We start from the raw sequence: 124,402 nt of genomic DNA on the forward strand, positions 1-124,402 counted from the left end.
TAAAAAGTTGATAATCATGAGCTCGGTAAAGAAATGAACGCGGTTAGCCACACTTAAAAAACAAAAAGTCATTCCCAGGAAGTCACTTGAGGAGTAAGGAAATAACTTCTTCCTCCCATTCTTTTCTAATTACTTTGTGAAATAAGGAACTACAAAAAGGTGAAACAGATCAGCTGCAGATAGTGAAACTACTCCAAAATGCTTTGCTTGTTGGTTTTCCACCTCCTCCCAAACTACGTCAACACCAAGTTTTATTTACAAGGTACAAAAAAGTTGATTTCCTGTTCCTGTTGATGTTAAATTAAAACAAACTACCAAAGTAGGCATCCATTAGCTCCCCAGCTACCCACCAACTTACCCAAACTAATATGCACAGTTTGTCAAATCATAGATTACTCTTTTAATACTCAAGTTAGTAATTAAAAAAACATTTAACTACTTTGTAGTAGTTTTAATTGCATTACAGTGTCACTTTTCATATTACATAAAACCTCTGTATATTTGGCTTTTATTAAATCAATCCCAAGATCACTAAATGTGTTTTTAATGCATCATTTCTGAAACATTTATTACATGGGATGAGATCACATTTCTTTGCTGCACAGTTGGCATTTCACTTTGACTCTTGTGACAACTTAGTGCTTACCACAAGCCTAAGTTGCACTCAGTATTCGCATACAGTGCACCCAGCCATCCATTTTAAACGACCGCACATATTCACAATCATCGCAAACAAATGCCCATGTCACAAACACCCACCTCTGTTACTGTTTTTACTTTTCTGTGCAAAGCAGTTGTTCTGGAACAAACTCTAATGTGCGCTGAGGCCTATCAGCTGACTGCTACCCTGTAGCATTCTGCTGGGGCTCGTGAGGTTGTCAGGATAGCACAGCTTCCAAATGAGTCTCAGATTGGACAGTCTGAACCTCCTGACGTGAGTTCTTCTTTTGAAAAGCATATGTACCGAGTAAAAAAACCCATCTGATCTTCTGTGTGCTCTGATGAACATTTTAACATCTAATCATTTACATCACTTTGTAATGTCTGCAGTGTGTCCTCTCTGTGTTTACATTTCTCTGACTTTCTGCTCTGTCTTAAAAAAAAGACACTGGGTGATAGCTGTTACATTGTAACAGTCGAGCTGGCTTTTAACAAATGAAAATAGTTACAACTTAATGTACAGTTTATATATTTCTTACATTTCATTTTACACATGTTTTATGTTAAAGCAGTTTATAAAACATACAGTACACTTAACAGCAAATGAGTCATAAAAAGAGAGATACAGTATGAGACGCTAAATATAATCCCTGCTTCACATCTGCCTCTCATCTGGAGCTGGAACAGGTAGTCCTCCCCATAACAGCATGGTGTTCGTGGGTCATGGTTCAGTCCCAGATCCCTGTGATGCACAGCTAATTCTCCTATATTAACACCACATGCGGAATATTTTTTAAACTGAATCGGGGTGTTTAGTTAGGGTTAGGGTTTTCAGTGTACCCTCAATCCAGGAATCAGAGAAAATTAAGGATAATTTGGATTAATGATCCACCAAAACCACAACAACAGTCGCCTCAAGGTGCTTTATATTGTAAGGTAGACCCTACAATAATACATACAGAGAAAAAACCCAACAATCATATGACGCCCTGTAAGCAAGCACTTTGTCAACAGTGGAAAGGAAAAACTCCCTTTTAACAGGAAGAAACCTCCAGCAGAACCAGGCTCAGGGAGGGGTGGGGGGAGGGGCTCAGGGAGGGGCGGGGCGTCTGCTGTGACCAGTTGGGGTGAGAGAAGGAAGACAGGATAAAGACATGCTGTGGAAGAGAGACAGAGATTAATAACAAGTGTGATTCAGCAGAGAGGTCTATTCACACATAGTGAGTAAGAAAGGTGACTGAAAAGGAAATACTCAATGCATCATGGGAATCCCCCAGCAGCCTACACCTAAGGGAGGATTCAGGGTCACCTGATCCAGCCCTAACTATATGCTTTAGCAAAAAGGAAAGTTTGAAGCCTAATCTTAAAAGTAGAGATAGTGTCTGTCTCCTGAATCCAAACTGGAAGCTGGTTCCACAGAAGAGGGGCCTGAAAGCTGAAGGCTCTCCCTCCCATTCTACTTTTAAATACTCTACGAACAAAAAGTAAGCCTGCAGTGTGAGTGTGAAGTGCTCTAATAGGGTGATATGGTACTATAAGGTCATTCAATTCTGGATTTAACAGGGAGCCAATGAAGGGAAGCCAAAACTGGAGAAATCTGCTCTCTCTTTCTAGTCCCTGTAAGTACTCTGGGCATGTCTTAAAATCAGGATTCACGAGTTGTAGTTTGTCTGGAATACCAGGCAAAGTCTTCATCTTCTTCTTTTTGTTGCTTCCTTTAGGCATCACAGGAGTGAATCATCTAAATCCATCTCACCCTATCCCTAGCATGCTTGTCACACCAATCCCATGCATGTCTTCCTTCACTACATCCATGAATCTTCTTTGTAATTTTCCTCTTTTGCTCCTGCCTGGCAACTCCATGTTAAACATCGCTTGCCCACTAAATTCACTCATCTCTTCTCTGTACATATCCAAACCATTCCCGCCTTCCCTCTCTAACTTTTACTCCAAACCAGTCAACACAAACTGTCTCCCAACCAGACGTCATAGCATTGCCTTTTCACTCTTCCTCCTTCCATCATAAATCACTCCTGACAGTCGTCTCCACCCGCTCCACCCTGCCTGCACTCTCTTCTTCGCCTCTTGTGTGCATTGTCTGTTGCTTTGAATGGCTGACCTTTGGTATGGGCATACTATTCAAAGCATTATATCAAATAGATGGAATATGAAAGTCTCTACTTCAGAGCTGCTCAGTAAAGACACCATGTTTGTTTACTCCTGAGTTGAATTGCTCAGATTTGTGTGTCTACAGAACCACAGAGCGAAGGTATTTTCCTCACTTATCAACCAGTCCAGACATTAAACAGACTTTGCAATACACATGCCTTCCACTTACCAGCAGTATTCACACAAATACCCATATAATACTAAATACGCAGGCATAATCTAAGCAGTCTATACTGAATATACAACTTTCAAGAGTCCTCAATATCTTAGTTTGCTCCACTTTGTTTTTGTTTTTTCCTTAATAACAGTTTCTAATTTTAAAAATGCACACAAAGTTTGGAGAAGGAGAGAAACAGCTTGTGATCTGAAGCATACCACATTTCTGCCAAAGATAGAGGAGGCAATGTTATGGAATGGGCATGTATGGCTGCCAGTGGAACTGGGCCACTACTGTTTGATGCTGTGACTGCTGATGGAAGTAGCAGGACAAATTGTGAAGGGCACACTGTCTGCTAAGATTCAACCAAATACTGCAAAAATTGATTGAACAGTGCTTTGCAGTGCAAAGGGGATAATGAACCAAAAAGTAATGCATGAATATCAAATAGCAAAGTCAGTCACCTGATCTCTCTTATCAGTCGTCCATGCTTTTTAGTCACTAAAAAAAGCACGAGACACAAACAAACAACAACCGAAGGGAACTTGTTCAACTCAAGGGAAGAAACACAGCTTTTGGGTTTGGGACTCCTAACAGTCATCGAATGAATTTGATTTTCAACCAAGAATTTAAAACAATTGTTATACTGAAAATTATGCTTATTTATTTGACTCTACAAGTAGGGAAATGGGTATAAAAATATCTCATTCTTAATAAGATAAAGCAATACTTTTGTTAAACACTTGGAATTAAGCCTGAAAGTCTGCACTTCAGTCACATCTTGATTATTTGAATTTAAAAATCCACCATGGTGATGTACAGAGGTAAAAATACAAAAGTGACACTGTCCAAATACTTACGGCCCTGACAGTAAACTTGAGTAAAAAACAGTAAAATAACTTTTACACTCCACTTCTGTTTCGTTCATTTTTCTCCAAGTATGAATATTTGGAAGGTCGTTTTCACATAAGGCACAAGCTGCTTTTTTGAGCTGTAAAACAATCTGTCACTCATTGACTTTTCCTACATGCCATAAAAGTCTAGGTCGGTGTGCTAACATGACTTCTTTCATTGAGTTATGATTTTTTTTTCCTAGTGTGTGACAGAAGCGAAACCTCCTTAACAAGCTAGTATAAATACCACTTGAGGTCATTTATTACAATTATTATGCATAACTACTATCTCAGATATAAATGTTGTACAAGTTTATACTAGAAGTTTATACTACAAGAGCTTACACTGATCTGTTGTTATGTGCATAACTGGTTATGCACATATTATGCATAAATTATTGCTACATTCAAAAAGAAGGTATTATTTTTAACCCCTCATCAATTGCTTCCATTTTTTCCTCATTTTGTGATGGAAGGATTTGTTAAGTATAGTGTTTGTAACGTTTACACTTTCATACAACTTTTAGCACCAACAAAGTCTTACCTTACACAAACATTCACTTGCTTGTTTTGTGGACAACTTTCACCTTCTCACATAAAGCATAAACACTCAATAAGTCCCAAAGAAACAAAGGGAATGAGTGTCATTGCTTGTATGACCCCACTAAAACCCTGGTCATTGTTAAAATGAGGTTTCTCACTGAGGGAGTTTATCACTGTCTCTTCTAGCCTACTGTTTGTATACATGCTGATTTATGTCCAAAGCTCATGTGCAATCTCTTCAATATGTAAAATAACAACAACATGACATAATTAACAAGATGATGACAGACATACTAAACCATGTGAAAAAATAAAATAAAATGTAGGGTATAAAATGCGGGGTAATAGAATATTTTTACTATTACTAGACTGTAGTTCTGTCATGGCTGTGTGGCAGGCAGGCAGGAAAAGGGACACAACATGCAGGACTCACAAAGACAGGACTGGAACTCAAAACGCAGCTTTAATGCTGGAAAAATCTCCTTGAAAGTAACTCTCACAAAAACAAAACAAAACTCGGAACACGACAAACACACAGCATGGAGAAAGTACGACAGGACAGAGCGCAAAGGCAAACACAGGGCTTATATACACAGACGAGTAATCAGGGAATGGGAAACAGGAGGGAGACACAGCTGGGAGAGATTAGGGCTAACGAGACTGGGGCAGGTAAAACTGAATACACTGACATAGGACTGGGACTATCAAAATAAAACAGGAAATAAGAAATGAATCACAAAGACGCAAACTTGACACTGAGAGCTCGACAGGAAGAATATAACACATGAAACAGAGAAATAACGTAAAGAGAACAAAACCAAGAATAACCCTTAATACAAAATCAAACCAGCACAACTGAAAACACCAAACAAATCATAATTTAGAAAAACACCAAAACAGAAACAGAAAAAGCTGGGTCAAAATGATCCAGAACCGTGACAGTACCCCCGCTCTAAGGGCTGGCTCCTGACAGCCCCAAACAAAACAGACCACCAGACCTGGGTGGGTGGTAGTTGGTAGTCAAACTACAGTCGACTGAGACTGTTCAGGAGGCCGACCCAGAGGCCAGTGACAGAGACAAAGCGGGTCTAGAGGCCAACCACAGGAAAGGCAGCGACAAAGCAGTTCACGTGGCCGACCGCACTGACGGCAGCAGCGTCCGGAGGCCGACCACGCGGGAGGCAGTGGCGGCGCAGACCTTGTTCAGGGGGTTGCCCTCAACGGCGATGAAGTCCAGTTAGAGGCCTGGAAAGTGGCTGGCAGAGGTGAGGTGGTTCAGGCCAAGCTGGTTCAGGCCAAGCTGGTTCAGGCCAAGCTGGATCAGGCGGGACCAGACGAGGCGGGACCAGACGAGGCGGGACCAGACGAGGCGGGACCAGACAGCAGCGTGGCAGCTGCGGATCCAGATGGCAGCGTGGCAGTGCTGCAGGCAATGGTATGGAAGCCCCTGATGAAGGCACTGCAGGCGACGCAGGAGGTGGCAGATTGGTTTCAGAGCCGTCAGCGGCCACAAGGTGCTGAAGCGATTCCTCCGACCCTTCATCAATGACGGACGGCTGAAGCGGCTCCTCGGGCCCCTCAGCAGAGATGGCTGAAGCGGCTCCTCGTACCCTCCAGCGAAGACAGGCAGCTGAACGGGCCCCCCGAACCCTCCAGCGGAGACAGGCTCAGGGCCAGTAGGCACGGAGACCTCTGGCGGGTACAGAACAGAACCAGCAGGTGCAGGGACCGCTGGCGGAGACAGAACAGGACCAGCAGGCACGGAGACCTCTGGCAGGAATGAAGCTGGTTGGAGCTGCACAGGACAGTGGCTTTGTTCTGGCAGCGCTGACACGGTGCAGTTCTCAGGTGGCTGCTTAATCTTCAGGGGTCCAGAATCAGCTGGGGACTGAGACCTAGCCTCTGGGGAGGCCCTGGAGTAAATAAATGTACCTAAAGCAGCTAAGTTATGAGAAACACCCAGGATGGGAATGAGATTTCCTCCCTGCATAGAGATGATGATGACTGAGTGGCTGGCAGAATTGAAGAATGAGCTACAGGTAGCGGAGGACACTGGACACTGAACTGGGGACAGCGGAGGACACTGGACACTGAACTGGGGACAGCGGAGGACACTGGACACTGAACTGGGGACAGCGGAGGACACTGGACACTGAACTGGGGACAGCGGAGGACACTGGACACTGAACTGGGGACAGCGGAGGACACTGGACACTGAACTGGGGACAGCGGAGGACACTGGACACTGAACTGGGGACAGCGGAGGACACTGGACACTGAACTGGGGACAGCGGAGGACACTGGACACTGAACTGGGGACAGCGGAGGACACTGGACACTGAACTGGGGACAGCGGAGGACACTGGACACTGAACTGGGGACAGCGGAGGACACTGGACACTGAACTGGGGACAGCGGAGGACACGGGACACTGAACTGGGGACAGCGGAGGACACGGGACACTGAACTGGGGACAGCGGAGGACACGGGACACTGAACTGGGGACAGCGGAGGACACGGGAGACTGAACTGGGGACAGCGGAGGACACGGGAGACTGAACTGGGGACAGCGGAGGACACGGGAGACTGAACTGGGGACAGCGGAGGACACGGGAGACTGAACTGGGGACAGCGGAGGACACGGGAGACTGAACTGGGGACAGCGGAGGACACGGGAGACTGAACTGGGGACAGCGGAGGACACGGGAGACTGAACTGGGGACAGCTGAGCAGCGGGCAGCTCAACGCGCTTCAGGCTGGGCAGCTGAAACAAAAAACATAGCCCCAGAATAAATAGTCCCATGGTCCAAAGCAACAGAAAAAGTGTCTTTTTCACTCACCACAGCCTGTGAGTGATATCGCAAAGTCCGGCTGAGGGGTGACACGCTGGCGGCGCAGCTGTCACTTCCTCCTCGGTGATGGCTCCGGTGAGCCGGGCAACTCCAAGTCCAACAGGCCGGGCAGCACATCCTTCTCCGAGCTGGGTGAGTAAGCGGTAGCAGCAGGGGGATGCAGATTAAGCTGATTAAGGAAAACCTCCTGTATGAGTGGGTGAAGAGAGTCCAAAAGCCAGGGGAGACCGGAAACCAGTCGCTGTAGCAGGTAGGTTACAGCACGCTGAAACTCCTCCTCTGGATGATTCAGCCACAGGTCACATAATTTATTCACTGAATTAATTATATCATCCTTAAGCTCATCAGATGGGGCGAGTTCTGCTGGGTCCATGTACTGGTCACGCCGTTCTGTCATGGCTGTGTGGCAGGCAGGCAGGAAAAGGGACCCACATGCAGGACTCACAAAGACAGGACTGGAACTCAAAACGCAGCTTTAATGCTGGAAAAATCTCCTTGAAAATAACTCTCACAAAAACAAAACTCGGAACAGAGGAACTGAAACACAGGAACATGACAAACACACAGCATGAGTACAACAAGATAGAGCGCAAAAGCAAACACAGGGCTTATATACACAGGCGAGTAATCAGGGAATGGGAAACAGGAGGGAGACACAGCTGGGAGAGATTAGGGCTAACGAGACAGGGGCAGGTAAAACTGAATACACTGACATAGGACTGGGACTATCAAAATAAAACAGGAAATAAGAAACAAATCACAAAGATGCAAACTTGACACTGAGAGCTCGACAGGAAGAATATAACACATAAAACAGAGAAGACAGTGACTTAAACTAGAGGCCAGAACAAGAAATAACGTAAAGAGAACAAAACCAAGAATAACCCTTAATACAAAATCAAACCAGCACAACTGAAAATCCCAAACAAATCATAATTTAGAAAAACACCAAAACAGAAACAGAAAAAACTGGGTCAAAATGACCCAGAACCGTGACAAGTTCAGTCTCAAGAAAAGTTCTCTGGGCTTCTTGAAGGACATTCAAAGCTCTTATTTGGCTCTTGGCTGCTTTTTGTTCTGTTCTGTGTCAAAATGATCCCACACACGGGCTCTGGGGAGTTCATTTCCATGACTTATAGGGCTCCATGTATCCAGGTGTGCTTTTACTGCACTAGCCTTGTGTTTGGGAACCCTGTCACACAGCCATTGCCAATCAGATGCTTTCCAGATGCTTTCCATGTTGCATTAAAATTTGACTCTACTTTTATGTGTCCAAAATTCCATCAATTTTTGACAAAATCCCCAACCCCACTGACTGAAATGCAGCCATGCACCATGACAGAGCCTCCACCATGCTTTACACTCACTGCTGTACCTCTCTCCTGACCTCCTCTGCAAATACTGACAACAATTTGAACCACAAATGTCAAATTTGTATTCACCACTTCGTGAGACCTATTGCCACCGATGTTCAGTTCAGCTCTGGTATAATTTTTCTCTTTTTCCCTCATTAAGATGAGCTTCTGGATCAACTGAAGGGCCTGATGCATGTCTCAGATCCTGTGTCAGGTCTTCTTTCTATCTCTTAGGGACATAAATTCCAGATACTGTTCATCTGCTGTAGATAGCATTTAGCCCACTTCTACTTTTGTTCTCCACATGTCCAGCTGTTGTAAAAGACAAACTGCACCAAGTTTCTATACCAAGGTATACCAATTTTTGGCTGATAGCTCTTTGGGAAGCACCCTGATGTTCCAGAAATATTATTTTGTGCCCGTGTTATCTTTTGCATTCGTCACAGGTTCAACTAAAGAAATTGGAACAGATTATATGTGTTTCAGCTGTTAGTAAAAACGTGCCTGAAGACACAATTTAAAATGAGGGCTTTGATAAGTGTCTGGTTTGTCTCATGAGTTAGGTGCCTTTCTCTGCTTTGGTGATTCAAAGGTAAAGTGAACAAGACAAAGCTTCCTCTTGAAATGGTCAGGTACAACTGGACTAAAAATAATTGAAAAAGCAACCAATGTCCAAAGAAAAAAATTGAAAGACCTTCAGAAAACATTTTATAAAATTACAAGAAAGTCTGGCTCCTTGAAAGCAAAATGTAAAGAGATAAGAGGTTTGAGACTTTGAAGACGTTGAATAGTATTTATGCAAATACTATGCCATCCTAAGCAGACATTCTTCAGTTAACGGTATTTAACAAGTTTTTTTTTTTTATCTTCCTAGTTAAATGTTGATACTTTTTGTTTTCCCACTGCTTCTTTTTTCTTTTCTTTTCTTTTTTTTTAATATTCTCACCTTCGTTGCTTGATATTCAAGTTTAGTTAAGGCATGTCAGAGAATATGGTGACAACACGTGGAGCTACATATGCTTCTATAATAGCTGACAACTTTGAGCAGTCACTGGCTGAGGACAAAGCCATATAAGCAATCTTTATCTGCTTTGGCCACGTCCTGTCCCCTCCTCCACTCGCATAATCAGCACAAACCGTAGTGTCTTTCAGCAACCGCACGTGGACGTGTTGGTAAAGGGGGGCATTTACATTTAACTTAAAGATGCGTTCAGTGCCAAACTATTGTTTACTAATTTAATAGCAGAAGAGCAGAAATTGGGTCACTATTATATTAAGTTTTAACGCGAAGAATAATTGACTGATCAGTCGATAAATTTCTCTTTTCTTTTTCTAGTAATATTTTTAGAATTGTTACTTACAGTAAAACAAATTTTTTAAAGATGATACCGAAAGTGTTGGTTCGGGGCGATTTAAAAAAATTATTTAAAACTACGAAGGATTAAAAAAACAACAAGTTGTAAACTTAAACAAAATGAACTAAACTACTGAAAAAAAGTCATTGTAACTGTGTGCGACGCTGCACTGCAGCCGCTGTTGCTGAATCGTTGCGGCAATAAACGGAGCAGCAGAGAAGAGTAGACCTACAACATCCGGGCAATAGTCAGCTTGCGCAGAAACGGAATGGCGGAGGTAAGTGAGCGAAAACGAGAAATGTAATGACCCAAATGTTAGAGAAGCTGGGCCGAATTTAAGACTTCTGTCACTCCGTACGATACACAAGACTGCCGAGGGTTTGGCCGGCTGGTGAACGACTGCTGAAAGAGAGCTACGGGGGCTATTTAACTGGGAAGCGGCGGAAGAAATGGAGAACCTCTCCAGCGTATCGCCTCTCTCCGCGTTCTTGGCTTTAAAGAGCCATTCCCTCAGCCTTGATAGTAAAGCCGTAGAAAACAATAGGGAGCCCGGTAGGGTCTAACACGGGGGTGCTGAACTATTTCAGGTGTGCCTTGCCGGCGAAGTGGGTTTAGTGAAAAAGTTGGGAGGCATGTCATGACTCGGCGGCGGTAAACTCCGACCGTCTCTTTCAGAAATATTGAGAAGTAGTTATTTCCTTCTTGCCACTCGTAGCGAGCCGGAGAGAGGAAGAGGCGTTCAGCACCAAGTCGCAGGAAAGCGCCCCTGGTCAGTCAGACAGCGACCGACGGGTTGGGAGATTTTTGGTGACTTTTGGCGTCGTAAGAAGTCGATTATAATCTAATTTAGAGAGCGCTGAGACTTTATGTGAAGTAGGTTTGGGCGAGATTCTTGTACGGTTACTGCTGTAAGCGTGTTACCCAAAGTTTCCCACTATGGTTATAAACTCTTTATGTGGCCTTCATCCTGTACGTACATTGTATCTGATTAGTTCAGACCAAAGCCTAGTCTGGAATCGTGTCGATGAATCAGGAAAACCACCCTGAAGCTTTTTTTTGTTAATGTAGCATCACAGCAAAACCGACCATCCTGTGGTGACAATTCACAATGAGCTCTTGGATATTTAAATATCTTTAAAGTTACATTATATTGCGCTTAAACTTCCCACAAGTGCTATGATCGATCTGTTATTAAGTTTAACACCTAAGTCTGGAGAGCAGCAGGTCTTATAAGTTGAAAGAAGAGCCCTTGAAAAGTGAGGAGTCAGCTGACCTGTAATGGGATGAGCCAGGATCAGCCACTATTTGATCCTGTGTTCGTGTGTTCATTTGTGCCGAGTGCCACGGCACCATGTACTGTGCTATTTTACATGAGTTTGAATGCAACGTAACAGGCACACTGTCTTTATCTATGTGCATGTTTGTAGGTGGGTGATAATCATCTAAACATGAATGCAGAGCTTGTGGCCTAGTGGAGAGTGGAGGAGATACAGCAATGAAGGCCCTCATCTGGAGAAGCAGAAGTCTTTACGGGTCTTAGAGGAGTTGGAGGAGGAGAAGAGCCCTCGCTCGATGAAGATGGCGACACCATCCCACACTGTATGATCGCGTTCTGCCATGTTTATATGTGTGATAAACACAAAAATATTCAGCAAAATAGCTTCCTGTGATTATGGGAACCTTATAGTTGCAGGGTGTACTACATCACTGACAGTAATGGCATCGACTATTATTGTTCAGTACAGTTTTGTTACTCTAAAGTCATGTAACATTTGCTTTTTAAATAATTCAGTTACTAGTTCATAGAAATTTTAACAGCAGCGTTTTTTGACAAAAACGAAAAACAGTCTGAGGACCCAAATCTATCAACATACTGCAAGTGAATGTGAATTTTAATAATTACTCTAACCAGCAGCATCGATAACTCTTAATAAACCCCCCTTTTTATGGCCATTATTTGCCTTCAATATAACATTTCAACAGAATTATTTTAAATTGTAGTTTAACAGAGGAGTAAATATGAAGTTGATGAGTTTTAATACCTGAGATCAACCATCCAAAGCAACAGACAGTGCACAAGAGAGGTGTAGAAGAGAGCGCAGGCAGGGTGGAGTGGGTGGAGAGGAGTGTCAGGGGTGATTTGTGACAGAAAGATAACAGGAAGAGTGAAAAGAAAGGTTTATAAGATGATAACGAGCTGGTGGAGTTAGGAAGGAGTACATTAGAGGGACAATTCAGGTCGAGCAGTTTGGAGAAAAAAGTTAGAGGCAAAGCTGAGATGTTTTGACATGTGCAGAGGAGAGAAAGGCAGGCACCAGGAAAATAGGAAGATTCATAGATGCAGTGAGACATGCAGAGGGTTGGTGTGACAGAGGAGGATGCTAGGGATAGGGTGCGATGGAGGCAGATCATCCACTGTGGCGACTCCTAAAGGGAGCAGTCAAAGAAGATGATTTAAATAATTAACAGAACCATTTACTTTTCTCATAATCTCCACGTCTGTTGTCATAACGTGTAAAGTAAATATTAATTTTTACCTTTAAAAATGCTGAAATTCTGAACACCGTGTTCAGGAAATGACATGGGACGTGCAGATGTTGACTCTGACATTTTTACAGAACAGTTCAATTACTTTGAGTAAACTGAGTACACTTTGGGGGTGTTTTAGGCATCTTACAAGGAGACTGCTCAATCAGTCTGATGGCATTATTTGGACAGACCAGGGAAAAGTGTCAAGTGTGCTTAATGATAACTAAACTGACAGACATGTAGATGATTTTCAAGAAATGTGGGTGTTATTTATACATTTCTGTGGTTTCTTTCCCTCTTATACCCCATCACCTCCCCTCCACCTGTCACTGCCTCCCTGTGTGCCTTATTTGTAGGCCAGTGAGCTTCCCTTGGAGGAGCTGCTGGCTTTCTATGGCTATACAGTATCAGATCCAGAGAAGGAGACCTGTCACATGGCTGCCAGTTTGCCAGACATGACACTGGACAAGGTATGCAACCTGAGGTGCACAGAACACACCCGTGGCCTCATTTGTCTTTCATTTATTCATCAAAACAGATTTTGATTGGTCGAATCGGTCAGAGAACTTTTGAGAATCAGTCAAAAATATCAAATTGAATGATTGGACATCTAATTAATATGCTAATTTTGTTTTTTGTTTTTATTTTTTTGTCTTATTATTTCTTGTTTGGTTTAGGATCAGATAACTGAGGATCTCTTCCCTGGGGAGCAGGAAGAATCATTAGCCGACGATCTCACCCCCTCAGTCACCTCAAACACCTCGGATCTGCTTCGCCGCATCCAAGGTAACACCCAGGGAGACACGCATTAACACATTTTCATATAACGCTAAAACTCGCTGAAATTCTCTGAGCTAAAGAAAGGTTCGCCGTTTGAAATCGAATCGAATCGAATTTCTGGTGCTTTGATGACATTTCAAATAACACAACCTGTCAGGGTTTGTGATCCTAGGGAAATGCACTCATAATAAGCATTGATTTTATACAGCTCTGTGGAAGTTGTTATGAGATGTTCCTGTCTGATAGCATATATGTGTCACTCTTCATATGACACCATTAAATCAAAGGCAGAGAGATGTTTCAAACTACAGGAGTTTTAATATATTGAAACAGTCATATCCAGATAGTGATTCTATTTGAAAGGTGCTGACTCTATAAAACATGAAAACCAAATGTACAGCAGGTATGCAGCTTTAGTGTTGTTCATGGTGCACAGACTGAACACACTGAACAGGTTAAAAAGAGGAGGGGCCACTTTGCTCATTGATAGGGTACTTTTTGTGCGAGTGCTGCTTTATACTGAGTTAGATGCAGTGTATTGTCATTTTATTTATTTATTTTATCATGACTATAAAGGATTGTGGTTTCAAAGATGCTTAAGATTTCTTTTATTAATCGGCAGAAAGATTTGGCTTTTAAGATGGCATGGAAAATCTTGTGGCGTTATTTGAATGTTCTCCTGATCTTTCTCTAATATTTCACATGTTTTAGGTGGAGACAAAGACACATTGATCAGTTCATCAGATGAAGACTCTGATGATGTCTCTATTCCATCCAATGAAGAGCAAAAGGTGGGTTACTGAGCATAATAATATTATTTTGACTAAGTGACTCTCAATCAACTTTAAGTTTAAGGGAGACACGTTACGTTGCAACTTGTCTTTATGGGAAAGCAAATCAGATAAAATGCCAATAGCAAGACAGTTAGGCAGCAATAAAATATGGATTATCAAATCTTTGGTAATGGTTATTTAGATCAGTGCAATCAAAAGCTGAATACACACTAGGCTTTGGTTACATTTATATAAACATGACACTTTTTCCTGCTCTGGCACTAATTATAATTCAAAGTTAGGCTACTGAGCTGAGACCTAATTTCAACAGAACCACGATGCTTTTAATGGGCTGGCCAAAAATGCTCTACTTAAGAAAATTCAAATTCATATTAGCCAGAGAAATGGTTAATAGGAACAAGTCAAAGGAGCTTGCAAAGAAAAGCGTCTGGACTTCTTTAAGTTGCTTGAAGACGTTTCACCTCTCATCCGAGAAGCTTCTTCAGTTCTAAGGTCAAATGATGGGGAGTCCCAGATTTAAACCTAGTGGGAGTATCCCCCCACAGAGGGACAAAAGGACCCACTGATGATCCTCAAACTTCTGAAGCTTCTCGGATGAGAGGTGAAACGTCTTCAAGCAACTTAAAGAAGTCCAGACGCTTTTCTTTGCAAGCTCCTTTGACTACGATGACCTGGATGACTGAGAACCTTCACAGACTTAATAGGAACAAAATCTCCCAAGTTCTAAAACAGCAGAGGCTCAGCTTTCTAAATGTAACAGCTTGTTTTGGACAGGCCTGTGTTTCTCATGGTTGTAGGTCTACACAAAGAACACTAACGTGTACATTTTCAAATAAAATTTCAGCTTTTATAGGCATGATCACACGTTTCACAATTATGACTATTCATGTTCGGATTTCCTGTTTAGGAGATCATGGTTGGCTCCATGTATCAGGCAAAAATCCCTCCAATCAGCCCGTACACCTACCAGGAGAGAGGTAAGCAACTGAAAATGTCTATTTTGACAGTTGTTCTGATATATATATATACACACAGACACACACACACATATATACATATATATATATATATATGTATATCTATATACATATATATATATATATATGTATATAGATATACATATATATATATCACCAAATCAATCTAAAACCCCTTTTCTATTAGAACCTACTCGGATTGACTCGCCAGGACTCGACTCGACTCGGAAGTAGACCTGTTGCTCAGTCTGTGGCTTTTCATCACACTCACAGTGTTGTTTCCGTAGACATTTCCCTCGTTGCCGGGTTTCAAAAATGGCGATGTTGATTTTCATGAATGAGACTCTCTTGACTCATTAAGTGACACCGCTGACCAGCCAATCGGTGGCATGCAGTCTGACGATGTCACATTTTAGTATCTGCTCAGATCACTTGGAACCCCGGCCAAGCATGTGTACCTTGTGCCTGGTATGTTTTTTAGGAATGATCTAATGGAAAATCCTGAAAACTGGGGTGAACCGTGGCAAATTGATCGGATGAGGTACTAATGGAAGAGGGGATTACGTGTTTAGTACTGTGTCCAAGCACTTTTGATTCCCCAGAGTTGGTGTGATTGACGTGTACTGTGCTGCGACCTGCTTCAAGATGCAGGTCCAGCACAGTTCTGTTGGACTCAGCTCAGTGTGCAGAGTGTGGTCGTGCTGCCTTCATTAAAAATTGCTGTTACATTATTAACAAATCTATAAGGAATGTGGGAGGACAATTTGTCACTGCTTCTAAAAAACCGCCCAAATACATCCACAAAAAAAATACATCAACCTCATTGTGCTCAGCAAGACTGCCTTTCAAAGCATGTTGATGCATGAAAGAGAGAGTGAGTGTGAAAGAGAGGAGCTGAGGCTGAGAAAAACTGAGGTGTATTCAAGTCCATAATGTAAAGCACAGTGCGAACACAAACACGATACAAAGTAAACGCGCCTGATGTGTCCGCTGTAAGTCTGAGAAACTGTGCCTGTCACCCTCTAGCTTACAGCACCGAAGACCAGTTGTTGTGGAGGCCAGAGGTTCTGCCAGTGCATGAAGTGGAGGAGTTCTTGCTGAATGCACAAAGACCCCGTGGCCAGGAGGAGGCAGTAGGAACCGAGGAGGTCATTGTCCAAGATAATGAACAGGTACATCTCAGCAAACACTGCTGGCTACTTTTGTTTGTTTAAGCTAGTCTGTAGTAAGCGCCCCTCTTCAGTAACGAAGTACTCTTCCTTCATGGCAATGTCGCAACTGCCCCCCACACAAAGGCGAATGACTCATCTTAACCAAGTTTTTAGCTGTGGTAAAATATAATAAATGTGCCTTCTGTACACGCTGAAAGAAACAAACAGCTGGATAAAAAGAAGTCCTTGTATTATTAGATCTGTGTACTTGAAGATTTTACTTTTGTCTTGTTATTCAGATGTCTGGATTACTAACCTCATCCCAATCTCCTTAAGACGTTTCAGAAGACTTCTTCTACTTGTCTCGTTTAGTCTGCATTACCTGAACTCATAGTGGACCATGGCTAAACATGGTCAGCCTTTATGTCCATAATCAAGAGTTCTTGTTTTCTTTAACTTGCCTTAAACCGAGAGGTAAGTCTTCACCGAGTGACAGTTTTTGTGTTTCCTCTAAACCTTCAGGCACTGTACGAGTTAGTGAAATGCAACTTTAATGTCGAAGAAGCACTGAGGCGATTTCGTTTCAACGTGAAAGTATTCAGTGGTAAGAACTATCCTGTTGTCCTTCTTTCCCCAACTGGGCATTTTACACCTTTGTGAACAACCCAGAATAAGTTTGTAATAATGATTGATAGTATGTAAATTTAAAGTCATCAGAAAATCGTTGCATTCATATGTCACAGGTTTTTGCAGTTCCAGTATTTTATACAATTTTTTAATCCATTAGCAAGGGCAAAACTTCCCAGACATGAAACTGTGGCCTATTTTCAACCGTTGACCCTAGTTCGGCATTTATACCCACAACACACAAAATGTTATCATATTTAGTTACATAAAACCATTACCATACTATACAATATAGATACAAGTCAATAAATAGACATAACTGGGAAAAACATAAATGTAATGAAATGCACATAAAACGATACAAAAATTAACAAATTATTCTTATTTGCCATTAACCAAAATTTGACTTTTAATAAGATTCAATATCTATAATTAATTTGATTTCAGGAGGCCTGACAGGACATGCTTCCTGAATAGGTGACAGGTCATTATGGAGAATGCCGATTGTCCAAATTTGTCCAACATGGTCCTAGTGACTGCTGTCACCGTCTTATGCATCTCGATGTATGCGGCCAGTCTGCATTTAAAAACTTTAACACAAAAGATATGAATGAAACCATCAAAACTAAGTGGACTGTATTTTTTTAAATTCATTATTTAGAGTCTGTTTATATAAAGATACAAGGTGCTTAGTTGTAGATGGTGATACTTTGTCATGGTTGGCTGTGTGGCAGGCAGGCAAGCAGGAGTGGTGGATCCAAAATGCAGGACTCAGACACAGAAGTATAACTTAAAGCGCAGCTTTATTGCTGGGAAAAACCTCTTACTAAACTAAACTCACCAAAAGACAAACAAAAACGCTGGTGGACTAAAACACTGTAGCAGAAATACTGAGCTGGAGACAAAACACTGGAAACACGGAGGCAAAACACACAGCTTGTTGAGGGTACGACACGACACTGACTCAGAGAAACACAGGGTTTAAATACACTGGGAAGTAACGAGGGGAGTGAGACACAGAAGGAGAGCACAGCTGGGGGAAATCAGAACTGACGAGACAAGGAAGCGTAACCTGAACACATTCACGTAAGACACGGACCTTCAAAGTAAAACAGGAAGTATGACACAGAGACGCGAACTTGACACGGTGGAGACAGCAACTAAGAAACACAGAGACATAACCAGTAAGGCAGACTTACACAGAACAGAGGGGACACAGAGAGACATGAAGGGCAAGGGATCAAAACTAGAAACCATAGAATAAATCACACACAAGTACAATAATACAAAAATCACAAAGAACTAAAAACGCTGGGTCAGGAGACCCAGGACCCTGACATACTTAGACCCATACTGTCATAAAATATCACAAATTGCAAAAATATGAAAGATTGCATAAACAGCTGGGCTGCCGCAAAGTTCATCTAGTGTTGAATAAGATTGAAAACGCTCAGATTGGTCTTAACAGTCTTTGAATTTGTTTCATGTTTATCAAATTTGAGTTGCGGATCTCAAATTAAGAGTTGGGTGTTCGTTTTGTAATCGGAAGGTTGCCGGTTCAAGCCCCGGCTCAGACAGTCTTGGTCGTTGTGTCCTTGGGCAAGACACTTCACCTACCGCCTACTGGTGATGGCCAGAGGGGCCGATGGCGCGATATGGCAGCCTCGCCTCTGTCAGTCTGCCCCAGGGCAGCTGTGGCTACAACTGTAGCTGCCTTCACCAGTGTGTGAATGTGAGAGTATTGTAAAGCGCTTTGAGGGGTCCCGAAAAGCGCTATATAAATGCAATCCATTATTATTATTATTATAAATTATTATTAAAAACGTAAAATGTTATCATCAGCCTCTGGGTAGCTTGCAGGCAAATCGCTGATAAACAGAGTGCAAAGCATTGGAACAAGTAGCAATCCTTGGGGAATGCCCATTCTGTTTTTCAATAGTTTCACTATTTTTCTTTCTCGTTCATCCATCACACACTGCACATTTGGGTATATCATGGTTGACAGTGTCAAATGCGTTTTTTAGATCAAGAATAACAAGACCCTCAAAAGTTCGTGTGTATTCCACCCCCACAAAACTGCCACCAAAAAAGCCCTTAATACTGTTAGTAATATAACAGGTTGCTATTTCTGCGGAATATTTTGGTCTAAAGCCGAATAGTTTCAGGGAAAAGAACTGATTGGTCTGTAGATGTGTAAATAGTTGTGTTACCACAACATTTTCAAATATGAAAAAAGGGCAGTCGTTGGAAGTCAGCCTCCCCTGGTCTTCTCAATAAAGCCTGTGTTAGAATTAGATCTGCAGTAACAGCATACCAGTGTCAATGAAAAATCAATGGTATTCTTAATAAAAGAGAGATATGCAGGCTTATTCAACAACCCAAGGCCAGTGTAGTTCTTTTCCGGTGCAAAGCATGACGTTTCATTAGCATTTCGGTGGAACTATAGCTGCCAACTTCATCACTGCAGAGAAGGAATAACTCACTGATGTGACCTCATGACCTTCAAATCAGAAATGAGCCTTCAGTTTAAGTCCAGTACTGTTTTATTATGCTAGAAACTTTAGTTTTTAGTTTTTGTGATTGTAATTACAATTATGTAAAAATGTATAATTATTATGTAGCTTTATAAACTTATTTTTGATGTCCGCTGTCTTTAGAAGAGCTCTGCTCCTGGAGCGAGGAGGAGTGCAGGAACTTTGAGCATGGGTATCGAGTTTATGGGAAAAACTTCCACCTCATTCAGGCAAATAAGGTGAGCACCCAGAGGATGACCTGCTACCTGATATGCTGATTTAAAAGTGTTGACTATTTACCGCTAATGCAAAAACAACCTTCTTATCCACAGGTACGAACACGCTCAGTGGGCGAGTGTGTGGAGTATTACTACATGTGGAAGAAGTCTGAGCGTCACAAGTACTTTACTCAGCAGGCTACCAGGCTGAGCCGCAAGAAGTACAGCCTGCAATCAGGGAGCATGTGAGTGTTGCTGGGACACCAATCTGAAGATAACCAGAGTCTTTTAGATAAAAGGTGCAATTAGAAAGAACGGCACATAAAAAGCAAGAAATAATTTTGTCTCCTTGTGGAGCACTGCACTGCTCCCGGCTGCTCCCATCTGTCCACTTGCATCTTAATTATGGACAACAAATTCACTCAAACCTCTTTGTGAATTTGTCCTGTACCCCACAATGAAATCTAAATGGAAACAGTTTGGACTACAGAAGCAAGTGATCCGAGTGGGACTTTACAGAGAGCAGTTCTGAAGTGTTAAAGTGTTGCACAAGGAGACAGCCTTGAAGGCGGTACCTGCTTTTAGGAATGTGTCAGGAAGTAATTCCAAACTCTGCCATATCAAACATGCTCTCCAGAGTAGCTGAAAGTAGCTTTAAGATTTTTGGTTTTTTTGTGATACCTGCAAAAATTTTGGTATTTTGTTTTTCTAAATGGTAAAAATGGTAAATGGCCTGTATTTGTATAGCGCTTTACTAGTCCCTAAGGACCCCAAAGCGCTTTACACATCCAGTCATCCACCCATTCGCACACACATTCACACACTGGTGATGGCAGCTACATTGTAGCTCAACTCTTGAGCCACGGGGCGATCGTGGCTCAAGAGTTGGGAGTTCGCCTTGTAATCGGAAGGTTGTCGGTTCGAGCTGGCAGAGGGCCCGGTGACGCCAGTGTCCGTCAGTCTGTCAGTGCGCCCCAGGGCAGCTGTGGCTACAATGTAGCTTGCCATCACAAGTGTGTGAATGTGTGTGCGAATGGGTGGATGACTGGATGTCTAAAGTGCTTTGGGGTCCTTAGGGACTAGTAAAGCGCTATACAAATACAGGCCATTTACCATTACCATTTACAGCCACCCTGGGGCGCACTGACAGTATGTATGATTCTGTCTCATAGCAGAATCATACAAAAACTAAATAGTAAATGGCCTGCATTTGTATAGCGCTTTTCTAGTCCCTAAGGACCCCAAAGCGCTTTACACTACATTCAGTCATTCACACATTCACACACTGGTGATGGCAGCTACATTGTAGCCACAGCTGCCCTGGGGCGCACTGACAGAGGCGAGGCTGCCGGACACTGGTGCCACCGGGCCCTCTGACCACCACCAGTAGGCAAACATGGGGTTAGTATCTTGCCCAAGGATATTTGGCATGCAGCCAGGAGGGGGTCGAACCACCAACCTTCTGATTAGTGGCTGACCTGCTCTGCCACCTGAGCTACAGCCACCCAAACTATGAAGCTCATTTTCATGACACTTGATAGAGTTTGGGTAAAGGAAGTGCTAATTTACACTTTGGTACATGTCTAGAATCACTTCCTGTAAAATTGCCAGATAGGCTTTGGACTTCAGAGAGGTCGACTTTCTAAGCGTGAGACCTGGCAGGTAGCTCGAGGATCAATTCTAAATCCTTACTTTTTAATTTTTACATGCTGCCATTGGGCAGTATTTTCATGAGACACGGCCTCCTTAATATTTTGTGGGTTACTGATGATCCTGATGGTATTGATGATCTCTTGGCTCGCTCAGTTTTAGATTAAACTGGTCTAGATGTTGCAGAATTTTTAAGAACATGATAAATAAAAATTGTTGACCCAACTTGCAAATTAGAAAACCTGATGCGCGCTTTTAGTGCATTATTAGGTTAAACCATTGTTACGCTCTCCAGTCCACCAAATAAATTAAATAAATGTAATACAAGTAAGTAAAAAGTCTACACTAAAACTACATCAGGTTACACCAGATGACCTATTACAACTGGAACCTGGAAGGGCCTAATTCTTCATTCCCACATGTTTTTGCTTCACTTTAACAGCATTTTGACAAATTCCACCTCACTTGATCTGTAAGCAAATAAAGTTTTTGTGAACTATCTGTTAAAGTCTCTCAACTCAAAGGACATCTAAAGATGCTGGTGGTCTGCAAAGAGCTGGTTAATCCAAGTTATATGAACATATTTTACAACAACTACTGTCTGAGTGAAACCTGTGAGCTCTGTAGGTCGCAAACACATAATTTATCAGAGCTGGAAGTAGTTCTGCTGTGTGTTGCAGGGAGGATGGAGACCAGGATGGGGAGGTTGTGGAACTTGAAGGAAACAACAGTTCCACGAGGTTGTTGTCTCACAGCTCCATGGGCACAGGGCAGCTGGAGTCCCCGTTACCTCCACAGTCGAACCTGGACCAGGACAAACAAGGTAAGAACCAGAGGTCGCCTCATAAAAACACCTGACATGATGGCTCAGATGGAAGCTCTTTATATTTACTTTGGTGAGCTCTCGCCACACAAAATGTAATTTCTTACAGAGAACTAAAATAATATTCAAATAATAGTGAAGCAAAGACTTCAGTCTAAAGTGTTATTAACTGTGGCCTTAATTTCAAAGTAAAAGCTTCTTCTTCTTCTTCACAAAAGAAAAAGTAGATAAACAGAAAAGTTTGCCACATTGAAGTTTCAGTGTCTGATAAAACTGAAGCTCTGTATGTTTACCCATCTTTTTGTACATAAACCATTTACATGCCATGTGAAACATACATGCCAAATCATCTTTCAGTCACGTTATACATGGGCTCCATTGATTTCCTGTTTGTTTATATATTCTTCCTGTTTATTTTGACATATTTATTATCCCTGTCTCATATGAAACATTTTATGTCTCCCTTCCTTTGTTTTCCCCGATATTTTCATGGTATACATTTGTTTTGTGTTGTGTTTTTGCTCGCATGTATGCACGTGTGCGCGTGTGTCTGTGTGTGCGCGCTTGGGCATGTTGTGCATGTTGATGGCGCTCCAGAAGAAGAGGGCCGCCCCAGGCGCAGACGAACTCCCCGTTTTCTCTTAAAGCCATGACCTCAGTCCACTCAGGCCACAGACAGCAGGTTGAGCAGCCTGCAGGTAAAGAGGATGAGTACAGCAAACTAAAATAATGTGGTCACCGGGAAATAATCAGACAAATAAATAGAGTTTAATGAGAAAGGAAAGAAACGGGTCTAATGTAAACAGCCTCCTCTGGCTGTGTAATAATTAGCGCATTTGCAAATAGTGTCTGAATAATGTTGGAGATGTTATTTCAAATATTGCTTTTTGCCTTTTTTCTTTGTTTTTTCCAAATACAGTTTTTTCACATCTTTTCAAAATAAGACAGCTGTATTAAAATAAACTTCAAAATCAGTGTAGCAAAACTTCTACAGTTAAAAATGCATTTATTGCAGTGGCTCGCTGATATACACAGCACGGCATGTGTAGAATTCACAGTATAAAACATGCAGTAAACAGAGTTGTGTAGATATTTCAGATAGTTCATAATCTCCTCATATGAGGAGGATGTTTGAGGAGATTACCCAGCAAACATGGTTCGAACTGCGACGTCGCGTCCCTGGTCAGAACAGGTCGGGGTACGACGCCGATGTAGAGCGATGGATGTAGATGTTGTTTCCGCTTAGAACAAAAGAGACGTCGGCTCGTCTCTTAAACAGTGAGAAATGAATATTAAGTTATTGCAAAGATGGAATGATAGCCATTTTTAACTAATATGTGGTTGTGACCAGATATCCACATGAATATTTCCGTGGATTTTACATCGTCACGTACTCACAGAGTCGTGCTCCTGGAATCTTTTTAAATGTTTTAAATAAACATCACTTTTAAGTTGTTTTCAGTTTCGTAAATCTGAATTTCTTTTAGTTTTTTTGTTGGTGAATTTAGCAAATTGGACAATTATTCCCTCTGTCTGCGACGTCGACGTTATAAAGTCGTGAGGTCACGAGTTTGAGTCACCACTAAGGTTTTTTCTTTTCTTCTCATGCTTTTCTTGAGAGAATTTAATAAATAGACAGGAAAACTGAATTTTTAAACACAAACTTTCTCGTGCTTGAAAATCTAACAAGGACGTTCGACAAGAACCTCGTTTATATTAGGAAGTTGGTGCTGATGTGAAGGTAACATCATTGATATCGGTTCAGCTTTCATTCTGGAACTATGACTATCGTTCGAGAAAAGACCGCCAGGCGTTTAAATGTTTGCTGGGTACTCTGTAGTAGAAATAGGTACGCTAGAAGAGCACAAAAGCGCTCCTCAGATGCCTTTGTAACCATAGACGTCAAACATACACCCTAGAATATATGACAACAGTAATGGAGGTTTTATTAATCTGTCGTCCTGTGAATTTCTATACGTCTGTCCAGATGGTGAGCTGGTGATGGGCTTGTCAGAGCTGTGCGGCGACGAGTGTCCTCAGCAGCTGTTCGGATGTCCTTTCTCTCTCCCGCCCATAGACGGCCTGCAGGAATCTGGCTCAGATAGTTGTTGTCCTTCAGCTCCAGTCCAGCTCCAGTCTCAGCTCTTTGCTGAGACCTCCCAGTGGGCCTGCGGGAACTCTCCGGCCCTCCACGACAACCACGGGCTCCCAAACTCTTGTTTCTTTCAGCTCCACATGCGTGGCGAACATTTACTTTCTGAGGGCCCTGACTGTGGCACGGTGAGCGGTGGGGCCAGCGCTTCCCACATGCTGCAGGTGGAATTTAGCCTGCCGTCCTCTTCATCGTCCTCAACCGCTGTCCTCCCGTCACACTTCCAGGCATTCGGCAGTTTGCTTCACCCCTCACCCGTCCAGCATCCTCGCTCTCTCACACAGTGAAGGGGACACGGAGATATCGAAGCGGTACTCTGTGTAATTTGCCCTGAGTGTTTTTGGTTGGTAGTGATCTTTTACAGCGGGGTGAAAAAGAAACGAGAGGACAAAAAGTGCGTTAATGCAACTTGCTTGAAAACAGATGGACCTATTACCTGTTAGCAGGTGACTCGTGTGCCTCTTCTTAAACGGAGGCGCTCGAATCCTACGCCCATTGTGGAATGATGACTGTGTTAATCACTACTTTCAGGCATTGATTATGTGCTGCTGTCCATTATTCCTGAAATTGATTATTGACAATGTTGACCACTGCTGCTTTGTTTTCTTATTTATCAGAACAGACTAATTTGACTGCTGCTCAGATTTGGTTTTTCCCCCCAGATTCTTCCCGTGAATACAGACAACATGACTGTTTTTATGCTCCACATATCAGTCAGCATTTTCACTGCTGCAGCTATTTCAGATCTGCTATTGGACTGTACCTCACCTGATGTAATAGGGGGGTGGGGGGGTCTGACTACAGAGTAAAATCTGTCCACTTATACAACATAGAATAGTTTATTTAAACATTAACTTAAAATGTTTTCTCCTTTCTTGGCCCTACATCTCTGCTTTGTCTTTATTCTACACAAAAGTTCATCTTTCTTAAGATTTAAAAACAATATGAACACCTTAAAGGAAAAAAGTTCTACGGTTGATTTGAATATGCAGCAATGTAGGAGCCTAATGGGGCGCAATAATTTCCTGTTTTATTGTATTTTATTTCTTTTTTAATTTCCTTTCTTTTTGCTTCTGTGGAAATTTTCCTCTTTTTTTTCCCACCACTGAAAATGTATATAGATTTATAAAGGTGCAGGGTTTTGTCATCAGTCACGATCACCATTTCTCGTATGATGAATAACTGCTACCATGACGAGCCTGTTTCATATAATGGGCTTAAAAATGACTGAAATATAAAACTTTACCTGCTAAGCTGCCATATACAGAAGTGTGCAATATCACTGAAATATAAAACGGTTCACGAGTGAAATATTTCCACCACATAAAACATGAAATACACATAAGCACAAAAACAAACACACGCAGTTGTGGTCAGAAGCTCACACACGAGTCATCATGTGCATGGATGTCATTGAAATCATCTTTAATGACTTTACAAACATGAATTGTGTTCCCAAGTTTGAATTTATTTTGGATCTTCACTAATCCACACGATGTCAAAAATGTGCATAGAGCTTTTCAAATTTATACATTTGGTTAAATTTCCTTTATCGACCTGCAGCTGAACCAGACACGTTAGTAACTGACATTTCCAGCTGTAAATTTCTCCCCTCTTCTTGGCAGATTTGGTAGAGTTCATACCCATGATGTATGTAAACTTCTGACCACAACAAAACGATCAGCGACAAGTCAGAAAATCTGATTACTGAAACCAAAACAAGTCCTTTGATCTCCAGTTAGCCTGGATCCATTAACATGAGCATCAGAACGTACAGTTTATTTATTTATGGGTGTCTATCAGCAAAAGAACAGATGCATAAATAATCAGAAGTAGATCAAACCACAGTAGCTGTTCTCTAGCACGGTCTAGCTCTTGAAGAAAACACAGCCACGTGTTTTAGATGACGTTCACCACAACGAACAGGAAGTCTCTCTCCAGCACTAAACTGTTAGAAACATGAGAAGAAGCCTGATGCTTATTGGGAGCAGATTTCTTAGTCAGATGATGGATGAATTTGTTTTCCCTAGATTTGTTCCAGCATGTTTAGCATGAGCTGGGCCAAGACCACCACAGTGAATACAGTCCCAGCAGTGAGGCAGGGAGGTGGGACTGTGACGACCTGTGACTGGATGAAGTGTTGGGCGAATGTTTCTTGATATCTTGATAAACGTCTTTAGATAAATTACTGGATGACAAGATGACTCCAGAATTTTCAAAAAAGATTGTCACTGCCAAAAGTACCATAGGAAGAAAATAGTTTAAACTGAGACTGAATCCAACAGAACACCGTTAGAGTATTTTAAAGAGAAAGGCAGAGCAACAAGGAGCAGCTGAGAGAACTGTCAAACATTGAAGCCAACACGCTGAGTAATTAAAAAAATCACGATTTTTTGTTGCCGTTTTGTCTGTTTTTAATATAATAAATTAAACGTTTTAATAAAATATTTAAAAAAAATTAAAAACTTCAGTTTTATAGATTAAATGTGACCTTGCTGTAAGAATATTGATATTACATGTGTTGCCTTCCAGCTAGTGCCTTGGAGGTTGTTTTGTTTTTTAATTTTCTATGTATATCCCATCCAAAGGGCACTTCAAATAAAGCAACAAAGAATCCAGAAGATGAACAAACTCATATATTGCTCGTGTTTTTATTTTAGCATAAAACCCAATCGCCCAAAGTTTGACTTAAACATTCAACAGTGTAGTGATGCTGCACGAGTGGACTTAATGCTTTTTCCACTCTGATGAATGAAGGTGAAGTTTTCTCAGTTTCTGGTAAAATGATGCTTTTTGTAAAGTCAGTCATCACTCCGAACATCCAGAGAGGAAAGTGGTTTATATTTACAGCTTATTGGTCCGAGACGTCGTGTATGAAGATTATTCCATCATAGAAGTTCTGAGACCTGCTTAAGTTCCCAGGTAAGTCCCACCTTTGATCTGAGGAATTCCCTATTCTTCTCTTCGCGCCTCATATATTTAAAATGACACGTTTTTAATTTATAATTGATAATTTATTGAACCATGCTGGCATGTCCCAAAAACTCAGTAAACCTCTGCAAACCACAAAGAGACTGTTTACATTCTGAGAGCCTTGACTGAATGAAAAGAGCACTCAGCTAACAAATCTTAAAAAAGAGGTGAACATGATGATGACTGAAGAGATGATGAATGCCGGTTTATATAATTCAATTCAATTCAATTCAATTCAATTTTATTTATATAGCGCCAAATCACAACAAAAGTCGCCTCAAGGCGCTTCATAGATACAGAGAAAAACCCAACAATCATATGACCCCCTATGAGCAAGCACTTTGGCAACAGTGGGAAGGAAAAACTCCCTTTTAACAGGAAGAAACCTCCGGCAGAACCAGGCTCAGGGAGGGGCGGGGCCATCTGCTGCGACCGGTTGGGGTGAGAGAAGGAAGACAGGATAAAAGTCTTATATATATATATATATATATATTTGTATAGTGCATGATACACAGTATATTATTAAATTGACTTACTGGAACAATTTCATGGATTCTTTTGGTAATTTCACAGAATCATAATTGTACATATGTAATGTGTACATTAATGTACTAAACTTGCATGTCTGTAAGTTTTAGTCCACGTTGCACAGAAAACAAAGATTTGGCCTCAGCTGTTTCCTTCCATCTATCCCTGTTTCTCTTTTCTCTCTGTGCTGGTCCTTTCAGTTTAATGCTGGTTTCAGATCAGTGCTTGTTTTGTTGTTAAATGCTTATATATGCAGGCACTTTGGATAAGACAATGAAGGAAAACGAGTACAATTATTTTTATATTATTATTTTTGTCTGTATATTTTCTTTGTCTTTATGATTTTTGTCTTTTAAGACATAAATGGCTTACTCATGAAAAAAGCAGACGTTTATCTGGCCTTGTTAATTTAACAGCTTTTCTCTTTTCTTCATTATTATCATTATTATTTTTTCTAGTATATTTATCCATCTATAAGCTTCTGCTTCTTTCTTATTTGTTTGTAATCGCTTTAAAAAAATAAATAAATAAATAAATTGAACAATGGAAATGTTCAATTTATTCCTAAAGTATTATTGGTTTTCACAGGTGATGTGGCACCACTTGTTTGTGCAATTACAAAAATATGAAATCTTAACAGCTAATAGTCACGGTGGGAGAAATTGATTGGAAAAAGAGCCATAGCTCAGCTGCTCAGTAGCTCTCAGACTTGATCTTTAATGATGGCTGTTTTTCTTAAGAAAAGCTCTTTGTTTTCCTTTCTTTCTTTCTTTCTTTCTTTCTTTCTTTTTTTCTTTCTTTCTTTCTTTCTTTCTTTCTTTTTCTTTCTTTCTTTCTTTCTTTCTTTCTTTCTTTCTTTAATAATTGTTATATGTTTATATCAATATTTTCGCTATGTTATCCCCTCTGTTTATACTAGTAAAACAGCAACTGTTAATGGGCCTGTTGCTGGTTAACCTGGCTCCAAATGTAGCTGTTAACACATTCACTTTAATAGTGTCATTTCAAGACCACAAGGAAACACCAACCCACCTTCAGGGGATCATGAGTGCTGATCCCAAGCCTGGGTTGTGTCAGGAAGTATAAAACCAGTGCCAGATCACATGTGGAGACTACGTTGGGAAATCAGAAGCTGAACCAGAACAGAGTTTGCTGTCAGTACAACTTTAATTCTAATTTTTACCCCTCTAGATTTTGTGTTTTACCATCTTAAGAGATTTTGCCTTAGTGTCCTCTCCACTGTTATTTAAACAGCTTTGTACCTTCTTACTACTTGATTCTCTAGCGCCCTCTAGTGGCACCAGGCTGCAGGTAAAGACCCAGAACAGCAGTGCAGCTTTCCTACGTTGTACGCGGACCATGGCCCTGTGGAGAAGCATGGACTTCATCACTCAGTAAAAACAAAGGTAGAAAAAGTTCAATTAAATATTATATATAATTTTTAGGAAGGTTTACAATAAGTCAGCTTAATTTGTCAGCTGTGCTTTCTGACATATTGGGGCCTTTTCTCACAGATTAACGATGCAGCACTAAAATATTTAACTGACTCTTCTCAGCAAGAAGCAAAGTTATGCTGCGAGTCTGCTCTGCAACCTAAGGCCTGAAAGTCTTTAATATTAAAGCTCGAATGGGAAGACGGGAGTGTTTGTTTTATGACTGTGTGAGCTGACGTATATAACAGTAAAGAGGTTTGTCACTGACATGCCACTACTTCTCAGAACTTCAATATATTTCAGCATACTGAAAAATGATGGAAGGTCTTGTTTGTTGCTGGTAATGCTACTTTGCTCCATGCTGTCTGTGTGGATTTATGGGTCAGCGTGTGCTCCCACACAACAGTGCGTGAGCTAATTTTCAGCAGTACCCTCATGGATTCAGTGCAGTGATCAAGTACAGCCCCACTCCCTGACATTGCAACAGAGCTGTGATTATTATCCTATGACTACACAGTGTATGGCATTCCCAAAAAGGTTAACGTGGCATGAACATCTTCGTGGAGTGAACCAGTGAATATTTCACACTTAGCTTGTCAAGTACAGCAAAGGAAAGAAAGTATTACATTCACACCAATGTTTGGTAGTGGGTGTATACTCTCCAAGGTAACAATCAGAAGGAGGGCAAGCTAGCTAAAGGTCCCCGAGCTGCTGCATGTGTATGAGCAATGGAAGATTCATGTGTGCAAAGTAAGAAATCTCACTGAAGAACCTAAGAAAAATAAGAATGGTAAATGGCCTGTACTTCTATAGCACTTTACTAGTCCCTAAGGACCCCAAAGCGCTTTACACATCCAGTCATCCACCCATTCATTCACACACTGGTGATGGCAGCTACATTGTAGCCACAGCCACCCTGGGGCACACTGACAGAGGCAAGCGCCACCAGGCCCTCTGACCACCACCAGTAGGCAATGGGTGAAGTGTCTTGCCCAAGGACACAACGACCGAGACTGTCAAGCCGGGGCTCAAACCAGCAACCTTCCAATTACAAGGCAAACTCCCAATTCTTGAGCCACGGTCGCCGTAAAGAAAGACACAGAAAACATGTATTTTTGCGTGTTAAATCTCATCATACGTTGAAATGACTCAAGAAGAAATGTCGATACATATCCATGACAACAGAAGTCCTCAACACTGTCTAAAACAGAGCCATAGATGACGGGTTTAGTGAGCAACAGGCAAGATACGGCCTTCATGAAGAGTATCATTTTATATTTACTTGGGTAAAGTTCTTTTTAATCTCATATCAAAATTTCTTTGATGTGTTGAAACATTAAAGTGTGATGAATACAGAAAAAAAGAACTCAGGGAAGGAGGCAAATACTTTTTTCTCTTCATCACAAATGATGGCTTTCCAGATGTGGAAACTAATGGCACTAATGCAGCTCTATACTGTCAGAGATGTAGGATTTAGAATTGAGCTAAGACACCATTTATATACTTAATCATCTCACTGACCTGTTGCCAGTGAAACTAACAAGTTGGAAAATGTTCCTCCAGTATTTTGAGACTAATATTTTCCATGAAGTAGTCAAATGTCTCAGTTTAAACATTTGATAAGTGTTCTGTGCTCATTGTAATAAAATATGAGACAAAACTGTGGTTTTATATGCTACATTAAGCACATTAAAAACATCCATCCATCCACTTCCGCTTCTCCTTTTCAGGGTTGCGGGGGGCGCTGGAGCCTATCCCAGCTGTCATAGAGCGAGAGGCGGGGTACACCCTGGACAGGTCGCCAGTCTGTCGCAGGGCCAACACACAGGGACAGACAACCATTCGCGCTCACATTCACACCTAATGGCAATTTGGATTTTCCAATTAACCTATCCCCACAAGCTGCATGTCTTTGGACGGTGGGAGGAAGCCGGAGTACCCGGAGGGAACCCACGCAAACACGGGGAGAACATGCAAACTCCACACAGAAAGATGTGCCTGATGTTGGAATTGAACTCAGGACCTTCTTGCTGTGCGGCAACAGTGCTAACCACCGTGCCAACAAAGAAACATGAATGCAAAAAACATGCTAGTAACAACAATACCAACACCTTCTCATGTAGATGTTTCCAGCTTTGCTCAGGTGTTACCAAACTGGGTCACCTTAAATAAGGTTCCAGTTGCAGAGCAATTCAAAATCACTCCATTCAAACACTTTTTCATGAGAGTATTGCAGTATTTATCCTCCTCATTAATGAAATCACAATCACTCCAGTTGAATAACTCAGACTGAAAAAATAAATGGGCATTACCTTCTACAGAAATGATAATGAAGCCTACTAGCATGCCTGAATTGCTGCTTTAGCGAGATATTTGACACTCAGGCAGCTTTCAGAGACTCACCCAGTGGCCTAGAATTTAAGCAAAGAATGCTTAAGCACTCCAAAACATCTTAGACTCTCTGTGCTGACTCTTAACTGTTTGTTAAGATGCCCTGCTTCATGTCAAGGGGCTTGACATTGACTAACTGTGGGAAACATCACAAGATTGTTCATGAATTGCCAGACTGGAAAGCTTCCCACTGGAATCTGAAATCTGGCAGAAAGTGTAAGCACAACACAAGAATTTCAAGGACCTTTATACATTTGTGTTGAATGAAGCTGAGATCACCTACAGTCCTATCTTTCACTCTGTTCATTCATCAGACCGTGAGAAGTCAAAGAGACACTAAAAGAAACAAGGTCACCTCTCAAACAGCTGAGCATGAGAACGAGAAGAAGATTGGACCAGTAAAAAACTGCAGCTCCGTGCATTCTTTCCCAGGCATCAGCCTCAAGGTGTGTATCCACTACTCAACACTCAAATAATACTACATTCACCTACCACAAAAAAAGAGATGGATGCAAAGAAACGACACAAGCTTCAGGAGCTCAGTGATGCCCTGATCCAGATCTGGGAGATCTCCCTGGACACCGTCTGTCTTCTCATTAGGAACATGCCCTGATGTTGTCAGACATGCATACAGGCACGTGGAAGTCAAACAAACTTGTGAGTACCATTCACAGATGCTGCAATGAAATATTTGCAAAAGGGACCAGCCCGCCGCATCATTTTGTCACTTTGATCTGCAGGGTGACAGTTGATGTGGCATCCTTTCGTTCCTAATACATTATTCAGCATTATTTTTGTGACCTCACGTGTTTTCAAAGTCTTTCTTTCATTTTTTTGAGCAGCTGATTACAAGTGTTGGTGCTTGCTTTGATGGAAGCACCAGGACTTGAACTGACCACCCATCAGTTTAAAGCAGTTTCCTCAATTGGATGTGCAAACTATGTCCACACTGAGGATGCTAGCTTGCCAGAGTTGCACATAAACTCTTTGCCATGTGGGCACTCTGCCTACACAGCTTCACGTTAAATGCCAAATACATGTTGAGAGTTTACAACCTTCTGAGACAAACCAGGAGTAAGAATATGAACGTTGTATTCAGTGATCTGCCACTAGAGAGCGCTCTCAGTCTTGGGAAAACATTTTGAGTCTGACCACTTCTGACTTATTAAGAACCTTAAGGATCACATTAAGCGTGCGTGTAAAGACAAGAAAAGACGAGGTTTCTTTGGGCAGACTCTTTACTCGATCTGCAGAAATAACATAAGCTGCTTGAACATCAAGCAGACTTGCAGTTAAGAGTTATGATGACTTAGTGCAGGACATCCTGCTTGGATCAACCTACATGCATGAAGATGTGCAGCTGTTTCATTCTGATAGGACAGTCACGCTGACACATCTACATCTGCATAGCTGTGGGTGAGGTGGTACCTATGTTTCGATATATCTATTGGACTAATGTAAAGCACGTAAAGCTCAACCTGTTCCTTCATCATGTTCTCTGTAGAGATGTTTTCTAGTTCTATCAAAGAAATATTTTCTACAATGCTCTGTGCTGACTTTCACACAGCACCACGGGGACAATCACCAGGCGATAAGGTGGACCAGGGTATTAGAAGACTTTGAAATGAAAACTAAACACACATTTACTGTCAGGGTCCTGGGTCTCCTGACCCAGCGTTTTTAGTTCTTTGTGATTTTTGTATTATTGTACTTGTGTGTGATTTATTCTATGGTTTCTAGTTTTGATCCCTTGCCCTTCATGTCTCTCTGTGTCCCCTCTGTTCTGTGTAAGTCTGTGTCTGCATGTTTGAGTTTCCCTCTGGGTCTTTTGGTTCATCGAGTCCTCTGCCTTACTGGTTCTGTCTCTGTGTTTCTTAGTTGCTGTCTCCACCGTGTCAAGTTCGCGTCTCTGTGTCATACTTCCTGTTTTACTTTGAAAGTCCGTGTCTTACGTGAATGTGTTCAGTTTACGCTTCCTTGTCTCGTCAGTTCTGATTTCCCCCACCTGTGCTCTCCTTCTGTGTCTCATTCCCCTCGTTACTTCCCAGTGTATTTAAACCCTGTGTTTCTCTGAGTCAGTGTCGTGTCGTACCCTCAACAAGCTGTGTGTTTTGCCTCCGTGTTTCCAGTGTTTTGTCTCCAGCTCAGTATTTCTGCTACAGTGTTTTAGTCCACCAGCGTTTTTGTTTGTCTTTTGGTGAGTTTAGTTTAGTAAGAGGTTTTTCCCAGCAATAAAGCTGCGCTTTAAGTTATACTTCTGTGTCTGAGTCCTGCATTTTGGATCCACCACTCCTGCTTGCCTGCCGCACAGCCAACCATGACATTTACAGATGAAAATAGTTATTTAGTTGTTTATTTTAATGGATCTCCAAATTTGTTTGACTGACTGATTAGTTGGTTGCTTTAATGAAATGGCAAATTATGGTCAATTTGGGGAGGAAACAAAATAAGAATCAGTGTGTTGGCTGATGGCATCTTTCTCTGTTTTCAGTGAGTCATACATAAAACCATCGATTTTTTTTCACCTCAGAGTCTGTTGCAGAGCGTTTCGGTCTCTCAGCTTTTAGCTCATTATTTTCCTCCTGCAAACCTTTCTCCTTTGAGAGTGTGTTGCTCAGCACCTCCTGACTTATAACCAGTCTTATAAGTATTCAAAGTTTCATAAACTTTGACTTTCATTGAGAGTAATTCTTTTCTTCAAGGCATCAGCGTTATTTTCTCAGCTTGTGCTTATATTTCCAAGCTTCTTCATTCAGAACCTTTCTGTAGACCTTCACGTGAGTTTTAATTAGGACTTTGCTCTGTGCCTGCATGGTACCACCTTCTCCTCAGCGTTCAGTTAAAGGTATCTGTCCTTTAAAGTTTGTTCGATCCGCAGCTGATGGTTGACAACATGCATTTGAGCTTCCAATTTGTCATTTTCATTGTGTTTAACCGCACGGAGCCTCTCCAGTATTTACTTTTTCTTTCATTCTTGAAGAGATTCTGGCGTTCCCGTCCTAAGGCATCACTGTGATGACTCAAGGCCTCTTTTGACACTACACTGTTGTGGTTTCTTGCAGAGATTTTGCTCTGGATGTGTCTGTGGATCTCCTGAATCTCCTGTTGCGAAGCTTCATTCTGCTGCTTTTGTGACATCCAGTGAGTTTGCTTGTTCATGCTTGTCCTTGAGTTGCTGGATTTCCTTTTGCATTGCTGTGTTCTGTTGTCTAATTTTCTCTGTGGACTTTTTAATCTCACCACACATTTCCTCAAAGGCTATTTTGTTGTGGACCTCTTCCTCTGTGTGCTCAAGTTCATTATTGAGCACCTCATGCTGCTGGTTCATGACTTCACGTTCTGCTTTAATTTAATTAAAGTCAATGGCCACGGCTATGTCTTTCAGGCTTTTGCTAAATTTGTTGCTACAGAGTGTGAATTTTATAGTTCAGCTCCTCATTAGCTTTAGAAATTTCATCAGAAAAGCTGCGACTCTGGAACAGTTTGAGCTCATGAATTTGGAGTTGCAGGGTGTCAAGCTGCCAGCTGATGGCTTGCAGGCTCACATTAATGGTGCTGTAGCTGGCTGCTTCACCTCTGTTCCTGGTGGAGGTCTGTGTTGGCACACCCTGCAGACTCCTGTTGGCTGCAAATCACTTTTTGCTTTCTTAAAGCTGGTCAGTGAAATATGCCTGTCTGTATTATGTTTACTACAGCTACATAAAAATAATAAGAGACTGATCGCTGTAAAAAATGCTTGGTGTCCATAACTGTAACTGTACAATCTCCAAAATGCAAAGCAAGTTTCCCAACAAGCATGAATAATAGCTCCACTGATTTTAGCATGTTAACAATTTCCCTGCAGTGTTCATGAATGTGTCCATTTAAGAGGAATAATATTTCTGCAGTATTCTTGGTGTTTTATACGACAATCTGCTCCTTGTGCAGTGTTCTCCTTCTCTATATTGATGTGTTTGCATTTCTTGAGTTTTCACTTCAAGTTTCTAGTTTGTATTGTAAGAATATATTATATATATTTTATACTTTATATTGTAAAAATGAGACCCAACAATATTAGAAAGAAAACCTCAACAATCAGATTATCCCCTGGAAGTGTGGACTTGGTGACAGTGGGAAAGAAAAACCTCCGTTAAACGGTAAGAAAGCTCCAGCAGAACCAGGCTCATGGAGCAAACTTAGGGCATAGTGAGAGAAGAGCAAAACTCACATTGCTGGAAAGAGAAGACACAATTTAATGACATGTAGTAGAGTTGTATAGAGGTGTGAAGATGGGTATTTAATTAAACCATCAGCGCTTAATTAAGAACTGTATTTTTATTTATTATAAATTGCTACAGACGTCATCTTTGCCACCACATCCTCTGCAGTGGATCAGCATAACTCACTCAAATTTGATTCTGTTCATCTGGATGCAGCATTTCTGTCCACATGGGATTTCCTTATCTGGATTGTTGAGCATGAACAAGTACCACAACCATTCATTCACTACACTTGTGAAGCTCTTGCCTGCTCAGTATATGAATGACTCTGTGAATCCCTGTTTCTAGCTTCAGCACTCTAAACTGGGGGAGGATCATATTTCTGGCTTCTTCTGGCACCTAAAAGAAGCCGTCTATGGTTAGGAACAACCAGAAGGGGGCAGAGAAGCCATAGCTTTAAAATGACTCCAAGTATTCAGCTCTCTGTTGTTCTGCGTGTTGCTGATGTTTACTTTGCACGCTTTAACATTTTAATTTATCTACTGAGTTGATTTTACTGCTTACAAACGTGTAAAATTCAAGTAAAGCTTCAGTGCGTGCATGCAAGATTATCTGCTTAACTCAAGGATGCTGAACTAATATACTTCGGGGGGTAAACGTGGTGTTTGTCATGCAAACAGAGTGAACTGTTAATGCACACTCATGACTTAAAGCTCTACGCACATGACTGCATGCAGACAGCAAACCTTGTGATGACTGGCGGTGGGGAAACATCCTGACTGCCTGTGGCCTGATGTAAAGTCATGCTAATTTTGCTTAAGCCGCAGGATGCCTAGTAAAAATCTCCCTGGTTTTGTTGGGATGAAAATTCTGTCTTCTACCAAGTGTTCTCAGTCCTAACTGGTATAAAAGGGTTGGCTAATATGTTTACTTCTTAGCCATATTTTAATATCTCTCTTTTATATGTGTGAGAGGGGTTTGGGGGAAGAAAGATCTCGAGAGAAAAGGGCACCAAGTTTGTTGTGTGGGTGTGATTTAAGAAATGGGAGCTGGATATTCACGTGAGGCTGCTTTAGTTCATTTAAGAAAACGTTAATAATTAACCCCATCAGTCAATTCTTTCTGTTAATACATTTATCCGTTTCGGGAAATGGCATCTTCCTTCTTCCTTCATATTTTAAATCTGAGTATACTTTTTCAGCTCCAATTAAAGCAGCATTTGAGTCGTCTCTACTGAACATACATGAAAGGCGTAACACTGGCAAAAGCACAAAGAGGAAAAAAACGTCTTCCTCCCTGTTTTCTGCGCACATGTGCGCAAAAGCTCGGTGCCTGGTGGCGATCGGATGAAGAGAAGAGCCAGACGAGGAAGCGAGGAGGAGGGATCAGGAGCAGTGGCGTGGTTTGACCGGAGTAAAGAGTTTATTCTGGATTCTGCGGACGCCTCCGTCACTGTTCAATCGGATGGTCTCTCTCTGGTCTTTATTTGATACCCAAATCAGTTATGTGCGCAAAAGGACGCAGAGCGTCAGAGCTGTGCTGCTCCGAGAGGAGTTTGGATAAAGTGGCGCTATAAGAAACTTGCACACCTCCGCAGTCACTGTCATCGCAGCACAGGTACGAACCAGGATCCCGGAAGAACTCGTTGTACAGGTTACCCTTTGTTTTTAGAGTTACTTACGTTTCTGAGTGAACGAACTCAGATGGACTTGTTTACTTTATTCAAGAAAACAAATATCTCTCAAAGTTTCTGGTTATAAAGTAAATTAGCGGAAAGAAGATGAAGGATCAGAAGAAGAAGAAGCTGTTCGTGGTGGTGGATGTGCTGTGCGTTACAGCTGGTAAGTTAACAACCTGTTCCTTTTATTTAGCACACGGACAATGCGCAAAAGTCGGCAGGCGTCGCCGGTAATATATGTGTGTGGATACATCTGTTTCTTCTCATAATTCGCATTTTTTGTGTGTGTTTTGCACCGATAACAGCAGCTTAGGGTCTCTTGTAGTAATGGAAACTCAGCGATGTTTGTTTATTTGCACGTTAAACTTTTTTTTTAATCAGACAAAAGGTTTTCTGGATGGCTCCTGATTTAAATCTCTGTTGCTGATCCAGCAGCTGGACTGCCACACTCGGGTCTGGCGCTAAATGAGCAGCCTGTCACTCACTTTGTTTATGGAGATCCGGGCTGGGATAACGTCCCGGCCTTAAATGTTGGTGCAATTGCACCATGGCAGAACATAAGAGGAAATCTCAGTGTCATCCTCCTCGCAAGGCTGCATGCTCCAACCTACTCACCAAAACTTCGCAGGACTTTACAGTGCGCCAGGAAGCAGAATATTTGTTTATGGAAATCTGATACGCATGTGTGCGCCCCGCTTATTCCACATATTTTGTCTGCCAGGAATCCTAAAAAGACTGCTTCTCGTTTGACTTTCTGCTGCGCTCGGAAACGGATGTTCCGCGTTTAACTTCAGGCAGAATTCGTCCCCCCAATAGTGTCAGAAAATGCACCATATAAACAAACATTGTAGTAACAGCTTTCCACACTGATGCGTGTCTTTTGACATTCATCTTCAAGGTATGGGACACGATTAGGGAGGAAATATTAATGTCACAGTGTTCAGATTTGCATGATGAAAACAACAATGTACAAACAGACTTTTGACAGACGTGTGAATCTTTTAATAATTAGCTGAGACTCAAAGGGGGGTTTGTGAAAAACATAAATACAGATGCCAAAATAAATAAATCACCGGGCTTAATAATCTGCCAAATGTTTTCATCATAAAGATAATGATTAGAGCAACTTTATCAAACCAAAAAAAACAACAAACATAAAAACTCTGAGCTGACACGTCCAGAAGAAGTTGTTTTCAGATGCGGACACAAGGATAATATGCACATGTGGAATATACCAGTGTGGTGGGTGGTTGGTTCACTGTGTAAATGCCACATGAGCACGACAGCCATCTATTTTGCAACAGTCTGGTGTTTGGCACCTTGTGTATCACATGTTTTGTCTCGGTTCTACCAGCGAGGTACAAAAGAGGAAGGAGTTCAAGACACTCCCACTCCATCCCGGCCTTTACAAAGAGCTTAGGAGTATTTTCCATCAGTGGGAATACCCACAGACTGCTGAACATGATAAGCCTTACCATTTGGTTGTCACAAGTCTGGGATTAATGTCTGGGTTGGGTTGGTCGGATGGTTGCTCAGATCTCGATGGATTATCCCACCCTTTTTGCCTCCGCTTTCCCTTCTGCCACCCATGTCATTCACCCAAATAATCGTCAAGTCAACCCCAAGTTTATGTGAGGTTTCCCCAGGCGTGTAATAACAACACGATAGAGCTTATAATTATGCTGACCATTAGCCTGTATGGAAACAGTGTTGAGTTGGGTTTCTTCTGCATTTTCAGACTGTTTACATTTCTTGAATTTGTGAGCCTTTCAAATCAGCGTCTGCCTTTTTCTTCTCTCTGGACTTTTGCTCAGCCGAAGAAATATGTCTCACATTCAGCAGACTGCCTTCATCTATCCTTTGTTCAGGAATCCAAAGGCCAAAATCAATGGTAACATGAAAGAAAGATTTCTTTGGCATGCTCTCTATCTCTTTCACCCGGCCCTGCCCAGGTCAAATTACACTGATAACTGTTGGTATCATATGAATAGATGTGCCTCTGTCTTTTTTGTTGTGGTTTTTTGTTTAATACAGTCCACAACACAGTTACCGAGCACCTTAATGGATGCATGTGGTGTAAAATAGCTGGTTTGTGGTAGTTTACTGAGTCCTTCCTACTCGAGGTCTGTCGTATTGTGTATTATTTGTCTAGTTTAAGCCTCCTGTCTCTTTTTTTTGTTGTGAGGGACATTTGAGGTTGTTGTACTCGTCAAAGATCTACCTTGGTTTCGAATTTCTTGTTTATTGTGAGCTTCTGGCCTCAGTTCTTCGTCTATTCTTCCTCCCTTCCTCCCACTCTCCCTACCCCGTCTGTGTAAGTCTACACTCAGCACAAATAGATATTGGGTGTTGGCTCGAGAAAGGGAAGCTCGGGTTTTAACCTCTCCCTGCCCACAGCTCTGCAGGTGTAACATGTATGTCACAGCTCACCTCGTTTCATGGGTGCTCCTGTTGGAAAAATGAATGACATTTTGAATCGTGAGTAATGCGCTCGATAATACACTATCAAGCACATTACCAATAGACTAAATGGCCTTGGGGTGAGGCACTGCCAACACGTTCTTGTTTTCCCGTGTGTCCGCTCGTTATTGTCTGTAAGATTGTGACAAACCTGTTCTGTGTCATTGTTTGCTGACCCGCTTACAAAACGTGTTATGTATGTATTGTACAGTATGGAAAAGTTCCTTCAGAAACATACCTGCATTTCTTAAAACGGTGTTAGAGTCCATCCATCCATCTCTTCTGCTTATTCTTATAAGGGTCACGGGCTGGAGCCTATCTCTAAGATTTACAGTATTTTATAATTTTGTTTTCAGAGAATTGTATATTTATCACTTTGCATTTGTTGGTTTCTTTTGCATTGCACACCTAAAGAACAATGGCAGCAGAGTTTTTGATTGACCTGCACATATCAAGTTGTTCTCAGTATTTTATATGATCACAATCCACGTTCTCTCTCCCAAAGCATAACATTTTACGCTAGGTGACAAATCGTCAACATATTACGTTTTTGGCTACCCACCACGTTCCTGAATGACGACCTCGGGAAAAAAAATGAGGAAATATGAGAACCGTATGGACTCAATCTACACATGTTCGCTCTTTTTCTTCAAATCGCTTAGAAACACGCTATTTAACATCATTAAAGTCCTGGTTGAGGTCAGGAAAAAGGTTATGGTTAGGGCTGGAATACAGGGCTGGAACGTCTATTACCGCCGGAGCGTCATTGCACTGGATTTCAGCCATAACCCGCTGCGTACCATAACAACGCCGAAGGTCTCCTTTCGCCTTCCTCGGGAACGCCGCGGGACGTGACAAAACGTCGGCATGTTACGCCTCGGGAGTGAGAACGGGCTGTCACAATCACAGTGACACATACAATAGCGCTTGCTCACAGACTTTCTACGCATTTCATTACTCTTAATGCACTCTGTCCCCTTGCTGTGTTGCTTGCCAACCCTGGTTAGTTTGTCATGAAGCCATCCAGCAGCGTCTCCTGGGAGCCGGGCCTCTCATGTGGTTTCTGTTGGTAAGACTGATTGGCTTGAGTTCTCAGAGCAAAGCTATGAAGATGCTTGATGGGAATGGTTTTCCTTAGGAGAGCCATGTCATGGAAACTGAAGCCCTTTTAAACAAACAGACACGTTCCACTGAGACAACGTAGTTTCTTTATATTTTGGTCGCTGATATTTAAATTATTTTAAATCGTTGCAAGTGAGGTTGAGCGTGGAATTCAGGTATTTTATAGGCATACGTTGATTATTTTTGACTGTTTGTTTCTACAGTTTTTATTTGTATGTTCTTTTATGTAGCTCTGCCATATCGACATCCAATATTCTATTTTTCTGTATATTTATCGATGTTTATTACAGGATACCCACTGCTCTTTGCAGATCTACGTTATTATTTTGGACTTTACCAGAGCTTAGCATGATTCACAGTTCAAAATAATCTTTGTTTTGGTGTAACCGCCCAATTCGTGCACTCTGGAATAAGCTCTGTAAGCACTTCTCTCCTTAGGTAACCTTTTTTTCTGAATGATGAACAGCAGGTGTTTGGGGCTGCTGTGCTCACTGCTGTCACTGACATCATATAAAACCTCAAGTATCAAAAATGTAAACAGTGCTGTTTGATCACTAGAAAAAGATACGAGCTGTAAATAAGCCAAACGCAGTCTAAAAGACGTGTTTCTTGCTAATATCGAGCCAAACTAGATTTTAAGGACTAATCCAAACAAACTGGGAACGTATAAAGGCAACATCAAATATATTCAGGATAAAGTACGACACAGCAAGGCAGCAGCAGCTTATTTAGTAAGGTCAGGATCAGTCATTGTAGCTGCACACATCAGACTGCCTTTTAACTCCTCCCGCAGGCCTTTTCTGGTTTAGGTTGAAACCTGTGTGGCCTACTTCTTTGATCCCCTCCAAACCCAGACTCTTTGATTGCTCACCCAGATTTAGCTGCTCTCCCACCACTCGCACAGCCTCGCCTGCCGCCATGTCTCCTTCTGCTCTGCTTGAAGCTAAGCACGCGTAAATGATGGACGGAGTGAAACAGTGGGATTAAAAAGAAAGAATGGACCACAGCAGCAGCAGCAGCAGGATTTGGTGTGACTGGTGAAGTTGGGCGTTCCTCATGTGAATTAGAATTCCAGAGGCCTACGGCGGCAGAGGTTGTAGGCTCAGCACATACCTTCCACATTAGTCAGTTCAGCTTGGAGGGGCGACAGTTAGAAGGAGAGAGAGCTTTAGCTGGTTTTTTAACTGCAACACATCTTCTCGAGCATTTTGATTTTGATTGAATCTTTATTTTGAACATGTTAAAAAAAAGTACAACAACATAGAACTAAAAGAGACAAATAAACAAAGCAAAACAAAAAGAAAACGAGCAACCACAACTACAAATAACTTTCATGTTCAAAAAGGAGCAGGAAGAAGCATGAGCTTATTTAATCCCACCCCTTTTCCACTATCTAGTAATCTATAGACTACAGAAATACCTCCTTGCAATTACATTATATGTCATGTGTATTTTTTTTAATTATTATTCTTTTTATTTATATATTTATATATTTATATATATATTTTTTTATATATTTATATATATATATTTTTATATATTTATATATATATTTTTTTATATATTTATTTATATATTTTTATTTATATATATTTTTATATATTTTTATTTATATATATATAGATAGATAGATAGATAGATACACCAACATACCCGTGCACCCGCACACACATGAAAATATTAGACAAGAACACCCTATCAAATCTCTACCTCTTCCCTGTACCCTGTAAAAACCATCTCCTTAAACCGCTTTTCAAACTGCGCCATGCTCGGACATTGCTTCATATCTTTACTTAGTCTGTTGCACAGCTTCACTCCACACACAGAGATGCAAAAACATTTTAATGTTGTACGGATACGAGGATGTTTTAAATTTAATTCCCCCCTCAAATTGTATCCCCGTTCCCTTTCAGAAAACATTTTCAGAATATTGTCAGGAAGCAGGTTATTTATTGCTTTATATATAATTTGTGCAAGCATGACCTGCTTTGACATAAAAGCATGTTTGAATTGGAGGGAACAAACGAAGGAGAGAATTTTTTATTCAAAGGAATAAAAAGTGGAAACACTCCAGCTAAAAGAAAGGCGGTGGGGCGGGGGGGAGAAGCCTCCCTCTGTCCTCATCCACGCAGGGTGGAATTGGAAGCAGTCAGGAATTGAGTAAATGACTAAAGAGTGACAGATTTCTAAGAAGTGGTGAAATGTGAGATGAAACTAAAACTGTCAACAGGAAGAAAAGAAGGCTAGAAATACAATAAGAAGAAGGTGACCTTCATGCTGCAAAGGCAGGAAACCAGAGTGGAAGAAATTAGATGGAAGGGCAAATGTTCCAGCTACGACCCCGAAGGAAAGTTTTAGGCCCCGCAGGGCAGACCAAGGGCATGGGAACACCCGTCTCACGCCACACACAGGCTATGCACTCTTTAGGTATGCATAATAAAAACCCAGACTGTATGTTTTTCAAATTAGGGAACATAATTGTCCATCTGTGCGGTTACGCAGGTGCAGCAAGTTATGTCAGAGAAACCACGGTGAGTAGGTGTCAGTTATTCTCAAATTGTGACTTCCAGATAATCATGGCAGTTTGACTCAAGGGACTAAGAAAAATGGACCCTGTACAGCAAATACATGTAGACATGAAAAGGAGGGAAGGGAAAGGAAGAAAAAGACCTAAGCTAGCAGAGGATGTGACGGGCCTTGAATGTCAGCACCAGAGTGCGATTGTGGTCCAAATGGTCCTGCATAATTGCACATCTACCAGCTAAATAAAGCATCACCCAGTGAGGCCTCTATATTTACAACAGAGGGAGAAGTGTGTGGGAGGACACTGTGATCCAGTGAGTGACAGAAAGAGAAGAATGAACGGCTTTAAGCATGATAGAGAAACAGGGGGAGAGGATGTGATTCAGCAGCGGTGGAAAGAATGAACACGCTGCTGTTGTTCATGTATCAATTAATGCAGAAATCTCCCTCTGACTGAGCTGGATTCTTCAGACAGTCATTCTCAGTTACTCTCATATAGCTTCATTTCGCTCTAGTATCCATTGTAGCAGTGGGAGTCACCGAGGTATTACTGCAAAGTGGAACCAAAGACTCTAAAGTCTTTAAACGGAGGCAGAAGGACTGCACATTAGAGGCTCAGGCAGGAGCGTTTCCTGGCCACATTTTCCTCCCTCAATCTTTGGAGGAAACATTCAAAAACAAGGCTTTCCGCACGCTAAAGAAATAAATCTACTCTTTTTATTGTTACTTCCACATATTCTGTGTTCTTTCAGATTTTCTCAACAGAAAAATCTCCAGTAGAGTCAGAGACACTGCTCGGTCTTTAAGTGGAGGCAGCTCTGGAGCAATGTCAGTTTGGGTTGTGGGATTGTCTCGTGGTATGCCGGAGGCCTATTTTGTGTGCCGATGGGTCTAATTTTGTCTGAAAACTGTGTTGGAGTATGTCTGCTTTTCCAGAGACTGGCTGGTTTGTTTCTTGCACATATTATACGCAGGGGGGCTGCTCATAAGACACACTCGCGCACGCACCTCAGGGCGTACCGTTTATTTTGCCCATGAGAGCAGTCCAGACTCCTTACATCATTTTATTTCTGCCGTTTCCCCCCCCCCCCCCCCCCCTTTTCATCTGAGCTTCTGATTCATGACTTAAAAGTTAAAGGCAGGTGTCAGCTGAATTAGTGCTTCGTGGATGAAAACAGACATGAAAAATTAATACTTTTTTTTACAAGTCAGAGGGGCTTTTTAAGACCTGCAGGCTGACTTCACTCAGTCCATAAACCCTGTCCTGTTAAGAGGATTTAGTAAGCATTAAAAAACATAAAGATATTGAGCTGATGAGATGAATACATTTTTGCAGGCGGTAGAATAATGGTGATGATGGACGTGCAAAAGCTGTTTAGCCTTGTGTGAATTTGTGCGATATTTCATTAGCTGGCACATCATTTTAAAGGTTTTTTCCCCCTTAATTCTTCTGCTGCTTTGCTGTGATTAATGGCCTGGTTCTATCACGCGACTCCAGCATAGAAATAATTATGTTGTGCTGCTGCTTGACATTTACCATTCTGTGTTAGGTAAATAAACTTTTCTCTAGAGTTTGTCTAGGCCAATCTTGTAAAAACCTTCAAACTTGATGTTATGTATTCGTGGAGGCAGGTTTCATTTAAACCTGACTCTGATTTTAGTGCAACTATTTGTTCCTGACTCCGCAGAGAAATAAAAAGTAGTAGTTGTTGGGTTTTTTTAAGTTTGCTCCATTCTTTCCAGCTGGTAGCAGGATGCAGGATACAGATGGATAAGCTGCCACCCAAAAGCCACATCAGTAAATCTGCATCGGCGAGCTCCCCTGTGGTGCTTCAGACAGGATGTTAGTTAAATATCAGAGACTGTATTACACTACAGTTATCACAGACAGGATTTGGTGGCTGTAACAGGAAAATGTGTGGAATAGGACTTTAAAATCCTGGTTTACCACATCCTGCACACTGGGGTCCTGTGCTCATGCAGTGATTGGTGGGAATCTGCCACACAGTGAAAGGTGACAACCAGCTGCTGCTTGTAATGTTACTGGTATTAGAAAGGGGGGTAAATGCACTTAAACTGCCTGTACGCACTAAAATTACTTAAACATTTATGGCTGCTGCATGTAACAATAGTTGCATGTTTTGGAAAGTGTTTCTGATTGTTTTTACGGATAGTGGGAAACCTTCCCACGCCCTCCCCAGGGTACTTTGATTAGAAAGACTAAATGGTAAATGGCCTGTATTTGTATAGCGTTTTTACTAGTCCCGCCTAGGGACCCCAAAGCGCTTTACACACCCAGTCATCCACCCATTCACACACTGGTGGAGGCAGCTACAGTTGCCCTGGGGCAGGCTGACAGAAGCGAGGCTGCCATATTGCGCCATCGGCCCTTCTGGCCAACACCAGTAGGCGGTAGGTGAAGTGTCTTGCCCAAGGACACAACGACCGAGACTGTCCTCGAACCGGCAACCTTCCGATTACAAGGCGAACTCCCAACTCTTGAACCACGATCGCCCTGACTAGTCTGGCAAAAGGCTTTTAAATAAAGTTACTTTGTGACTGAACACTGTCTTTGTTAAAGGTAACATCTCTACTTTTTTTCCTTCAATGTTTGTCTAGTCTAAATCCAGCTCCATCAAGGCCAGGTCAGCAGGGGTCAATGCACAATCATGTGTTTATCCAATTGAGCACTATTGTTTATTCTGCTCTCAGCACAAAGCCTGTATTTTGCTGCTGCCTTTGCTCACCGAGCCCATAAAACCCTTCGTCCACAGGTGTGCAGGCGACATGTCTCTATATCCCACCTCATCCCGTGTCACCTTCGACATAGAGAGATAAGATCAAGTGCATGTTATTCTTCTTCTGTCATCATACACGGCCTGTTGCCGAGAATACCGAACAATAGCGAGGGGTATTTCTAAGAATTTCACCGAGTTGTTAAATGTACTGAAGTGACAGTTTTCGGGTCCACTTACAAACTGAGTAGTGCTTTTCTTTGTGACAGTGTTCATACATTTGCAGTAGGCTGTTCTCCTATATCTGTCACGAGGTGGAATTAAACATGGAATCAACAGAGCATTTATCTCAGCTGACTCCCAATCCGCCTTCCTGTTGTATATTTTCCTTTAGTTTCAGTCTTAATAGTCTCTCATCAGTCAGGCTCACTGGAAGTCTTCCTAGAAATATGTCAAGGGCAGACTTTTTTTGCTTTTAAATGGGAGGGGTGCACAGTTCATTTACACAGAAATTCAATGCTATTGGTGAGTGAACTTTTCAAGTTCTTGCGATGCTTTTGCGTTGCTGTTTTTGTTGCATTTCGCATGCAGGCGCTTGGTATTTTCACAGTGGGCCCAAGACTGTCTGCCTGCTATGGATAGCAGTAGTGGGTATTAGGGTGGAGAACACATTCCTTACTAGGGCTGGAACACCTGATCGTTTTCAGCCATTTGTCAGTTGATTGTTTAGTCTTTGACTTCTCTAATGAATGTCAGAAATACCCGTAACCCTATAAAACTACCAGTGTTGGGGAGTAACGGAATACATGTACCGCCGTTACGTATTTAAAATACAAAATATGAGTAACTGTATTCCGTTACAGTTACCGTTTAAAAAGGTGGTATTTAGAATACAGTTACTTTGTTGAAATAAATGGATTACACGGCGGTACTTCCCTGTTTCATATTGTGGCGGGTCAGGACTGTTTGGGTTTTGTTTGACAGCTACGTTCTGTTGTTCCAGGCGGCAGCGTTACGGTTGCCATGGTTACAGGGTGACGCTCTCTCTCTTTCTGTGTTTCCTGGGTGAGAGAGGCCTTTTTGTTGTTGTTGTGCTAAGCTAACAGGCAGAATGCTACCGGTATAGCTCTAAAGAATGTAGCATCATAGGCAGTGTAGTCCGTGCTGCAGGGAGAATGGACTGCCATACCCGTTATGTGTCTGTGAGCGAGGGAGGGAGAAAAAGGAAAAGTACCAGCTGTCATCTAGCAAAAACGGGAGCTGGAAGCATGTAAATATAATAATAAGAGTGTCTGACGAGCCCAGTTGTAAGTAAGCTATTAAGACTCGACTGTACACCGTGTTCGTGTTTTCCTCCAAAAACAATAAGTTCCGTTGGAGCAGCCTTTCAACGCCTCTCTCTGTCTCTCGCTAGCAAAGTAAAGCTAGTTTTCAGCTACGAGCACGACACAGAACCCACCGTATTAGCCAGAGGTCCCTTTACTACGGTTCGGAGCCGCGGACCTTCAGTAACAGTAATAAATCACAGCAATAGTACATTCATGTAGTTGTAAACAGCATGATAATATATTAAGTAATCCAAAGTATTCAGAATACGTTACTCTCATTGAGTAACGTAACGGAATACGTTACAGAATACATTTTGGGGCATGTATTCTGTATTCTGTAATGGAATACATTTTAAAAGTAACCTTCCCAACACTGAAAACTACAAATTTGCAGTGCCATGTAAGGGACAAAAGATACTTATTCCCTGCATTTCTAGGATGTTATATCTCATATATGTGCTATATAATATGTCCAACCAATAACTGGATAATGTATTGGTTATTTCTTGAACATTAATTACTTTACTATTCCCATCAACAAGCCCAAGGTTGGATCAAATAGCTCCAGTGTCTGCACCTGTGCATATAAGGCCTTTGTCTCACATATTGTCTAAATCTCCCTAGAGTCATTCTTCACCTCTCTGCATTGTAGCCTTGAAAGGGGATCGCCAAAGACAGCTAGTAGAAGCTCGTTTTAATTGGGTCACATTGCTAAGATGTAGAAATAAGTATCAGCTGTTTTTCAGCAGTCTCATATCTTCAAGTCTCATTTGAGCTTCTGCAAATTGAACAGGTTTTTGATTCACAGAGCAAAAAAGCAATTTGCAAAATGTATTCAGAAACTGTTTATTAGTTCTTCACATTCAGAAACGTGCTTGTTAGTGAGTGTCTGTTAGACAGAGAGGAAGACGGTGAGCGTGTGGTTTAGGAATTGAGTTTTCTGAACCTCTCGAGGACATCATGCGTTCTCGGGGGAGCTGTAAGCAGCTATATTTGGGCTTATTTTGCACACAACCACACGCCTGCAGGAATTTGTGTACAGTTTTTTTAACTGTTTATATTGTACACACGGGTATATGTCTGATGTCTGATCTTTTTTTTTCTTTTTGCATATGCTCATGAATATAAAATCTATTTCCCACTGTGTATTTTGCCTACATTTAAAGCACAAAATGTGTTTCTTCTTGTGGGTTGTTTTCATCCTTGTGAACTTAGCATTTATCCTTAGAAAAAAATTTCATCCTCCAAGGTAATGTCTGAAAAATACAGAAAAATAGCCAAATGTGTTTTTCTACCTCATTTTTCTTTGATTTTAAAGTACATTAACTTGGATCCGGGATCCTCTTATGTGCCGCCCAATCACGACCAAAACCCAGGAACTTCTGTTACATCGCAGTCGAACACCTATGCATCCATCTCATCCCAGCAAGAGCAAAATTTATCCAGATATTCAATTAGTCCAACATAATAAGACTGTTCATCTGGTTTGTTTTCCCTCCAGCGGCACTGCCTTTCATCATTATGACCATTGTCTCCAAGCCATACCAAAGAGGCATTTACTGCAATGATGACAGCATCAAGTATCCCCTAAAACTAGACACCATCACCCCCGCTATGCTGGCAGCTATCACCATCTGCTGCACTCTCGTCATTGTAAGTGTAACATTGTTCTAGCTGACTTTACTCATTTGACACGATTCTATGGTCTTTCTTAAATAAATGAATGCACTTTGACAGAACAATGAGCTGATGTAGAAGTAGGAGAAGACTTTTTATGTAATGGAGGAAAAATGTGGAAAAAAACCCCCAAGAAATAATCTTTGATTTTTTTATTCTCTCTCCTCAGATCTCATCTGGAGAGGCTTATCTGGTCTACAGACAGAGGATTCAGTCTAACACGCAGTTCAATCAGTATATAGCTGCACTCTACAAGGTAGTAGGCACCTTTCTGTTTGGAGGAGCTGTCAGCCAGTCACTTACTGACCTTGCAAAGTACACTATTGGGCGTCCAAGGCCAAACTTCATGGCAGTGTGTGCACCGAAAGTCTGCCCAGGATACATGCCGGTGATCAACTGCACTGGGGCTCCTGAGGATGTCACAGAGTCTAGGTAGGAGGGACTTCCATCAGTTTCTTTATAGAGGAAACAAGAACCTCACACAAATTACACAGATTGTAACATACTGTGAAAAGGAGGTCTAACACATTTTACATGATATTGATGCTACAAAATGCTACTGTACAAATATCCTGTGTAAAGCAGTTACATCTGAATTGTGTTTTTTTCTCTAGATTGTCCTTCTATTCTGGTCACTCCTCTTTTAGCATGTACTGCATGCTTTTCCTAGCGGTAAGTACAGAACGTGAGCTTCAAGAAATCAAACCCATCTCTCTGTACGGTTAAAAAAAACTAAACCTCTGGGCTCCTTTAAGAGCATTCTCATACATTTAGATCTGTACTCAGAGACATAAAAGGGAAAAGTGGAGTCCAGGGGAAGAATGTAGTGAGACAAATGAATCTGGAATAGTCTGCAACCCTTTTCCCAGCAATGATGAAGCACGAGCTCTGACCTGTCTTACAGGCCTGTTCAGCTCATTCCACTTGGCCCCATCTCTTCGTTTTAAAAGGCACCGCAGCTAGACAGCGAGCTCCAAGCAAAGCAGCTTTTATTTTTTCAGTTCCAAGAAAAGAGCGTCCAGCTAGTGTCCATTCCTGTCTTTGGCGCTCTCTGTTTTGCCAGGCATATGCTGCAAACAAACATAGAGCTCAGCTGTGACATCCAGCCCGTGTCCTCCGGGCTGCCTTGAAAGAGTACGCTATAGTGCTGACTGCAGCGTAGCCGCACGGCAGGCGGACGGTGGTGCGATGCCAATTTTTACACCTTTAGCAGAGTTTTTAACTATTGCCAGATTCATATTTTCTTGGCATCGGTGCTTTCCAGCATAAATGGGGTTTGAGTCTGTGGAGAACATAAATTCGATTTGTACTCAGCACCTTTTTAAAGTTAAATCTAATTTGAGAGTTGCCAGCTACTGTTTTCACTGCAAACTCAAGCACCAAAGTCATAGCCTGTTTTTTAAAGGATCCAACCAGTATCTCGATAGTGCTGCAGTTTAAGCACATTTAGAAATGGCAGAAATGTCCCTACTTTACTGTTTTGTTAGCATATCACATTGCAGTTATGATGTATGATGCAGTGTTGCCATAATATAACTGGTTATGTATTGGTGTGATAACCTTTTTAGGTTCCAGCAGTGCTAATAGCATCATTGCTCTCTTTTTCCTCTCTGTTTCCACCTCCAGCTTTACGTGCAGGCGAGATTTGTGGCAAAGTGGGCCAGACTTCTCCGGCCCACCATCCAGTTCTTCCTGGTGGCCTTCGCGGTTTATGTGGGTTACACCCGAGTCTCTGATTACAAGCACCATTGGAGCGATGTGCTGGTGGGGCTGCTGCAGGGAGCGCTTGTTGCTTTGCTAAATGTGAGTCTCCACGGCAACGTCCTACAAGATAAATGCTACAAAAATTAGTGATTTTATAGTAACACAGCCATTATTTTTAAAAGCTTACGCCTGGGAACTTTTGCCAGTTTTTCTTTTTACTTCTCCTCTTGAGAATTTATGATTACATGGAGACTTTTTTTATACCACCAGCTTCCTACCTGATGACATATTAACTTTGCATCTTCGTCCTGTGGTTTCCAAGTGCTGGAAAGGCAAACACGGGTGTGACCGTCTAAATCATAAAAATGACATTTAGTGGAAACGTTAGCAGAATAGCTCAAAACATATTTTTTTGCCATAGATTTTATTCCCACAGTTAAAAGCCATGTAGAGAGGAAGCATGAGTAGAGTGAAGTGCGACAGCAGCATGGTGTGTCTTGATACAAACCCACATACTTACAGCTGGCAGGTAACAAGTCCATTCACCTCCTTCATCCAGCTGGGCTTCTTTATTGTTTGGCCACTTCCCTGTTAGGATTGAACCACTGTCAGCTCTGCCTCGTGGAAATTCTGGAGTGGTAGAGCGTGTGTTTGTGTGTCTGTGTGTGTCCATGCATGATTAATTGGGATGTGAGCCTGCACCTTTGGCCTTCACAGTGCTGCGCGCAATTAGAGACCCTCCTGGGCATAGGATTTTATGGTCTGCAGGGGTTGCGCCTGCTCTCTGTGTGTTCCTCTCTGATGTGTGTGAGAGTCTGCGTTAGTGTGTCATTTAACAGCTGTTCACAGTCCTCTCCAGACATGTGTAATCACAGTTTCCAGCTCTGCCCGACCTCCTCGGTGTCCCTTACTTGTTTATACTCCAATCTCCGTAGCACAAATAATTTTCTAAGTGACCTGCAATCTTGTCTGGCTTCCTTTTTTCTGTCCCCTCTTAATCTCTCCTTTCCTCTCCTCTGCAGGTGCACTTTGTGTCGGATTTCTTCGAGAAGTGTCCTAAACGTTCCAAGAGGCCTGGCACTCGCGATAGTGAGGAACCAGAAAGGAAACCCAGCGTGCAGATTGCAGACTCTGAGAACAGCAACCATTACAACTACCACAGTCGTGGCACTGTGTGATAGTGAACTTATAGGAACAAAGACTGCAAACCTGCAGACCACAAACCTGTGTGATAGCGTCAAATCCAGGGGCTTCGACCTGGTTAGATCAGGTAATAACCTGGGTTATATGCAATCCTGACTCTTCAGGATGCCTTCTGTCCTGGAACTGTGTCAAATTTTAATGTTTTGGTAATTTTTGCAATCGGCCCTTTGTATTTGTGTTTTAAAAAAGAAAGGAAAAGCTATACTTGTGGCTTATAACTTTCAACCTCTTTTCTCTGCATCAACCACTCACTTTCCACCTGCTCCACTGGATCTGAGGGATGCAGCCCATCTCTGGGCACCTGAGACACAACCATGACACTTTTCTCCTGTAAGAGAGAAAGAAGCATATTTTCAAGCTATCATTATTAACGGTAAAGCAAAAAAAGCTGCATTAACTGAAACATCACAAACCAAGTGCAACATGGGTAACATTGTTACCTGTGTTAGCAATGCAGGTTTCCATAGCCGTAAGCTTCCAGTGTCTTTTTCCAGCACACTGACAAAAAAATGTCAGATAAAAGTCTCTCTGCATTTGGGTTGATACATATTCTACTTTCTTTACTCATTACTTGCAAATTAGGGTTGTTATTATTATGCAGTATGCATGTTATCTGTTCCAGAATGGATCAGTGACAGCACCTAGATTTCAGTTATACAGAGCAAATGCAGTGATGACCTAAAAGTGCCAAAAACTGCACCAGAATCTGGGCACGGTTTCCGAATTCAAAGCAGCTATTTCACTTCCAGTGAGTTCTTTAATTTTAATTAAAACTACACCGATTAATGGAGCTTTACTATTAGAGTGTATTTTTTGATTTGTGAAAGTAGAAAACCAAATTTGTCTAGAATAATTGTAAAGAGAAGAACGTTCAGGCAGGAATGTTTCTAAGTGTTGGTGGATTCGTGTCATTTTGTTGGACCTACAGTAGAAGAATACTGAATTTCTGACTGTCGGTTAACTTATTTTCCTATATAATGCCATCCTGTTGACAGCATGTCTCAAAAGCTAAAATACAGGGTTTTTCCTGGCAGTCGACCAAATCGTGGAGTCCGTGTCACCTCGTTCAACAGAAATCTATGGATCTTCCTGCTTGTTTGATGAAAACACGTTTTTAAAATGCTTGAGTAAATATTACCCGAATTAACAACGTTGTTATAATTTTTTATTACACTGCTGATTTTGTGGTGGTTTTTCTTCGGCTCTGGCTAAGATCTTATTGGCATGTGGCCCTAAAAAAACTCCTGAAACGTTAGCTATAGATCATCCAGAGCTGCTTACATGAGCTGTAGAGCCGGTTCACCAACATGGGAAACAAGAACATCCAGTAATGTTTCATAACTGCCGTACAAACAGATCCGTGTCTCTGCTAGAACAAACATTTTGTTCTTAAAGTGCTCGACAGGTTTACCAGCTGACAACACGCTAATTAGATTAGTGCTCATTCATGTTGGCAGACGTCACTAACTGTCATGTGATATCACTGATTTCCTTACGTTTAGCATGAAACTGAGCTAAGGTGAGGACACGTCGAATCTTCAGCTTTTAGGCTCGTGTCCAGACTGGAAAGTTTCTGAAATGTAAACATGTAAGTGTGGATTAGATTAATGATTTTTTTTTTTTTGATCACCTATGTGAAATGGGCTGCAGTAGCAGACACCATTGATGCCTGTAGCTTTTATTTCTGCTGGACTTGATGTGTCATACCACTACTATACAATCAATCAAATATTAAGAAACGTCGCCTCTATCTTGTCCCTTTTCCACTTTTTTTCCAATTTTTTGTTAGAGAAAAAAATTTTGTTTAGCAAATAATAATCAAAGATGGACAAGAAAGTGGTTAATAAGTTATTTTGAATATAAAATGTTCTTTATGTACTTTTATAAGGTTGGAAGTGCCAGCTCTAAGGTTTTTTGTGCAATCACCCCAGCTTGCCACTATGAGCCACGAATACTGTACCCATGAATGCTATAAGACATGTTTTTGAGTTTTGTCAAGGATATGTGTGTTTATACGCCTATATTTGAAATAAATAACAGACAACAACAAAAAAGAATGATTAATATATAAATCGTATGCTTTTATTTCAAATGTAGGGATGTTTTAGTCGTACCTGTACAGTGTGCTTTGGCCCGGGGTTTCTCAGACTGGTGCCTGTTGGATTTGCTACACAAACAAATCCAATTCCAGGTCCAAACGGATGCCAGATGCCTTGGCAGGGCTCTTAAATGGCTGCTGTAATGATGAAGAGTTACATACCCAGCTGTGTATTTGAAGCTTGTAACACTGCTCTGGTTCCACTTCAAACATTGGTCCATGTTCCGTTTCCTCTTCCTGTGCTGATGAATGGTGTGCGTAAGGTGTCGTGTGTAGATCTTGTACAGTGTATAAACAAGCACAGGGATGATGGACAATCGATCAGACAGACCACAAACCTGATAGGCTGATGGACTTGGTGAGAAAAGAACACAGAGGGAATCTTAACTGGCAGTGAGGCCCCAAAGCTGTGCTGTAGTGGGGGTGGGGGTGGGGTATCCTATGGCAAACCTTGGTCCGCAGGGATTTCCACACATTTAAAGTGCACATTTACAACAAGAAGCATCTGGAAGTGGTTGCACAGATGTGCAATGCTCTGCTTGTGCTTGCTACTCATATCTAAAGCATGTGTATATAACTCAACCTGACGAATGGCAGAAAATGAGGATGAGGGTGTAGAGGTATCATGGTGTTCGACTCCCCTCGAGCTTTTTGGAAACTGAAGTTCTCAGCTGGCGATATGTCTCCATGTGTATGATTTATTGGTTTAATACTTTAGATTTGATACTTCTGTTTATATATCGACTTGTGCCTGTGGTTCATGTTGTGTTTGCTTGTGTGTAACCTATAGGTTATATCTATAGTCTTTAAAGCAGCAAATTTTAAATAAAGTTATAATTTACACTTCAAATGTATTGTTGGAATGTATCTCTTTAGCATGACTGATGCTACAATACAAGCAGACCTGACTATGAAAAGCGTTAACAATAAGATTTGAAGCTTCATAGATTTCATATATAATATATATATTAGAGGTGGGAATCACCATACATCCCACGAGACGATATTATCACAATACTTAACACACGATACGATATTATTGCAATTTTTAAAAATATTTTGCGATATTCAGATTCTGTACATAAAGTTAAACTTTATCAATATTCATTTTATCTAATATCAAAGTCTCACACTCAGTCTTTCTCTCATTTCAGTTTTATTGTTGACAAACTGAACGGTTTGTATTACAGTCTAGTCCAACTTAACTGAATCAACCATCTGGTACAATTATAGCTATTCTGAACTATGCAGTTTATGAAAACTATGCAGCCCCTTCAGCAACTGAAGAATTTGAAAGTAAATTAAAACAAAATATAATTTTACATTAAATAAAAAAGTTTTAAACTTCATTAAAATAAAACATGTCTTAAATTAAAATAAGTAAACTGTCATGTTTATTGCTGCCAAAAACAAGTTAAACACATTTGGACAGTGAAGGAATGTCAGGATTCTTGCTCAGAAAAAGGATCAACATGCTCTGAAGTCAGAGCACAAAAACCTTTTAGTAACAAAATATCGATTTCTGCTGTCCCTGTATCCATACATTATGGGCAAACAAAATATCACGATACTACGCAGTATCAATTTTTTCCCCCACCCCTAATAGATATTGCTTTATAAAGGCATTACTTCAGGTTTAGGTTACTGAAGAGAGTTATGTGAAAGAATCACAAGGTCACATAAAGGTACTGAGCCATAATTCTAGCTCTTAGATACTGTTAATATTTCACGTGTTCTCAGTGTTATATAGGCCAGTTTTGACTCAAGAATTACTAATAATGATTGTGTGTAATTAATCTTAAATTAGAGATATTGAAATGTCAGTCCCTCTGACTTTAGTAATGATTGATCCTTATTTAAAGTTTCAGAGACAAGAGATTGTATCTATCATTAAATTTCCCAAACCTCTACTGCTCAGTTCACTTCTGTTCAATTCAGTTTTATTTATATAGCTTCAAATCACAACAACAGTTGCCACGTGCTTTATATTGTAAGGACCCTACCATAATAGAGAGAAAATCCCAATTAACTAAACAATGAGCACATGTTGACAGAGGGAAGGAAAAACTGAATTTTAACAGAAAGAAACCTTTTCTGCCAGAGGTTTGACGGCGTGACAAAAGACACACTGTGAAAAAGAGATTAATAATAGTAATTAAATGCAAAGTGGTGTATAAATACATAGTGAGTGAAGAAGAAGCTCTCAGTGCATCAGGGGAAACCCTCAGCAGCCAAGATTTATTGCAGCATAACTCAGGGAGGATTCAGGGCCACCTGATGCTGCGAATAAGCTGCATCAGCTGTTGATGTTCGTTTTTTGTAAGGCACTTTTTAAATGAGAATGAGTTCACTGCGTCGACAGGCTGGAGTCAAAAACGGATTTTTCCTTGTCTGGCTGAGTTTACTGAGCAGCAGTGCTATTTTATACAATAAAATAATCTCTTTTCCCAGAAACATCCAAACATTATTTAGTTTTAATTATTATTATGGATTATTTTATATTAGAAGTGAGAAGAAAATGGACAACCTGTTATGCTGTTAACTGTTTGGATGGGATTTTAAATACCTTCATATAATATACTCTCCTCAGGTGCCTTTAAACCCTCTGGTTTTATCTCAGCCTGGTTCTAATTTATTTTTAGATTATGTATAGTGCTTGCAGGGGCAGATCTCCTGTCTGCCTTAGGGCACCCTCTAACCTCTGTATGACCTCTGTTCCACGTGTGCACATGTGAAGTAGTCAGACTCAGTCAAGGAAGGTGGTAGGGAAGCAGACTACGCAGACATTTCCAGAGGTGAGCAATTTATTTACAGTGAACTTAATTTAATGTATAACTCAACAAAACTTCCCCAAATCAATTCAATTACCAAAACTCAACACAACATGGATCTGGTGACACAGCTCACCTCTCCTCTCCTGCATCTGGTAGAGACTGGCGTTAAATAGGGCCGTCAATTTCCCTCCAATTGCCCAGCCAGTACCACTCACTCAACTGAGGGATCTAAAACTCTACACAGATTATCCAAAAACACAAAACTTCTAAACACTTCTAATATGCACATTTACACAACTAAATGGCAGTATTAACGAAAAAACATTCAACAAATCCCTTTAAACCTTAAAACAAACAAAAGGAAGCGTCTCTATGGAAAAAGAAACCCCTCCACTTGGTTTGACCTGCTGATGTCATATGTGACATCATCAGGACTTTAAAATGAGGGAATGCTAGGCGGGCGTTTCCCCACACCTGACCCTCATGAAGACTGAAAAGACAAACAAAGTAAGTATGAACAAATGACTTAATCTGTAACATAATAAAATATAAAGAAACATGTAACTGAGTATTTAGCTTAATTTGCAGAATGTTTGATTTGCCGGCAACAGAACGCTTACACAAACAAACCCGGGATAGTGAGTGAAGCAATGTTACTTAACAAATAGCAAATCATAGCAAATACATAGAAACAGAATAATGTGTACAATGTGCAAAAAAAAAAGGTAAACACATATGGGACAAATGGAGAGCATTGCAACTGCTCCTCCACTTTGTCTAAGTGGAGGAGCAATCCACTAAGATTGGTCTTTTGGTGTTTTACTATTTCATATTTTCAAATAGCAGCAGGTACCTTTCTCTGCAGAAACATGGGAAAATGTGGTTGTAATACAAATATTTCTTTTTGACAGTGTCAAGGTTTAGTATAATCTGTCACCACTGTCCCATAAACAAATACACACAGATAGGGCATGTACTGGTTCACGGTTTCAAGATTCCCTAAACCACAATTTTACTTGATTTGACCCACACCAGTGAAATTTGAACAGGAGCAGCCTCAATATACAAAATTATGGTGCAAAATTTTAAAAATATTTTAATTTTTGTGTTTTTGTGGTCACTTTTGGAAAAGTCAGTGACTTTTATAGTAAATAAATCACATTTAAGGAATTTTTTGCTGCTTTCAAACGTCAAAATGGGGAATATTTGACTCACACAGTATGTGAGGTTTCAGATATAGCAAGTGCTTTGAGTGCAGCAGCACTGAAATTCTTATTTAGTTTTACCCTGGGAGACATACTGAATAAATGTATTTCTTTTTATCATGAAAAAAAAAATCCTGTTGCCGATGAATCAGGAAGGGTTAATCAAGCCTCGCTCTGCTGTCTCAGTGCGTCTCGGCTGGAGAATGGAACAAGCCACAAAAATAAACACATATATTTATAACGAAATAAACACTGGACCCACGGGGTACATTTGTGGGAGTTTTGTTGGAAGCGGTACTGAAAACCACCATTCCTCATTTAAAACAATATTACTCACTTGCATGTTGTGAAAGTTACGCAGACACAGGGTGATTTTTTTTTTTTTTTTTACTGCGATGTCAAAACAAGTAGAAATGGAAAACACTAAGGTCTTCTATTTACGTGACTATTTAGCTGCTTCTTCTTCAGGGTGATTTACAATATGTGAGTTCACTGCTGTGTCATTAATTTCTCCAGAGAAATGCATACTATACCCCTACTGAATATATTACCCTGCAGGTCTGGTGAAAAATATAACCCTTTGTGTCACGAGATGTTGGTAACCAGGGCATTTATGAGTTTACTAAACAATTAACTAAAGGTTAATGAAAGATTAAAGAAATATTTCAGGTAGAGTGCAGACAGAGATTCCACTGGTTTTAGATTTTTTTTAAAAAAGAAGAGGAAGAAATATTCAGTAATGATGGTAGTGATGCATCAAAATGCTAATTTGATAGTGCCTTAACATCCTGTACTTAACTAAAAGTAATAGTGGTAGTTCCAACCATAGACTCTGTGTATGGTTATGTATACTTAGACCCATGACTCACGCGCTGTTTGGTGAACTCCTGTTTGGATAGTTTTATTTTAGCCCTTTGGCCCCTGCTAGTGTTTAGGAAACAGTGGTGTGTAAAGTTATCAGCTAACTAGGAAGCTTGCTTAACAAGCCGTTTCCATAGACCCTGTGTACAGACAGGAGAGTGTGGTGTGCAAAAGTCTATACTATTACCAAAATAAATCATAGAGCTATTCATCACCTGCTCAAGTGTAGCAGAAGTAAGAACAATGTTTTTGTCAGCTGAATGGGAATAAATAGAAACACTCAAATCTGCGCTTAAGCTACTTTCTGCATTTCCAGTATTTCACTCCTTTCAAGCACATGTTCAAAAAGCACAAAAACAACAAATGGATCGGATCGACTCTACGGAAACAAGCTGAAAAATATTCCTTAGAAGCCATCACAAACCATGAATGGTCCCGTCCTCCGAGATGGAATTATGTGAATGACTGAGAGTCTGGTGCGAAGTGGCTCTTGAGATGACTGGTTTTGGAAAAACCTCAGCACTGAAAGCAGTAACGCATGACAGAAAAAGACTTAGTTGCCAGTATTTTGATGCTGCGGTAGACAACGCTGGATGTTATATACTCACTTTGGTCAACGTCCCCGTGGAAGAAGGCCAAATATTTAAAACAGGAAGGGGTGCTGCTCGAAATCCTTCGATCGTGTATTTCACACAATGAAAATCGTCTTATTCTTAATTCTGCATCCCTTCTTTCTCTTCCTCTTGCTGTATCTTTGTAACTATGAGTGAATTTCAGATGGAAAAATTATAGTTTTTAATATAACGAGGGGAAGTGAAAATCAATCACAATAATCTGTATTGTCTATCTATCAGTTTATGGACAGAGAGGAAGGGAGTATGCAAGTAGAAAAGGGAAGGTCGGAATCAGACATGAGCTGTTTTACATAAGCAGAAGTGGCTCCAGTGTTTAATTTAATTGTTCTGTGGCTTCTATTGAGCTGGAACTGATTATATCATATTTTCAGCACTTAAAGGGGGACAGGCATCTAAATCAATTAGTGTTTAGAGTCTCATAACCACAGATATGCATGGGACACCACTATTGGAACTGCTGGTGCTACTGACTGAGAATATCATTTTACTCTGTAAACCTTAGCAGGTTTTTTCTTCTTTTTTTTGCTTTTTGATGCAGAAAACTAGTTTCATCTAGCGCTATTAGTACATTGCTGTATGATGTTAATTTCGAAAATTACCATTTTTTTCCCCTCCAGTATTGATTCGGAGGTGTTACAGAGAGCAGCTTTTGTTACTTTCTCATGCTGGAAGCCAGTGGAGACATTTTTAGCTTGGCTCTGTATTCTAGCAATTAAAATGCCTCCAGAAATGAGCAGCTAGTCTCTGTTGTTTTTCTCTTCCTATTATAGACAGCAGCTAGTCCTTTCATCATCGCTAAAAGCTATGCTTCTGCAAAGAGACACATTAATTGAGCCCACTCTGTTCCTCATACAAAAGGACGTTCTCAAACATACCTACATTATTTATGCAGGATCATCAACCAGTAGGTTGGCTCTCAAGTTTTAGTCTGAAGAATAGTTTGGAGTGACCCTTTTGTAGTTTTTATGGTTAGAGTTTTAGTAGTTAATCTTTTTTTTCTTTTTCTTTTTTTAGGTCCTATGTGTTACACAGACACAGCTGTTCTGTAGGTCAGCTGATACCAGCCTAACAATAACTATGATGCAGATACTACAACAGGCTTTACATTTTATGAATGATAAGATGGTTTAACCTCCGGCAGAACCAGGCTCAGGGAGGGGCGGGGCCATCTGCCATGACCGGTTGGGGTGAGAGAAGGAAGACAGGATACAAGACATGCTGTGGAAGAGAGACAGAGGTTAATAACAGAGAGGTCTATTAACACATAGTGAGAAAGGTGACTGAAGAAGAAAAACTCAATGCATCATGGGAGTCGCCCAGTAACTAAGGGAGGATTTGGGTCACCTGGTCCAGCCCTAACTATATGCTTTAGTAAAAAGGAAAGTTTTAAGCGTAACCTTAAAAGTAGAGATCGTGTCTGTCTCCCAAATCCAAACTGGAAGCTGGTTCCACAGAAGAGGGGCCTGAAAACTGAAGGCTCTGCCTCCCATTCTACTTTTAAATACTCTAGGAACAACAAGTAAGCCTGCAGAGCGAGAGCAAAGTGCTCTAATAGGGTGATATGGTACTACCAGATCTTTAAGATAAAATGGGATCTGATTATTTAAGACCTTGTATGTGAGAAGCAGGATTTGGAATTCAACATGATGAAAGCAGGAATCCATCCTGCTTTGTATCAGGGTCACATTGCTATCGATGTAACGGGTACCTTACAGAACACTGATCACGTCCATTCCTTTTTGGCTCCAGTATACCCATCTTCTCATGGCTTCTTCCAGCAGGGTGCAACTATGAAGATTTACTTATTTTTGTGTATTTTGCCAGGTGTGTTCTTGTGGCTGTTGCTACTTTATGTACCCACTTTCAGTTGAGCTACTGCCTCTCTTGTCCAGGACACGATGGATATTGTTTAATCTCAAGAGTCTTGTTTTTCTGTATTAATATATTTTAACAATTACCTTTGACCCAATCATCCATTATCCAAGGGAAACTTTATATCTCTTTGTCAGGTTCATCACACTTCTGTCTGGTTGTTTGTGCTATTGTCTTTCTGCACAATGACACAAAAACCAAACATATGTTTAAAGAATTTAAACATCTATGGTTCTTAAAACATTTGCCCGGCTATTTTTAAAGAGATATCATTATCTTTCAAAGTAAAATGCATTTCTTATACATTTAGCTCAGTGTGATGTAGCATAACTTAAGCAGCAAGGAAGGTGATAAGTAAATAGCATTAGCAGACGATTGAAGTTCTTTTAAGCATACTTTATTGCTGGCATCTCCATTTTACCATAAAACAATCAATCAGGCATGCAAAACCCCCACTCGCTTTATACAGGACTTTGCCCACACCTGACCTCGTTAGTCCCTACCATTGAAACAAATAGGTCAGACCAAACAATACAATTCTAAACAAAGAACAGGAATAAGGTCATGCATGAAACTGACAAACTCGTTTACTCAACTAAATGGTTTGTAAAGTAAAACACTGCATACAATATAACTCAAAAGGCTACTTTAAAGAAAACAAACAATACTATACAAAATGAAAAACCCTCCATTTGGTTACACCCAGTGATGCAATCATTGACCTCATGACCCTATATAAACAGGAAGTAGTGGGCAGCCCTTCCCATACACCTGTCTTACATATAGGACCTGAATACACAACATGGACACCATGGTAAGTATAACCAAAGCAACATAAAGAAACATAATTTACCAGACATTGGTAAACAGAAGAAAATTCAGATGATCTGATGGTTAGTAGTGTTTGCTTTAAAACACATGCATGGATGTAAAGGATGTAACTACTGCTACCACAAACAAAACCCGGGATAGTGTGTGTTAAGAGAAGTTACACCAGCAATGTCTAAATTAAAGCATTATGGCTGACTGTAAAATAATAAACAAATTATCAATATGGTTAAGGGACAAGTGGTAAATGAGTTCATGCCTAACCACTTTGTCACACTCAGCCAGAATATTTGTTCTTAACATGCTGTGCTTAATATCCTATTTTCCTTTTTATGTGCATTTAAATGGTTTATTTCAAGTGTGGTAGGACTCGACTTAAGCGGTCAAAGAAGTGCAGGAGACTGATGCTGTCCAGTGTAGCAAGTGATTTATTCACCATTTTGTGACCCAAACAATATTTAAAAAGAAAAATAAGAAACTCAACTCTATAATTAACTCAGTTCAAATAAACATAACTGAACTTTAATCAACGGAAATTAAGGTCAAACTGCACACAGCTACACTGACCCGAACCTTTCTTTTGAAACACCTGAGTTCTTCTGCTTAAATAGTCCACTTAACCAAACAATTTCTCCTCTGGACTATTCCATTCAGTAGGTAGATAAGATGAACATGATTATATTCAAACCTCTACAACTCCTCTTTACTGGCAACATAAACTCTGTGGTGTAATCAATACATATTATAACAATAAATCTATTTCTTCATAAACCCTCTAAAATCAACTTTATTAAATTATAAGAGTTCTTCCCCTTCTGCACTTAGTCTCTTCCTGTGACCTCAGATGAACCCAGAAGGTATAAAGCAGGAAGTAAAACTACATTTCCTCCTTTTGTTTCTGGAAGACAGGTAGGTAAGGTAAGTTTAAACAATACAAATTAACAGTTGAAATAAAGAACAACTTAACAAACTTGTAGGGATTGATTTAAACCAAGATGTTATATTATATAATCTGTAAAAGTGCAAAACATAAACAAACCCAGGATAGTAGATGTTTGCCTATTGCAGATTACATGTGAAATATGGTTAAATCAAAACAAGAATGTTAATTAAGAATATAGACAAATGGTCTTCTCACCCACTTTGTCACATCCAGCCTACAAACCCGTTGCTTGTCTTTGGTACATCCATATATTCACCCAAACTGAATGCATTTTTAAATCTTATTCAGAAGACAGGATGGTTGATTGTTCTTACATGTTTTTCTATTTGAAATACCAGAATAATTCTGTTACTGACTGGCAGGTAAATTATAATTACACTAGTAGACGATGGGGAGTGATTAAAATGTTGGTGAGTGCAACAACCACAACACTACAAACAGATACTAACTTCTGACTTTGATAAGCTTGACTGAATTACTGTGCAGCTGTAGCCAGAGCCCGACAACACTACAACCCCAACTACGCCTGTAATATAAAGTTTACAAGTCGGCTTTCCCTGTATTTAATTCACTGATGGTCAGTTATGGACATTTTCTATGGAGGGAAGCCACAGCTTCTTGAACATCAACAGTGCCTGATGCATGTGAACTATATCAAGACTCTATTTTATGAGAAGCTACCACTATAATAATAACTCTTTTTCTAAAATTGTATTTATTTTATTTGCAGATGTTTTTCTCGAGAAGTAAAGGTCATGATCGGTAGTTACCAGGCGTCTTAAGCTCTGTGACACTGTATTAACAGACAACACAGACGTGGCTGGAACAAAGTGGAAAAGATAAGCTGATCTCAAAATCTCCACTTTGACCGCGCAGTTTACTGCAGCACATTAGCAAAAGAAGAAACTAGAGCTAAAGCACACATACACATATAGTGGTATTTCATGTTTCTTATTTGATGCACTGCTCTGTAACGAACAGTTGCCCATTACTTGTCCAAGGACAGGACTCTAAAGCCATTGTTGTACTAATGATTAAATGAACTTTTTGACCTCTTGTCAAATATTTGCATGTGAAGCACATATGGCTGCGATCTGACTTTGACCAGTATCGTATTCTGGCTCCAAGCACTGCTTGGAAAGCCCACTGAGTCTCAGTTAAAGACCATAGATTGGATCAAGGAATGAGCATCCATATAGAATCGTGAAGCTGTTGCTGAACAGCATGCTTTTAGTCATCGCCTTTTTTTCCCCATCAAAGCTCTTGAAACAAAGTGTCCAAGAGAAATAAGTGAGTAAAAGAATTACTGAGGCCTGTCTTACTACTTAACGGTCAGATGAACATATAGTAAGCAGGAAAATTTAATGCATTATTTGTGACTCTTGCAATCTCAGCTGCAGTCTGAACAGCTGAGTGAGACTTTTGGTTTGAGAAAAGCCTTCTAAAGTCTCCAGACTAATTTAAATTTTCTGGAGATCAGCCTCACACTGGCTGAGGAAAGCCTGCATAGCTTCACTGAAACCGCTTCATTCTAACTAGCAGTGGCCTGCTGGAAAGAAAAAAGTAAAGAGAGGGTAGTGAGGCAGGAGGAACTTTTGGCTGTAGCAGAGGTGGTCGTAAACAGTCTGAGGAGGTATCTAAAGCTCTCTCCCATGCAGCTTCCAGTCTCCAGTGTCTTGGCATTTGCATGTTGCTTTGGACACTAGTTCTGTGCTCAGGGGCCCGGCTGCAGGGGCCTCGCCGGATAATGGCACATTTCTTTCAGGCAGCTCAGAGAGAGTCAGAAGGAGAGAGAGCAGAAGCAGCTTATCTGGCTGCTGGCCATCCTCGCCACTACCACCAGTGACCCTGATGAGGGATTTATATATTTAAACACACACACTGCTTTACTTGCTTTGACCATGGGCTTCATGTCCCTCCACCTCAACTCTGCAAGTCACGCAAGACTTTGTAGATTTATGGTTGAGGGGAAAACGTGTCCCACTGTGGAATAGTAGTGACACAGAGAGGTAAACAAACCTTGCCATGTGTGACACGGCCTGCGTTGGGAAACAGCCCAAGGTCCTGTTTCAGACTCAAATGATGTCATTGCGAATGGAAGTGCACCATGTAGTCAAGGCCACGTACATTCATCTCTTAGTATTAATGCACAAGAAGGTTAATCCGGAAAGGTGTAGTTCTGTTTCTGTCACATGTTTACACAGGAAAAATGGTATGCGAATATACAGTAACAGACTGTAAAAGACTCTACAGAGACCACCCATCGCATCAGCCAAGAGCCACGAGTCTGTTTTATAGTTTTGTTATGCCGTGCTGGAGTTTCCAGATTTAGATTCCAGAGAGATGTGTACTATCTTTTGGAAACTTAGAGCAGATACAGGCATCAGTGCACTGTATTTGTGGATTGAACCCCACAGTAAGGCCAAGACATACAGTTCAAACTCTCTAGCTCAGCATTTGCACAGTGTCGAGATGGTAATTCACAATTCTCGTATTTCTTAAATGACACTTTAACAGCGTTTTTTTGGAATGAAAACTAAACGTTCTGACCAGTTGTTAAATCAGCCATGCCGAGTACACAGACAGTCACCCCGATGGGGTTAGGTGTTGTATATCACGCAGAGCTTGTCATTTAATACTGCGACTCTAACTTGGGTCTGTCATAAAGAGCCAAATATGAAATTCCCCCTCTTTCTATTGGACTGTGTTCAAGATTACATGATCTCTTCAAACAGCAGGACCAGAAGGAGAAAGCAGAATGAGGATGTTCTACATATACACCAGTATTTGACTTCTGACTCTTGAAAAAGATTTCACTCTCGCTATGAATAACATTAAGTCAGTTTTTCCTCTCTGTAGACTGTCAGAAAAATTATCTTTAATCTTTCCAACTGTCTTTTCTCTTCCTCTGTAGCCGCAGCGCACATAGCAGTAGAAAAGAGAAAAGGACCACAAGGGGAAGCTGGAGGCTTGGGTCTGCTTAACTATACAAGTTGCCTTCCTGTGCCAGAAATCTGCAGATCAAGAACAAACGGTGAATAAAAGAAGGGAAAATGTTAGTGTAGTTAATGCCAGCCAAGACGGAGAAGGAAAGACTGGTTCATATTCTTAAATTCAACAATCTTCTGGAGAAAGGAAAGTGCTGGCAGATATTATTAGAAGCAGTGTTGGGAAGGTTACTTTTAAAATGTATTCCAATACAGAATACATGTCCCAAAATGTATTCTGTAACGTATTCCGTTACGTTACTCAATGAGAGTAACGTATTCTGAATACTTTGGATTACTTAACATATTATTATGCTGTTTACAACTACATGAATGTACTATTGCTGTGATTTATTACTGTTACTGAAGGTCCGCGGCTCCGAACCGTAGTAAAGGGACCTCTGGCTAATACGGTGGGTTCTGTGTCGGGCTCGTAGCCGAAAACTAGCTTTACTTTGTTGTCTGGGTCAACTTTGCTAGCGAGAGACAGAGAGAGGCGTTGAAAGGCGGCTGCAACGGAACTTAAGCGCCTTGAGGCGACATTTGTTGTGATTTGGCGCTATATAAATAAAATTGAATTGAATTGAATTGAACTTATTGTTTTTGGAGGAAAACACGAACACGGTGTACAGTCGAGTCTTAATAGCTTACTTACAACTGGGCTCGTCAGGCTCTCTTCTTGGCTGCAGTGGTTATTATTATATTTACATGCTTCCAGCTCCCGTTTTTGCTCGATGACAGCTCGTACTTTTCCTTTTTCTCCCTCCCTCGCTCACAGACACATAACGGGTATGGCAGTCCATTCTCCCTGCAGCACGGACTACACTGCCTATGATGCTACATTCTTTAGAGCTATACCGGTAGCATTCTGCCTATTAGCTTAGCACAACAACAACAAAATGGCGCAGAGAGAGCGTCACCCTGTAACCATGGCAACCGCAACGCTGCCGCCTGGAACAACAGAACGTAGCTGTCAAACAAAACCCAAACAGGCCTGACCCGCCACAATATGAAACAGGGAAGTACCGCCGTGTAATCCATTTATTTCAACAAAGTAACTGTATTCTAAATACCACCTTTTTAAACGGTAACTGTAACGGAATACAGTTACTCATATTTTGTATTTTAAATACGTAACGGCGGTACATGTATTCCGTTACTCCCCAACACTGACTAGAAGGTGTAAAGAAAGAAAGTTCCTTTTGCCTCAGAAGGTAAAACTGATAAAGAAAAACCTACAGTCTGGGCCTGAGACATTAAGGATTATGTTCTTTTAAAGATAGGGTAGGTAAAGTGAGTAATACTGGAAGCTTTTTCTTTAAAGTGAGTTTGAAGTGCTGTTTTTCTTTTGTATGAATTAAAAAAAATCCCCAAACAACCCTTATGCTAAAGCATTTAATGACTGTTAAAAAAAATTGTTTCTTTTTCTTTTCATGGGTTTACTGTTGTTTGCATATTTCCATACTATTTACAAAATTTCCAATTTGTGCAGACTTTACACAAAAATTCAAAGAAAAAGACGATGCTTAGTTACTATAATCTGAATTTACTTATTCTGATATGTAAAATGTACAAATAGCTTGCGGGATACAGTATGTAGAAGCCAAAATCCTTTAATGGTTACAGCTTTCTTATTATTATTTTTTCTTTATTACAGCTTTTAATTTCAGACCCATTTAGTTTCCACTGCCTCTCTAATGCTTAAAAACTCCATCAACACCAACCTTGTGAGATTTGACATTTAACACACACTTAATCACCGAAGGTGCCAACAAACTGTTTCAACAACACTAAAATTAAAGTCTTTTTCCTTGTTAGCAGTCTGTATGTTTTGTGGCTCATGTTGACACAGGAACTTTTCCAGGAGGTCACTATTATGCTTTTGAAACATCAAAGTAAAAAAAAAGACTTTAGTTTGTTTCAAAGTCAAAATTAATTGCAGTATGTAGCAACATAAGCAGTTGCAAAAGCAGCCTACGTGGCTACAAGTGGTAATTACACAATTTTGGTGCATTCAATTTTGCCAGGGACCAAGTTTAGGCAGTGAAGCTCACTCAAACACATCCTGTCAGTTCCTCTTTCAGCAACCACAAAATCATCATCTTTAGTATATAGTAGTAATTTTAACTTCCACAGCAACAGGCAATTTAATAATATATGAACCTCAAGCAAAAATGTTTTGTTTTATATTACTTTACTTTGTAAAAAGTCCTTGAAAGAAACTGCCTCCTTCGGGCTGTGTGCAGTGATCCTTGGTAGGAGACGACGGCTGACCTTCTTGGCCACGGGTTACTCTACACTTGTCACAACTGTGAAAGAGAAGCAGGAGAATTGGTTATTATCATGGATGCCGATAACAGCTGTGGGGAAAAACAATGCCAGCAATTCCCTGCAAAGCTGAAAAAGCCCAGGCTGGGGTGGAACCATTACTGGTCAGTGATCTGTCAGTGCTGTGGTTAGACCTGATCCCAACCAACTAAATGTGGGACAAAGAGCATGTTTGTGTGGAACAGTATGGGAAATGTTGCTAATTCTGTAAGGTGGTCTGAAATTTTGACCAAAAATCTAAACAAACTATGGTTGTGGTTCAGCATGTGAAGCACAAATATACAGCATTTTATGTGCAAGTAACTTTTCAGACAAGCATAAAAAAAAAGCTGAAGGTTGTTCGGTAATCTTCTCACACTCATGAATTTCCTTCATTTTTGGTTTCTTCTTTGTTTGGAATGACTGTTAAAAAAAATTAAAGGTTATTTGTGCTGTTCAGTCTAATTGTCGCTTTTGCATTTAATGTGGATGCATCTCCACACACACTTCTGTTTTTGAGGGTTTCTTATGAGAAGCACATCATTCGATGTTATTCTTCTTTCAGGTGCAAAACTGAAATGTTAATAGTAATTAAGCCAAAGTACACTAAGAACTAATTTCAGCTTTTTCAGTATTTATTGTAGCATTTTCTTTATTTGCAGTAGTTTCCATCATATTCTGTAAAAATCTGCACAGCTTGTAACTTTGTGGTGACTTGCAGTTTTTCCTGTTGAGTGTAGAACACGCAGCAAAATAAAGGAAGAAATGTTAACCTGCACTTGACCCATGATGACAGTCTTCCCAGCCTCCTCCACACTGTTTTCTAAAGCCAGACTTTAGAAAAGTGTCTCTTCTGCAGTGCTGACTTTTCAGTTCTGCAGCCAATCAAAATGCGAGACATCATCTCAGTAGTAAGACAGAAACACAGAGGATCAACATGTCAGTCCTTTATTATCTGGTTCAACTGTCGCAACCTAATTACAAATTCGTTTGAAATTCAGCTTCAGTTTCAAATATGATCCCAAGCTTGTTCTGTAAGACCAGGAGTGGGGAGAGGTATCCACCAATCAGTGCAGATGGGAGGAGCTTAGTAATCAGGAGATTAAATAATGCTGGGTGTTTTCCATTCAAAGCATTTTTAGGAGACTGTACTACCATACAAGTCAATTTCTATATGTGACTTCTTGTTTATATTGTTTGTGTAGTCTTGATTGTGTGTTGTTGTGGAGCTGTTTGATCCTTACCTTAAAAAAGTTTATATAATAAACTCATCTTAAGATTATCCACTAGATATGACTATGAGCTGAAATGTTTCCATAAGGTACCAGACGTTGAAGTAGAAGATTTCCTACAAAAATAATAGCTTATGAGCTTAGACTAGTGTCAACAAACTTCAAAAATCTCAAGAAACCATGATGATAATTAGGTGCTTAGTGCTAACTACAAAATACTTAGATCTCCATCAAGGTGGAATAATAGTTAAAATTTAATTCTCAAATGTACTTTCAGAAAGTACATTTAAGTACAACCAAGTACACCCTTACGCCTTCCATGAGAATTAAGAGAGGAAATAGCAGCAATGTGCTTCTAAAGGTCACAGTACCTCAAACGCCCTTGATTTTGGCAGTTTCCTGGTCTGAAACAATTAGATGTTTGTTAATACAATGCAAAATTCATCCTGAAGTTCATCCATCCATCAATCCTCCTCCGCTTATCCTTATCAGGGTCGCGGGGGGGCTGGAGCCCATCCCTGCCACCATAGGGCGAGAGGCGGGGTACACCATGAACAGGTTGCCAATCTGTAACACAGAGAAACAGAGGACCATTTGCACTCACATTCACATCTATGGGCAATTTAGAATTAGTTAACCTAACCCCACTAACTACATATCTTTGGACTGGTGGAGGAAGCCGGAGTACCCAGAGAAAACCTATGCAAACTTCACAGAGAAAAGCCCCGGCCTGATGATCGAGTTGACCTTTTTGCTGTGAGGCAACAGTGCTAACCACCACGCCACTGCTGCCCCACCCCAAAGTTAGACCATGCACACACAAAAAAAAGAAGTTAAGAGCTATATCTCAGACACTACAGGTCTTAGATAGCATGTTGAATGTTAAACTTCACAACAGTATAATTAGACATGGATTAAACAAGTATTGAATGTTTGGAAGGGTTAACAGGAAAAAGCGTCTTCATTCTGAAAAAACAGAAAAAATGGCAGCACGGTTTAAGTTTGCAAAGCTGCATCTAAACAACCACAAGACTTCTGGAACTATGTCCTGTTGGACTGTAATGCACAGCACCACATTTGGAAAAAATCAACCAAAACAGCACAAACACACCTCATACCAGCAGATCATGAAGCTGTTTGCATCCATTTGATAGCTAAAGCTATATCAAATTGAAGGGTGGCATGGGGTAGCACATGCCCCCTTCAAATCATTTATTCAAACAACTTGGCTGCCGATCACATCTTTCTTCATGGTTGGTTATAAAGCTCTAAAGCTGTGAACTGGGATGTTGTGTTTTTCTCTGTGTTGCAAAGTATACAGCCAAATACTGCTGTAATGCTTAGAATAGCTTTTATGAGGGCAAATACTGATTTTAAACTGACTGACTGGCTTACTTCTGTTTGAATTTGTAGCTGCATAACTGTTAATAGCTTAAATTTGTCTGTATTTTTAAGTAAAGCTTGTGGTTTGTAAGGGAACAAAGCATGTAAGAGAATTTTAAAATCTATACAGCACAAGCTGAGAACATTGATTTTTTTTTTTGAGGAGCAAAGACACTGAAATGTTACAAATACTTTAAAACTGATAATCTCGACTGTAAGCTTTTAATATCTAAAAATGTTGATCATTGTTGTATTAATGTAAAAAAAAAACGTAATCAATATAACATTGGCTTATAAGACAAGTTACAAAAGTGTTCTGATACCTTTTTGTGATTGCCAGTGAAGCCCCCCCAATTTAGAAATTCCTAGAATCGCCCCTGAACCATCCAGCTGAACCGCTGTAGTGGGATCTTTGTAAGCCCGCAAACCTCAACAAATGAAAAATGGGCCAAAATTCTTCCACAAAAAGGTTAATCACTTACATTTACAAAAATAAGTGTGAAGCACCTGGCAGGCAAACATATACCTACATCAGTACACCGCAGTGTGAACTTCTGTTTGGCTCATTCCTGCGCGGAACAACAGAGCTACACACAGCACGGAATTCACTGTGCAATGGTGACACCGTGTGGTGAAAGTTCTTCACTGCAGTTTGGTACAGGATAGTGGCGTCTTGGCACGCGACAGTATTTAGCGTCAGTTTCCACTCACTGATGAAGGTTTTCAACGTCTGAGACGGACAAGCGCAGCGAAACTGGCGATTAGAAACGCCCAGCAGAGCTTCTGATGGGTATGCAGTCTGTCTGCGTGTCTGTGTCCGCCTGGTGAGCTCATGGATTTGGTGGAAAATGCTGCCCAGCGGGTAACCTTGACCTTACCCCTGGGGAAAAAGCAGGTTGTACGAGGTCACAGGATTCAAAGTCCGCAGTGCTGCTATTACAAACCCCCAGTGAACATATGAAGCTATATGAGGTATGACAGACAGCGTAGACAATGATTTATTCATTTATACCGTCCTGGAATGACATATAAATAAGATACAGTATACAATGTAGCCTACGGTACTGTATATGCCACTGATTGCATTACTTATAGATTCCAGCAGGTGGCAGCATAATGCAATGTGGTAGCTTGTTCGTTGCAAGTACAAACTCACAAAATACATATTAGGAGTTTGATATATTTGTGTTGTTGTTTTTAAAAAGAAAAGCTCTATGTTTAATCTTTTATTTAAATGAACCCTGATATCTACAGGACCACAGTTAAGCTGTAACTGTGCTTTTTCTTTTAAAATGTTTTTCATGCATAAATGTGAGGTACTCAAATTATTATTTATTAGTTTTTTGTTGATAAGGAGAGTCGTGTTGTTATAGACACATTTTGGAGGCAAATTCTATCGACCTAACAGGATTTTGTTTTTTCTAGTTTACGTAATTTTTCTTCCTGTGGAAAAAAAAGTATAAATATACAAATTATGACCCGATCTGCACTCTCCACTTTCCCAGCACTCAGTTACAGCGGAAACCTGTGGCAGTGGCTGCATACGTCTCACAGGAGAGCATCCCACCGCTGTGTGAGATGAGTGACAGCGCACGCAGAGTGCTGTCAGTAGCATTTGCAAGTCAATGCTCAGATTTAACCTCTCCACTCTCCCTCCCTTCCTGCATTCAAAATCAAACTCTGAAAAGATGCTCTTTTCTCACTCGCTCCTTAAAAAAAATGAAAAGAAAGAAAAAGAAAATGTGGGAATATGAACCATCGCATTGACCTTGTCGCGAAATTTCTCTGGCACGTATGAAGTTATCTTTTTGCAATGCGGGTCTATGAGAAAACCCCTCTAAGACGCTTCCTTGCCTCATCGTTACCTCTGAGTACACAATGCCATTTCAGATTTCATGGCCAAATTGTGCAAGCAGCTACACCGCCAGACATTTGGAAAGTCAAAAGGAGATCTTCACCGTGATACAAATCACTCCATTGTTCTGTTTTATAAAGAAAAAAAATGCCAGTGAAAAGGAGAGGAGTGCATTCCATCTTCCCGAGGCTACAACAGGTCATGGTGAAAATGCCGTCCTATTTACAAATGGAACAATTTAGCAAATATCAAAGGAAAAGATTGCTCTGTATTGATCTCGTCAGCATTATGGTATGTGGTCAAAAGACTGCGGGAGACTTTTGAGCAGGGACACAATGTTATGCCGAAACACTGGAATTCCTCAGTTCTAAGATACACATGCCTGTGGGCATAAATGTGTCAGCGCCTGTTTTATGTGCGCATATGTGTGTGTGTGTGTGTGTGTGGGTGTGTGGGTGTCACACAGGGTATTTATTTGTATCCGCCTGCAACGAGGAGAGAAGGTGTGTTGTGTGTGTGTGAGTGAAGCTGCTGCTGATGTGGGTCATTACCCCCTTCTTTTCCCCGGGGGCTATACAGCAGGAGAGGACAGAAGGGGAGGAGTTGGATTGAGGGTTTGGGGGCAGGGGTGGGGATGGGGATGGGAAACATGGAGGGTGTTGTGGAGGGGATGAGAAGGAGGTAGAGGATGAGATTGTGTGTTGGGGAGGAGGGGTCCCAAAGGAGTAGAGACCAATAAATCACAGGGCCGTCTCTGCGCTGACACCCAGCTTGTCTGATGAGGGACAGAAAGAGGGGTAGGGGGGAGGGGGTCAAAGTAAGGCAGCGGGAGGGGTAAGGGAGAGTGGGGCGGGGGGGTGGGCATTGTGACAACACTGTGGCCTTGTCTTCCTGTCACTCAAGCCAATGCAAGGCAGGAGCCGTTCTCTATACCAAACTAAAGGAACTGATGAAATTAGGGAGAAGTGGTGAGGCTGGGAAACCTAAAGTTTGACCCACGCAGGGCACCTTAATCTAAGATCATCCATCCCCTTTGCTGCTGTGTTGGAGAAAGTTGAGATGAACAAGCTCTTCTTATTTGCATACATTCTTACAGGACAATGGTTTTTATTCGAGGGCTTAAAAGCTGCTTTCGGCTACTCCCTGATTCATAAGAGGTCAGAGAGCGGGTAGCTCCACATGTTTGATTTGGCAGATTTTATTGATGCCCTTCCTGACACGACCCCAAAGGGATTTGTGTCTCCACCCAGGATCAAACTGGGGATCTTTTTCTGCTTAGGTGAATGTGTAAACCGCTACATTATGGAGACGTGTTTAATGTTTGAATCAAGCAATTTCAGATCTCAGAACAATTAGAAAAACGTGGAATTTAACTTGTTACACAGCGTCCGTGTTATGGATGGGCCTCAGTAAGTTACACTAATTCATTTTGGTCATGAAAACCATAAACAACCATACTGGCGATAAGTTATTGCATTGCAACCTCGGTTTAATTATTCGGTTCACAGCAGTTTAGTGCTTCTGCCACAACTGTTGTGCCCAGCATGACCAAAGAGGACATTAAGCAGATCGGCCTATGCAGGTCAGACTTTGGGAAGTACCCCTCATGTGTCTTTTCAAACTTGAAAAGAGATCACACCTCAGCTTGTGCATTTGGTTTCAAAGCCTGACCTTACTCGAAAACTGCAAAACACATGGGGGATATTGTGCGCTCACAGTCAACTTGCCCTAGTATGTGTGGTAAGTTCACTGATCCACATCTGCACCTAGAGAAATAGAGATAGATAGATAGATAGATAGATAGATAGATTATCAGGATAAACAATAAAAATAGTAAAGTCTAATAAAAAAAAACATAGTTAAAGTGTCACAAAAGCATCTTGAGAGCTTTATAGTGTATAGCAAACATTTTAACCCAAAATGTGGGGAAAATACAGAAAATACAAAATAAAAATGAGGTTAAGTTATAGATGAGTAAAAGGTAAGTAAGTAAGTTGCTGCAGTTGCTGCTTTTAAAAAGTGTCTCCATGTAACAGAGGTTGTTGTGCTACTCCAAAAAAAATGGTTTTCTGCTTTTCTCTTGTACAGGGTGGGCCATTTATATGGATACACCGTAATAAAATGGCAATGGTTGGTGATATTAAAGTCCTGTTTGTGGCACATTAGTATATGTGAGGGGGCAAACTCCTCGAGATGGGTGGTGACCATGGTGGCCATTTAGAAGTCGGCCATCTTGGATACAACTTTTGTTTTTTCAATAGGAAGAGGGCCATGTGACACATCAAACTTATTGGTAATGTCACAAGAAAAACAATGGTGTGCTTGGCTTTAACGTAACTTTATTCTTTCATGAGTTATTTACAAGTTTCTGACCACTCATAAAATGTGTTCAATGTGCTGCCCATTGTGTTGGATTGTCAATGCAACCCTCTTCTCCCACTCTTCACACACAGATAGCAACACCGCAGGAGAAATGCCAGCACAGGCATCCAGTAACCGTAGTTTCAGGTGCTGCACATCTCGTATCTTCACACCATAGACAATTGCCTTCAAATGACCCCAAAGATAAAAGTCTAAGGGGGTCAGATCGGGAGACCTTGGGGGCCATTCAACTGGCCCACGACGACCAATCCACTTTCCAGGAAACTGTTCATCTAGGAATGCTCGGACTTGGCACCCATAATGTGGTGGTGCACCATCTTGCTGGAAAAACTCAGGGAACGTGCCAGCTTCAGTGCATAAAGAGGGAAACACATCATCATGTAGCCTTGAGGTTTCCATTGATGAAGAATGGACCCACTATCGTTGTACCCCATATACCACACCAAACCATCACTTTTGTTGTTCCAACAGTCTTGGAGGGATCCATCCAATGTGGGTTAGTGTCAGACCAATAGCGGTGGTTTTGTTTGTTAACTTCACCATCACATAAAAGTTTGCCTCATCACTGAACAAAATCTTCTGCGTGAACTGAGGGTCCTGTTCCAATTTTTGTTTTGTTCTGCAAATTCTGTGTGCCGATCTGGGTCATCCTCGAGATGCTGCAGTAGCTGGAGTTTGTAAGGGTGCCATTTGTGAGTAGCTAATATCCGCCGAAGGGATGTTCGACTAATGCCACTCTCCAGTGACATGCGGCGAGTGCTACGCTGTGGGCTCTTGCTGAATGAAGCTAGGACAGCCACTGATGTTTCCTCATTAGTGACAGTTTTCTTGCGTCCACATTTTGGCAAATCCAACACTGAACCAGTTTCACAAAACTTAGCAAGCAGTTTGCTAACTGTAGCATGGGAGATGGGTGGTCTCGTAGGGTGTCTTGCATTGAAATCTGCTGCAGTGACCCGGTTACTGCGTTCACCAGATATCAACACAATTTCGATCCGCTCCTCACGTGTTAACCTCTTCGACATGTCAATGGCTGTGAACAAAGTTACTTGTAAATAACTCATGAAAGAATAAAGTTACATTGAAACCAAGCACACCATTATTTTTCTTGTGACATTACCAATAAGTTTGATGTGTCACATGACCCTCTTCCTATTGAAAAAAACAAAAGTTGTATCCAAGATGGCCGACTTCTAAATGGCCACCATGGTCACCACCCATCTCGAGGAGTTTGCCCCCTCACATATACTAATGTGTCACAAACAGGACTTTAATATCACCAACCATTCCCATGTTATTACGGTGTATCCATATAAATGGCCCATCCTGTATTTTGAAGGCCTATCTCTAAAACCATCAATGCTTTACATAGTTGGCTATATTTTCTGTATTAGCTTGAGTGCTCTGAAGTGATGTCAGGTCACCTAGACTTTTTCCTTTCATCACTGCTATCCTTTCTTGACTTTCTGAGAACATGTAGCAGCTTGCATTTTTATTTCTGGATGCAGTATCACTGTATAATAACACAAATGCTCATGTCTTGGGAGAAAACATCCAGACAGGTGAAGGTTATTGATCCAAGCAAAGCAGCAATAACCACTCTCATCACGCTGCCCGCCGGAAACAAAAGATACAACGGTCCATCGTCTCAACAGGATGTCTGTTCGGTAGGCTTTGTCCGTTGTTATTGGGGCATCATTTAGTATGAATATCAGTCACAGTTTGACACTGATATTGCTGCTGGCAACCACAAGGAATGAAGCTGTCTCTAAAGAATAGTGAGAAGCGAACTTGTTTTCATCGCCACTCCCTCCTGATGTTTTGCTGCTCGGTGATACTTTATGCATAACCAGCATCTTGGCCTTCGCTCCTGTTTTCTTTTCTTAGCAAAGCAGCCCTACTCCCTTGGGAACTTTCCACCGTCCCCCCCCGAGACAGGTGTGTGCGGTCATTATGTGTTTGCTTAGACTCTGCACACATGAGTCTGATAGACCTCTCTTAACAACCTCACATAATTGAGGTAAAACCGAAAGGTCCCGTGACATTGCGACCACGGCTTCCTCTCCTTTTTGTAGAGCTTTTTTTTTATGTCCCTTTGCTCCGAGCGGTTGAGTATAAGGGCACTGTGGACGGAGTGTGTTTAATCACTGGAGCTCAGCCAACACACACACACACACCTAGAGCACTCCTTCACCTGACCTGCCAATAGCAATAATATGTGTCCTTCACTTATCATTTTCTATCATCTATATTATTATGCCCCGCCAGCACAACATAGCCTCATACATCCCATGAACCCTCCCACCTGCCTTCTTCCCTATGCCCCCAACACACACGCACACACTCGTGCACACACAACAAGAAACATCTCCCTGTGCAGCAGCAGACTGCAAAGCACTGCATTCCTCATGACTTTTTTTTCTAATAAATGTGATCCCAGAATCCAGGAGGGAGACCAGTGCTGTGCATTAAAATTCATGGGAAAAAATGGCAATAAAATCTTTCTTTCTCTCTCTCTCTTCCCTTCTTTCTTTCCTTCCCTCTCTACTCTCCCTACTTGCTCCCCTTCGCCCTTCTCTCTTTTTTCATTCCCTTACTTGTCTGCTCAACACATGCACGCACACGCAAAACCCACATGCACAAGCGACACACACACACACACACTCATTTTTTTTCATCACCCGTGCTCTCTCTCTCTCTCTCTCTCTTGTTCAATCTCCTAACCCTCCTACTGGCTCGTCTTTCTCAGCATCCCCCCTGCTGTCCTTCATCCTTTATTCTCTTCCTCCTCCCTCCCTTCCTACCCCCCTCTGCCTTTTTCTCTCTGTCTCTTTCTCACACACATATATATTCTCACACAAACAGACACACGCACACACTCTCACACACCCATCTATATTTTCCAGCTCCACCTCTGGCAGGTTGTGATTTCCACTGTCAGAAATTGCTTTTTCAATATCTCTCTCTCTAATTATGAGCCCAGCTAAAGGGGTCATGCCACCAGAATACCAATTTTTCCACCATTTCTCCCTTCTCCTCCAGAATAATTCTCCTTTTCCAGGTAACAACAAAGTGCACGTCAAAAGAATAGCCTTGCGAGTGTTGCACCGTTATCACTGTTGCATTTATGTGGTTTTCAGATGCCTTACTTTTAATGTGTTTTTGCCAGTTCTCTGTGGTCAAGCTTATTTTTTTCTCATCTACAAATGACTAAAATGATGCAAACATTAGTGCAAAGTCTATTTATTTCCACACTGACGAGGATGAAAGGCGGGGTGAGGGGGTGTGTAAGTTTTTTTTTTCTTTCTCGAATGCATTGCCTAGTTTGTGGGGAGAAAAAGGAAAACCACTGAGTCTTGATACAGCAACCACACAACTCCTCGCCTTCTCAGTCACTAGACGAAGCCAGGAAAGGGTTAACCTGACGGAGCGGTTGTAGCCCCGCTTGATTGACGCGTGGAGCATTGTGCTAGCTATCCCCTCCAATCGGCAAACGGTCGCCACACCCCACGTGGGTGTTCTCGCTACTCATTGGCTCGTTTTACCAGTGTTTACCGTGCCGAGGCCGAGCCCCACGTGGAGATTTCATTCAATCACTGAACAATTCCTCAGAATCCCTTCTTTCTAAATACATTTTGGACTTTTTATAAAATTAAAAAAATCCCAGTTGTGCGGATACGTCTTTATTTCCGACGCTGGATGCGAGTAAAGCTGGTTACGGTGCATCCCTAACAAGACACATGCTAAGGTTTCTTGGCAAATATCATCAGGCTGTTTGAAGAACAGCATTGTGTAAATGCTCTGATTTGCCCTCTATTTATATCCTGGATAGACTATATGTGCAATATTTCATTCTGTTAAAAGAACAATAGAAAATCTTAAGGCTGATAATTGTGAAGCAAACCGTGTCTTAAGGTTCTCCCCCAGCCCCCCCTTCCTCAAAGAAAGCTACTCATATGTAATGTCCCATTGAGGATCAGAGCAAGGGGGAGTGAGAGAAGTGAGGGACTGGGAGTGTTGTGTGAAAAGAGTGCAGGCCAACGAGCGAGACAAAAGAGGCTGCGGCTGCATTCAGTGTGCTGGTGGTGTGTCCGTCTCCGAAGCCACAAGCGAACCACATTTCTCCCCCTTCCTTCTCTGGCGTTTTACGCTACAGACGGCGAATATATATATTTATATATATATTTATCGAAGAGGAGGGAAACAATTTGCCTCAGTGTAATTGCTGGGAAGCGTGAAGTTGAGGACTTGGAGGAGAGCTTCCTTGGACCGGGTGTTTCTCCCTCTCCTCCTCTCCCCGTCCTTACTACTCGTCGAGCGCGGTGCGGTGTGGGGTTGGAGATATAACCCAGAACAAAGGAGTCTTGAAGCGAGGAATGAGCGAGTCGAGGCTAGCTTCGCTATTATCTTTGAAATCCGGCCAAATGCCTCTGTGAGACCAACAATAGTACATCGACTGCTCGTATTTTTCGACGAAGCTTTGGGCACCGAAAAGGGGGGAAAAGGACAACAAAAAAAATAAACGCAAAGACTCACAAGTCGGCGGCTACAATGTTTCCCCAGAACCGACCACCGGTAAGTAAGCTAGCTACTATGTAACCACGCGCTTATTGAGATTATTGTATCAGACTGAGTAGCAGTTAAATTCAGTGTGATTGAAACATTTTTTGAACCTCAACGAGAAAGTGCGAGTCAAAATCGTCTTTTGTCCTCTGTGTGTATTTCCGGGGACTCTCTTGTATGGAAAGTGTGATTCTCCTCAGGCTCTTCTCTAGAACATATATTATTTGCCTTCGTTACTAACGCTGGGTGTAGGCTTTGTCTTATGAAGGTCAGGAAGATTGTTGTCAGTAAGGCAAAGCCCCACTCACACAACGTCCAACTTTACCCGCTGCCTTTGTGTGTAAATCTCGTGTCCTTGGTGGCCACCACCAGAAACGCAGAGCCTCCCATCTCCATACTATTGTGGACTTGACCCAGATGATGAAGTGTGTGTGTTTGTTTCTGCTTTCCTCGTGAACCATGAGGGGGGAAGTGAGTCAGCTTGGCATGTCACCTTCCCTTAATGGCCTGCCCTTCTCAAGTGCCACTCATTGTTTTTACAAATTCGGCTTTTGCTTTTTTTCCCCTCCCATCATATCAAGTGATTCATCGCCCTGATTTACCGATGTGATGCTGGAAACTATAAACCCTTTTCAAGAAGATAACTGCTAGTGCCAAACGAGCTCAGTAACAGCACGTGGGCTCAAAGAAAAATCAAATAAAATAAACGAAAAGAGAAAATGACAAGGTGTTTGTGTTTTGAGATAGATTTCTGCAAGGTTAGGACAGGAAATCTGTGCTGCATGGGTTTAATTTGCTTTAGTGGAGTTTATGTGGAGAGCTTTTGAGCAGGCTGAAATACATAAACACTGGTCCTCCAGCTGTGTGAAGTATCAATTAAGACCTGCTCATTTGCCTAACCCTCCTCTACATCCCTCAGTCATGCCACCCTGCACCCCACCCCTGACACTGTTTTGACATACACGTCCCTTGTATTGAAAAGTTCATGGGAATGTGTGTGTACGCCATTGTAATTAACGTTTCACAAATCCAGTCAAGCAGGTGGAGACTAGAAAGACATCGTTTGGATTTTTGTGGGTTTGCCATTGTGTCTATTTCAGCATTTCAACCTATACTTCCTCGTAGGAAAGACAGCATTATTGGAGCCCCCGTCCCAAACATACAGCACATGCAGAAAGATTACACACTAGCAGCAGCTGTGCTTGTAGTATAGTTGAGTGCAGGAAGGCAGGGCAGGAGGCAGCCTGTGGGTCTGTGGTTTGCGCTGTAAACCCAATCCCTCTCATCCAGCCTCTCCTCACTGTGTTCCTGTGAGAGCTAAGAAACCACATCTTAATGTATGGGCAGGCGTCCCAGGGTGAGAGTAGCAGACTGTGGCGGGTCTGGGTGGGATGTTTAGGACAGCGGTCCCTTTTGATTTGAACTCTCCGCAGAGCTTAACGGTACCATGTGAGGCAGCCGTCATAAGGAAGTCTACGGCCATCAGCGGCTCTTGTTTGCACCTCAGAGTGAAGGGCTACTCAACCCAGCAAACTGTTTAATCTCTGAAATGCTAGGCTGGCAGTAACCTGTCATCACTGGATATTGGTGTGCTCTGAAGGAAGTGACCCATATAATATACAAACACGCAGTCACGTATTCTGACATGTATAGTTGCCAAATGGTGACTGTAAAATGCTGCATGTATTTTCACATTCGAATAAAGAGACTTTGTTGTATCTGGCAGTCAGCAGGTAAAATAACCTGAATCGTGAGAGCTTCTTGCAACAGATCTTCTTTCCTGATTTCCTTCTTTCAAATACAGGAGGTGCTTGGTAATCACGAGCTTCAAATATTCTACTAGAAATGAATCTTACCTTCAAAAAAAATATACGCACATACTGTTGTACAGTGCAAGAAGCAAATCAGAAATGAACTTTTCAATCACAAGTCTTGCACATCTTGAAAAATGAACGCTCTGCATGCCAGGGCTGAACTTTTCACCAGCCAATCAAAGTAAAATTATGTGCACAAATTAGATCCCTATGCCAAAATAGCATTAACACCACATGGAAGAATTCAGTGTCTGTTTTCAGATTATTTTAGGGTCCAAGCGATGCCAAAAACAGAATAGGAAAGAAGTGCATAGGTCATGGCAGGCATGTCTGGCTGTCTTAGGCCATTAGTGTTCATTCAGATCAGCCACAGTGGCACAAACACGCACAAACACAAAGAAGAAAAACATCAGAAACATAATATTAAAATATATTTAAATAGGAAACCTCCTCGTGTCCTGGCCTACACTGACCCTAACCATTTAATATACATTAATGACATGTAAGATAAATGTGATGATTATTGGATGGCTAGTTAGATGTCAGGTATTCCTTGACCATCTGTTTGGAGAAAACAGGAGTTTTACTGATTCTTTTATTATCAGAGTTTTGGGGCAATAACATAATCACCTACCTGCCATTTTATCCTAAGCAATGTCCTGGTCTAAGGGGAGGAGGGTTGGTTTCTATTAGTTTAAGTCATTATGTCTGATTAAAAATGTCTATTATCCATTTAGTAGTGGCTAATGTTAGATGCACTGATAGAAAATTCACCTGAGGTCTCTCCAGAAATCACAGACATCAGTTAGCAAATCTAACACAACATCCTAGATGGAAATATTGTAGACTTCTGTGAAGGTGACATTATTGCTGATTAATATAAAGCCTTTCTTTTTCAGCCTAACTCATTACCTCACTGATGCCAAGTCACCCCAGCACATTTAAGAGCAGGGACAACAGGAATTAGAGTTCTGGATAGAGCAGGACGATATGACCCAAAGTATTTATCACGATATACATTTGAAAATTTGCGATAACGATATAACTGACGATATATTTGACACCAGACAAAATACTCAACAACTTTATTAGTGCAAAAAAAAAAACCCATCATTGTATTTTCACTTAAACAAGCAGCTGTTTTTTATGTGCATTGAAGTTTTATAAAAATTTAACAGTGCAAATGCAAATTCCTTGCTGACAGTTTAACCAAAAGGCATTTCCAGTGGAAATTGGCCGATATTTGACAGATTTCCGAGCGCCGTGTACGACATAAAATTGTTTCAAGGTCAGTAAACACAACCAGAATTCATACATAAGGCACACGGGATTATAAGGGGCTCTGTCGATTTTCAGAAAAATCAAAGGATTGATTTTAAGTGTGCCGTATTTTCGAAAAAAACACGGTAAAAACAACGGCCCGCTAGCATGCTCTACCAATAATTGTGCTTTGTTGAGTATCTGACAGACGAAAGCTAAACCAGTTCCACACCACTGAAGCTGCAGCATTTTTACAAACCAATTCTGGTTCATCTGTTTCATTTAACGATCCGCTTTCGCCCTTCTTATTCTCCGTTGCTGCAGCATGCTTTTTCCGCCATGTGCGTATGAAAACAAAGGCACTGCGCATGCGTGTTTTACCCATATTCTATCGCGATATTTCATTTTCTTATCGTTGCCCAACATTATATCGGTATTACCGTGAATTGTATGATGTGGCCCAGCCCTAGTTCTGGATCTCCTTTGGTCTCTCTTTTCACAGTTTGTTGAGTAAAGCTTGAGCCGCTAAGGACATTTGTTTTATTTTTTAGGTCTGGTAGTTAGTCTAGAGTAGCATAACAGACAAACATGATGAAAAAGGCTAAGATGTGCCTGATGGAAGCCTAGGGTTCAAATCCAGTGTGAGGCCAGAAATCAGCAGAAATATTTTAGGGCTTATGCCCCAGCTTGTCTGGTAGGAGGGGCTTAGATTATAGATGGGAGAGCTGGAGGAGGCGCGCCATGTGTTTTTAAATTCTGGCTTTTTCATCTCTAGATTTTCACCGTTGCTGCTGTTGTTGCTTCAATCAGAAGGTCTACATCATTTTCGAATCACTGTTTTGCTTTTGAGACCAAAAGGAGGCATGCATTTTCATCTGTATATCTCCTTATTATCCACTAACACCAAGCAAGGAGTATTTCTTACTGAATTAATTTTATCTTGAGTGAGAGTAAAATGCAAAAAAAGAAAAGAAAAGGTCAGAGAGACGAGTGTTCGGCTCTCCTCCCTCAGAGCTAGCATAAAGCAAGACCCACTTCCGTAGTCCTAGCATGCTTTTTGCTCTTTATCACCAGTGTTGTCCTATGGTGAGAGCGTGGCTATCGATCTGCAGCTCGCCTGCTTTGCTCAGCCAGTGATTAGAGAGAGAAAGAAAAGGTAGAGGAAAATGAAGGAGAAGAGGCTGAAGGGATTTCAGGTTTATACAAGCTGTTGTGGCGATGTGTCTCGGCGGAAGGAACAAACGAGCTGAGGGGGTTACCTAATAAAAGAAGGCACCTCCAGCAATTAAGCCAGCTGACAGGCAAACTGTGGCGCTTTGCTAATGTGGGCTGACAGCAGGGAAATTTGAATAACGAGGCTTGCGGGAGGAAGGAGACGGGAATGAGGAGGTGGTTGTGGTGGGGGGGGGGGGGGGGGGGTGCTGGTGGTGGTGGGAGAGAAGAAAACTGAGAAAGAAAGATGTGCGGCACTAATGAAACAGGTGCCTGGCAACCCCTCCCCTGTAAGAAGAGAAGTCAATGAGAGATTACCAGCAGGTTTCTCCAGCACCGAGACCTACTCGATGGAAGGTGGCGGGGGGGCCAGAGGTGTGGGGGCAACTTCTCTTCCACACCGCACACGGTTTTAACAATGCAAATGACTGTCAAATGTTGACAGTCATGCCTGAATAATTTCATATGAGAGGCTTTAATTTCAAAAGCTTTTTTGAGAGGACAGGATATCGACATGTTTCGTGGCCCTCAGAGATGAGCAGGTGTGGGGGTGGCGACACACAGATACGCATTCGGACATGCTGTTCGGGGTTAGACCTATTGTCATTGCGTCCTTGGTGGTATTCAGATGAGACACAACAAGAGAGAGCTTGGTGGGTGTTTACTCTGATCGACTCTGTGGGTAAGCGGTGTAATTAGTAGCCTGACTAATGAGCTATATGAGGGGAGGCAGCAGTAAATTATTTTCCCAGTTGTAGGAGGCAGACGGAGGGATCGACATTCGATGAAACAATTAAACATATATTTGGCAAGGGTTTTTTTTTTTCAGTCATGCAAGTAGAGTGACTCGAGGGATGAGTCGGTTGGTCCGCCACTTGGTGTCGGTCCAGCCTGAAATGTCTCATTAAGTCCTGGCTGGATGAAAATGAAATTTTGTTGACATTTATGCCTCCCCAGCAGTGAATCCTGCTGACTTTCACTGGTGTTATTGTGTTCCTGTATATATATTTTATTTGTGGAAACAAATTTATTGACTACATTGTTACATTGCTGTTCCCCTCACGAAGGATTTCAATCATTTTCCTGACCTCCTGACTTTTTTCTAGTGGCATTAAGTCAGAATATTGCCATATGCTCTTCTTTCTTACTTATAATGTTTCAGTACATCTCAGCTATAGTTCGTTTCCAACCCACTACCCAGAAGAGCCTGGATACTATGTAACGAAATACAGATTGAATGTTCAAAATGGGATTTTCTATGAAATATAGCATCTTTTTGAGTTTAAATGCAGCTGCTCGCATTTTAACAAGAACTGGGAAATTTGAGCACATTACTCCTGTTCTTAGATCTCTGCATTGGCTACCTTGTCAGGTTCGAGCAGATTTTAAGGTCCTGCTGCTCACCTACAAGGCTTTAAATGGACTGGCATCTTCATACCTCTCCAACCTTTTACATCTTTACGTTCCATCCCGTGCTCTCCGATCTCAGGACTCTGGCCTTCTAAAGGTTCCTAGAGCCAGAAAAAAGACAATTGGAGAGCGTGCTTTTTCTTTTCGTGCCCCGTTTCTGTGGAACAACCTCCCTCAAGATGTTAGGCAGGCTGCTCTGTGGAGGTTTTTAAAACTAAGCTGAAGACACATTTGTTCACCTTATCTTACAAGTCTTAATTCTATGGCTTTTAGTTTTTAAATTTTTACTGTTTTTAACTTGTATTGTGTCTTTTACCTGTATTGCTATGTATCGCTTTTATTTTTATTTTATTTTTATTTTTTATCTTTTTAGTTTCAAATAGTTGTACAGCACTTTGTTTGAAAGCGCCTTATAAATAAAGTTATTATTATTATTAAGATTATGGCTTATTAGGAAGGTGATTCTGTTAAGCTGCTCAGCATAAAGTTTCAAAGAATTTGGATTTAAATCTGGAACCGTATCTGGAATAATCTCTGTATGCAAGGCTGAAGACTGAAAACCAAGACTGAATTTCTGTGATTTGTATTGGCCTTCAGACGGCACTGCATTAAAGCATGATTCTGTAATGGAAGTCCGCACATGGTCTCAGGGACACTCCTGAAAACATCATTTGGAGCTGCACCCACAGGTTTGATTAAAAGACAACAAAAACCCCCAAGAAGGAACAGTCTTTTCTATTTCGCCAAGATGATGCCAGACCACGTTTTGCTTCTATTACAACACCGCGGCTCGTATGAGTCAGACTGCTAAATTGGTTTACCTGCAGCCCAGATCTGCCACCCACAGAAATTTGGCACGTTATGAAACAAAAAATATGACAAAAGCTTTTTTTTAAAAAAAACTAGGCCACGCACCACCTTGCACAAACTTGCCACGTTTTCAACTTTTTTGATACGTGTTGCTGGCATTAAATGTTCAAATCAGCACATAATATTCAATTATGATAAAATGGTGACATTTTAAAGAAAATGCTGTGTTATTGATTTACAAATCCATTCTTTCTGTTTTGTTTACATCTACAGCATCATTTCTTTTGCAAACAGTTGTACTTTTGATGTAATCACGCTAACACACAATGAATGTGGACATGGTAAATATATCCGCTAACTGCTGACGCTGTCGTGCGGAGAATGTCTCACCTAACTGCTAGTGTTATTTGAGACTCTTAATCTTGTTTTACTGTGAGCAGGCTTATTTTTAAGTTGAACGTGTTTTGCTGCAGTGTAAATATTGGCGTTGGTTGCATTCTTTTGCAAAGGCACTATTCAGGATTTGCAGTGTGGAAGTCAAATCTTTTATTTTTTCTTTCTTGGATTGTGCGTATGGAAAAACACATTTTTTTAGTGGTGAAGACTAGAGTTTAAAAAAGTTATTGTTTTTGTCCACTGGGAATCTCTTCCTTCCCTAATTACCTGCATCCTTATAAAGAAGACAGTGAAAAGCATTCTTCAGAGTGGACACAACTACCTCATGACAGCGACGGCCCCGTTTCCGCTCCATTTGCAAATTTTGTGTCGCTGCAGGTCAGCGTGAGTAGCGAGGACGGAGACACATCTTGCAGGTTTCCGCTGATACTGACGTTGGAGCCGCAGTCATGTGTGAATGCAATGAAGTGCATATGTGCTTGTAAATACTTGTGGAAAATTTAATGTTTATAATGGTCATGTGTGGGTGTGTTGTCTCATCTGCGAGTCTGATTGCACATGTTTGTTTGAGAGCGTGGGGGTTCGAGCAAGGATGTGAGGTCATAGCGGTTTGCTGCTCGTGGTGTAATTTGAGGTAACTCAAATAAAAACAGGAATGATATAATTCAGAAAACACCACACTGGCAATGGTCCCTTTGCATCGGATTTTTAATGGGTGCTTAGTTTCTCCTTTATTCATACGTTTATAATTTTGCTTGTCTTTGCGCTGTCGGGCTACATTGTTGGGTTGTCACGGCCATGCTGCTGTGTTTGATTTTTGGATGCAGTGTTTGATGTTAAATAATATCTGTCTTTATGGATGGCTGTGCGCTCTTCCAGGAAAGATCTTGTTTAAAGCCGTGAAACTGACCTAGGCTTTTCAGTACTGACAAAGATTAGCAGCGAATATGTCTGTGTGTGTTTGCATTAGGGCTGCCACAAACGATTATTTTGATAGTCGACTAGCCACCGATTATTTTTGCGATTAGTCGACTAATCAGATCATCATCTATTGGACGTAAAACTACAGCTTATTGCACCAGCAGCATCTGCTCTTATATAACTATCATTGGCTTACAGCTTTAAGTGTTTAAGGTCTGTGCTAACTAAAAATAAAGACAAGATGATAGTTTATTAAATTTTAATAAAATTTGCAGATTGTTTCGGTGAAGTTTAATAAACTCCTTGCTATCTAAAATATAACAGGAGATCGGAGTAAATTCTCGAGCATCTCACACTTCTGATAATCAGTTGTCTGCTTGACGTTTATTCAGCTGTGTAAAAACTCTAACTTTAATTTCAGCCAAACCGATTTACTCAGGAACAAATAAAATACTAAAAAAAGCCAAACAATAACATTGTTAAGTTATCCAAGTGACTTATATATCATGTTTAACCTGAGTAGCGAAAGATGGCGGTGGGTTTGAAGATGATTTGCCGGGAGTGCGGCGTTCTCACGGCTCTAGTGAGCCTTGCCCCCGGCTAGCTATCGAGCTAGTGGGTAACAGACGTCTCCGAAATTGTCGGAGCGCTTTTGAAAATATGTGGTGTCTTGATAAACTGAGCAGATATTTGAGGTTTACACAGCTACATTCTCGCCTGAAAATATGTTAAACTTTATTTTGTGACCCAGAAAGAATAATAAGAGTAATATTAAAACTAACTAGCTGCCGCCATTGTTGGAAACTGAGCTGGGCTGCGCTATAAATTCTGGGACACAGTTTCTTCTTCTTCGGGGTTTAACGGCAGCTGGCATCCTTGTACATGCAGTGCTGCCATCTTCTGTTTCAGTCCGTTATTACACTCTTAAATCCTACTACTTATTCCTGCGTCTTTTGTGATCTTACAAAGCTTCAAACGACGCGTCGACTATTAAATTAGTCGTCGACGATTTTGATAGTCGACGTAATCGTGACTAGTCGACTAATCGTGGCAGCCCTAGTTTGCATATACATTTAATCTGATGGGGTCACAAGTTTGGGTCCTGGACCTCGAACTTTAACTTTTCTCTCTACACAAGAATGAGTTTCATAATGATTTAACTGAACAGTTGAGTAATCAGACGATCTCTCATCATAACAGAGATAAGCTGTCCTTCCGTGTTCCTTGCCATCCAACCTCCCGCAATCCCTGCCCAGCATTACAGAACCTGACTTCATAATTGTATCACACACAAAAAGATCGAGCCTGTAATTGTGTAACAGTGATTTTCAGCCTATGTAAGCTTTGTTCAAGGGCAGACGGCATGTCTCTTGTTTGCCTTGGAGCCTGGGACACGGCAGAGGAGGGAGGGAATAACTGACCGTGGGATTATCAGGTGAGGCTCCCCGCCTAGATCTATTCCCAGAGGTTACCAGGTCAGCTTAATGGTCTGACCTCTCACTTTTAAGCCTGCTCAGCTGTTTGCCAGATCAGGGGTTTGGACAGACTAAGAGCGCTGGTTCGTGGAGAGGAGTTAAGACGTTACGCTGTGATAGGATGGATGCGTTAGTGTTTCACAGGCAACATCTGTATGTGCATCAGTGTAAAAAACCAACAAAAAACCCCAACAGACTGACATTTTACATAAGAGGGGAATGGTAGATTCCTTATTTTCTTCTTCTATCTCTTTGAAGAAGGCACAGTCTCTCCTCTCACCTGTCCTTTGAAGACACGAATATGAGATAAAATGGGGGATATTTTTTTTAAAGTCCAGAATATGTTGAAGAGAAGTAGAGGAGGAAGGAGAGCGATAAAAAGTCCTCTTTCTTACACCTTCCACTGTCCTATAAAATGGCCATGGCCTTGGTGTTCTTTTTTCCTCTTGTGAAGAGTAATTGCTCTCCGCGTGTGTGTCTGCGTGCGTGCGTGAGAATGAGCGGAGTGTGTGCGCTTAATCAAAAGTGTGTGGGGAGTGTGCGACTGACAAAATGTGTGTGTTTTGTGGGGGTGAGTGTTTGTAATACTGGGTTTGAGTGTGCAAGGGAAAAACGGAGTGTGCGCGCACACGTGTTTGTGTGGCTTTCTGTGCTCTAGGAGGGGGATCTGGCCGACAGATTGAGAGCAGCTTGTTAGAAAGAAAGAGGAACAATGAGGCCACAGCCCCTCTTCTATCAGCCATTTTTCTTTTCCTTCCATTTCTTCTCTTTTCTCCTTTTTCCTTGTTCCATTTCTCCCCCCTTTCTCGTCTCCATTTAAATCTCCTTTCAGAAAATTCTTCCTCATTCACCTCTTCTCTGTGCATCTCCAAAAATAGTCTCATCCATCTTATCTGTCCATTTTTTACTTTTCATCAGTCTTACCTTTTCCCCCCCTTTAAATTCTCCTCCCAATTTCATCTCTATTCTCTGTCCTTGCACTGCCCGTCTTTCCTCAGTATTTAATTTCCTTTCCTCAGATAATGTTTCACCTGCTGGCAAACCTCTCCTGGTGTATCTTTCTTTCATGCGTCCGCACACATGTGGACACGCACGTTTTTTATTTAACATCTTTTACACACTGTTTCGCTGCATTGTAGCTGAGCGATGTTGTAATTAAGCCTTTAATTATACATCATTAATGCATCACAGACACTGCTGATTTGTACAACATCAGGATTTGTGGGGTTATTCTTTTGAAACCAAATTAAAAATTGTCACAATCCTACGCTTAGAGAAATAACCTTTGAGGTTATTTGATGACAAGGTGGGCAGCTTATTATTTTTGGACACGCTGTGATGTCCTAATTGGCATGGTGTAATTAAACTACATCGCATAAGTGGAACTGAAGGATATCTAGTTGTTTGTTTTTTGTCTATCTAGTCACTTTATCCCTTCAGTGTGGTTTTATTTGTTGTTTCATATAAATGCAAAACTTTCAGAAATGGAGAAATTCCAGCCAGATGGCTTGGAAGACAGGATAGCATATATGATGTAGTCTCCGGAAGAACTGGATGGGAAGTGTATATAGTTAAAAATGGAATCAAGCAGAAATGTTTAACCCTGCATGTGTTTAACTTAAACACACAGTCTGCTATATGCATGGGTTTGACAGAATGCAGGTGTGAGCACAGCTTTCTCCCTTTGCATTCAGCATAAATATTCCACATTGCACAGGGAACTTGAGTACTTCCTAGCAAATCCCCAGGCAGCGAGACAAAACGTAGCAAAGCTACATGACTACCAGTTAAGAATGCATATAAGAGAAAAATGAGTTGCACTCTTCTACTGCCCTCAAAGGACGAAATAATGCCGCAGGGTAAACACAATGTGTGTGGCACTAGTAGACAAGTCGTGTCTGCCCCGGCTGGAATTGTAACACTGCCCAAACTTTTGGTTTATTCTTTTCAAGAGAGAAAAAAAATCTGCATTTATATCACGAAAACGCTCAAAAAACACTTCCTGATTTTAAAAACGGCAAAATATCGTCAGCTGTTTCAGATTTTAAATGTATCGATTAAGCAGCGCTGTGTAGAGTAAAATCTGTGGTCTACCAAATGTAAGTTTTAGTACTTACGCTTTAGTTCGATATAATTTTTTAAGTGCTAGAAGCTAAAAATAAACATCTTAGATGACAATCATGAAGCTTGTGAACCGGCTGTCTGCTTCTTCCCTCTGTTATTTTGAGAGAGAGCCAAACAGACAGACAAATGCACTGACAGCCCCGACCACCCTCCTAGGCCTGCTCTTAGCCCCCTTTTGTCTGCCTGTCCTGCAGCATTACCCCTATGGTTGTAGTCTCCTAATTGCTCTGGATCCCGCAGAGAGGAGAGACCATACACAGGGGTTGGAAGGGGTCTTTGGCCACGACGGGGTCCTTTTCCTCCCCCGTTCTGCACCCCCGCTGCTCTATTTTGCCCTTTATTTCTTTTTTCTTCTACCCAGACTCGCAATTAAACAAAGTGTGCTCATTTGGCTGAGAAGCTCTTGTGTCTCTCCGCCCTATTCTGCTGACCCGCTCACATCTGGCAATAACAGTATTTCTATATTCAGCAGCTCCTCACAGACGTGAGAATAGATACGGTGCTCGCGATTATTGCTTCCTTTGCTTCTTTGATAACATTCACTGTAGCAAATCCCTCAAGGACGCCGGGAACGACGCGATTTTGACATTTAATTCCAACAATCTTTTTAATAAATATTTCTTGTATTTTCAGGCACCTCTACAGGCACCCCCGGGATCCTCTGCGTCAGTGGTGGCAGCTGCAGCGGCAGCGGCGGCTGCAGCTTCGGGGACGCCCCAGTCACTGAAACTGACCTACCCAGAAACTTTGGACCGCATCAAGGAGGAGTTTCAGTTCCTTCAGACCCAGTACCACAGGTGGGTGTGGAGCAGTTTTCAGTACTGTTTGCAGCTTCATGTCTGAGTCGCACCACGATCACTTCTCTGTAAACTTCACATTGGAATGGACAACAGCTACACGACATTTTAACACTGATCCTAGCTGTCTGGAACATTTTCTATCAAACAACACTTTAAATATAGCCTGCATAAGAACACTTAAATATACCCCCCCAATATTTGCTAAAAACGTCTCATGTCTGACTGAGGAAATGCAGTTTACCAGAAGCTGCATTTGTGATGACAGGTTGCTTCAGATATTAGTCAAAAATGATGGAGTATTGGTGACACGAAGGTGTTGTCTTGGTGTTAAATATATGAGTTTAAAGCTTATCAGTCACTAAATGACTGCTGTGATTTATTTTACTAGAGGAGCTACAACTCTGGATCACAGCAGCATCCATGCTGTTATCTGTGGGAAAAGCAGAGGGCTAAATAGTAGAATTAGCATCTTCAGCGCTGCCACATGACTGTGCAGTAAAGTGTCTCAGCTTTATTCCCAGGCGACACACTGGAATTGTTTCTGTCGCCCATGCCATACACATGCAAACACACTTGATCTGGCTGAAATAATGCAAGATAATGCTATGTGACGTTTTGACATCTACTCTTTTTGCCTGACTGTATGGTGTGCTTGATGCGCAGGAATGTGCCCAGAATGCCTTTGAATGTGGGATTTGGGCTGGCTGTGCAGTCCCAGCCTTCTCCCTCTTTTCTCTCTCCCTCTCTCTGTGCTCTTGGCACACCTTCACAGGGTCATTCCCGCCTCCCAACTCTTCTCCTCTCATCCTGCTTTGATATAGCTGGCCAGAATCTCCTCTCCCTCCCTTTCTGTCCCACTTCAAACTTCTTTTGTACACCCATCCCTCCCCGTCCACAGCCCCTCTAACCCCTGCGGCTACTGTTACCCCTGTTCACACCACTGCCTGCATGTGTTTCTGTACTTATTTCACTGTCTGTTTTGTTCACCGCAAGCTCGAAAGTATAAATCTAGAGAGAAAAAACACACAAATTTCATACTTTCCAGTGGATTGCTTCCGAATATACTGTTAATTTTTTCTATTGACTATGAACCGGCGCATAAAGTTTGTATGGAGATGCATAAGAGTCACATTGATGAAGATAAATGTAAAATCGGTAATTAGCATGGAGGTTAGAGTCTTAGCAATGCCTGTTTGGTTTCTCTAACTTCTGGTTTGTGCAGCATTTTTTTTAGTCATGAGACTTTTTTTACGAATACCGACTGGAGTAAACGATGTATAAATGGTAAAGCAAGCAGTGAGAAGAAGGCACCATGTGCTGCCAGTAAAAACATATATCTTTACTCCAGTTTTCCAGTCTTGTCACATACGCACCCTTATTCAGTGCAATGCTAGAGGTATGATGCCGGCCACATCTAAGCCGTATGGTATGTTTTTGATGTGTTTGTTTGCATGGATAAAGCAGTTTATCTCCTTGTCATCGCTGTCAGCAACAAGCCCCCCTAACTCGCTCTTTGCATTGTCCCTGCGACAGATCCAGTCATTCACTGAACACGAGTTACCTCTGAATCTCACTTAGCTTAGCATAACACCTCATGTTACAAAACACCTGGAGCATCGCCCTCTTGCAAGTGCTGGTACTAAGAACTACTGAGCAGGATCAACAATAAATTAATGATGTGATTAAGAACACGACCTGCGTCGTCCAGTTTCGATAAGTCGGCGTGTTGTTTTGACGGGTTCAGTTCAGGTTTCCAGGAAAGATTGTTTAACCACCCTGCAAGGTTTCTCCCAACGGCCCTGCGGGATGTTTAGTGCACGAAGAATCAGAGCAGATTAATTCACTGCATATGACTACAAGTGAAAACTAATACTGTAACCGTGGCTTGGAACAATAGCAACAGTTTCTGCAAGTGGAACAGCTTGTGTTATCAGACATCTTCTCACGTATCTGTCGGGTGCATGTTTAATCTGGCAGGTGGGGATGAATCTGTTAATTGGAATGACTGGTTTGGCTCGCTCATAATTGGCGTACAAACAGCAATAAACTTGAGCTGCTGCTTGTGTTGTGTTTAAGATTAAAAACAACTATACTGCTTATCTTTTAGGAGTAAAAAAGTTATTTTAAATGAATTATTCAATGAAGAGTCAATCAAACTTAACCATAAAGCCAGCATCACAATTATCTAATCGAACAATACAAAAATTTTTAATTTCTTTTATCAACTTTCCTTCTGATGATGCTGTCTGTGTTGAGAGCTCAGTGGATCTGCGCTCGACGGTGCAGCCTAGGCGGAGTAGTCGAACACAGATTCACTGAGCGCAGAGCAAGCTAGCGAGACAGAAGTTAAGCTAGTTGCAACATGGCAAATTGAACCTCCCCCACCCTCATTCAGATCTGGCGTTTGGAACTATTTTGGTTTTCATGTGAAGTATGACCCTGAAGGTAAGCGCGTCATGGACAAAAGTAAAACAGTATGTTGGATGTTCCACGCAATGCTCAATTACATGGGTGGGAACTAGTGTGTTAGCGCAGTTAGCTTGCTAACGTGTTGGCCGTCCAGCCCCACTATTTATTTATTTTGGAAAGAGCCATTTCTCTGTAATAAACTCTCTTTTCCAAAGATGAGTGATTTCTCGATCAGATAGATTTATTTATTTTTTATTACTTTGTTGTTTCAGCAACATTACATTTAAAAACTGTACTTTTGAGTTAAAATATTTATAATTTTAATAAATGACAAATTAAAAAGGCATGAACATTTTTTTGTATCGAAAAAATATTGAACCGTGACACCAAAGTATCAAACCGAACAAACCGTGAATTTTGTGTATCGTTGAACCCCTAATTGTAACATATGTAAAGTAAAACAATGTATTGCTTTGTGATTTTATTACACTAAAGATTAACTTGGGCTAATCTCAGTAGGCAGTTATTAGGCACACCAAGCTAAATCTAATGCAGTCATATACAACAAACCTTTAAAATAATCCTGCCACCTTGAATGTGTAGTTATGTTGGAAATAGGGTTAGTGTGCACGAAAATCACCAAGAAACCAAAATATGCAGGCCAGCCTCGCTTGAGCCATATGCCACTGTGAGGTCATAAAACCACTGTCGTGCAGTAAAATTAGAAGTAATACTTTACCATTGCAAGTGGTGCAATAAAGCCACTTGCCCCTCTCACAAGTGAGTAACTCTTGGAAGCTGTTTGGTTCGGTTACCCCCTCCCCCCACCAGTTTGGCAGCAGTTTTTGAAAGGAGCACACATACATACATACAGTGGCAATCAGTATGATTAGCAGTGGCCTTGTTTAGTCCAGCAGCAGACAGGTTGCACCACAGAACCACTTCTGATTGCAGGCTACACCTTCGTGTAATCAGATCCACTTGTACACTATTCACCCTGCAGGGAAAACATGACCTGAACGCCCACAGAGACAGACACAAACACACTGACCCATTCAGACAGACTCCCGATCCGATGCATATGCTTAACACGCTTAGACACATGTACGGGCCTCCCCAATTATCTTCACACACAAATAGATGTTGTCTGGAAATAGCTAGGCTTAGTTGTGTATTTTGGCCACAGGGAAAGTGGCCAGATTCTGATAGATGCCGGATTAGATGGCAGGAAAGAGATGGTGGGAAGGGATTTGGGCTGATGAGCTGAAACTGTGCATTGTGTGTGCAGGCGGGCGGATAGACGGATGGGTGGGTGGTGAGGGCGCGTTTCTAAATTTATGTGTCCCTTATTTTTTTTTAGGTGCTGCACATGGTTGGTAAGATCGAGTGAGAAAGATTTCTAAGCAACCTAAAGAAAGGAAAGAGTTAATTAATTAGAGGGTCATTGCTGGGCCAGCTCGTGTGTGTGTGTGTGTGTGTGTGTGTGTGTGTGTGTGTGTGTGTACATGTGCGCGCGTGTGTGTGTGCTAACTATCTAAACAGGCTGTAATCAGCCGGCTGAAGGGAGACGGGAGGAGCTGCTGACACAGAGCTCTCATTACAGTAATTTTCTTTCTGTACAAACGCACACACACGTTGTTCTCGGTGACTGCAGACGTGCTTGCATTGTAACTCTGTGTGCGTGTGTGGTCTGCAGAGTAAGATAGACTCTCCACTCACCACTAATATGCTGCCACTCATCACTAAAGAGCCCCTCCACTCATCTCTGCCCAAATACGACATAGCGGCACTGACGCACATACAGTCATTGCTGCGTAATAATTTCACAATCAACCGATCGTCTGATTATTGAACCTTATACAAAAATACCGTTTTCTAGTTTTGCGTCCGTACACGACCACACGGGATTTTAAAGCCGACCGATCACGAGACACGTGCAGACTTTCAGCTTTAATTTTGAGGGGTTTTACATCATTTTGTGTAAACTGTTGGAGAATTGTGGTCATTTTTATACACAGGCTCAAAAGCAATTGGACAATTGACTGACAAACAGTTTCATAGCCATGTGAGGTTTGTTTACTTGTTATTTCATAATTAGAGTGAAGGGAACACTAACAAATATGGAGAAGAAGACAAACATCTCATGATCGGACACATCACATGGCACAGGCAGCGTTATGGCATGGAAACGGGTCACTAGTGTTTATTGATGATGTGACTGCTGATAGAAGTAGCAGGATGCATTCTGAAGTGCACGGGAATATACTCTCTGCTCAGATTCAGCCAAAGCTGCAAAAACCGATCAGACAACGCTTCACAGTGCAAACGGATAATGACCCAAAGCATCCCGAAAAAGCAACCCACGGGTTTCTCAAGGAAAAGAAACGGAATATTCTTCAATATCAAATAGCAAAGTCAGTCGCCTGATCTCAACCTCACAGAGCAGCTTTTCGCTTATTAAATAAAAAAACCAGACCCACAAACAAGCAGCAACAGAGCATCTTAAAGGATTCTTCTTAACCCCTTGAACTAAAGCTGAAAATCTGCACTTCAATCACAAATTGATTGTTTGATTTAAAATCCACTGAGGTGGAGCAGAGAGGTAAAAATTCAAGAACCGTCTCTATCCAACATTTCTGGGTTATGATTTGTTGTTTGGACAATAATTCATAACTCAGAGATAAGACATATGGAGACAGTGCTCAGACTGAAATCTTTTCACGGTTTCATTTATGTTAATAGGCACAAATGATAAGTTTAAAAAAATTAGTAGCGCTAATTAAGCAACTCTGTCATTTGCATACTTCTGTTAGGCAATATATTACACAGTGCTGCATGAACACTGAATAAAGCATATTTAATTTCTTTAGGAGCTTTTGCTGTACCTCTTTGTACTTAAACACAAGTATGTAACTACGCCTGTTGGCTCTTTACTAGAAGGTCGAGATGCACAAATACGGTGACGCGTGATGCGTTCACTGTCATCAGTCAATCTGCAAATGCGATGGCATTTAGCAGTGGCCAGTGGCCAGTGTTTACTTTTGTGCTGCATTGGTTTTTGGCTCGGTAGATTTTCAAAGATGAGCCATAATTTTTACATTTTTATTTATTTATTTGTTTGTTTTTGTTTGGTTCACTGGCACAAAAGGCAGAACAAACAACAAAACAAAAAACGCCAATAATGTCAGAATTGCTGCATCTGTGCTAAGTCGACTTACATACACTGTCACCACCACGTGTGGGCCTGAATTGACTACGTCTCTACAGCGCATGTAAATAGATAGGTTGTGTTTGTGCGTGTTTACAGTTATAATTGGATAAAACGGGTATCCTGTGTTTAACTGTCATCCACCAAATGATAAAATTATATTTGCTTTAGGGCAGGCTGAGGGTTTGTGGTTTCTTAATGTGATTCTTTTTTTTTGTGGGTCGGTTTGTGCGATGCAACCTCTCCCTTTTTAATTCAGTGTGTGGTTGTGTGTGCATTTGTTAGAAACAGTTATAAAAGACCAGCCTTTACAGTAAGACTAGCAGCATAGAGGGTAACAGTTGGCCTCTTATTGTGTGACAAGTTCCTGGCGTGTGTGTGCGTGTGTGTGTGTGTGTGTGTTTGCTCTTGTACTTGCCCTTGAGAGATGATGAAAGAGTACACTGGCAAGTTGGGTGGGTCCCTGGTATGTATGTTTGTGCATTTCAGAGACAGTGTGTGTATTTGAAGACAGAGACTGGGATGCAGGCCAGAGGTGTTTGTGGCAGAGCAGAGAGGGAAGGTTGATCAATAGTTAATGAGATGTAAAGTGAACAGTCACATACCTGCAGGCTGGCAGGCTAAATGGTCCTGACACTGTAAAGGCACTACACTGGCGCAGTTGCTCCCATCGGTGTGTGTGTGCGCATGTGTGCATATGCATGCATGTTTAAAGCTGGGATTACTAGTTAGTATTCTGTATTTCTGCAGCACTTTGTCTGAATTGATGGTTCTTTGTTTCCTATCACTCTAAACTCGGTGTTTACCCTGTGATTTACAAGAGGAAATAATTGAGACTAAAATTTAAAGACAAAAGTTCTTTTGGCACTTGACACCATTTGACAAACAGTTTTTGTTTCGATCAGTCCACACATCATTTCTTTTCAGCTGGTCTTTATTCACTTTATTCAAAAGTGCTCAAAACACAAGTTTGTTTGTGTTTTTTTTTTGTTTTGTTTTGTTTTTTTTGGGGGGGGGTCATCTATTTTTCCAAATCCCTAAAATATTTTCTTATATTAACTACGAAATTAATTAAACATCTGTGAATCTGGCACCAGCTAATGTTTGCAGTTTTTCAAGAAATATAACAATTAAATAACTCCTCAGTGTTTATGCTTTTCTGAATGGAAATAGATTTAAATGTTATATATAATGTGGTAAAAGCTTTATAATGTAAATCTAGTCCTGCCTCCCCATATGGAATATATATATATATATATATATATATATATATATATAAAAATCTTATAAAGTTTGCATCTGTCTTGTGTGAAACTTGTATGAAAAGCATACAAGAGTGAAAACCGATATAAGATCCCTTGAAAAATTATATAAATGAAACTTGTATGTTTTGGATACTTACTAAAACAATATATGAAAGTAATGAGAAAGTGGCCACTTTCATGAGTAAATCATATAAGTTTTTACTATTTCTTTTCCATATGGGTCATTTCACACGTTCCTCTCTTCACCTCTGGGGAGAAGATTTTTCGACCACACCTATAACTGGCTTGTGGAAGGAAGAAATTAATATTTTGTCAATATTTTGATGGTCTTTAGCGACACTTGCCCAACGTGTGCAGAAATAAATATCTGTTATCACAGGAAAAGAACAAATAATTTGGCAATTACTGTTTCATCATTTACATCATTCATCAACTAGATTACAGAGATCCCATTTCTGCAAATCTGATCTCTCATAAGAAAAATAAAATGCTCCTCTTGTCCCCTTAGCTGAAAAAAAAATCCTCAAGTAACCAGGAGCAATGGACAAGCGTGTTATTGAGGGAAATATGAAAATACCTTTGTTCCTTTAGCATAAAAAAATCAGTGAAGGAAAAGTATTGTTCAGAAAAACAAATGCTAGAGAGGAAAGCGTTGACATTTTTACAATACCCACAAGCCCAATTTTAAAACACGGCGACTTAAAAGGCAGCAGGCACATTGTGCACAAGTGCAGAATTAGATGCTTTACTGTCTGTAGGCTCTCATTAGAGTGTGTGTGTTCCTCGCTGTGTTTATTTAGCAGCTACGTGTGCACGTGTGTGGGTGTATGTACAGTCTGTGACACATGCAGTGTATTCGGTTAATATGCTGGTTTAGTGTGTTCTCACACACATCACCATTTTCTCCCATGCTTTATGTGGTTAGTTTGCGCGTTTCCTTGTGTGTGTGCGTAAAGAGCATTTGTATGTGTGTGTGTGTGTGTGTGTGTGCTCAGTAGCAGGGCAGCACTGACAGAGCTGTCTGAAGGCTGGCAGGCTGCAGATTTGTAGCGCATTCGGCTGATCATCTTATCTCCTGTCACCGCCAGTGAAAAATTGGAGGAACCGAGCCCACCATGCCACGCAGGCACACACGTGTGCGCGCGCACACACACACACCATTTCTTTTTTCTTTTTGCTTCTTTCTCTTGTTCGCTCGCTCAATCTTGGTTTCTCTGCGTGTCGCTGTGCCTTTCTCTCCATCCTCGGGAACCTTCTCTCCCTCCCTCGCAGTAAATGGTGCTGAGCCAAAGACTAATTATTACAGGCAATCATTTCGACATGAAATACCTACTTCCTGCTCACCGCTCTCCTCCCCTCTCTCCCTCATTTTCTTCTCCCGCTCCAACTCTTTTATGCTCCCACAGTCCCATCATGACAACACACACTCGCGCAGTAATTCCAATCCTTGAAGTCCATTTTCTGGGGAATGGTTATTGCTTTCTGAGTACGACCTTGGGGTCTTTCTTGTAAGCACAAGAGCTGTCTATCTGCACACTGTTTGGGTGTAGGCGTGTATATGTGCATACGTTTGTTTTTGGCACAACAATCCATAAATTGCTCAGCAGCATTGCAAGACTTTGTGGCTACATGGATGTTTGTTTTTCTTTTATTATTGTGTAGATCGGGGGTATGGAGGTGTTTGCACTTTAGTGGTTTATAGGATGATTAACTGTTGCTCATTGTCCACACGTACCCGGGTATTTTTGAAAACGCAGATTTTTCTATGCGTTTGCACCTTTCGTCCACACGTAAACGGCGTTTTCGGTCACTGAAAACGGAGATTTCTAAAAACTAAAAACTTCTAAAAACAGGGTGGATATTTTCTAAAATTCGGTTTTTGCATTTACGTGTGGACGACAAAAACGGAGAAAACGCAGCATCAAAGGTGTGCGCATTTTTTTGACGTCACACTGTGCGCCACGTTATTGTTTCGGTGAAATGAATTTCTACAATACTATTACTGCTAATTGTACTCTCTGCAGTGTTTAAATGCTTACATATACACACACAGTTACTGTCCCTCCACATATACGACTCGGTTCTGCTTCTATGCGCCATCTTTGTTTACTTTTCCCGCCGAGGCTTCTAGACTTCTGATTGGCCAACATTTCTGCACGGTTAGGAATATAGCGCCACCTGCTGCTTTGGCATGTTCCTAGCAGCGTTTTCCTTCATTTCTGCCTTTACGTGTGGACGGGATTATTTTTTTAAAACGGAAACGGAAAATACCCGTGTACGTGTGGACGTGGTGATTTAGTGATTGTCTTTTAGTTGTCGGTTGTGAATTCTCTAAAAATAAGTAAGGAGGCACGTGTTCTGATGGACGTTATCAGTTTTTTATTAAACGAAGCAAAAGAAAGTGGGAAACAAAACATAACAATGTGTTGATAATAATTGGTAAAAAATTGATTCATTTTTTATTATCATTATTTCATCATCATTTATTTTTTCATTTTGCACTTTTCAGGAGAAACACTCAGGAGAAATGGGTAACTGCGCAGGGGAAATGCAAATCAGACTACTCATAAATGATTTCACATGGCATTCCCTATTTTTTGTCCTTTCAGTTTATTGTGATTGTGTTCACTTTTTTGGAAAATCGTGAAAGTGTTGCATTATGGCCGTTGTTTCATGGGTATGATTGTGTTGTATTTATTTATATAGAGAATCTCTGGATTCACCCTTTAGCCGGTGGACAGTTTCTGTGTGTTTGTGGTCACAGCTATTCTGTAAGCATATCCCCAGTTTTTCATGATTAACACACTGGAAGCCATGCAAACACACACACACAGACACACACACACGCAGAGAGTTGCATTAGTTCCCAGCCCAGCTGTGAGTGACTTCTGCCGAGAGGCAATTCCAGTGTAATAAAATCTATAGGGTGGCGGTGGCGGGGTGGGGGCGGTGAGGTTAATCCTCACTACCCTCCCTCCTCCTCAGCCACCGCCACCTTCCTCTCTCACTCGGCGTCCTGCTTCTCTCCATCTCCTCCCTCGTCCCTCTTCTCCTCAACTGACTGGCAATGATAAATGAGTCAATTATGTGTGTGTGTGCACGCTGCACTGGAGAAAGGGAGCGGATGGGGCTGTTATTACCTGTTGCGGCTGGGGGTAATGTTGCGGTATTAATCATATTCTAATTTTCCTCCGCCAAACGACCCCCCCATCACCACCAACACCACCTCCGCACTCTTTCCCGCAGCACCCACCTTTAATGTCCCACCTCACCGCAACCCCCCCAATCAATCTATCTGCTGCCCGCAAACAAGTTGGCGTAAACTGCCTCAGGCCCAAAATGTACTAGGTCTCTTTGGAGGGAGGGGGGTGGGGGTGGGTGTGGGTGTTGGGGGTGGGGGGGTTGAGGTCAGTGTATTTCTGTGTGCGGGAGATGAAGAGAGTGCTGCAGAGGTAACAAGAAAGGTGTTTGTTTGCTCGGACCTGAGCGCGTTTAGAAATGGTGTGTGTGTGTGTGTGTGTGTGTGTGTGTGCAAGTCTAGCAACTGACATCATCCAAATTTAGGAGACATCGGGGACCAGTTTGGGTGTGAGGAGAGATGAGCAGACGAAGAGGACAGACAGAAATATAGGACACGCGGGAGCTGTGTTTGGCTGCTATCACCTCAGATACATTTTTGTGTTTGATTGCATTAGACTCCACGCCAGGCCTCGGAGTAAGCAGCATCCCGAGACGCTCGCAGACAGCCACGGGTCACGTCCCGAACACACGCACAGACGAGTGAAACAGAACCGCCACACTTGACCCACTTGAAACAGAAACTTCAACTTCAGTCAAACTTGGCAAAGTTTGCAGTTCAAATTGAAGCAGGGGACGGGCAGATCCAAAGACAGACAGGCTGGCGGGCAAATGGGAAAGCAACAAAATGAGGATGAATGGACGACACATGGATAGACTGAAGAAGAGAAAGAGGGAGAGACACCTCGGATGTGCCTTCCTGCCTGCAGTCTTGGCTGAATTTCAGGCCCCGAGCGTGACTTTGTCTATTTCTGCTCTGCTCTGAGGTGATAATGGGCTGTCAGCACCCCGGTCACCCTGCTCCCTCCTCCCCAGTGAATGATGGAAACAGGAGGGGTGGGGGGGCAGAGAATGAGTAGGGAATAATTTGTTGTAATGTTGCTAATTACACTGTGTATTTTTTTTATTTTTGGCGTGTGATACAAATCAAAGCGGCCAACCTATATTGTTTCCATTCTTCTCTGTGTTGCAGTTTGAAACTGGAGTGTGAGAAACTGGCTACAGAGAAGACTGAAATCCAGAGACACTATGTTATGGTGAGACACACACACACACATCTTTCCACATTTACTCACAACAAGTGCAGTGCCAAGTCCCCTGAATCCCTTTCATCTGCTAACAGCTGCCAAACAACACCCAGCAAAAACCACACACAAGACCACACACAAACACATATTAGCGAACTACAAAATAAATCCAAATTTTAACCGTTTTTTTTCGATGGGAAAGTACTGGTGCGTTTGTGTTTAGAGAAAAATAAAAATGCGGTTTATTTTCTCCAATAAGAAAAATCTTTATTAGAAATACTTTATATTATAGGAGGAAACAGATTGGCAGAAGTGATGAATGTCTTAAAATTGTCTTGAATGTGAATTTAAGGGGGTTTATTTGGACTCTGTTGGGATCTTTTTCATTCATTGATTGGAGCTGAAAGTGATCGCCAAAACTGGCGTTACTCGGAGCGTTAAACGTCTCACCAGCACAGCTCTGATTGATCACTTCTGCTCTGTCTGTTCTGGTGCTGCTGCGTAATGTGCCCAGTCATTGCAGATATTCCACGAAGTCTGAAACATTTGCATCTCATCACAGAAATGAGAGAAAGTTATAGAAGCTGATGCAAGGCTGTGATTTGAATAGCAGAAAAAATCTGTAAATCTGGGCATGACAACAAGAGTAACAAAGCGTAAAAGTGGTCCCTCTACCTCCGTGCTACTTAGAGGTACGACTGATTGTGAAGGATACATGATCAGCAGATCTTTTTCCAGATAAAGGGAAGGCCAAAACTCTTTGTCTTCTCTTTTTTTGCTGTTTTTTTAGTCTGCAAACCTCCAGCCTTGATTTACCTGTGATCAGAGCCATAAACAACCACAGCTTACAGAGTGTAGGCTGCCCAGAACCCGCTGTGAAAAAAAAGAGCTATGTGGCAATCTTGGCACAGAGCGGGGGGCTTGAAGCAGGGAGGGGGATTGAAGTTTTAGCAATGGGGAGGAGGGGGTAGCTGGCATCAAGCACAGGCCAGGTCTCTTTGCTGGCTGATGATTTGGGGGAGTTTGGATGTTGCTTAGCAACAGACGAAACTTGGCAAAGCAATTGCCAAGCAGAGCTGCCAGCTGCCAGGAAAGGCGTCTTTTATGGAGGCTTACAGGCAAACACACACACAGAGGAACGTGCACACGCGCCTTGAAAACACACACTCACAGCAAAGCATGCACACAAAGCACATAGATACACACGCCTACACACTTTGAGACTTGTGCTAAAAACACATACACCTGCACAGACACACACACAAACACACACATGTGCGCTAACTGCCAGGAAAGATGTCTGGAGAGAGAGGACCCCTGCCATCTCCTCTCCCATCCTGCCAGCCTGTTCTGGCTGTCCAACTGCCAATCTCATCTCTCCACAACCAGCCACGCTGAAAAGCAAATGTCAGCCTGCCACTTTTCAAGGCATCTGACTTTAAAATGTTCTCCCTTTCGGTCCATCTCTGAAAGAGAAGAGGGGGGACTGAGTGAAAGAGAGAGAGATCCTCACCTGTCTCTCTCTCTGTCGCTCTCTGGCATTCAACACCTCGTGCATTCCTCGCAGCTCCTTGTACTTTCGGGTAAAAGCCAGGGTCAAATAGCTCATATTAGACATGATTATTGCAATCGTCTGCCACCTTTCTCTGCCCGGTGACAATTTCCCTCCCCCGCTTTGGGTTTCTGGCTTCCGAAACACGCCTCAGGGTCGTTTTATTGCCATTGACTTTCAGCAGATTCAAGGTGAAATTAGCAGCGATGAGCTTTTAGGGACACGCGGGCACTTCAGAGTGCTCATGCTTGGCCTAACTTCGGGAAACTGGGAGCAAAGGAAAAGGTTGCGAGTGGTCCGGGAGTGTTGATTTGTCTCAATGCTTTTGTGTAAGAAAATAAAAATAGGTATTCTTCTTGGGTATACACTTGTCTAGAGAATATTTGTGTTTTTCAGGTGAGACAGAAATATACTTTTTATATGTTATTGAATTAGGCTTAAAGTCTATTGTTTATTGATCCTGTGAAAATGCCAGGACTTACAATACTTGTGACTTAGCAGCCAAGTTTGCAGCAGTGTTTTTGTTGGGCTGTTTTATCACAGCCTTATTGGTTTAAGGCTTTTAATGAGAGTTGGCGAAAAATATAAACTGGGTTTATTTTATGTTATTTTGTTTTATCTTTCAGCAGATGACTTGTTTCCTGCAGTGTATCCATGGGAAACGATTTCATTGTACATCCTGTGTTACCCTTGTGTTTCAGTCTCTTATTCTCTACGTTCATGTCTATTAACCGATTTTCTCCTTTGTTTCAGTATTACGAAATGTCCTACGGCCTTAACATTGAAATGCACAAACAGGTGAGTCAGGATTCTCTCTCTTTCTGCACCCCCACCATCTCGAAGCTTTGCATTTTTCTCTTGTATTATCACTTCTTCCTTCCTTTGCCCTCAATCAGCTCGAAAACTGTGAGAATTATTTTTTAAGGAAAATCTCCCGTCTGCTGCTGTTATGTCAATCCTCTCTGCGATGGACTTGTAGAGCGGTGTTATGCTGTGGAGGTGTTAATAGGATCCACAAACAGAATTCATTTCTCCACCACAGACAGATGAGAATACTCTGCCCTTCCCTCTTGCCCATCATAAATCCCCGTCTGTTATTCCCTCCCTCTGTCCTTTCGATTCTCTCACTGTCGCCCTACTTCTCCATCCCATCTTCCTTCTTTTTTTTATATCTTTTCCCTTCAATTTATGTCTTACTGTATCTTTTTAATGCTCCCCGCGCTTAATCTCCATTTCTTCACCATCTCCGTCGCTCTTCCTTTTGATTGATTTCTCTTTCTCTTTATCTCCCTATTTTCCGTGCACCCTGTCTCCACCTCTGTCTCCTTCTAGACATACAGTCCATGCTGAATTTCACTTTAAATCAGGTCACTGCCTTCCTGCTGTCTGCTCTCTTTCCTTCTCTTCGTTCATTTCGCCATCTCAATCGCTTTGCTTTTGACATGCTGCTGTCCCCCCACCCCACTCCCACCTCACACACACACACACACATGCACACGACACCACCACCACTTCCCAATCTCGATTTTCCTCCTCCGCCTTCCTTCTGTTCTTCTTTCTATTTCTCTTCTCCCTCCTACATCCTTCGTTCATTGGCTGTCATTTCCTCAACCCAATCTGCCCTTCTCCTCCTCCTCCTCTCCTTCCTCTGCCTCCTCTTTCCATTCCCCCTCTCTCATTTTGTCCTCCCCTCTTTATCCTCTTTCTCTCGATTGCTCGTGTTCTCCTTCGCTCCCTTTCTCTCGCTCTCCCTCCTGAAGATGTCATTTAGTAGTTGGAGCTCTCTAACAAGAAATCATTGTGTCTCCCTTGGGGTGGGGGGTGATGGATTCAGAGGATGGAGGGGAGAAGGGCAGGAGTAGAGGGGGGGGCACTCTGGCTGGCTGACAAATGGAGAGTAGAGGGAGGGAGAGAGGTGGGCAAGCAAGAGGAATGAGAGAAAGAGCATGAGAGAGGAAGAGCAAGAAAAAGGAAGGGTGGAAGTTCAGTCCAGCATCAATAAATCACTTAAGAGAGAGAATGGGGTGGGGTGAGTGTGGCGATGCACACAAACACACTCACATGGATTCTCACACATGCGAGCGCACATCCACACAGAACAGGGTCTAGCTGTCAACAAGATAAACAGCCTGTGGCCATAATGATGTTGTCATGATCTCTGCATGCATATCATTACTGGCCCTAACGGCCTTGTTGGGCCTGCCGCTAAACATGATTTTGCGTGCGTGCGTGCATGCGTGCACACGCGTGTGTGCGTTACATTACATGGCGGAGCTTGTAACACTGATTACTGTGCTAATATTAGGGAGGGAGGGATGAAACGAGGAATAGATGGATGGAAAGAGCGATAAATGGAGTGGGATGGAAGGAAAAAGGGAAAGAGAAATGGCGGTGAGTTGGGGTGGGGGTGGGCGGGTGAGGGGGTGGAGGAAGAGTTTGCTGTTGGCTGTGTAGTAGAGCAGATCGAGACAGACACACACCCACAGCGAGAATCACTGACCCCCAGCAGGAAACACACACACACACACTCAAGCATGCAAAATGCAAACACACACACAGACAAACAGACATGCAAGGACACACCAGGAACACACGCACACACACAAGATGGTGAGTCAAGTGTGTGCGCACAGACACACACGATGTGTGGGCTGGCCGTGGCCACAGCAGATGCTGTCCATGAATATTTTAGCCAAACTCTCTGGCAGAGTTTCCATTTGCATGGACCAGATGTAAGCAGCTGAAATATTTACCACACTGGCCCTGGGAGAAACAGGCCACAGCCACACTGTGTGTGTAACCTTCACGAGGGCGTGCGCGTTCTTTGTGTTCATGCTGGATCTTGGCCGTGCGAGTGTTTGTGTGTGTGTTTATTCATCAAAGTGACAGTACCTTTTTTTCTCTTTTAGACGGAGATTGCCAAGCGGTTGAACGTGATCTGTGCTCAGCTCATCCCCTTCCTGTCACAGGAGGTGGGACACACACACACACACGCACGATGTGTCACATTCACTCCTCTTTCTTTTCTCTCCTGCGTGAGATCGACGCACACAGGAGGTGTGCACATACATACACATTTATCACTGTCACACACAGAGCTGCAGACGGACGGAGCACGTTCATTTTCTTCAGCCACTGAAATCAAACAACAAATGCTACAAATTATACTTGTTATGAGTTCACTATTGAGGGGAAAAACAGACTAATTATCCATACCTGCCCTTACTGACGCCTTGATTTGTTCCACAGCACCAACAACAGGTGGTCCAGGCCATGGAGCGCGCCAAACAGGTGACCATGGGGGAGCTAAATGCTTCGATAGGGGTACGTGGGCTCCCCCCTCTGCCTCATAGCGTGTGTACCTTATACTCCAGCATTTTTATTTTTCTTTCTGTTCTTTTCCTTTTAGTAAGAATATTCATTGGCCAGCTCTAAAATATGTTGATTTTTTATTTTTGTTTTGTAAAAAAAAGACTATTTTTGACTATTTATGGTGTCTGACAACCACCTAAAAAGGCCCAAAAGTCATAAATTTAAATTATGTCCCAGGTAGTTTGTTTGGAATTCAAATGCAAATTCAAATCATGGAAAATTTGGCCTTGCTTTAAAATCACTTCCCATCCTTTTCAATTTGACTGCAAAGCTTCCCGTATTAAAGAGCCACTCCCTTGACCTTAACATGCCTCCTCTCGTGCACATCGCAGCAATTAGTTCCCTTCTTTTCCTTCCTTCTCTCTTCCTCTCGATCAATTCCTGTGAAGTAAGCTCGCGCTCGTAAGTCACCCGGATATTTCTGTCTCCTCTTTTTCTGTTTCTTTGTGTTTCTCGTTATAGCAGCAGCTTCAAGCTCAGCACCTTTCCCAGCACGCCCAGGGTTTGCCAGTGGGCCCACACCCATCAGGACTGCCCCACCCCAGCCTGGCCCTCAGCAGCGGGTCCGGCCTCCTGGCCTTGTCTGGCGCTTTGGGTGCACAGCTCGCTGCCAAGGATGAGAGAGCTCACCTCGAGGCAGCTGCAGCCGCCGCCGCCGCTGCCGAGCACCACCGAGGTACAGCAGCGGCGCACTTCTCGTTTCAATTAGTTCAAAGAAAAACACGTGAAAGTCCAGATGAGTTGACGAGCTGGATTACACCTCGCTGGGTTAGCAGCAGAGCAAACATCAGAACGCGCTCTATGAACTCCGATGATTGCCTTTTGCTTTGGAATTTTGGCAGGGCGCCGCTGCTGATCGCAACACCCCTCGGGGATATTTTCCCACTGAGTCATCAGCTGCAGCGCGATGTATAGTGATGGCATGTAGTCTGACGTTTGTGTATCTTTATGTGTGTGTCTGTCCGTCCTGCTGTCCTCTGACTGGATGTGCTTCTGCATGGAATGAACAGATCGTGAAGCAGGACCAGTGAGTACAATTTACTACGCAGTCACTATTTGTTGATGTTATAATGGATGTTTTTTCTTTATTTACAATTTCTTTTACTGCAGACACATTTTCCAGTATGTCGGCATAAGTAAACATTTCCTTCTTGCACGCGAGCACAAAGGCGACATGTTTTTACAGCTCTCCTCGTTCTCCTTTAACAACAGTAACGTAGCTTTTAGCACAGAGTCGGCTATAGAGGAACCACTATGATAACAATTTTTATGCCAGCGCTATAAAATATTTATCTGACTGGGTTAAAAAAAATAGTATCAGTGCCAAATCATGCTTCGACCACTCGGCACTCTTTTCTGCTGCCTTCAAGAAAACTTGAAAGATTCTTTCTTCTTCTCACTGAGCCGGCCAATCGATGCAGCCTGATATTCTTCCACATTCATCTCTGCAGCTTATGAGCCTGACATGATTTATGCAGTCCCTCTCACCTCATTATCACCCTCTTCCTTCACGCATATTTCTCCACTGCTCTGTCCTTCTTACCTTCATCTCCTCCTCTTCTTTGCACCTCCCCCTCGCTCCCTGCCTCTCCGTCTCAATTCCATCCTCTCTGCCCTCTCTCCCTCTCCGCAGAGCTCTCTGTCCAATGGGGATAAGGGTCGCCCAGCAGACTACCTCAGCAACGGCAAGAAGAGGAAAGCTGATGAGAAGGAGTTCATGACAGACTATGTGAGGACGCTTTCATAACGCTCTTAAATGTTTGAGCAACTGTAAGAAAGTTCCACAACTCTGCCTCGTCAGATAAGACCGGTGGTGTCTGCGTAGCGAGAGGCCGGCAGACTTTTAAAAACTGCTCTTTCTTCCAAAGTAATTGAAATAGTTTCACTTTCTGCTGTGCTTACTTTGCTGCCGGAGTAATTGCGAGAGATCAGATATATCAGACCTTGAGAGGATTTGTTTTAGCGAGAGATAAATGCCTCCTTTTATCCCGAAGTTCAGAATTATCGACGTGTTCGAGACCTAAAATAAAAACACAAGCCTGTTCCTGAGAGGATTTCACATGTCCGAGTTAAGAATCTCGAATTAATTACATTTCTATCGTTTATTGTCCACGTTTTCTGAACGCAGCACCTTCACCGGGTATTAATCAAACATTTCCCAAACGCAATAAACTACACAGAGAAACTTGTTTGCGTGTGACTTTGTGTGTCGTATATTTCTACATGTAATCTGCATACATCAGACCGCAGAGCGGGAGTGTCTCATCTCACCTTCTTTCTCTTTCAGGGCAGCGATGCGGATAAGAGTGATGATAATTTGGTAGTAGACGAGGTTAGTAGGCGGCCGCTGGCCTCTGTTTGCCTCACTTGACCGCTTTCATCTGCATACATCATGTAAACATACCCAGCAGGAACACATGAATAGTAATTATACTAATCCCTCTCCACCCTCCTTCACCTCCACCTGTCCTCATTTAGCAGCACAGAGCTCTAAAATACAAAGGTACACAAACGCCACCGTGGTTCAAGCTGTCCTCGTTTTAAAAAGCCTCTTGGTTAGACATGTTTTTTTTTCTTTGAGTTATGAAAAAGTGGAATAAAATAATTTATTCACAGCAAAGATTAACAACAAAAAAAAAAAAAACAGTCAGCACATTTATTCTTTATCTTAAAATTATGCAAATAAAAGAATAAGCATCAAAGCAAAACGATGAGCTTATATCGGCTTTTAAAAATGTTGTGTTGGTTTAAAATAAATTATAACAATAGCAGCAGAAGTAGATCTTCCAAGTTTATGTAAGCAATTAGTTTCCACTAAAAATAACACAGATGAAATCTGTGCATCTGTCATGTTGGGTCATATATCGTACACATCACAGACAAGACTTCTGCTGCCACAGTTGTTTTATGAGTCGCTTCAAATATGTAGCGGTGAGGCTTAATTGGGTTACGAGGCCATCACAATGGCAGGCTCCGACCATTCATTGAAGCGATGACCAAAGATTTCACAGCGATTGTTCACCTCGCGAGTCGTCTTTTATCTTCAAAACCCCAAAATAAATTATTTGTTTCTCAAGGTGTGAATGCAAAAGACGCGTCTTTACCGATTTTACTTAATGGGGCAAAGGATGAGGACGTCATTTACACCTGAAAACATGTCAGCCAAACATTTTTCACCTTATGAACTGGCAGAAGAATTACAGCAAGAGAAATTGGTTTTATTTTGTTTCCTGGCTTTTTTGGAAAACATAGAAATGTGAGCCTCTGTTTGAAGTCGGGAAAGATTTGACTTCTAACTTCTGTGTTTTTCAACTCAGGATCCATCGTCGCCCCGCAGCGTGCAGTCCTACTCATCCCGGGAAAATGGTTTGGACAAAATGCCCCCGTCCCGTAAAGAGGGTCCCCCGCAGGCCAGCCCCACCTCCCTGGCCTCATCCAGCAGTGCCACCTCCCCGTCCCGTGGCAAAGAGCCCCCACAGGTAGACAGACACGATGTTTTATCTCAATGAAGCCCTATTAATATATTAATTTAACGTAGAGTGCATTTTATTCAGCTTTTCTCTTCATGATTGATAGTTTGTCTCTACGTTATTTTGTTGGATGCTCCCATCCCACAATGGTCCCGTCCACTCTTGGTCTTTCTTAATGTCATCTTGTGTTTTATTTCCCATCCTTCTTCCTCCCTGTCTCTTTCCTTTTGTCCTTTATTACTAAGATTTAAAACATCCTTTTTTTTGTTCCACTCTCCCCCAGAGAGAGAAATCCAGCACTCCAGGTATGAAGCCAGGGACCCCGATGTCTCAGGAGTCCAATACCCCAGGACCAAGCGGACCCCCACAGTTCAGACCTGTCCCCGGCAAGCCTGGCGTCGACCCCCTTGGTGAGAACGTCCTTAGCTTTCTTTAATTCCCCTAAAGGGCGCATAGCCTGTGCTTTACTGCTAAAACCCTTCACCGGACTTCAGGGAGACTGTAGATAAAGTGTGAGGCGGACAGCCGAGGACACCACGGACGAGCAGTTCTTGTTGTACTGCTTCCTAATCCTCTTGGAGTGTGCGTACACGCCGCTCAGAGGATCCATTAAACATATGAATCTGTATCTGCAGAGCCGGGCGTTTAGCTCTGTTACATTGGCTTTGTTACACGAAATGTTTCTAGCAACATGGGGCTGCAGTAGTTGGTATGGGTGTCAGCCAGCTCCCCACCACCCACCACCATCTGGACTTAATAAGCAGCTGTGGGCAAAAATATTCTGTGTGCCTCACTTTTTAAATGGAAAGATTAGGGGAGGTGATGGACTGTGACTGTGAGCTGCTTCATAATGAGCCTCCATCTATTCCAGTGTATCATCTCTTTTCTCTTCCCTCACGTCACCTGTTAGCCTCTGCTCCGTTTTCTCTCCGCACACACATTTACACTATTATGTATGCATGCATGCGCCGGCGTAGGTGCACCTACACGTGCAAATGGAGGGATGTAGAGGATGCTAATTTGAGCGCACAGAGACGTACATGCCGTCCTCCTGCAGGATGGCAAGCTGGCCAGCAGGGGTCAGTAGTGGTCTAGTGCTGATATCGTCCAGCCTTTTGTTGCAGCTTGTTCACAGCCTGTCAGTCACAGCTGTCGCTTGCTTTAAAAGACTCTGCAGAGGGAGTCACCTTAATAACACGTGGATGTTATTCCAACCTATGTGAAAAAAATCAAAATTATACATGAAGCTCAGGTCTCATTCAGTAATTTTGCCACCTGACTAATCCAAAACAAATCATCTTTTCTTTTCCTTCTTTTCCAATCAGCTCTTGGTCTGAGAAACCCCCTGGCGGTGCAGGGAGCGTACCCACCGGGGGCTTTTGGCCTACCCCCTCCAGGGGTGAATGGGGACCTGCCCGGGGCTGCGGGCTACGGCGCTGGTCTCCACTTGGTCTCCCCCCAAATGAATGGAGCTGCAGCGGCGGCGGCAGCAGCTGCCGCAGGCTATGGACGGTCCCCTGTGGTGAGCTCGACGCTCTGCACATAATTTGTCTTTGCAGTGTCACTGTCATATGTCATACCTCAGCATATAAACCAGTCAGAGGGCAGAAAGAGGGATATATATGGAAGAGAAGAGAGCAGCTGCATTGTCATTTTTTAAAATCTACGGGCTCTGCTCTTCAGAAGTCATATATGTCATCTCGTTTTATTTTGATCTTTCAGATTTACGCTGCCTCTGTTTGACCAATTTTAACAAATTAACTGTGATCTCTTCTGTCCTCTACAATGAACCCTCTATTTTACTTCATAGTCTTCAGTAGGGATGGGTATCGTTTAGGTTTTATCCGATACCGGTGCCAAACCGGTACTTTTGAAACGGTGCCGGTGCTTAAACAGTGCTCAAACCGGTGCTTAAAGAATGGAGAACACAAAATTGGTCCAAAAACCTCTCATGTTCAGCTGTTTTTTTGTAAAAAGATAATAATGTTAGCCTTTTCAGCAGCTATGGGGCATATATGGTATCACTCTTGGCTGGAAGCAGTGCTTAAACAATGGAAAAAACATAAACTTTGTCCAAAAACTTCTCATGTTTAGCTGTTTTCCACTTTTTCTTTGGTCATTTGAGCCTTTTTGGCCAGGGTGAAGGGAGTATCTGCCATCAAACAAGAAGACAGCCGCATGTAGCTATGATGGTGTTTGCTAGTTCACCTTACATGCATTAATGTAATAACGTGGTTAGCCTACTCAACGTAAATTACACACGAACAACATTAAGCTACTCACGCAGAGAAGAACGGCTGCTGCTGCATCATCATCCTCATCATTTCTGCTACACTGGCAGGGCTAGGGGCCAGGACTCTCCTCTTCGGGTTTTTGGGGGATGTTGCTAACTCCGGGTCCGATAACAGGCACCACACCCACAGTAGATGCGCTCGGTGTGAGGTCTCGCAGCAAGCTATCAAATACGGCACATTTCTCGGCTTTTAAAAAACACTATGCGTCGCCAGGTGTTTCATCGGATTTGAGGTGTTACCTCCTTTGACAGTATCACAGTATCAGCTTAAAGCACTTGTTGCAGGCTGCTGAGTTTGAATATTTTGCTGTGAAGTACAGCCAGACTTTTGACCGCTTCCCCTTGGGCATTTTAATCTGTAGCTCTGCTCTAAAAGAACGTACGTACCTGGGCCCGCCTACTATCCTCGGAAACGTAAAATGATTGGCTAGAATCTAAAGTGTATCACAGCTCAGGAAAATAAAGCACCGAAATGTGCGCTGCTTTTCGGTCTGGTTACTACCGTTTATGTCAGAACCGGTGCCATCATGGCACCGGATACCGGTACCCATCCCTAGTCTTCAGTATTATTTTCTTCCCTATGTTGACTTATCTCTGACTCTTCCAGGTGGGCTACGAGTCTCCACACCCACACATGAGGGTCCCTGGGCTGCCTGCCAGCTTGCAGTCTGCTGCCTCCGGGAAACCGTGAGTTTCCTCTTCCTTGGTTGCTATCATGCAGATCTTCTCCTGTTCACTATTAACGGCACTCAGAAGCTCAGTTTGTCCTCAGAGTTCAGTTACAAAGCTTTAAGAAAACAAAAGATGAACAATTAGAGATTTTAAACCTTCGTTAGGCCAAAATGTAAAGCACCAAGGCATTTTTTTTATTAGAAAGGTGGTGTTCATGCATTAAAAGCTTGTAAGTGAGTTCATCCTTAAAGCATTTGAGAAATGTCTTTAAAAGTGTTAGCAGTGTGCCTTGTTTCAATTTCTTGTAATATTTCTTACTTTAGCAGATGAATAGCCAGAGTGTTCTGTGATGTTTTAATTTAAACACAGAGATATCACTCTATGACCAACGTACAGGAGCTTCATGTGTGCTTTTTTAAACGACATACATAGACTGGTGCCCGTCACAGTAACTTGTCCTGACGTACGGTTACTGCAGCACTGAATCTGTTATCCATCTCTTTCTCTTCCCTCAGCGCCTACTCGTTCCACGTGAGCGCTGACGGCCAGATGCAGCCCGTGCCCTTTCCCCCCGACGCCCTGCTCGGACCGGGCATCCCTCGTCACGCCCGTCAGATCCACACCCTGAGCCACGGGGAGGTGGTGTGCGCCGTCACCATCAGCACCTCGACGCGTCACGTGTACACCGGAGGGAAGGGCTGCGTCAAGGTGTGGGACATCAGCCAACCAGGAAGCAAGAGCCCCATGGCCCAGCTGGACTGTCTGGTGAGAATTAAAGGAGGACAGATAGATGGATGCTGTGCAGGTTTTAAAGCCTGCTGCCCATCTCGTGTCTAGTAATGTTATTTTACTGCTGAAATTGATGTGCTTGCTTTTCACACTTTGAATGATGAATCACCTTTTCAAGATCAATCCTCCAGCATCTTTATGCTTTTCTGTAACCACATGCTTTAATTTATATCTCATTGTTGAACTACCCAGAATATATTTGTCTGTATGATTTTATAGTGATGCATTTATCAGTTTATGATGCTCAATCAGAACAGGGATAACTACATCCGATCCTGCAAGCTGCTCTCCGACGGCCGAACCTTGATTGTCGGAGGAGAGGCCAGCACGCTGTCAATCTGGGATCTGGCCACTCCTACTCCTCGCATCAAGGCGGAGCTGACGTCGTCCGCTCCCGCCTGCTACGCCTTGGCCATCTCGCCCGACAACAAGGTCTGCTTTTCCTGCTGCAGCGACGGCAACATCGTCGTGTGGGACCTTCACAACCAGACGCTGGTTAGGTAAGAGGAGGAGGAAGTGGCTGATTCATCGTCTTCACCGGTTTCCTGCAGTCAGATGAGGAGAGCAGATGGGAGTGGGAAATAGCCAGATTATTTTCAGGTTGGGAGACGAGAGACTGATGGAAAAGGTATGGAGTGGATATTGAGAAGAGAGGGAGAGTAGTATAAGGAATTGGTGTAATTTTACAATCTGCGCTGTCAGTCATGAAATAGACAGCGCCAGGAAAAACTGCACTTGGGGCACCGAAGCAACGACTTTTTTGTAAGTTTTGAGCTCAGACTGTGCATTTATCTTCTAGCCAGAGTGACGACTTACAGTCTTCCTTCCTATCTGTCTTTAAATGGGTTTTACTGGTGGTTTTCCACATTCACGTGTGCAGCATTCTGCTTTTGACAGTTTTTATTTAAATAAAATCTTCAGATTTTATGTTTAATTCTAAGTTCAGGGCTTTGCAGTTCTCTTCCCTTAATACCTAAATAGTGCTACATTTATAATCTAAGCCAGAGGTCCCCAACCCCCGGGCCTCGGGCCGGTACCGGGCCGCGAGTCGTTTGGTACCGGGCCGCGAGAGTTGAGGCTCAGGTGTGAAATGTATAGTTTTCAGGGTTTTTATCGGTTTTCAGCGTTATTTTGTTATTGTTTTTATCATTTACTCGGTTTTCCTGGGTCTTTTCATGTGTGTTATGAATAAATTTTCTTTTTTTCGGTACCGGTACTAGTTTTATTTTGTTGTATTTATCCGCGACACCTTAAAGGCCGGTCCGTGAAAATATTGTCGGGCATAAACCGGTCCGTGGCGCAAAAAAGGTTGGAGACCGCTGCTCTAAGCTGCTATTTACATACACCGTAGGTCCCTCATTTTTTAAATGAGCAACACTTTTTATTAGTGTTTTTTCTTTTACTGTGTTACCTGTGTAGACACTTGTCTGCACTTACGGAAGTTTTAGATGTTTAAAAGTAACACGAACACTATAAATTTGTGCTTTTGATGCTAAATGCAACTTAATTTTGCTAAATAAACATTAATAAAATCTCTGTAGCCTTGAATTCTCTCGTTTATTTGTGGCATGAAATTCTGAATAATGCAGAAAGAAATTGCTCACTTCAACAAATTGTAAAGATTAAATATTAAATGTACTTAAATGAAATGCAGTCAGGGCTGTGTACCTTAAGGCAGCGGTCTCCAACCTTTTTTGCGCCACGGACCGGTTTATGCCCGACAATATTTTCACGGACCGGCCTTTAAGGTGTCGCGGATAAATACAACAAAATAAAACTAGTACTGGTACCAAAAAAAAGAAGATTTATTCATAACACACGTGAAAAGACCCAGGAAAACTGAGTAAACGATAAAACCATAATAAAATCACGCTGAAAACCGATAAAAACCCTGAAAACCATAAATTTCACACCTGAGCCTCAACTCTCGCGGCCCGGTACCAAACGACTCACGGACCGGTACGGGTCCGAGGCCCGGGGATTGGGGACCGCTGCCTTAAGGAACGTCTCTCTGGTTGTAGTTTAGCCTAGCTGCGTTGACTACCTTGTGTCTATCCTGCAGGCAGTTCCAGGGCCACACGGACGGAGCGAGCTGCATCGATATCTCCAACGACGGCACCAAGCTGTGGACGGGAGGGCTGGACAACACAGTCCGCTGCTGGGACCTCCGAGAGGGACGCCAGCTGCAGCAACATGACTTCACATCACAGGTGCGCACACGAGTCTAATACACATAAACCTCATTTCCAATTGCAGATTTAAAGAGGCTGCTGGTGAGCAATAACACTTTACATCTGTCATCATTGCATTTCCTCCCTCTTTGTCTCCAGATCTTCTCTCTGGGCTACTGTCCGACAGGCGAGTGGCTGGCTGTGGGAATGGAGAGCAGTAACGTGGAAGTTCTGCATGTCTCAAAACCTGACAAGTACCAGCTGCACCTTCACGAAAGCTGCGTTCTCTCCCTCAAGTTTGCCTACTGTGGTACGCACACACACAGACACACACAGACGACACGTACACACCGATTAGATTGATGGTTTGGTTACATCACACTACCTGAGGGTATCTAATCAGAGGGAAGCAGAACAAATCCTTTGCTTCTCTCATTAGAACACAGAAGCAGTCCTTTCCCTTTCGCCTCCTCTCTCTGCTTTTGCTTCGCAGCCTCTCAGGCTTCTCCATATCTCTCCTCCCCTGAGGCTTTATCTGCTGATGGCCGTGTGTGTTTTTTCCTGTAGGTAAATGGTTCGTGAGCACAGGCAAAGATAACCTCCTGAATGCATGGAGGACACCTTATGGATCCAGCATATTTCAGGTAAAACCCCAGAGTTTAATGCAAGACGCAGCGTGATCTGATGAGAAATTTTGATCTCTGGTCTGGAAACAATTGAGCTGTCGAAGCTTTAAAAATAATACAAGCTTTTTCATTTCCCTGCTCATCTTCTTCAAATATCAGAGGGTAATTTGGGGACACAAAAGTACCTTTAAATAACAGCTGTGAATTTCTGCATTTCGATTCACTGATGATGTCGTCTCTGTCTTTTTGCTCAGTCTAAGGAGTCTTCGTCGGTTCTCAGCTGCGACATTTCACCCGACGACCAGTTCATCGTCACCGGCTCCGGGGACAAGAAAGCCACAGTCTACGAAGTTATGTACTGAACTCTGATTGGCTCCGAAAAAAGCAAACTAATAATCAGGGGGCGGGGCCAAGGCTCCCTCCTGCAGCATTGACTGTACAGAGCGTTGGTGGCATGGAAAGCAAGAGACACTCAACTTGTACTTTTGTCGTTTTGGTTATGTTTGTGAAAGAAAAGAAAGCGAAGCAAAAAGAGGCAAAGTCACATCTCTGGAAAAAAGAAAAAAGCTGATTTTAATGCTCTGAGAATGCTGGTTAGTCTATAGCTGCGCAACTGTGGGATTCCTCCAAAGAACCTTTTTGTTTTTGTTTCCTTTTTTTGTCCCTTTTTTAAAAAACAAAACAAAATGAAACCTCTGTAGTGAACAAGAAATTAGGAAAAAAATATTTTTTTAGCCTTTGAATTTTACGCAAGCAGTCGGATGGCGTTGAGCGGAGGAACAAAAGACAAAGGTGTGGGACTGAGAACACGTGGGGGAGGGTTCGGAAAACCCTTAATGGAAAAATCCGGTCCATATTCTGCGCTGTGTACAAAGTCCAAGTCTGAGTCAGCTTGGCCTCGTTCGGCCCGGCCCGGTCCAGCTCTGTCCACAGCACCAAGCCGCTCCTCGGGGCAGCAGATGCACGGCAGATGGCGAGACGATGTGGCGTGAGGTTCCAGCTATTTCCTTTTGCTCCTGGTTAAGTTTAAGCAGCAACACGATTGTATCATCTCTAGTGCATACACGACAAGAACAAGGCTCGGTCCTCTGAGGTGTCCTGACTCACATTGTCTTTGTTGTTTTACTGTTTTTTTCCTCCTGTTTCTTTCAAAAGAACAAAGACGAACGTGTTCTGAGATGTTTGATAGAAACCAAAATCAGACGGAAGACTAAACTCAAACAAGTTCTCTCCAATATCGGGACACGGCATCATTGACACTCACTCAGCATTAAGTGTGTTTTTTTATTTTTTATTTTAAATGTATTTGTTAGGGCACATAAAGACAGACAGGTAGTTTCACAGCTGCATCATGAACTTGAACCTTGCTATATATGGACATGTAAATAAAGTTCTCTAAAGGCAACCAAAGACGCAATCTGTGACTGTGAATTTTCTTGGTGTGTGTGTGTGTGTGTGTATTTGTTGGCTTTTTTGGGGGGGGGGTTTAACCGCAAACCCAAGTCAGGCTCTCGGCAAGTCTGGCTCGGACATTTAAAATGAACCATTTGTTGAATATTTAAACCCTAACCGCCAGAAAAGCTGCTCTCAGCGCGGTGCCAGAAAGCGTCTTAGAAATATTTAGATGAAAAAAAATGAGGGATCTGAATGAGGGTGCACACTCTGTTCTAAGGGAATCCGCTGTTTCTCCAGTCTGCATCTTCAGACATGTGAGAAAGCGTCTTGGGATCCAAACCCACAGCATGAGCGAGCTCTGATTCACAGCTCCTTTGTGACTGGCGCTCTCAGTAAATAATGCCGTCTTACAGTTGTGTGGGTTTTTTTTCCTTTCTTTTTTTGTGCAGAGTGAGCTTGTAGTGTGATGAGACAAAGGTGATCTGCAGCACAATAAACTGTGGGATGGGTTATTATTGCAATAATGCCCAAGAGGGAGTTCTTCAGTGATTATGGGTGTCGTGGTGACTGTTCTGCCAAGACAAAGCTTTAACTGCGCCAGAAGAGAACCTGAGGAAAGAAAAACAAAACAAGTGAAGCATTTATCTCCTGTCTGGAGTGTAGGGTTGTTGGCATACTTGTGGATAATGATGCATTTAGCTTCATTTAATTTCAGTTTGAGCAGGATTGAAATGCAGGTTTTAACCCTTCAGCACCTGCGATCGCAGCACTGATTTGCCACAAAGTTATGGCTTTTGTGCGGTGCGGCAGCAAGCTAGAGCAGAACGGAAAGCGTTCGGGGAAAATGGATTTCTCACCTGCTCTGGGCTTTAGTTGTATCGCTCAGCTGACACTGCCAGACTGAATGGAGATAAATGAGAATGCGGACTGCCAATTAAACACCGCTTTGGAAGGCATTTGTTTGGTTTTGTGCTTCAAATTTAGGCCCAAAGTACTGGGATCTTTTTAAACGTCGACACATATGGAAATGTGTGCAAATGAGCCTGGGTATCTGCTTTATTTGACGCGTGCAACTTATTTAGAACCTCCAACACATCAAATGGGGTCAGCGGGCGCCTGGTTTTTAATAATTTTTTCCTGTGTATTGTCCGTGTTATGCAAAACATTGTGGCATCAATTTGTCTTTGTACTGTCATGGGTCAAACGTCATGTTTCGTGTGCGAGTGCAAAACGTTTTTCAGAAGAAAATGAATGAAGGGATGAAGAGAGAGGTTCGTCGTCAAATCAGGCAAAACTGAGGCGGAGGGAATGAATTTTCTCTCGTCAATCAGATTTTTCTTTCAGCATCCAAACATCAAGACTAAATGTCTGCTTCCATAGTGATTTTACATTTGAATCATTTGACATTAAAGGGAGGGATTGTTGTAGAAGAGAGTGGACATATTCTTCCACAGTGTGTCCTTTGTCCCGTCGCCCTCCCCTCACCAACAACTGGTCACAGCGATTGCCCATCCTTGAGCCCAGCTCTGCCTGAGGTTCCTTCCTGTTATAAGAGTGTTTTTCCTTCCCACTGTCACCAAATACTTGCTCATAGAGGTAATCCGATTGTTGGGGTATTCTCTGTATTATTTGTTCGGTCTTTACTTTACAATATAAAGAGATTTTAGGTGACTGCTGGTGTCATTTGGTGCTAGCATTCATGAACCTAAAGATAATTAAAAGCTGAATTTGAAACTCCTGCTGGTTTTACAGTGTTTTCTTATAGAGTTGATTGATGCCTTTCATTAGGTTCTGATGCAGAGTTTTAGGGAACAAAACATAAATTTTCATGTTTCCTGCATCTATGGCAGCCGCTCCATGTAGGCGGAGGAGATTCCTCAAAGTCAGTGTTGGGGAGTAACGGAATACATGTACCGCCGTTACGTATTTAAAATACAAAATATGAGTAACTGTATTCCGTTACAGTTACCGTTTAAAAAGGTGGTATTTAGAATACAGTTACTTTGTTGAAATAAATGGATTACACGGCGGTACTTTCCTGTTTCATATTGTGGCGGGTCAGGACTGTTTGGGTTTTGTTTGACAGCTACGTTCTGTTGTTCCAGGCGGCAGCGTTACGGTTGCCATGGTTACAGGGTGACGCTCTCTCTCTGCGTGTTTCCTGGGTGAGAGAGGCCTTTTGTTGTTGTTGTGCTAAGCTAATAGGCAGAATGCTACAGGTATAGCTCTAAAGAATGTAGCATCATAGGCAGTGTAGTCCGTGCTGCAGGGAGAATGGACTGCCATACACGTTATGTGTCTGTGAGCGAGGGAGGGAGAAAAAGGAAAAGTACGAGCTGTCATCGAGCAAAAACGGGAGCTGGAAGCATGTAAATATAATAATAACCACTGCAGCCAAGAAGAGAGCCTGACGAGCCCAGTTGTAAGTAAGCTATTAAGACTCGACTGTACACCGTGTTCGTGTTTTCCTCCAAAAACAATAAGTTCTGTTGGAGCAGCCTTTCAACGCCTCTCTCTGTCTCTCGCTAGCAAAGTTGACCCAGACAACAAAGTAAAGCTAGTTTTCGGCTACGAGCCCAACACAGAACCCACCGTATTAGCCAGAGGTCCCTTTACTACGGTTCGGAGCCGCAGACCTTCAGTAACAGTAATAAATCACAGCAATAGTACATTCATGTAGTTGTAAACAGCATGATAATATATTAAGTAATCCAAAGTATTCAGAATATGTTACTCTCATTGAGTAACGTAACGGAATACGTTACAGAATACATTTTGGGGCATGTATTCTGTATTCTGTAATGGAATACATTTTAAAAGTAACCTTCCCAACACTGCTCAAAGTTTAAAATATATATAAAATCTCCATTATTGAATTGTGTATGCATGGGGGCAGAGAGGAGGACAGCACTATTTTGTCTATGACCACCTCTATGAATTTAATGCAATTTAATGATGTTCCGAGTCAACAACCAGAAGAACAACCAGAAAGCATTACTTGCAAGATTTGGTCCAATCATCCTCAACTTCTTTACTAGTAATGTATAATGTGTGTGAAGACCAGAGTGATGTAAAAACTTCTGCTTGGACCTGTTTGAAAGTAGAACATTTTGTATTTTCTGATTTCATTTCATGTTGATTTTTCTTTTTTTCTTTTTGTAATGGACCAATAGCTAGACACCACACTTAGCCAATGCTAACAACAAGCCAGCAGTAAGCTTGTTGTAGCAGCTCCGAGAGACTATTAAACTAACAGAGAGAATACATTTGGACTGGAGGTGCATGGATGGAGAGCCGTGCTCTGCTGGCACGTCCTCGGGCATCGCTGCCTCTGCTGTCTGGTATGGACCTGGCTCTGTGCACCTGGCACTGTATCCCATGGTGGGCAAGAAACTGCTGCACAGGCTGCAACATGGAGGGTGATGTGTGTGTGTGTGTGTGTGTGTGTGTCCCCTAAAGTTGATTCTGTTCATCTGGACGTTGCGTTTTCACTGAACGCAACGTCCAGATGAACAGAATCAACTTTTGGAGATTTACTTACACGGGTGATTGAGCATGCATCAAGGTGTGTGTGTGTGTGTTAGGGTGTTTTATCTTAAAGCCACCCTTCAGTTCTGTCCTTAAATACACACGACTCATCACACCTAAGAAGATAATCTCATAATAATTTCAAGTCACAGTGGGTGGAGGCATTTTCATTTTAAAAAGTGTGTTTAACTGCTGTTGTTATCGCGTCCCCGTTTCTCACTAAGGACATGGCTGTATAAAAAAAACGGTGTAAAAAGCAACAGCTACCTTGTTAAAGAAAAAAAAAAGCTTAATTAACCAATCAGGTGAGGCTGTAATTATACAACTGCCAAAGTAAGCCTGAGCCCTTGAATACTAATAGTACTTGAACAGTATTACTATTCAGAAGCCATTCATCCTTTTGACTTTTGCACGTTGAATTATAGCATGTTATCCACAAGCGGAGCAACTGTGTGAAGGGCCTTGGGCCAGATATTTTTTTGTGTGTGGGGGGGGGGGCTTACAGCCATATTATACTGTAGCAACTGTAGCACTTTCTCTCTCTCTCTCTCTCACACACACACACACGTGGTGACAATGTTTCAACCTTTACAAGCACATAAACCACTCACCCTTCAGAATTTTGACTTTTGAGCTTTGTGTTCAGCAAAGTCATTAACAGCACTGCTCAAATGCTCAGTAATGGTGGTCTTCCTGCTCATGTCTTTCATGAGCACCATGCTGTCTTTCTTTTGTCCCCCCCCCCCCTTTTTTTTTTGGCTTATTCAATGCAATTTTATTTATAAGTTCCTAATCACAAAAACATATTATATTGTAAGGTAAAGACACTACAATAATACAGAAAACAATCACATGACTGGCGAGAGGAGGAAGGAAAAAAGTCCCTTTTAACAGGAAGAAACCTCAGAGGGGCAGCCATCTGCAGGAAGCACACACTGCGAGAGTTTCCAACAGCACATTAGCGTGCTGCTAACTTCAGTTGCTTTTTCTCTGGCCTTGAATCATTGTGGCAAAGATTCATTCTCACA

At 42.0% G+C, this 124,402-nt stretch overlaps 3 protein-coding genes across 4 annotated transcripts; all 3 read left to right on the forward strand.

The window, feature by feature from the left end:
- Positions 1-10,174: 10,174 nt before the first annotated feature.
- Positions 10,175-26,829, forward strand: mier2 (mesoderm induction early response 1, family member 2). 2 transcript variants are annotated; one of them, XM_087836611.1, is made up of 13 exons: positions 10,175-10,261; positions 11,412-11,583; positions 12,870-12,983; positions 13,191-13,299; positions 14,005-14,084; positions 14,995-15,064; positions 16,091-16,236; positions 16,738-16,819; positions 19,500-19,594; positions 19,688-19,818; positions 21,904-22,046; positions 22,644-22,744; positions 24,034-24,163. In XM_087836611.1, exons 2-12 carry the CDS (start codon positions 11,437-11,439, stop codon positions 22,697-22,699), a joined length of 1,173 nt encoding a protein of 390 aa, XP_087692737.1. In that variant the 5' UTR covers positions 10,175-10,261; positions 11,412-11,436; the 3' UTR covers positions 22,700-22,744; positions 24,034-24,163. The 2 variants fall into 2 exon arrangements, with proteins under 2 accessions (XP_087692737.1, XP_087692736.1); XM_087836610.1 differs by lacking the exon at positions 22,644-22,744 and having other exon boundaries at positions 24,034-26,829.
- A 10,244-nt stretch (positions 26,830-37,073) lies between these two features.
- On the forward strand, positions 37,074-55,100 carry plpp2b (phospholipid phosphatase 2b). Its single transcript, XM_087836420.1, has 6 exons — positions 37,074-37,563; positions 49,070-49,221; positions 49,415-49,677; positions 49,860-49,917; positions 50,872-51,048; positions 51,972-55,100. Exons 1-6 carry the CDS (start codon positions 37,503-37,505, stop codon positions 52,125-52,127), a joined length of 867 nt encoding a protein of 288 aa, XP_087692546.1. The 5' UTR covers positions 37,074-37,502; the 3' UTR covers positions 52,128-55,100.
- A 24,414-nt stretch (positions 55,101-79,514) lies between these two features.
- Positions 79,515-119,861, forward strand: tle2a (TLE family member 2, transcriptional corepressor a). The gene is made up of 20 exons (XM_087835978.1): positions 79,515-80,089; positions 92,133-92,296; positions 103,452-103,515; positions 105,812-105,856; positions 107,968-108,030; positions 108,308-108,412; positions 108,893-109,106; positions 109,441-109,457; positions 110,064-110,159; positions 110,718-110,762; positions 111,748-111,909; positions 112,184-112,310; positions 113,226-113,422; positions 114,801-114,880; positions 115,381-115,630; positions 115,907-116,154; positions 117,717-117,864; positions 117,985-118,135; positions 118,393-118,469; positions 118,706-119,861. Exons 1-20 carry the CDS (start codon positions 80,066-80,068, stop codon positions 118,811-118,813), a joined length of 2,385 nt encoding a protein of 794 aa, XP_087692104.1. The 5' UTR covers positions 79,515-80,065; the 3' UTR covers positions 118,814-119,861.
- The last annotated feature ends 4,541 nt before the right edge of the window (positions 119,862-124,402 follow it).

This window comes from Neolamprologus brichardi, chromosome 23, assembly GCF_056152115.1.
Source record: "Neolamprologus brichardi isolate AB-2024 chromosome 23, ASM5615211v1, whole genome shotgun sequence".
Lineage (NCBI taxonomy): Eukaryota > Metazoa > Chordata > Actinopteri > Cichliformes > Cichlidae > Neolamprologus > Neolamprologus brichardi.

Bases quoted from the DNA above. Each gene is read 5' to 3' on its own strand.
- mier2 (XM_087836610.1), top strand. From the start codon at position 11,437: ATGCAGAGCTTGTGGCCTAGTGGAGAGTGGAGGAGATACAGCAATGAA. The intron at 13,300-14,004 runs GTAACACCCAGG...CACATGTTTTAG, and splicing joins TCTGCTTCGCCGCATCCAAG to GTGGAGACAAAGACACATTG. The intron at 19,595-19,687 runs GTGAGCACCCAG...TCTTATCCACAG, and splicing joins ACCTCATTCAGGCAAATAAG to GTACGAACACGCTCAGTGGG.
- plpp2b (XM_087836420.1), top strand. From the start codon at position 37,503: ATGAAGGATCAGAAGAAGAAGAAGCTGTTCGTGGTGGTGGATGTGCTG. The intron at 49,678-49,859 runs GTAGGAGGGACT...TTTTTTCTCTAG, and splicing joins GAGGATGTCACAGAGTCTAG to ATTGTCCTTCTATTCTGGTC. The intron at 49,918-50,871 runs GTAAGTACAGAA...TTCCACCTCCAG, and splicing joins ACTGCATGCTTTTCCTAGCG to CTTTACGTGCAGGCGAGATT.
- tle2a (XM_087835978.1), top strand. From the start codon at position 80,066: ATGTTTCCCCAGAACCGACCACCG. The intron at 114,881-115,380 runs GTGAGTTTCCTC...CTCTTCCCTCAG, and splicing joins TCTGCTGCCTCCGGGAAACC to CGCCTACTCGTTCCACGTGA. The intron at 117,865-117,984 runs GTGCGCACACGA...CTTTGTCTCCAG, and splicing joins AACATGACTTCACATCACAG to ATCTTCTCTCTGGGCTACTG.